The sequence below is a fragment of the Talpa occidentalis genome, unplaced genomic scaffold, assembly GCF_014898055.3.
Source record: "Talpa occidentalis isolate TD23 unplaced genomic scaffold, MPIMG_talOcc4v2.1 talOcc4.11, whole genome shotgun sequence".
In the NCBI taxonomy this organism is placed as follows: domain Eukaryota; kingdom Metazoa; phylum Chordata; class Mammalia; order Eulipotyphla; family Talpidae; genus Talpa; species Talpa occidentalis.
In genome coordinates this window covers 65,074,041-65,218,219 of record NW_023601104.1, presented here as the reverse complement: position 1 = coordinate 65,218,219, position 144,179 = coordinate 65,074,041, and the positions used below count along the sequence as shown (strand labels likewise).

At 38.3% G+C, this 144,179-nt stretch overlaps 2 protein-coding genes and 1 pseudogene across 21 annotated transcripts; 2 read left to right on the top strand and 1 right to left on the bottom strand.

Annotated features, from left to right (window-relative positions):
- Positions 1-10,716: 10,716 nt before the first annotated feature.
- On the top strand, positions 10,717-16,086 carry LOC119239122 (uncharacterized). The gene is given in 1 exon segment (XM_037503404.2): positions 10,717-16,086. A coding segment is annotated over 1 exon segment (4,584 nt). The 5' UTR covers positions 10,717-10,811; the 3' UTR covers positions 15,396-16,086.
- An 18,300-nt stretch (positions 16,087-34,386) lies between these two features.
- Positions 34,387-139,760, bottom strand: KTN1 (kinectin 1). 20 transcript variants are annotated; one of them, XM_037503395.2, is made up of 45 exons: positions 139,628-139,703; positions 112,170-112,224; positions 104,995-105,547; positions 101,865-102,002; positions 100,107-100,277; positions 98,842-98,972; positions 95,428-95,544; positions 93,203-93,343; positions 90,436-90,542; positions 89,522-89,654; positions 87,965-88,052; positions 84,525-84,691; positions 84,086-84,154; positions 82,432-82,469; positions 81,664-81,754; positions 81,182-81,250; positions 80,437-80,474; positions 80,200-80,281; positions 79,289-79,357; positions 70,824-70,858; positions 70,308-70,398; positions 69,021-69,089; positions 68,385-68,422; positions 67,993-68,083; positions 67,777-67,845; positions 66,348-66,385; positions 65,635-65,725; positions 65,491-65,559; positions 64,964-65,001; positions 63,189-63,279; positions 60,233-60,301; positions 59,056-59,090; positions 57,190-57,280; positions 55,160-55,246; positions 51,033-51,122; positions 45,786-45,866; positions 44,766-44,855; positions 44,542-44,634; positions 43,429-43,500; positions 43,116-43,199; positions 42,868-42,951; positions 39,027-39,110; positions 37,470-37,562; positions 36,485-36,605; positions 34,387-34,880 (listed from the first exon to the last, which is right to left on the bottom strand). In XM_037503395.2, exons 3-45 carry the CDS (start codon positions 105,515-105,517, stop codon positions 34,876-34,878), a joined length of 4,071 nt encoding a protein of 1,356 aa, XP_037359292.1. In that variant the 5' UTR covers positions 105,518-105,547; positions 112,170-112,224; positions 139,628-139,703; the 3' UTR covers positions 34,387-34,875. The 20 variants fall into 20 exon arrangements, with proteins under 20 accessions (XP_037359292.1, XP_037359294.1, XP_037359293.1 ...); XM_037503397.2 differs by having other exon boundaries at positions 104,995-105,538; XM_037503396.2 differs by lacking the exon at positions 112,170-112,224 and having other exon boundaries at positions 139,628-139,760.
- Positions 86,527-87,184, top strand: LOC119239121 (pre-mRNA-splicing factor SPF27-like; annotated as a pseudogene).
- Positions 139,761-144,179: the final 4,419 nt, after the last annotated feature.

Sequence of the window (144,179 nt, the reverse complement as noted above, 5' to 3'; positions counted from 1 at the left end):
TTGTAGCCAAGGTAGAAGGCAATCCTATCTCAAAGGCCCTAAAATAATTATGTAGTAGTCACCAAAGTTATCAATTTGTTATCAGTGATGAACTAGCTTCCTTGCGCCCAGCAGAGGGTCAATGTAACCCATAGTAAATCCCTTTGGCTTTTTCACTCTCAGGGAGATTCAGAAATGATGTAAGACCCTCTTCTGCTTGAGTCATGCGTGGACTTGTAGTTCACAAGACAATGAGTGGTCTTTCTCACAGCTCTATGTTTTCTGGACTAGGTCATATTCGAAATGGGCAACACACCATACTCATATCTTTGTGCCCATTATATGACCCATAGACAAGTCATTACTTCCCTTTAGACAGGAAATGACTCGATCAAACGACCTGGTGTAGGAACCACTGCACCTGTATCACCAACCCCCAAAACTGCTTTTGTCAAACAACAATTTAAAAACTCTTTAGTGGTATTATGGGCTCAGCAATGCCCACCAGGATATACCAGCTCCCACTCATAATGCTGACAGTCACTCTTCAGTGCCCTGCAGAGCACTGGGGTTTGTGCAGGGCTCATGAACTGCTGCCAGGACATGAAGGGGAAAGAAGTCAACTGGATGGAGTGTCTATGCTGCTTCTACCACCAAGGCTTTTGCTTTATCTGCTTAATATATCAGGACTGTGGCTTTTCATTTGAAGAAGGACTTAGTGCTTGATGTTTGAAAACCACTGTTCTCAGAGATGCCCAGATTATGAGAAAGCATTTAGTGCACCTCATCAAAGAAAAGCAGCTGTGTATATAGCAACATCCTGAATTTCCAGAATAAGATACTTTCCTTTCTGGACAGTGAGCTACTTATCACCCTGGCTAGATCCAGCCTAGTGGACCACAACTATATTAACCTAAAATAATAATGCTAATAAAAATAGTAGTAGTAATAATAAAGCAAGGCAGAGGAAGGAGAAGAGAGATGAACAAAACAAATAGAAAAATAACAGAAAATAATGGAAAAAATAACAATGTTACCATGGAAACACTATCTTGTTACCATGTCTCATGGGAATTTTCCCACCTTTATAGAAATTGCCCTGCCCACTGATAGAAAGGTACACTCAGACTGAAGAAAAGTTGAGAAACAAGAGATGCTATGTAGAAGCCTTGCTAATATTCCGAAGGCCTGTGGTAACCTATGGACTCAGTTCTGCTGAGTCTACCAAAAAGAGAAACTAGAACCCACGCTGAATGGTCCGGCTTTGTCTCCAGGCACAACAGCAAGCAGACACTGTGGCACCAAAGATACAACCAGGAAGACACTGAGAACTCATCTCTGTTTACAGGTCTGTGATTCCAAAAGAACCTGATAGGAAAAGTTATTGACTCCAAAAGCATTAGACAGTTTTCACCCTGGCTGCCCCTGAAATGAAACCGACCTGTGCTATTCTGGTGCTCGCTCATCCATGAGGCAACAGATGGTATCCAAAGTGGAAAAGCAGGAAGCTCTTCCTGGAAGAACCCAGACCACAAGTTCCTAAAGGGTCCTGCTGATCCTAGAAGCCACTGTGTGCGGATCCTTCTGTCCTCGAGGCCCCCTCACCTATTCTGTTTCCTGGGGACTCGACAAGGCAGGTGGTCTCACTGACCAGAGAGGGGAATGAGAGAACATTGATGGCAGATGAAGAAAGAGACCCAAAGCTTGGCAGTGGGGCCTTAGAACTCTCAGCCTGCTTTTAGTTCCTAGCCCAGAGCAGCTGTTACACGCAGAAACTCTGATGCCCCCTCGCGGGGCATCCTGGGACATCTCTCTGCCTTACATTTACCGAAGTTCCCTGCCTGCCATCAACCAATGTTGTTCTACGCTGAACGCCTTGCCAAGCTGACCAGGGTGGCTCCTGCTCCCGAGCCATACGCCCAAAGTGCACTTCTTTGAGGATCCTAGGGAAATCAGCTCTGCCACTCAGTGATTCCAGGTGAGGCTCCAATCTCGGTTTGAGGGGCACAGATCCCCCCGTGTACCTCTCTGACTCAGAGCTGTCTACCTGAAGATTTTGAGGTGGAAAGAATAGAGTTATATAAGTAGTGTGCTGCTGGGTTTTCTGTGACCCTCAAAAACTTTCTTGATTTTATTTCCAATCTGACTCAGCCTAAGGGACGCTGAAGTCATGAATTAATCCTTTCTCACCCCAAATAAGGCAACTTCTTTCAAACTGGTATTTCCAAGGCAGCCCCTCATTATTAACTTGGAACAGAGGTTCAGCAGCTTTGCTCTGGGGTGACTTTTCTCTGCTATTTTCATTATGATATCTACAACTACAAAAGAATTTGGCAACATTTTATAAACCCTGAAGACTGAACTTGGATTTTTAGATTCACTAGCTAATGGAATCTCTCAGCTTATGTCATTGTCATGTGCAAGTCAATAGAAAGAGACCTCAATATGTGTCTCGGGCCATGTGGCTTCTCACAGTGAGGTGTCTCCACAGCCAGAGCCAGCAGAGGACCCTCGCTGAAGGAGGTGGCGCTGTCATGGGAAGCCAGGACATCTTACTTTTAGCATTTTCTTAGTCCAATGGGGGAACAGTTTCAATCTCTATTTTTGTTTGCCAACAAGATGCTCAGTTGTCTAGAATTTGTCTGTGAAGTGTCCCACAAGAATTTGGCAGTCACATCAGAGCAAGGGAACTCGTTCAAAGCGATTAGAATGGAAAGTTACAACAGCAACTTTCTAATACCACTAATTCACAACAGAGATTTGCAGTCCGTGGGGAGTGAGACATCATTTAGCTTATTAGAAAGGAAAGATGTAAGGCTCAGTCAGAGGAATTTGGATCATTTCAGTCAAATAAGATCTGAAAGCCAACGGCATGCTTTCCAGCTCACAGAAGAGAGAAATGGGCCAGAAAGAAGGACCAGGTAAGCAGCAAAAATTAAAAATGGTGGCCAATGTCTTAGAGTTCTGATTCTGAATTAATTCTCTCCTGCCCAACCATACTTGCTGTGAAAAGACAGGACAGAAGTTTCTCTGAACAGAGTCCACAGGGCTCTGCTTCTTACACAGTCCGTCCATGGACAGAATCATCGTCTCTTAAAACTCAATGAGCTAGAGGAAAAGTTCAGAAGGAACTGCATTTTGAACTCCAAAGCCAGTATGAAATTACTCTTAGCCTGGCTTCCCGAGGCACGGGTCAGGGTTCATGCTGTAGTCAGAAAGTGCAATGCCAGGCCAGGGGAAGCACAGGTCCAGAGGGTGAGGCAGGAAGGGATGGGGAGTCAATGCAGATTTTACTACACAGCCCACTGCTTCCCACAAATCTCAGCGCGATGCAGCTGTTTCCCAGCAAGTACACCTTCTTGGTGGGCAACACAGGATGCCTCTGGTCAGGCTATAAAGAGAAAAATGTACCTCAGGACAACCTATGGAAGGAAGGGATGGAGAGGAAATTTATCGAACCATCTCCACTCTCACTGGCCAGAATGTCTCCCTGCTCCTGAGGAAACCCATTCCCCCTACCATGTGACAAGAGGTTTTCTCATGTCCGGAAGTACTGGGAGGAAGCAGAGCCTGGACATCTCAAGGGCCCAACAGAGTCACCTCCTATCACAACAGCTGAGATGGAGTAAGCAGCTGAATATACAAGGAGGTAAGGCCTAGATAAAGAATGGGCACCTAAGGTGTGTTCTTAAAATGACATATTTAATGGAAAACATTTTCCCTTGCACCTGATATTCAACATAGCTGTTGTCAATTCTGAACCCATCACTGGGGTTGGCAGAATCTGGAATCTGCTCATCCTTCAGATCTCAGCTAACTACAACAAAATGGGTATACTATTCCGATTTCAGATTGTCTAGGTATAACTTTAATTATATAAATCAATTTAATTTCTGAACCTGAGCCACCATTCTGCTGATAGTGTACGAAGCTGGGGTCTCTGTCCTGCCTGCAGAGATCAGATAAGAACATCGGATACTTGAGAAATCAGCTTCATTTGTGAATTGATTGGCAAGGATGTAGGAGATAAACCCAAATCTACCTCCTTCCCTGATTAAGAAAGGAAATGAGGGGGCCCAGGTTGCAAACAAAGGAGTCAACTCTTATTGGCTGAAAGCCAGTTGGAGCAGTTGGAGCAAAGAAACATGGACTTGGCTGAAGTTCATGGCTAGTCACAGGGCGTCGCATACATGAACTATGAAAAGGCTTTTCTCCAGATAACTGGAGTCTTGGGTTTCTGCTGGGGGTCCCCTGCCTCTGGGTCGCCCCCATCCTCTGTGTTCTCAGTGTCCAGCCAGCCTGGCACTGAGCTCAAGGTTGTTAGATTCTACTTATTCAGACTGTGACAAATAATCTGTGTCTGTAAATATAGGCCTCAAAGAGAAAGTCAGGTTTTTTTTGTTTTTTCTCTTTTGTATTATAGCATCTGAGACAAATTTAATCAGCTAGTCTCGGTTTCAATTATATCAAACTTCATCTCACCAAATTTAAATAAACGTTCATACACACTCTATCTCCCCCAGTCCCACTCCAGGCCTCTCACAAACCCTGCCTGCCCTCCCGGGGCACAGGACCTCGGGTATTCTCTTTGTGCTAAGATAGGGTGCCAGGTCTCCACAAGGCTCACCCAGGCCTATCAGGGGTTTTTACCGACATCCTCCCAAACCATGGCTTGTGCTGAATAGGATCCTTTCTCTCAAATACTGCTGACAGATATCCAATTCAATAGATCTCCTCTCCTAATTCAAAAAACAAAGCCAAGAAAAGGTTTGTATTTCATAGGAAAGACTGTGTTTAGATAATTATTCATTATTTCCCATTCTGTTTTATGAAATCAACCTTACATTCCTTCAGACTTTGTTTTTTGGCTCTTTTTTTCTTTTTTTTTTTTTTTTTGCTTTTGAGACTCAATAAAGATAATGAGAATCATTACTATTAACATCATCACTATTTTTAAAAAAAGATTTATTTATACATACAAGAAGTGGGGTACAGGCCAGAGATGTGGGGGGTTAAAGGATTCATCAGAGACAGAGTGGGGAACAGAACAGGCAGACTGACTGAAATACACTGCTGAGGGGAGCAGCTGGCGAGCCAGGAGAGGTTTCCTGTACCATATGGGTAGTTCCCTGGCCAGGGATCAAACTAGTACTGCAATGGCTGCGGATAGCTTCACAGTGCTGACGCTTAACCCCTTGCGCCACCAGGGAGGCCCCCATCATCGTTATTTTTGTAAGTAGTAGCAACCAGTCTCCTTTTGGCCAGGAACTGCAGTTCTCACTGTCTGAGGCTGGTCCATGGGGTGATATTGCCCATGTGACCCATTTATGGATCCTCTCTTGTTCCAGGCTTCTGCCCTGAGTATTGCCCTTACACAAGGAAAGAAGGGAAATTCTGTGCTTTTCAAGTAAGCAAACTTTTAGAATCCAAAGGAAGTAAAATGTCTTACCCCAAACCAGTGACACACAAGCACAAGCCCAACAAAATCAGAAATTGCTCCTGCCATCAAAAGCTGTGGCTCTTCCACAAATGTCCCAAAGAGAAACTCCAGCTGACGTGGAGCCCTTCAAACTGCCATGTTTTGATGGCTTTCCTTCTTTTTGTGTGTGTTCCCTCTCACAGAAAAATAAAATAGAAGATCAGAAAAAGATAAGAATCCCAAGAATATTTACCAGCCCATAAAACTTAAGAGACTTAAAAAAACAGGTATCATTTTTCTGAGACATATATGCATAAATAACAAATGACACTCCATTTTAATTTCTAATTTTACTTAATTTTTTCCTGTATGTGCAAATTTGCATAAAAATTATCATTCCTAACATTGCTATTATATCCTCAGAGTCCAAATTCAAATTTCCTTAAATGCCTTAGGACCGTCCTTAGAGTCTGATTCCCATCCCCTCTTCCCCAATATCCCGGATCCAGTCAAGGAACACAGATTACATGTAATTGAAATGTTTTGTAAATCTCCTTTTATCTGGGTTAGTTCCAGACATTTTTGTCTCTTGTGACATTGAATTTTTGAAGAATTTTTGCAGAATATCCCAAATTTGGATTTGTTTGGGTATTTCTTTTGATAGATTTCAGTTCAGTACTTTTGGCAGGAATTACATGCAAGTGATGAAGTGTTCCCAGATGTCACACCAGGCCCACATCTCGATGTGTCCATTATTGGTGATGTTTAGTCTGATCTTTTGGTTAATATTTATCCATCATAAAAATAAATTCTACTTTGTAATTAGTTAAGATACTTTGAGACTATGTGAATATACTCTTCACCAGTAACTTTTCATTCAAAAGTTTTAGCATCCAATTTAATAACTCTTGCTTGAATTGTTACTCTGATTTTTGAAAATGATCAATTTGTCGTTCTGTCATTCCTCTGTATTAATTGACATTCTTCTACAAATAAAGGATTTTCCTTCTTACCTCCCCCATTAATGTAGTATGGATGTAGGGCCTCCCCGGTGGCGCAGCGGTTGAGCGCTGGGTTGCGAAACTGCCCGCGGCCTCTGCGGCGCCGGTTCGATCCCCGGCTGCTCCCCGGCCATCCGGAGGAGGGTCCCACATGGCGCGCAGACCTCTCCTGCCGCCCGCTGCTCCCCTCAGCAGTGTACTTCGGTCCTTCTGCCTGCTCTGCTCCCCGCTCTGGCTCTGGTGAATTCTCTCACCCTCCCGCGCTTCTGACTGTACCCAGTGCATGTACAAACAAACAAACAAATAAATAAATAAAAATACATGCCTCTTTAAAAAAAAAAAAAAAAAAATGTAGTATGGATGTAGACTGATATTCTTCTTTAATGTAATGGATGACTATCAATTACTGTCCTTACTCATTTTGATGCCCAAGTTGGCCCAAATTTGATGAGGGGAGCCCCTTTGAGCAAATTCTGTGTCTTTTTGACATGGTTTTGAGCACACTGTGGTGTTACTTAAAATAAAAGAGATGAAGGAAATGGAAAAAGTAAGAAAAACCACAAAGGATAGTAAGGGGATACTGGCTATCTCCTTTTCAACTGAATCAGATTTCATCTTCAGTCAGAGCTTCCCAGTGTCCACCACTGGAGTTCAGACACGTTTAGGAGCCCCAGGGTCTGGTCTGACAACCATCTCTATGCAAGGGAAATCTCTTGGGAAGAACTTGAGTCTTTGCCCAGGTAGATTTAAAATTATTGTTATGCCTACCAAATACCTGTTTTCAGAGAGGTGCAGAAAGGAAAGGGGGTGTAAATTACAACTTTTTCATCCTTGGTTGTCAAAGTGTTAGGGGGAAAAGGATGTCCCAAAGCAAATTCCATACAGGCTTTGTGGACTCCACCCCCACCCCAGGTCAAAGCCAAAGACACTGGGAACTCCAAATCCCATCACCACCAAAGGGAAGGTGGCTGGGACCTGAGGGTGGGGTTAAGCAGCCAGGTGGATACAAAAGGCAGACACGTGGGCTTTGGGGATCCCCCATTTTGGCTCTCCACCAGCTCGCAGCGTCCGGCCAGCTCTGAGAGTGACTTTGGGTTTCCAGGTCGTCGGATCGGGTAGGACGCATTAAAGACTTTATTTCCCTATTTTCTCCCTGAGTTGTACATTTTCCTTATTTCCTTTCCTCTTGTAAATAAACCTTTTATTAACCCTTTTGCGTGTGTCTGTAGTAGAGTATTCATAAGTCCCTTTAAAGCGCGCGGGTGAGGACCCACAGCCAGGAACACGTTTAATATCGGGGTTGCTCTATAACAAAAGGAGTTTCAAGGGCCTCAAGATGAAAGTGTAGGAGCTATTATATGACTCCATCCCCAGCTAATCCTGAACTTAAGAGAGAGGCAACTGAGATCATGGCAAACTCTGTAACAAGTGGATGGTAAGAGTCCCTCTTCTCTTTGGCAAGAGAGTCCCTTGTTGCTTTGGTTCTAAAGAAGCCACAGGGGAATCTATTGTGGCTGGGGACCATCTGCATCTGGTAGAAGAAAGCAAGCAAAGGCAGAGGCTTCTTCAGGAGTACCTGGGAACTGAACTGAGAAATACTTAAAGTGGGAGAGAAGATGGACATCTTGGATAATTCTGCATAAATACAAAGGCAAATGTCTGATTAACTTGGGTTACAAAATAAATCATACTCTACCTGAATAATAAAGTTTTAATTACCCCAAAACAAAGTTTCAATGGGTTCTGCTAACTGCCTAGGTCACCTAGCTAGTCAGAGGTATTCACAAGGCTTGAACTCCTACTTCAACATTCTTTCCATCCAGCTGAAGGAAAATGAAGAATTGAAGAATGGAAGAGAACAAGTTACCGTAGAAAGAAAATTGGGAATTACCATGATGTAGAAGTAGCCATAGAAAGGGCTGCATGTACCAGTCAAGCAGGCCTTCCCAGGAGCGGATGGGAAGGTCAGCACATGCCTCACTAGCTCCGCAACAGATCAACAAACGTGGTCTGCAGTGAAATGAAATGGAGAGAATGAAGGGGAAATTGAATTTCAACAAACACTGAAATGATCAGAGAGGAGACAAAGACCAGGAGCCAGAGAACAGTAAGAGTCAATTCTCTGCCTTTTGTCTCTTTCATTCATTTTTTGGGCACTACCCACTATTCCAAAGTATTCATAACTAAGATGGAAACGCTTCAACAAAAGTACCAGCTCCAACTTTGATGAGGACAGCCAGTCTCCGATACCAAGCTTGACTTTTCTATTGCAAATCCTTGAACATCATTTACAAGAAAAACACTTTTCCTCCAGGACTAAGTTTGCTTATGTGCATTGTCTATTGCCTCCCCCTAGTGATCAAATATGTGATGTACACTGAGTCCATTGGTAGAGTTGGAAAATACAAAGACCCATCCACAATAATAATTTCTCTTTATACTTGTGTTGATTGCACCGTTCTCAATGTACACATGTAACCTATAGATGTATCCTGGCAACAGCCTGTGACACAAGCAGGGTGTGTGGTAATAACAAATTGCCTGACATTGCTTTGGAGCCTAAATCAAAACTGGAGGTTTGGGTTCAGAGCTGTATTTGAACTCAGTGCTGCAGCATATCCCTTTTGTGATTTCCAGCCAGTGGCTTGCATCCTGGGTCTCCATTTCCATATATATGAATGGGTTGACACTGCATGTACTATAGAGATGCAATAAAAACCTAATTGGGGGCCTCCCTGGTGGCGTAGCGGTTGAGTGCTGGGTTGCGAAGCTGCCCATGGCCTCTGTGGGGCTGGTTCGATCCCGGCTGCTCCCCGGCCACCAGAGGAGGGTCCCGCATGGCGCACAGACCTCTCCTGCCTGTGGAACCAAGCTTAGCTGAGGTTTCGCCATTTTGTATATCCTCCACCTTGATATGTTAGTCCTTGTCCTGCCGCATTCCGGAGATAGTTTCAGCAGTCACAACCCTCACTCCACTTGGTGACGAAAAAGCAGACCACCCCAGCCACCAATGAGGGCAGTCCTGTCCATAAATGGGACAGCATCTCTAACCGTCCAATCAGTTTGAAACTGTAACCGCGCGCGCCCAAAGTGCCTTTGTAGTAGCCAATGAATAATTGCCAACTTCTTTCAAAGTTCCCGCCACTCGCGACCCTATAAGATGTCCCAGCTTCCTCTGTTCGGGGCTCTCGACCTCTGCCATTGCATCGGCGCGTGTCGAGGGCCCGGTCTCGAGCCCGTATTAAACTCCTTTGTGCCCTTGCATCGGTTGTCTGTGTCCTTGGGGGCTGCACTGGTCGACGTGGGCACAACATTTTGGGGGCTCGTCCGGGATCGACGAGTGCAGACCCCAACTGCCGAGCAACCGAAAGGAGTTCTAAAGCGCGCAGGTGAGTTCCAACACTCGCCCAGGTAAGCTTCAAGTCTGCAGACCTGTAGTTGTACTTAGTACCTGTATCTTTTGTACTTTGTACCTGTAGAAGCTGTTTTGTACTTAGTACCTGTATCTTTTGTACTTTGTACCTGTAGAAGCTGTTTTGTACGTAGTACCTGTATCTTTTGTACTTTGTACCTGTAAAAGCTGTAATTGTTTGCAAACCTGAAAATCTGTTCAATAGCCGGGTCAGGCTTAAGTGGACGCACTTGAAAGCCGCCGGCGTGGACCGCGGGAGACGTCCCCGGACCACATGTTAGGAAGGCCACACCCTTTGCGGGGAAGCAGATACCCCTTTTGGGGGCCTTTTGAAAAATCAGTCTTTGGCCTGTTTCTTGTGACGACAGCCACTGTACTTCTAGCATTTGTCATCATGGGTCAATCACCATCTACCCCTCTATCCGTTGTTTTACAGCATTTTAAAGATGTCAGGTCCAGAGGGTCGGACCTCAGTGTAAAAATAAAAAAATCCCCTCTAATCACCTTTTGTTCCTCAGAGTGGCCGAAGTTCGGAGTTGGTTGGCCCCCGGAGGGAACTTTTGATTTACAGATTGTCCGTCGCGTAAAGGAAATCATCACCAGTGAAAGAAAATTCGGACATCCTGACCAACTCCCGTATATCTTAGTCTGGCAAGATCTAGTCCAGAACCCCCCTGCTTGGTTAAAGCCATTTTTGTCGTTACAGGCACAACCCGTACTGCCGGCTAAACTGCTTGGGTCCCACCCCAACACCCCGTCGGCACCTGCGGTTTTCCAAGACTCTACCCCGGAGGAACTTCTATTTCCACCACCCTATCATAACCCTTGTAGTAACCCTCCCCAACTCCTGCGGTCGGCTGACCACCCTCCCCCAGAGGCGGGCGGGGCTCGTGGGCAGGGTCCGGCGGCAGGCACCCACTCAGTGAAGGCGAATTCCCCGGATTCCACCGTCCTGCCCCTGCGTGTGGCAGGATTGCCTAATGAGCAGGGCAACCAGCCCATGCACTACTGGCCGTTTGCGACCAGTGACCTCTACAACTGGAGAGCACAAAATGCACGTTTCTCTGACAACCCTAAAGACCTTGTTAATCTCCTAGACACTGTTCTATTTACTCATCAGCCCACCTGGGATGATTGCCAACAGCTCTTGCAGGTCCTCTTCACCACTGAGGAGCGAGATCGTATACTGACGGCCGCCAGGAAATTAGTCCCTGGAGAAGATGGCACACCCACCACAAACGCGGCCCGCATAGATTTAGTGTTTCCCTTGACCCGACCTGACTGGGATTTTAACCAGGCTGAAGGTAAGGAGAGACTCCGGGTGTACCGCCAGACTCTAATGGCAGGGTTGCGTGCAGCAGCCCGCAAGCCCACCAATTTGGCCAAGGTAGGGGATGTGCAGCAGGGAAGGGAGGAGACCCCCGCGGCTTTTCTAGAACGCCTCATGGAAGCTTTTCGGCAATATACTCCTATGGATCCGGAGGCAACGGAGAACAGGGCCGCGGTGGTAATGGCCTTTGTTAACCAGGCGGCTCCTGACATTAAACAAAAACTACAAAGAATAGATAGGCTGGGAGAAAAATCTATTCGAGATCTTATGGAGGTGGCAGAAAAGGTGTACAATCGCCGTGAAACTCCTGAGCAAAGAGAAGACCGCATCCGCCAGGAAGAACGGAAGGTAAGGGCGGCTGAAAACGCACGCCACACTCGGGATATGGCCAGAATCCTGTTCGCCGTCACTCAAAAGGACGACCCGGGTAAGCTACACCCCTCCCGCCGCCCCAGCTCCACAGGGACAGGCAGGACCCTACGGCGTGATCAATGTGCATACTGCACTCAAAAAGGACACTGGGCCAAACATTGCCCAAAGAAACGGGGAATAACCTCAAACAACCCCGCCGTTTCTGACACTCCTGTCCTGGTGCTCGGGGGCACAAGAGATGACAGTGACTAGGACCGTCAGGGCTCGACCCTCCCCGAGCCCCGGCTAACCTTAAAAGTGGAGGGGAGACCCGTTAATTTCCTTGTGGACACGGGGGCACAGCATTCAGTCCTCACGGAACCCTTGGGTAAACTTTCCGGTAAAACTTCATGGGTGCAAGGGGCTACGGGATGCAAGCAGTATCCCTGGACCACGAAAAGATCTGTAGACCTGGGAAAAGGTCAGGTCTCGCACACCTTCGTTGTAATTCCTGAATGCCCGTACCCATTAATTGGAAGAGACCTTTTAACCAAGGTAGGAGCGCAAATCTCATTTGGACAGGAAGGTGTCGAAATCAAGGACTTTAAGGGCTCTCCCCTACATGTCCTCACGATTTCCCTTCAAGATGAGTACCGCCTTTTGGTGGCGCCAGATCACCCACCCCTTTCTGGGTGGTGGATGGAATCTTTCTCGAATGTTTGGGCAGAAACCGCGGGGGTTGGCCCGGCGTCCCACAGACCACCCATTATAGTCCAGCTAAAGCCTGGGGCTGAACCCATTCGGGTAAAACAGTACCCTATGCCTGCAGAAGCCAAGGCAGGAATAACGCCTCATATTCGGAGGCTATTGGACAGTGGTATCCTTAAAACATGCCATTCGTCATGGAACACCCCTTTGTTACCGGTGCGAAAACCACACTCGCAAGACTTCAGGCCGGTACAGGACCTCAGAGAAGTAAATAAACGGGTCATAGATATCCACCCCACAGTCCCAAACCCTTATACCTTGCTGAGTGCCTTGCCACCTACTCATGTGTGGTACACAGTATTGGACTTAAAAGATGCCTTCTTTAGTCTACCACTAGCACCCCAAAGCCAGGAAATGTTTGCCTTTGAATGGCAGGATGCGGAACGGGGCATCAGTGGACAATTAACTTGGACAAGGTTGCCTCAAGGGTTTAAAAACTCTCCCACCCTTTTTGACGAGGCCCTTCATGAGGATTTAAGAAAATTCCGCAGCCGATTTCCCGAACTAACTTTGCTCCAGTATGTTGATGATCTGTTACTTGCAGCGGAAAGTGAGCATGCCTGCCGAACAGGAACAGCCAAATTACTGACGGAACTGGGCCAGATGGGATACCGCGTCTCCGCAAAAAAGGCACAAATTTGCCTGCCCGAGGTAATCTATCTGGGCTACCGCCTCAAAAACGGTTATAGGTGGCTGACGGAAGCCAGAAAAGCTACTGTCTTACAGTTGCCGACACCCACCACCAAAAGGGAGGTACGTGAGTTCCTGGGATCTGCTGGGTTTTGCCGGCTATGGATACCTGGATTCGCAGACCTGGCCCAACCCTTGTATGAGGCTACCCGGGAAAAAGTAACTTTTCAGTGGACTCCCCAGATGCAGCAGTCTTTTGATTCCTTAAAGAGGGCTTTACTGTCTGCACCAGCCCTGGGTCTTCCGGACATTACAAAGCCTTTCCATTTGTTCGTAGATGAGGCAAAGGGCATAGCTAAAGGGGTGCTCACTCAGTCCTTGGGCCCCTGGAGGCGTCCTGTGGCTTATCTGTCTAAAAAGTTAGACCCGGTGGCGTCCGGCTGGCCACCGTGCTTACGCATGGTGGCAGCGGCTGCCCTCCTTTTCAAGGACTCCCAAAAACTGTCTCTGGGACAAGTTACTTCCATAACCACCCCCCATGTGGTGGAAGGAGTCCTCAGGCAGCCGCCAGAGAGGTGGATGAGTAATGCCCGAATCACGCATTACCAAAGCCTATTGCTCAACCCAGAGAGGGTCAATTTTTCGCCACCCACGGGGCTAAACCCCGCCTCCCTCCTACCTGCCCCTGACCTGGAGGCCCATCTAGACTGTGTTGATATCTTGGCCCAGGTCCAAGGGTTACGCCCTGATCTGCGAGATAACCCTCTGCCGGACGGACTGGTTTGGTTTACGGATGGGAGCAGTTTTATCCACGAGGGCCGAAGAGCGGCAGGGGCGGCAGTGGTGTCCATGCAGGAAGTCATATGGGCTGAGCCTTTGCCATCCGGGACGTCCGCTCAAAAGGCTGAACTAATTGCCCTAACCAAAGCTCTCACCTTGGCTCGAGGGAAAAATTTAACTGTGTATACTGACAGCAGATATGCATTTGCCACGGCCCACGTACACGGGGCCATATATCAAGAGTGCGGGCTCTTAACCTCCGACGGCAAAGGCATTAAAAACGCTCAAGAAATTATGGATCTCCTGGCAGCGCTGTGGCTACCACGTAAGCTGGCTATAGTACATCATCCAGGTCATCAAAAGGACTCCTCGACTCCAACTCAAGGTAATAAGCGGGCGGACGAGGCAGCACGCCAAGCTGCCCTAATGCCGGTAGATGCCCTGACAGTAAAACTCCCAGACCCAGGGGACCCGCAGCTGCCGGAAGACCCAGAGTATAGTGCTATGGACTTTGACTACATACAGTCTCTACCGGGTGCTTTTTCTTTGGGACACTGGTGGTACACCCAAGAAACTAAGGCCATCTTGCCAGCACACTTGGCCACTGATCTCATTCAGCGCTTGCACCGAGCCACGCATTTGGGAGAGAGAAAAATTCTAACTCTAATCAGGCAATGGAACCTCCATGTCCGGGACGCAACCTGTACCGTGCGACAAGTAGTGGCATCCTGCCAGTCGTGTGCCATGGTAAACGCCACCAAGACAACCGGTGAACCAGGAATGAGGCCGCGAGGAACGCGCCCGGGGGTCCATTGGGAAATAGACTTCACCGAGGTAAGACCAGGTAAATTTGGCTATCGATACCTGCTGGTCCTGGTGGACACGTTTTCCGGATGGCCGGAGGCGTTCCCGACAAGAGGTGAGTCAGCTCGAGTGGTAGCCAAAATCCTGTTGGAAAACATTTTTCCTAGATTTGGGTTTCCAGTGACCATTGGGTCAGACAATGGACCAGCCTTTGTCTCTCAGGTATCGAAATCTGTGGCTTCTGCCCTGGGAGCAGAGTGGAAGCTCCATTGTGCCTATCGGCCCCAGAGTTCAGGGCAGGTGGAGAGAATGAACAGAACTTTAAAAGAAACTTTAACTAAATTAACTTTAGAGTCTGGCGGGGACTGGGTGACTCTCCTTCCCTATGCCCTCTTCCGGGCTCGCAATTCCCCTTATCGTCTGGGTCTGTCTCCGTTCGAGATTATCTATGGAACCGCCCCCCCAACCACACCGCACGGTGCGCAGTTAGCTTGTGATTTGCCTTCTGATTGTGAACTTTTTCTTTCTGTGTGGGCTGTACAGCAGGCTCACCAGGAGGTCTGGCCCCGCCTCAGAGCGCTCTATGAAGGGGGAGGACCTTCTCAGACAGCCCACAAATTTCAGCCTGGAGATCTTGTCCTTGTCCGCCGACACAAGACCGACGGTCGTGGCCTCCAGCCCCGGTGGAAGGGTCCCTACATCGTCCTCCTGACCACACCCACCGCACTCAAAGTGGACGGCATCGCGGCCTGGGTTCATCACTCACACGTCAAGACGGCACCAACTGACGACTCCCAGCTGCAGTGGCGAGCCCGGAAGCATCCCACCAATCCACTCAAGCTGACTCTTCAGGCGCTCCCGGCTACAACCCATCGCTCCCAGACCACTGCCCACGCCGTGAAAAATGACACCAAACTGTAATGTTGGCTACCTACTGTCCTTCCTTTGTTTTCTCCTTGTCGGGGCTGACTGGGATCCCTGCCGACGGTGCATCACCGAAGGCATATTCGGTCATATTCAGAGCAAGTGCTATGTTAGTAAGCGTGCTTGCAGCCTTAAGGGAGTTCCTTTGTTTGTGGCGACCCTGATTAAGGGCACCACCCATGGATGTCCAGGTACAGTGGGGAGGGTGGTCTGTTGGAAGCGTTTAAATCAAATGCCGCCTAAAAATGAAAGTTGCAATCACTGTAAAGAGGGGGGGAGTTTTTCAGCCTATACCTTTGTTCATTCACAGTGCTATGAAAGGTCTACTGTTTATCAGTGCACAGAGTCCAATCGAACTTTCTGAACTGGTATATCCTTAGGAAATAACGCGGGATATGTATGCCCTGTCAAAGCAGGAAAACCCTTTTGTTGGACTCTGCAAACCCACTGGGGGATGACAGACGGTGGGGGTGTGCAAGACCACGCACGAAAGCAGGAAGTTCAGAGGGTTTTTGAACAAGTTGCCCAAACACAGGATCGGTGGTTCAAGCCGATACACATCCCAGGCCCGGTGGGTTCCCTTAAATTGGAAAAGACAGTACAGGCCATGTTAGACTCAGCCCTACAATTTTTAAACAAGACCAACCCAACCCTGGCTAGCGATTGCTGGTTATGTCTAAGAAAAGGACCCCCCGTTACACAGCGATCCCTGCTGTGTACAACTGGATTAATTGGACGAACCTAAAGGGCCCAACCCATACGTGTAACCAGACCTTGCCCATCAATAATGTCAAGCTCTCCCCAACAGTTGCTCAGATGCCATGCCTTAGTCACAATGGGACCTTAAGAGTGGGTCAAGTAAATAAGGTACTCTGCAGTTCAGTAGTCAGTGCAACTAAGGCGCCCAGTTTTAATGGCTCTGCCTCTATGTGCCCGCCGGCACTGGGCACTATTTTCTTCTGTGGCACCACAGCCTACCCCGTACTCCCTGCTAACTGGTCGGGCTTGTGCATTTTAACATATCTCATGCCCGATGTGGGAGTGGTCCCAGGCAACCAAAGCCTTCCCATACAGCTCATCCAGTCTGTGCCTGCCGGACATAAGCGGGCCATAATTACCCCACTACTGCTCGGCCTGGGGGTGGCAGCCGGAGTGGGGACCGGAGTTGCTGGAATTGGGACCTCTGTTAACCTTTACAAAAAATTTCAGCTCAGCTGGTGGGGGACATTGGGCGGCTAGCAGATACAACCTTAGAGTTACAGTCTCAGTTAGACTCTTTGGCCGCGGTGGTCCTGCAAAACCGCCGCGGGCTAGATCTTCTCACAGCAAAGGAAGGAGGCATCTGTCTCTACCTGCAGGAAGAATGTTGCTTCTATGCTAACAAGTCAGGAATAGTTAGAAATAAAATTAAGCAATTACAAGAGGAACTAGAACACCGGAGAAAAAAGCTAAAAGACAACAATGCATTTCTTTGGGAAGACTTAGGAGGATGGCTGCCCTATCTCTTGCCTCTTCTGGGCCCAGTCGTTACCCTCTTCTTAATTCTGTCTATCGGGCCCTGTGTCATTAATCGACTCGTGGCCTTTATTAAACAACGGGTAAACACGGTCCAGTTAATGGTGCTGCGCTCCCAATATGCCCCCTTACGCCAATATAACTCTCCCCAACAACCCCTAAAACAGGACCCCTCCCAATACATAGGAGTGGAGCCCTGACTGTTTCCCCTCATCGCCCACTTTCAGCAGGAAGCAGTTACTGATCAGAACGACGCCCCTTTTCCCTGACTGCAGTTAGGGGCTCCATTCCCAAAAAGGGAGAAATGAGACATAGGGCGAGTTAGGGTGATTAAGCAAGTTTCAGGAACAGTACAAAAGAGGACCTCTAAGGAGTTTAGGAAGGCTTCAGGGATAAAAACAACTAAAAAAACATCTCTTGTTTAAGCAGAGTAATTCTCATTTGTGGCTGAGAACTTTTGCTGGACCTATAACCCTGTGAATGAACAACAAAATGACACATAATGTGACTAAACGTAACCATAATTCTGAGACTGACTAACTGATAAAAGGCTTGGTAGCTGTGTTATTTTCTTAACTGACTAGCCGTTTTTTTTTTTTTTTTCAAAAAAAAAAAAAAAAAAATGGGGAAATGTGGAACCAAGCTTAGCTGAGGTTTCGCCATTTTGTATATCCTCCACCTTGATATGTTAGTCCTTGTCCTGCCGCATTCCGGAGATAGTTTCAGCAGTCACAACCCTCACTCCACTTGGTGACGAAAAAGCAGACCACCCCAGCCACCAATGAGGGCAGTCCTGTCCATAAATGGGACAGCATCTCTAACCGTCCAATCAGTTTGAAACTGTAACCGCGCGCGCCCAAAGTGCCTTTGTAGTAGCCAATGAATAATTGCCAACTTCTTTCAAAGTTCCCGCCACTCGCGACCCTATAAGATGTCCCAGCTTCCTCTGTTCGGGGCTCTCGACCTCTGCCGTTGCATCGGCGCGTGTCGAGGGCCCGGTCTCGAGCCCGTATTAAACTCCTTTGTGCCCTTGCATCGGTTGTCTGTGTCCTTGGGGGCTGCACTGGTCGACGTGGGCACAACACTGCCGCCCGCTGCTCCCCTCAGCAGTGTACTTCGGTCCTTCTGCCTGCTCTGCTCCCTGCTCTGGCTCTGGTGAATTCTCTCACCCTCCCGCGCTTCTGACTGTACCCAGTGCATGTATAAACAAAACAAACAAATAAATAAATAAATAAAACATGCCTCTATTTAAAAAAAAAAAACCTAATTGGTCATAATCAAACTGGCTTCACCACTGTACCTGGTGTGGGGATGGCCTGTCAAATTGGTAGGGTTGTGGTTGCTGATGGGGGACAGGAATAGAAAAAACTGAAAAGGAGGTGTGCCACAAGACCAGAAACCCTGCTCACAAAAGGAGGTGGGGGTAGAAGAGATTAGCATAGCCATTGACACAGCTATGGAAACCAAGATCCTTAGGCGCTGACACCTAGATTACAAAGCATAACATCCAAGCAGCATCCAAAGGTAAAGATATGGAGATTAAGCCCATTGTGGAATCTCAGGTCCTTTTCAGATTCTAGTAGTTATCCAAAATCAGCAACTAACCCATAGGCACACGAGGAGTGACCCCTCCCAAACAGAAGAAGACTCTATCCATGCAGTCTCTGCACAGGCTCAGGGCATCACTCCCTCTGCCCATTGTGGCTATGCAGGTGTTTCTTTTCATCAACTCTCCTCTGCAGGGCAGCAGTCTTGCTGCCTGCACCGTGCCCTGTACCTAGCCAGGACTTCCCCTACAGACCTCCCTCAGCAGTACCTGACCTCTCTCAAGGCCGCCCTCCTGCAACCATGCAGGCCTCTCTCAGCAAACCTGTCCTTTTCGGGGCCATTCTTCCTGCCCGCTTGTGTCTATGTAAATGTCTTTTATTATTCTGTCCCTTTCCCTAATACACCTGCCCTTTAAATATAACCAAGGTCTCTGTCTCGTGGAGAAACTTGCCTGGGAACTCACCGTGTGTCACAGAAAAGGGAGCTCTGGTGAAACCTTTCCCAGAGTGAACCCAAGGACCCCACATTCCAAACCCACAGACTCCAAAAAACGACATCAGTTTGCCACTGTTGCTGTTATTGTTATAGGGCAGCCCCGATACAAAACGGGTTGCCACATCCTTTCCCCCTAACATTATCAGCACCTTTGAGAAAGGGTTTCCACGTCCATTTGTTAGGGGGAAAAGGCGGTCCCAAAGCAAATTCCATACAGGCTTTGTGGACTCCACCCCCACCCCAGGTCAAAGCCAAAGACACTGGGAACTCCAAATCCCATCACCACCAAAGGGAAGGTGGCTGGGACCTGAGGGTGGGGTTAAGCAGCCAGGTGGATACAAAAGGCAGACACGTGGGCTTTGGGGGTCTCTCTCTCCATTTTGGGCTCTGGGCCAGCGCGGAGCCTCCGGCCAGCTCTGGGAGTGACTTTGGGTTTCCAGGTCGTCGGATCGGGTAGGACGCATTAAAGACTTTATTTCCCTATTTTCTCCCTGAGTTGTACATTTTCCTTATTTCCTTTCCTCTTGTAAATAAACCTTTTATTAACCCTTTTGTGTGTGTCTGTAGTAGAGTATTCATAAGTCCCTTTAAAGCGCGCGGGTGAGGACCCACAGCCAGGAACCCGTTTAATATCGGGGTTGCTCTATAACACATTTAGAAAACTATTTATGGTTTCTGAACCTCTTAGTTCTTCTTTTTAACTAAATGAATAAATGTCCCTATAATTACTTAAGACTACTTTCTTTCATTCAGTTTTCCTTATCTTCCAGCTATTTCTCCCTTATAACTCATCACAAGTCATTTCTGCAGGAGACGAACCCTGGCATTATAAGCAGTACCCTCAGATGTGGTCTCAAACCCAGAGCCACATACAAACCCACAGGATGCCCTTTCCTGCTATTCACTTGGGCCCTGGAAGAGTTTATCTGCCCACCCCCAGGGAGCTAAGCACAACCAGAAAAGCATGGTCCAACCAGAATTCAGAACATACTCTCTTCCTCCAGGACTTCTTTCCCTAGTGGATAAGGATGAGCCAGTGGGTATGAGGAAGCACAGAAAATTCTGCAGAGAGCTCTTTAAGACTCTAAATGAGACTTATTATCACTGAGTAAGCTTATAAAGCACACACACACACAGTTTAGAGTAATTAGAGGCTCATGAGATCTGCTTGGGGATGGTGGGAAGTAATTCCTGCAGTTGGCTACCCAAAATAGCTGCAGCACCTGGACCGAGCAGATGTCAGGACGAAGACCAAACAGCCTATTTCTGAGCAAACACCTTTCACACAACAGGAGTCACCCAGCAGCCCTCATCACAGGTGTCAGCCTCTGTCTCTGCTTCATGGAGGAGTCAAAGGCAAAACTCCACCAGGTCCCTTTGGGGTCTTAGGAGATAAGTAGAAGAGAAAGAGAAAAGGGAAATTGAACTATGGAACTCTTTATTCTAAAGTCCCCTTGCTATTGCTACAGAAAACACCACCCTTGCCACCCGCAAAATGCAGAGGACTGGAATTCTTTTTACCCTGCAATAGGAAGAAACTGTCCAAAATTCATGCTTCTGGATATGGTCACTGGCCACACAGCCTAGCCTGTTCATGCTTCTCTGCAGCACCGTTAAAGAATGCACACTCCAGTCTCCAACAGAGCAAACAAGGGCTACATCCATGTCACACTTTCATCAAAGCCTCCAGTCGCCCAGCAAGTCCACCCCAAGGGCCAACAGAACCGTGACAAACCAAGGACCTGCTCTGCAGAACCCCCCTCCGCACTCCCAGAAGCCGTTTGGGAATCAGACCATCAGATTTGCACTCAACAAATGTCAGCTTGAACTGAAGGGTTCTATTAAATATATTGGAAAAATTCTACAATGACTCTGAGTGGTAGATGATGATGAATTAAGGATGCGGGACTTGCTCTGGGAGATTAATTACAGCTCTTGCTCTGGGAGACTAACATCTGTTGAGTACAGTAGTGCCAGCAAGCACAGGGAAGGTTCTCTGTCAATCTGTTGCAGGGCAGGTAGAGGGGCACCCCAGACCCTGCAATCCTGCCTTTTCTAAGTAGGTTCTGCCACCCGCCACATCAACACGAAACAAATGAGACTTTTATGGGAAAGAACTTTAATACAATTACTGAAAAATACAGGAAAGACAAAGAATAAAGTTTTTAAATCAAGCACCCAAAGTTACCCGTCCCCTTGTGTAAAAGTCCATCCAAATGGGATTGGCCCAGAGCAAGGCCCCAAAGCCTGCCACAAGTCTAAAGCATCTTCCAGTGGGGACCCACAGCAAAGGGTCAGAAATAACCAGACAAGTCTGGAGGGAAAAGAGCAAAATCAAAATCAAGACAAAAACCACCATTGTCACCTCCCCACAGGTCTCACCCACATCTGTGTCACCCAGTCCATGACCAAAAGACAAGCGCAGTTTCTTCACGTGTCTCTCGGCTCCACGTGCCTCCTCCAGGTTCCCTTCTGGCTCTGTATCCTGCTTCCTTCCTTCCTCAGTCTCCTCTGCAGCTTCTTCTCTCCCTGCTCAGCTCCACCCTCCTTTGGGTGGGGCAGGGAACCTGGAACCTCCCCCTTTCCTGGAGACCACCCTGCTACAGATTCAGGAGACAGGTTAAGGGGAGTCCCGGAGCCCTCACTAGGTTTTTCAGGCTTTAATGATCTTTCTACACCAGTTGTAGTGAGGCAACCAGGTGCAGGGCAGGCAGGGGACCAGGGGGCCCGGAGGCTGGCAGGCCTCCTGGTCCCCAGCGAGTCTTTATTCTTTGGGCTCTCTCTGGCGTCATCTCATGGTCTCTTGTAGCCTGTCTCCACCGCTGTGCACCACACACCGTCCTGTGTGACGCCACCCTTATAGCCCTGACCTCCTACTCACGCACGCCCACACCACACTCCAGGTGCCACCATCAGGCATGTGTGAAAGACCACGGTGTTGATCATAGATGTGGGCAGGCAGGAAAAATCTGATGACTTCCATTTACCCTATAAGGCCCTTCTAAATGCCAGGCACTGTGTGAGATGCTTGATCCATGTTTATGCTCTAATCTTCGCAATGATCCTATTAGGAAGGTGCTGGAATCCCTGCTGGACAAATGCAAAGCTTGGAGCTCTAAAACTTTAGATTTCTTACTCATGACCACACAGCTTGAGAAAGAGAGCAAACTGTTGAAACCAATGCCTGGTGACTCAGAAGTGATATAATTATTGTGCTGACATCCTAAGAGGCAGCAAATGTCACTGTTAGAAGAAATGTCACCTAAAAAGATGACACACAAATCAGGACAAGCTTGACCAAGGCAACCTGTGCCTCTGCTTAGACCAGCCTGGACACCAAAATCTTAACTGCAGTTGTCACATAGGTCGGGCACCCATTCAGGAGCCTGGAGGGACGCTTTAACTCTATGAAGGCAAACAAAAGCAGCAGATGAACCACATTCACCGAGGGAATGGCGCTACGTACCTAGGCTCCACATCACACTGCCTTGACTGGGTCACTGGTTAGCTGTATGATCTTGGCCTAGTTAATGAATCTCTCTGAGTCTCACTTATCTGTACAATAAGATACTAAGAATCTACTTCATTTCATGTGAAAGTTAAGCAAAGATGCCACTTAAAGTGTTTAGCACAGCAGCATAGCAATCTCTCAATAAATGGTCACCATTACTATCATTCCAATTGAAATTCAGAATTGTTATACTTTATTGTGTTACAATCACAATGAAGGATAATGTACAGTGACATGGACTCTGATATTAACTTCCAATCTCTCCTTGTTAGGAACTGATGAGCAATTTAACCATGCATGGCTAACAGAAATGTCTTGGGTTTTGTATTTTATGCAGATTATTTTCTGTCTGACACACATTCTCCTTTCCCTCTTCACTCCTGAGCCTGTGGGAAGACCAAGTTTCCAGGCTGGTCAGCAATACCAGCATGATTAAAATATCTACAGGGGCTGCAGTGGAAGTCTGATCATAGTTCTCCTGAGGCCTGGGCAAGAGAGCCATCCACTACCTTGCTCATCAATGTCTTGCATCTGTGCTTTGTCCTTTTCCTGGAATTAATATTAATTTAATACTAAATGCACTATTTGCTCCACGTCCACTATAACTGTAGTCACTATCTAGTGCGTTTTAAAGGGAAAGTTATTTTATCTCTATTGTTGGCATATAAATATAGGGCACTACAGTGTGTTCATTTCGGTTCTCCAGAGAAAAACAGAACCAGTAAGGAGTGTGTGTGTGTGTGTGTGTGTGTGTGTGTGCGTGTGCGTACAGAGAAAGAGAGAGAGAGATGAGAGAGTGTCAGAGATTTATCGTAAGGAATTGGCTCATGGGATTATGGGGGCTGAAAACAAGTCCTAAGATTGTCATAGTGAGTTGACGATGTAGTTCCAGTCTGAAGGCCAGCAGTCTAGGGACCCAGGAAGAGCTGCCGTTTCAGCCGAAGTCTGAAGGCAGAGCAAACTAAACTAACATCCCATCTCAAAGAAGTCAGGCAGGAAGAATTCTCTTATTCAGGTGGTCAGTGTTTTTGTTCTGTTCAGCTGATGGGATATCCCACCCACCACAGGAAGGACAATCTGCTTTCCTGAACTCTTCCAAGAACCCCCTCACAGAAATAAGTATCTGTGCACCTCCGGCCCAGTCAACACATCATATTAACCAACACATGTAATTGGAAGCTTTTTTTCTTTAAGCTACAGTTCTGTATCCCCCAGCCGCCTCTAACTTCTGCTCATGATTTTTGCCATGATAAAGATGTTATACTCTGTTCTTTCTGATAGTAAGTAAACTTCCAGATTGAGTATAAGCTGAAAAGCACCACCTGTAATTCAGAAGTGAAAACTCCTCATAAAATTTCCTGAAAAGCAGTGTCATGAGCTACTACACCATGAAAAGTAAACAGAAAAATTTTGGCCACCAGACAAACCTGCTTTGAATTCTACCTCTCCCTGGTTGGTATATCTTGGAAATGTTACTTTATCTCTTCAATTCTCACTTTTCTCATCCTTTTTTTAATTAAAGATTTATTTATTTATGCATACAAGAACTGGGGTACAGGCCAAAGGTATGGGGGGTGAGAGGATTTATCAGAGACAGAGTAGGGAGCAGAACAAGCTGACTGACTGAAGTACACTGCTGAGGGAAGCAGCATGCCAGTCAGGAGAGGTCTGCTGTTCCATGTGGGTAGCTCACTGACCGGGGATCAAATTCATGCTGCAGAGGCTGTGTCCACAGCCTCATAGGTTGCGTCTTAACCCCTTGTGCCACGAGGGAGGCCCACTTCTCTCATCCTTAAAATGGATTGAGTAATATACCACCCTTACAAGAAATCAAGAGGATTAAAGGATATATATAAACCACTTGGCCCTCTCAGGCTAGGGAGTGGGGCCTTGTCATGGTTCCCATGTAACCTCACAAATGACCCCGGGCCACAGCAACTAGAGGGCTCTACCCCCGCCCCCTTCAGCACCCCCCCCCCACCTGCCTAATCACCATCCTCCACTGCCTGGAGACTAGCGGCCTCACATGGTACCTCTTATTTTTGCTATTGGGCTTCCTTGTTTCAGAATTCTGTTAAGCACAACCCTCCAGAGACTTCCCCTGTGCCTTCGAATAGCTTACAATTCTTCACATTAAAAATCAGCATCCTGGCGCGCAGACCTCTCCTGCCGCCCGCTGCTCCCCTCAGCAGTGTACTTCGGTCCTTCTGCCTGCTCTGCTCCCCGCTCTGGCTCTGGTGAATCCTCTCACCCTCCCGTGCTTCTGACTGTACCCAGTGCATGTATAAATAAATAAATAAATAAATAAATCTTTAAAAAAAAAAAAAAATTAGCATCCTCAGCTCCTCATTTCTTACCTCAAACCCCTTGGGGCATATTTACAACAATAATCAAAGCAGCATAATCAGTGACACAAGTCTTTGATAAAAGTAGGCTGTTCCTAATCCCACTATTCTTGAGCTCATTAAATGACTTCTAGTTCTACTTTAAATAAAGTCCTTTTTTCCAGGGATAGGGACTAAAAAGGTGTTTAGCTCCTGAAGTCACTCTGCAAGCTATGTAACTTCTTCCTCACCCTTCCTGATCTCCCCGCCCACTCACCCTCACCCTCCTCTCTCTCAACAACTTCTGAGTTTTGTGTTCTCCTGCCCTGGATGGGGGTGACAACTGATGACATGTATTGAGCTTTCACGATGTGCCTGGCACTGTTACAAGCAATCTAGGTAAGGTCAGTCAGTCATTTACTTCCCACAACAAATCTAACAGCTGTGTATTACTACTTTCCCTACTTCGCAGATAAAATGACTAAGACACAAATGCGGCTGAGTAACTAATCTAAGATCACAGAAACAGCGGACATACAGCCAAGCACACGTTCCGGCAGGCGTTGTGTTCTCGGCCATCCTGAGCCCTTCTTCTCTATCTTCTCTCAGTACCAACCAGGTTCCGTGCCTTCTGCCTCCTACAAAACCTGAATCCATCCTTTCTCACCTCCTTACACATATTGTTGCACTCCCATATTTTCAGGGATGTACCTTTATTTCATGTCAAAAAGCAAGCAAGTAAATAAAGAAAAACTACTCTAGAAGTGAAGCTAAGAAGAAACAGGCTTAACCTTGCAATGTCCCAACACCAGGATGCCACTTCCTGTGGTGAAATGTAAATAGTCCTAACACTGGAACCCATTTTAGGATAAGCAAGACAAACTGATGACGGTGAAAAGGTGCTCCAAGAGCCTAAACTGGCTTCCTGGCAACAAAAGCCCAGTTCTCCCCCCACCCCCCACACACACTCACCTCAGCTAAGGCGGACTCCTTTCTTGCACTCACATCTTGAGGGCTGCTCTGCTTCAGTGTGGGAGGGAGGGAGGGAGAGAGGGATGGAGGGAGGAAGGAAACACTAGTTGCACCGTTTAGATTAACATTACTGAGGGCCACCATGCACCAGGCACTTCACCTATGTCATCTCATTTTTTTTGCTTACCCTCTGGGGAAAAGGCTATGCCTGGGGAGACCAGGCTAAAGGACTAGAACATGCTGTGCTAACTGACAGGCTCCAGTGGCTACACTTGATAAAGTGTCTATACCACATAGACACCACACAGTGTGCTTCAGGCCAGGGCGCTATTGCACAGTTCTCCTCCATGCAGGGACACAGGATCTAAGGCCCTTGGTGTGGCTCCCCTAACTCCCAGTCCTTGGTGACCAGTCATGGAGACCTCTCACCTGCACCTCCTTGAGGGCAAGAACACCTCTCATTCAACTTACTAATTACTTCTTCCTCAACTCACAGGTGTCTGGGGGGTGCCTTCGCTCCTGTCTACTGAGGTCCAGGACAGTTCCACTGGCTTTCTCCCTCATGGTTTGTGTCTGGTCCACGGCAGACACATATCTTTTGTTCTGCTGTTCAGCACCTATGAGGGTGTTTCATATTCTTTATGCACATGTGGGTAAGAAATGCAGTTAGTTTATTCAAAGAAGGTGTAAGGTTACAGGCAAAAGTTACTAAGATTGGTTGATTCATCTGATTGGATATGTTCATCTAACAGAAGACCAAATCCAGAGGCTGTCTCCTAAAGGGACACAAAGACAAAGATTCTGTAAGAATCTTTATACCTTGGTTTCTGTAAGGAATTCACACTGGTGAGTACATAAGTCATCTGCTCTTGGTATCAAAAGTGAAAACAACTTATGCTTTTCACCCCTTATTGTATTCCAACAGATTCTTCTTCAGGCAATAAAATCCTTAACATTGGTCACTGGGCGAATAGCATATTCATACATACTCAGAATTGGGGAGGGGCTATAAAAATTTTCTAGCGTAAAAGAGGTTACTATACACTTTGTTTTTCAAACTATTCCCTGTGTGGCACTACCAGGAAATACAAAGAAACACCAGGAACACCACCAATTAACTAGAACTTTATCTTTTTAAAACTTATTTTGGGAGAATACAGTTTTCAAGGTGGTAGGCTAAACACATGCTGCAATCTCTCCTCCCAAATTTGTAAAAATAAGACAAATGACACAAACTAATAATATTCAGCAATATTTGGAAATAATAACTTTTATTTAAAAAGAAACTGTGAAGAGACTGCCAAAGCAAAAGCAAGTTAAAAACCAATATGCGTGGGTTTTCAAATGGTGGTCTTCAAACTAGCCAATTAGCATTACCTCGGAACTTGTTTGTAATGCAAATTCTTGAGTACCACCTCAGATTTTTAAGTAAGAAGAAACAGTTTGGGGATCGTAGGAATATATCAATAAATTGGAATTTAATAGAAAATAAATTTAATAGAAATATTCCATCTGTAACAGGGTGGTACCCAGGAAAAAGGGGAGGTTCCAGGTTCCTTGTCCCACCCAAGGGAGAGTGGAGCTGAGCAAGGAGGAGAAGCTGGAGAGGAGACTGGAGAAGGAAGCAAGACAGAGAACCAGGAGACCTGGAGGAGGCACATGAGCAGAGACATGTGAAGAAACTGCTTGCTTCTTGGTCCTAGATTGGGTGAAACAGATGTGGGTGAGAGACCCATGAGGAGGTTAACAATGGCAGCTTTTATCTTGATCTTGATGTTGCGCTTTTCTTCCTGGACTTATCTGGCTGTTTCTGACCTTTTCTATGGGCCCCCACCCAAAGGTACTTTAGACTTGTGACAGGCTTTCGGGCCTTGCTCTGTGCCAGTCCCATTTGGGTGGATTTTTACCCACGAGGGGATGGGTACTTTTGGGTGCTTGATTTAGAAACTATATTCTTTGTCTTTTCTGTATTGTTCACTAATTGTATTAAAGTTCCTTTCCTTTAAAGGTCTTCTATGATTTGTCGATGCGGAGGATGGCAGAACCTATTTAGAGAAGGCAGGTTTGGGGGTTCTGGGGTGCCCCTCTCCCTGCCATGTAACACATCCTTTTTATTGCTTGGAATATTCACAAATATTGACCATGTATTTGGCAATAAAGGAACTGGGGAAGAAAATCCAATGCTGCAACTCATTTGGGCTAGAATTTACTAGAGCACCATTTCTACTTGACTTTTACAGCTAGCAGGGAGAAAAACCAGATGCATAGGTGGGAAGAATGCACAATTAAGATGGTGATAGAACTTACCAACACAATTCAGTAACATAAATGAGCAAACTTGCATTCCCTATAACTATAGTCTATGAATTAAATCAACAACATATTTTAGGTATTTTGAAATGATTACTACAGCCAGCACTGGGCACTGAATAAAATCCCAAAAACTGTGAATTGAATAGCTTAGGAGGAAGCTGCTCTTAACTCAAAAATATGTAATGGCTTGATTTTTCATAGCAAGCCAAGACAATGCATCAACGTAAATGTAAACAAGACTTTCCACCACCTGTTTGACTGTTTCCTGTTTCTGAGATCACTGGGAAACATTTCCCATTGTTTTTCATTCTTTAAGCTGAAGAGCATAAAAACTAGCCTAGCCATTTGGAAATCCAAACTACTTCAATAGGGCTTCCCTGGTGGCGCAGGGGTTAAAGTCTCAGCACTATCAATCTAACCCCAGCCAGGGAGCTAACACATATGGTGCAGCAGACCTCTCCTGTCTCTCCCACTGCTGCCCTCAGCAGTGTATCTCAGTAGATCTGCCTGGTCTGCTCCCCACTGTGTCTCCTCTGTCTCCAGTGAATCCTCTCATCCCCCACCCCTCTGGCCTACACCCCAGTTCTTATATGCATAAATAAAATAAAATCGATCTTAAAAAAGAAACTACTTCAATAAAATCATTTCCTGTCAAAGTTTAACTTAGTATTCTTACTTTTCTAAACCAAGCTTAATTTCTTCTTTTTTGGTTTATACTTCTCTCTAAAGTCTTCACAAATCCAGGACATTGGTGCCATACAGGTCAAGTTTACTGACCCAAAGCAGTATTAGCAAACAGTACTTTAAAAATCCACTATATGAAAAACACAAAACAACATTCCAAATAAACTCTTAAAGATAATCAAACGAAAATTACATAAAAACTTTGTAAGCTGGTGACCACTTAGAGGAACTCGATCAGAGGAATGTACAAATAAAATGTGAGGTGTCCATTGTTAAAAATGAAAACTCATGAATTTCAGTATCAAGCAAATAAAGCAATTGGTAGATTTATCTATCATTTGAAACATGCAAAGAAAGGCCTACCACATTTTCTGGATATACACATCTTAACTGCGTAACAACACAAAATCAAATGATAAACATGACTTTGCATAGTGGCTAACCGGGGTAGAAGGGAATGGACAGGGAGGTGTATGTATACAAGATGCTTCATCACACCTCATTTTTTAAAAATTAAAAACTCAGGCAAATGTAACAAAACGTTTATGTTGTGTGGTACACACAGGCTTTTAATACTTATTTTCTGGACATTTGAAACACTTTTAAAAGAACTGAAAGACAACAAAAATCCGTACAAATCAAAATCTGTGGGGATGCCAAAAAGTTCAGAGGGAAATTTATAGCCTAAAATTAGTCAGAAAACACGAATTGAAAATAACTCATTTTAAAGAAGTTGGCAAAGTACAAAACAAACCCAATAAAAGTAAAAAGAAAACGATGAAAACATAAATGAATCAAACAGAAAAGGGCACAACAAAAAAATGCTCAGAGATGCCCAATATTAAAACCTGTTGGAAAAAACTACATACTAGACCACTGTTCTCAATTTCCAAAACCATTTGCTTCACATTTATACATTTCTTTACTACCTAAAGACAACTGCTTCAGCATTCAATCTGTATTATTGTTTTGATAGAGGGATATAGAGCACCGCCAATTCCTTTGAGGTTTAAGCTGTTGCTAGTAATTCTCTGGCAAACAATCTTAATATGAAGAATATCTGATTTCTCAGAGATATGTTGTTGGAAAGAGGAAGTCATTCAGGTAATTGTGGATATTCTTTTGATGCCACAGCAAAAACTCAACAAGTGATATTTCTTTTTTTTTTTTTTTAACTTTTTTTTTTTAATAGAGGCATGTTTATTTATTTATTTATTTATACAAGCACTGGGTACAGTCAGAAGTGCGGGAGGGTGAGAGAGTTCACCAGAGCCAGAGCGGGGAGCAGAGCAGGCAGAGGGACCGAAGTACACTGCTGAGGGGAGCAGCGGGCGGCAGGAGAGGTCTGCGCGCCATGTGGGACCCTCGCACTGCAGCCGGGGATCGAACCGGCGCTGCAGAGGCCGCGGGCAGCTTCGCAACCCAGCGCTCAACCGCTGCGCCACCGGGGAGGCCCAACAAGTGATATTTCTTAAAGATTAATTGCAATGTTGTTACAGGGCAACCCCAATATAAAACGGGTTGCCTGACTGCGGGTCCTCACCCGCGCACTTAAAGGGCACTTATTAATGCTAAACTGCAGACACACACAAAAGGTTGATAAAAGGTTTATTTACAAGGGAAGGGGAGATGGGGAAATGAGTAACTCCGGGAGAAAAAGAGGGAGCTAAGTGTGTAAATGTAAATGCATCCTACCCGTTCTGCTGACCTGGAATCCCAATGACCCGCTGAGCTGGTGAAAAATCAAGCACGCCTCCTGGCCAAGAGAGACCCCCGCCACACCGCCAGTTAAATATTCAAGAGAGCAGAGCTGCTTAACTCCACCCTACGGTCCTTGAAACCTTCCCTTTGGTGATTTGTAGTTGCCAGGGTCTTGAAGTGGGGGTGGAGTCCACAAAGCCTGTATGGAGTTTGCTTAGGACAGCCTTTCCCCCTAACAATGTGAGGTCTACAACCATATCATTGAACTGGCACACAGATACATTAAAATCCATTAGCTTATCTTGCCTAGAATGGATTTTTTACCTATGCATGATTTTGTAACATTGTGCATTAGTCATTTGGAAAATATTGGCTCCCTGAGTTAAGCAGCTCTTCCCAACATTGACACATTTTATTCCACCTCTCAGAAAATAAGTCATTAATATCCTTTTAATAGCATCAGAAAAGACATGTAAATCTGATATTGTTTTTACTGGGAGTTTGACAAAAATACAAATACTAGCTCAGTTAGGAATCATGGTTTTCTTTGCTAAAGCACCTGCAGTTTTACCCACATTGCTTTAACAACACAACAAAAAATGGCAAATAGCATCTTAGCATTGTGAAAATAGTTTTTCCTTTGCAGACAACTGGAAGGGATTTTGGGGAGCTTAGGGGTCTGCAGAACCACTAAGGTTAACAATTCCTTGGAAAGCATAATCAAGAGAAAATGACAACAATCACATTAACATCAGGAATACATGAGGGGGAAAATTAGTTATTTTTTAAAAACTTAAGACCACAGGGCCTCCCCTGGTGGCGCAGCGGTTGAGTGCTGGGCTGCGAAGCTGCCCGCAGCCTCTGCAGAGCCGGTTTGATCCCCGGCTACTGGGGAGGGTCCCACATAGCACGCAGACCTCTCTTGCCGTGCCCGCTGCTCCCCTCAGCAGTGTATTTTGTCGGTCTGCCTGTTCTGTTCCCCACTCTGGTTCTGGTGAATTCTCTCATCCTCCCATGCTTCTGACTGCACCCAGCGCTTGAATAAATAAATAAATAAATCTTTAAAAAAATAAAAAATTAACACCACATATGTGGTCCTGCCATTTCAGAGGCAAAAAAGATGAATGCACACTTGGTGTGGTGTGAATGCACATTTGTGTGTGGTATTGCACACACAAATATATGAATATATGAGTAAGAATAAGGGAATCAAGTCAAACAGCTTACTCTGGCAGTTGGAATGCTGGTTTCTCTACTTAGTAGCTGAGACCATGGCAACTTAACCTTTAACTTAATCTTTCATGTGCCAAAGTTTATGGAACAGAGGTGAGGTCATCCCTTCAATAAACTCTGGGGAGACTTTAAATGAATTAATGATTTTATAGTGGGCTTTTAAAAAGTCTAGAACATGGTAAATTGTATAAGGGATACATGTTAACTGTTAACATCAAAATTCTGCCAATGAGTATGAAATGGTACAATTTTCTAGGAAAATGTGACAAAAATTGAGTCTAGAAAAATCTATTCTGGTTGGCAGAATAACTTGAAGTTGTTCTCATTTTCCCAATCATAAAGGTCAATGTAGCTCGGTGACATCTTCCTCTTAAGCACAACCTGAGCAAATAACATAGCTGTCCTGTAACTTTGGTTAATACCAGTCTAGTCCAGTCCACTTTAATAACTCATATCCCTGCTCAGGCTTGGTTAATGGCCTTAGTGACAAGGTGGAATCTATTCTTTAATTCTTCCTCCCTCCTTTGGGAACCCAGATGATAAACAAGGTGAAGGGACAAATATCTCCCAACTGAGGGTACAACTGCAACCTTCCCTTGGTCACAGCTTGTCATACATGCCATCTGGGGAACATCCCACAAACAGCAATGCCTACATGCAGTCTGCCCTGGGTTGCAAAACCCATGGGAAATCTGGCCCTGGCTCAAACTCTGTGTGGGCAAAATTACAGCTGCACACTCCATAATCTCTTACTGCTGGGGTGAATGCTTGAAAGGTGCTGTTCAAGCCTAGATGCTTCAGTGTCACTAACTTCCGGATTTACTAGCTTTGCCACACAAACTGAAGCTATTGCATTCTACATAGGCAACCCCTTGCTTGCCCTCCCACCTCTCTCCATTCTCTTTTTGGACCTCTACAACTCCGCTTCCAACTTTAGTAGTCATTTTCCCTTCCCTACAAGGAGGTTCTCCCAAATCTTAGGGCTTTCTGCCTCAAGTGGTGACAGTAGCAGCAAGAGGAACCTCTAGAAATTGAGGACACAGGACCCACTCTCTGTTTTGATGCTCCTTTCATCTCCCAATTCTCTACCTAAAATACAGTGGGGGGAAAAAAGTGGACAGTTAGGGATGGTTGAGATGAGTAGGCTAGTATGGTCTCAGGACAACTAAGGAACTGAGAATATTTAACCTAGAGAGGAATGAATGTGAGAGAGGATGGAGCTATCACAGATATCCTATCTTAAAAAATGAATGGGTATGTGGTAAGATTTTCCCTAATGATTCTGGAGTTTGGAAGTAAGACAAATTGATGCAAGTAACAGAAACACAACTTTTAACATATACATCTATTAATAATTACAGCTGTTCCTAGTTGCAATATGCACCGTTATGGCATTCCTGACATTTCAGAGGCAAAAAAGATGAATGCACACTTGGTGGAATGTTGAACGAGAAGACACAAATTGATAGGAGACTACAGTGAGTCCTCAGAGTCTCTTGTAATAACTTTTTTTTAAATTTCAAATATACAGGGAGGCTGAAAAATAGTACAATTATACAATTGTATTGAGAAATTATGCTCTGAAGGGAGAGTAGCAAGAGGAGGTAATAAAATGGATTGCAGGATTTTTTCCCCCTTCACACACACGAGTATCTTTATAGGCAATAAGAGCAAAGGGAAATGAGAAAAGTTGATGATATAATATCTGGCCTTCAGATCAATTTTGCAGTGGTTTGCTAAAAGCAATCAGGTAAGGCCTAGAATAGTCCAAATGCCCAGAATAGTCTTCCCTGGCAAGAAGCAGCCCTTTCAGTTTATTTCTGTGTACCTTAAAAATACCATTTGGTTCATATGCTAAGAGTTGTGAAATAGCTAGGAGACAAATTTTAAATACCCCTCAAGTTATAAAAAATAATTTCGTCCATTTATTCCTAATATATTTGAGCACAATTAAGCATCAGGTATTGTCTAGGGCTATCAAGTACAAAAGAAATTATTCTTGCCCTTAAGGAGTTTATTTTCTGACTGGGAATAAGGAAACATACTAGAAGACTATCAACATTATAAAAATAGGGAAATAGAAAGGACAGTGGGCATACTGGATAAGCAAGACAGACCTTGCAAGAAAGGTGACATTTAAGCCAATCTCAAGATAGGGGAGCAAGCCAAAGCTGCTATCCAAGAGATTTTTTTAAGCAGAGAGAACAGAAAGAACAAAGGTCCTGTAGTAGCGTGATAGTTATGTTCAAGAAACAGCAAGGAGGCAAAAGTACTGCCTAACAAGTAACTTAATACTGAATGGTACAAAATATTTGTCAATGATTATTTAGCACCTGAAGGGCTCAGTGTTTCAATCATATTTTTTAAAAAAAATTTTCAACACATGTATTGTATAACATAGAGCCTGACAAGGAAACAAAAAGTTGATTATTATTACTTAAAAAAACAGTCATAGTAAAAATAAAGCAGCATTCCTCTAACTAGTGGGATGGTAAATCTGAAAGTCTTGTCCTTTCTCTAACCCACAGCACTTCTGGGCACAGTTTACAATGCAGAGAACCACACAGAAAATCCAGCACTCCTCTTAGAGAAGTTGTATAAGCAACAATACCCATCTTGTTTGAACATTGCAATTAATAATTGTTATAAATTATGTTGATCTGTACTGCCAATGAAATCTTAAAGCTCAATGAAAATTAGAACAAGTTTGAATAATAAGCATCCCTTTATTTGCTGACGCCATTACAAAAACTGATTACATTAGCAACAAAAAAGTGTTCTCTTGAGTTGTAGTCAGAGGCAGTTACTCCTCAAAATGTTAAGTAAAACAGTGTACAACATCAGTAATAAAATGTTAGATTTTACATTGTTTTTACCACCTTTGATCTTCTGAACAATTTCATTGAGCAAAATAAAAGATTACATGTTTATTTTATCTTCAGGAATGTAAAGGTCTAATTATTCAAACAGTTTTATTATAAAACTAAACTCTGAAGGTGTCTACAGAGTTGGCTTTTTTTCTCTCTTTAAATCAGTAGTCTAACAAGGATTAGAAAAGACAAAAACTCTGTTCAGTGTTTCTGACAAAGTAGAAAGGGTGAAAACATAAATAAGGCTTTAATTTGGCAAAATATAATACAATGCCTTCTGTTATCCTTGAATGAACAGTTTCCCAATTACTTCACTCTGTAAAAGAAAGAAACTGATTTTAAAACAAAGCAACAAAAAGCAAATCAGAAGACATTTGTCAAAAACCACAAGTATATGCCATTTGATCTAACTTAACCCTTTAACTAGGGTCAAAGTAACTGATACTAATGATACTCAGAAAGCAAGAGAATAACCTCAGGATTCAGAAAATAGGTAGTGTTACATGGATTTTAAAGTATGTGAGCTAAAACCTCAGACCACATAATGTAGGGATTTAAAATATTAAAAGAAAACATTTAAGAGAACACTGGGAATCCATTTTTATTAGCTCTACTCGAGGGCATAAAGCTGAGGTAAGTGAGCAGCACTTAAAAAAACACTGAAATTTCCAATTCTCTACCTCTGATTAGGGTTCAGATATATGTTTTCTGACTTCATATGAACTTACCAAGTCAGATTTCATTTAGTGAATATGTACAGCACTGTCTTAAATAATTCAAATGTATTTGCAGTATATACTAAAAAAGAAATTCTGAGTTTCTTCACAGGTATTAGCTACTACTTAGTTTGATGATTACAAAATTCATATTTACAACTTAATTAGTAGTAGTTTTAAAAGATTACTCTACTGCACAATATATTGATGAAAAATGATGGCTAAAGGTAAAAAATTCTGCTGGTAACACAAACATTTAAAGGGCATAAAGCAGAGCTGTGGAAACTAAAGGATCAGTAAAAGGGAGTTATTCCTGTCAATGCCGAGTAACGACTAAGAAAGGCAGAGAGTTCTCCAAGCCTGGTGGACCTCTAGCGTTATAAAAGCATTCTATCATTCATGATAAACTACTGACACCCAAGCACCTTTCACTTGCCAAGTTCGGACTTATGTTCATTAGAGGAGAAAAGAATTCCAAGTTATTATTCAGGAGAGCCTAATTACCCAAGGCAGTGAAACTTTATTCTTCTTAAAACAGGTAAAACTCAGCTAACAAAAAATAAGTATATAATAAGTATATCTGCATTAGCCAGCATACTACAAATCATTTTTAACTGTCAACAAATCTGATTTTTTCTGATATTTTTAAAAACCTGGGCAATAAAAACTCTTAACAAGATTTTGGTTAATGTATTCATCCTCAATTAAGACTCTTACTTCAGAAGTTACTGATAAGCAAACTTAAATAAAACCAGCTCTAATTTAAAGAAATTGAGATTATTTTTCAGTTCGGCATCTCAATAAAAACGTTAGTCACTTTATCTCACCAAGTCATTAAAAATAAGTCACACAGCTAATTTACCAGAACTAAAGAAGCACGTGGAGGTATTATGGCAATGAACAAAGCATAGGTAAACAAGTTACAAGAGTGGTTCTAGAGAAATAAAAAAAAAAAAAAAAGCACGCAAAAATATAGGGTTCCTCCAACCCCATGACCCAAGGTGCAAGACCGTAATATATACAAGATGGAAATAAAACTCCAAGAAAGCTAAGGCTGTCCTCTGGAAGTCCTGAAAGAGGGAATCCTTCCTCTAGGAAAATGAAAATGCATGTATTTATGGTAAACAAAATTACACATATGTATAAATACACACTGTGTCCATCACCCCTGAATAGACACTAATACTACTTTCATTATTCTTACCTAAACCCTGGTAGTGTTCTTTCTCCTTTGTGAGCTGTTGGTTTACTTCTTGAAGCAACTGTTGTAATTGTGTTACAGTCTGATTTAGACTTAAAGACATTGTCTCCTTCTCAGAAGACTCCTTAAAACAAGATACAAAAACTTCAAACATCACAAAAGGAGAGCATCTACAACTAAAAACAAAAACTATTTTATTCTTGCTTTAAAATTGTATACAACCATTAAAATCTGAAAAATGACATGAAAATTAACAATAGCAAAAACCACATGGAGGAAGTGTTTGATACATAATGATGCAAGTTAGTTTGCATAAAAGAAAGTCATGTTACAAATGTCACTAAGCCACAATGGGAAAAACATGGACTTTGAATATCAAATATAAATCCATTTCTCCTTCCAGGAAAACAGTAATAGCCAAGCACCGAAGGGCAGTTCATAAGAGTGAAAAATAGCATATACTGAGCTCTTGCTAAGTGCTAGGCACTATTATTAAGTACTACACCCTATTCAAAGTATTTTACATGGTTACTCATTTATTCCTTTCAATCATCTTATAAGGTAGGTACTATTATCACTGGCTTTTATAGATAAGGCAATTAAAGCACAGTAAAGCTAAGGAATTGGCCAAAGTCACACAGCTACCAAGCAGGGGAAGGATTCAACCATAAGCAATCTAATATTCTCTACAATTTTATGCATATAGACCATATTTCTCAACATAAATTTTAAAAATCACATAGTATGTCACCAAGCTAAAGTGAAAACAAGCAAAAACTGCATTTTAGAAATAGGATAACTCAAAAAAAACAACAACAACTAAAGAAACACAATGCACTTCAGTTAAGAATGTGATATAATTTAATGGAAGCACACCACAAAAGCTTTTTAAAAAGTCAGGGATAGAGATCTTGTTCAATATTTATTCTTCATATAATTTACAAAGTAATTAACCCAGAGATAAAGAGTTAAAAATAAAAATGCATACCGTTTCTGGGGAAACATCACTATTCTCAATAACAGTAGTATCTCCAGCGGCTTTTCCTATTTTTGACTGGATAAGATCCAGTGACTGCTGAGCCTATAAGGAGTGTAATACGGTAGATCTAAATAATAGTTGATAAATTAAAAAAGTTATTTTTGTTACTTATTTTGTACAAGATCAAAGTTCTTTCCAAAACACAACGTAAATCCAACCTATAGGATTTTTTTCTCCAAAATAAAAATGGCTTCCTAAATTAAAAACAGAAACAACCAGTTAATACTTAACAGTTTACAAGAATCAGTCAAATCTGGCCACAGCCTCTTTTTGTACAGCTCACAAGAATGGTTTTTCCATTTTTAAATAGTTATGTTAAACAAAGAAGGGTAGGTGAGAGGAATTATATGTGGCCCACAAACCCCAAAATAGTTTGTGGCTTTGTTGACCCTTGGTCTAGATCTCTTTTATACATGTGCTTAAAAGAAAACTGGCAGAAAATTTCATACAAATAGGCTTTTAACAAATACATGCTATTTTATGCTATAATTGCTTGTTTTACAAAGTATTTACAATCTCTTTCATGTCAATAAATTTTTTATGAGCATTTCCAATCAATTATAGCAAGTGTTTCTATCACTTTAATATAAGGCAGTTCACTGTCACCTATTGATACCCATTGTTTCTACTTTATATATTCACATCTTTGAGATCCTGGCTAGTATTTTAAAAGTATCTTCTGAAAAACTAAAGTTCTAGGCTAAAACTGCGTGTTTTATATTTTGATCCAGAGGTAAAAATTAAAACTACTTATCAACATAAACTGAATGGCTCAGTTTATGACAATCAATGTATCATGTATCTAAGTTTGAGCTCTAAAACAAACTTTCCTAAGTCTGCATTCTATCTACTGGTAGCAACACCAAAATAATTTGGCTCAATTCTGGATACGGGGTTTTGCTTAACAACTAAAAAGCTATATTCTCACAGAACCAACAAAAATATTTAAAAACATGATGTATTTGTTTTGTTCAATGATGATATCTTAAAACACAATCAGAGCTCAAAAGCAGCTTTGATGAGCACATGTGCATTACATTGATAAAAATATCTCAAAGCAAAGTTACAAAGAACAACCTAAAGCAAATAAGAGTAATCCTAAAAATCACCCATTTATAAATGAGATTAAGTAAAACGCCTTTCTACAAAGAAACTTCTAAAACATCAAAGGTCTAGACATCTTTCAGATTCATAAAGAAAAAAGGAACATACTCCACAAATGACTACATTAAGCAAATCCCAATTGAAAAAATTGGACGTAATCAAATACTTTGAAAGAGTAACCTTTATATATTTAACTTTTAATCTGTTTATAAAGTAATTATAAAAATGAGATGAAATAATGAAGCAAATTAAGAATGGAAAAGCAAATCAGTATACAAGTAGCTTAACTTTATAAACAAAATAATGATGCAAAAGAACAAATCCAGAATCAGCAGTATTTGGCTTAAGATTCAAGGCACAACACAGCACAATATGGCATTTTCAGGACAAGCAGTGTCTTACCTTATGCAAGTCACCAGCTACCTTCTGTCTTTCACTTTGTTCAGCTCTAAGTTTTGTGAGTGTTTCATTCAACAGTGTCTTTAACTGAAAATAAAAGAATACTACAACTTAATTTGCATCCTTCATTGATTATTCTGAGAACTCTAGGACTGAAGAATGAGTAAGAATGGGATCTCTAACAATTATTGTGCACAGTGGATTAGCCAATATGCTTCACCAGATGTACAGAAAAGCTAAGCAGTGGAGGTTCCCATCTGTAAAGCTAAACAGAATAAAAGCCACAGAAACAAACTGGATTGAGAGTAGAAAGCTGCAAATGTAAAAACAAAACCATGAGATTCCAGTAATGTGCCTTTTAAAAGTATTACTATTTACTGTTCATAAAATTGTTTGTAATTATTCAAAATTAAAAGGTAGTCAGAAATTTACCAAGCAGTTTTCAAAGGCTTTCTTTATACATAATAGTTAAGTAATCAACTGTATAATATTTCAAAAAACATTGAAAGGATTATAAAGCCAGTAAAAGGGAAACTACAAAAATTTAAATGCTGATCATTCTTTACTAGAGAGATCAGTGTAAGACCACATGGGTCTAATATAACAAGAAATGTCTTAAAATATGCTTCTTAATAATCAACTTGTCAACAGATTAAGTTCTATAAAACTCTAGTGTCAACACAGAATGTCTTCTCTTGATAACTTTTCTAACTAAATGTGAGTAAGGAAAATGGACTCTGCTGACAAAAAATTACATTCTTATTAAATCTTTGCCTCTCACCCACAGATACAACACTAAACAGTTTGAGAGAACCACAAGGGAAATAAGATCAATGACATTTCAAACTGGAGAAATAAGAGGGGACATTCCATTTGGGAATTTTATTTGGGAACTCTAAATACCCAAATGTTTCCGTTTTTCTTCTTTGCTTAACTCTGACTTATAATACATCAGAGATGTCATTCCTTTGGCTCAAGAATACAAAGTATGGATAAGAAAACAACATTAATTTGTCCGAAAATGCGGCACGTCACCCTGAGCAAACAAAAAGACAAGGACAAACGCAAAGATAAAAGTAAAGACAGACACTCAAAATGGCCTCCTGAAGAAGCAGAAGGGCAAAAAATATAGAGAACATCAAGCTGGAAAGAGATTAAACCACAATCCTATCTATGGGCTTCATGTTCCTGTTGGAGTAAGCTACCAAGCATGAAAGTTAAAAATATTCAATAATTACAGTCAGAAGTTATTTTTTTAAAAACAATCACAGAGTAAGGCATATAGCTGTGGCATATGCATATCACAGTCATGTATACAATGCAGTAGGAATGAGTTCAGTTAAGGTAACATGAAAGTAAATAAAACAAATTTTATTTAAAAAATAGTTACATGTATGTGTGGTGTATATAGGCTTCTATGTGAGCATTTCACATAGCCTTAGCATTTCAAATTAGCCTTAGTCTAATTTGATTTCTATAAATCAGTATAATAAAAGAGAAGACCAAACACAATTGAATAACTCAAGACGTTTTCTCTGACAGAGAGCAGTGCTAGTAAGAAAATTCTAAAGTGGGCCTCCCCTGGTGGCGCAGCGGTTGAGCGCTGGGCTGCTAAGCTGCCTCAGCCTCTGCAGCGCTGGTTCTATCCCTGGCCACCAGCGAGGGTCCCACATGGCATGCAGACCTCTTCTGCCACACCCACTGCTCCCCTCAGCAGTGTATTTCGTCAGTATGCCTGTTCTGTTCCCCGGTCTGGCTGTGGTGAATTCTCTCACCCTCCCGCACTTCTGACTGTACCCAGTGCTTGTATAAACAAACAAATAAAAACAGTGTATTTTAATCTTTAAAAAAAAAAAAAAGGAAAGAATATTCCAAAGTGAACAGAGTTAACTTGGGGTAAGGAGACTGACTTACTGTTACCTTCCTAAAATTTATTCAGGTACTTAAAAACAAACAAACAAACAAAACACCTAATAATGTGCTGTAGCAATTTTGAATCACAAAAAGATATAATGATCATTGTTTGAAACATAGAACAAGAGGGCCTTCCTGGTGGCGCAGGAGTTAAAATTTCATTGCTATCGGGCCTCCCCGGTGGCGCAGCGGTTGAGCGCTGGCTTGCGAAGCTGCCCGCGGCCTCTGTGGCGCCGGTTCAATCCCCGGCTGCTCCCCGGCCACTGGAGGAGGGTCCCACATGGCGCGCAGACCTCTCCTGCCGCCCGCTGCTCCCCTCAGCAGTGTACTTCGGTCCTTCTGCCTGCTCTGCTCCCTGCTCTGGCTCTGGTGAATTCTCTCACCCTCCCACGCTTCTGACTGTACCCAGTGCATGTATAAACAAAACAAACAAACAAATAAATAAAAATTAAAAAAAAAAAAATTTTCATTGCTATCAACCTATGGTGAGCCACTGCAGCATGATTTCAGTCCCTGGCCAGGAATCTAACCAACATGGCACAGCAGACCAATCCTGTCTCACCCACCACTCCCCTCAGCAGTGTATTTCAGTAGATCCGCCTGTTCTGCTCCCCACTGTCTCTGGTGAATCCTCTTACCCCCTGCACCTCTGGCATGTACCCCAGCTCTTGTACACATAAATAAAAATAAATCTTTAAGAAACAAAGAAACAGAACAAGATAGTCATTATTTGTCTAACAACTAAGTCCATCACAATCACTGTAAATTTCCAGAAAATTTAAGAATGGGAATAGAGAATATGTTTTTATAAGATACTTAGAGAGCTTTATTAATCTGTAAGTTTGTGTTCTTAGGATCACTGTTTTAAATGTTATGTTGATCATAAAGTTTTTTGTTATCTGTAATCTACAGAAAGACCAGTTAAAAATAAGAAGCTCCACTGGATATTGCCTGTGAATGAAAACTATGTATTGTCAACCTTCAATGATCTTCCAGATTAGAAAACAAGAGACCTATTTAAATATGATATTTTAAGAAATGAATCTTCACAACTCAGCCAATCTTTACCTGTTTCATTTTTCATTCACTGAAAAGCATGTTATTCAAAAAATTAGATAGGGCCTCCCCTGGTGGCACAGTGGTTGAGTGCTGGGCTGCAAAGCTGCCTGCAGCCTCTGCAGCACCAGTTCGATCCCCAGTCCTACATGGCGCGCAAACCTCACATGCAGCGCCCCGCAGCTCCCCTCAGCAGTGTACTTCGTCAGTCTGCCTGTTCTGTTCCCCACTCGGGCTCTGGTGAATTCTCTCACCCTCCCACGCTTCTGACTGTACCCAGTGCTTGTGTAAATAAATAAATCTTTAGGGCCTCCCCGGTGGTGCAGCGGTTGAGCGCTGGGTTGCAAGGCTGCCCACAGCCTCTGCAGCGCCGGTTCGATCCCCAGCCGCCGGGCGAGGGTCCCACATGGCGCACAGACCTCTCCTGCCGCCCGCTGCTCCCCTCAGCAGTGTACTTCGGTCCTTCTGCCTGCTCTGCTCCCTGCTCTGGCTCTGGTGAATTCTCTCACCCTCCCGCGCTTCTGACTGTACCCAGTGCTTGCATAAACAAATAAATAAATCTTTATGAATTAAATAAATAAATAAATCTTTAAAAAAAAAAAATTAGATATTATAAAACATGGAAAAATTTTTTTAAAAAGAGTTGCAAGCCAAACATGCCATTGTTAGGAGCTGAGGAAAGAAGGATCATCTTAGGAGTCAAGAAAAGAAAGATGATCCTAAGGAGTCATCAGAATATGAAGATTATCTTAAACTTATAAAAATGCCAAGCTAAAGATGTTAGCAAGGAGAAAAGATTTGGATGGTTTCTCCACATGTTGACACAAGTGTTTTCAGAGCCTACTTGATTCTCAGTGGAGAACAAGCTTCTTACCAAATTTAGCTCTTCATTCTGTCTTACTGCTTCAGAATATGAATCATCAAGTTTTTTCTGCAATTCAGTCAACAGATCTTTCAGCTGCAATGAAGTTTAGAGTTTAAGATTGATCTCCTTATGATATCTCATGTTGTGTTTGCTACTCGGAAGTTCTGGTACAAACAACTTATACTGAAATATTTTATTACTCTGCTATAGTCAATTTTAACTGAGAAGCAAGATTGAAAAAATTCTGCTGTAAGTACCTCTCTGACTTCTGTAACATAGGTAGCTCGTTCAAGTTCTGCCTTCACTAGTTCCATTTCCAAATGTTCTCGTTCTCTTCTCAGCTAGCAATGCAATAAAAAAGGAGAAGTTAAAAACATTAAAGATTTCTTTTCATAATGCTTTCCCACAATGGAAAGCTAACTTTATATTCATAATTGTCACATCAAACACTACCCTTAATAGCTTTAAAAGCATAATAAATGCATCATAAAATAAATCTTAAAACACAGATCTCAGGACAAACCTTAAGGCTAAAAATTAAGTGTACAAGCTATACATCAAACAACATACATTTTCAGCATCTTTACTCTGTCTTCTTAATCGCTCCAGCTCTTGTTCTGAAGATGTGAATGACAACTGCATCTGAAATGTGACACAATTACATGCCTCAGCAAACCAACAAAGACAGGGCCTCCCTGGTGGCGTAAGGGGTTAAGTCTCAGCACCACTGAGCTATCACCAGCCACTATAGCACTAGTTCAATCCCCAGGCCAGGGAGCTGACCCTACATGGTGCAGCAGACCTCTCCTGTCTTGCCTGCTGCTCCCCTCAGCAGTGTATTTCAGTGGATCTACCTGTTCTGCCCCCAACTCTGTCTCAAGTAAATCCTCTCACCCCTGCACCTCTATCCTGCACCCCAGTTCTTGTATGCATAAATAAATCTTTTAAAAAATTTAAAAAAAACAAAGACAAGTTTCTATTATATCTTACAGTTTTAATCAGTTTAGCTAATTAAGGTACTTCAGAGGTTTTAAATTGCACCTCATATAAAGTCATATTGAATTCTAAATGATTTTAACAAGGCAGTATCATAGTCAACTTGATTTAAATTGTACCCAAAACCTCGTTCATCCACATATTATATTTGGCCCAGTTAAAAGTGATTAATTTTTTAACAATTAATGGCTGACCAGCTGTATTTAATCACCAAGTGTATTAATGATTAATATCATTTGCAACCTAAATTCTACAAGGCTGGCCCAGGAAAAAAGGGGCAACAGATAATATTCTTCCCTACATCCAAGTAAATGGGAGAAAAACTAACATTCAAGTTCCATGAATAGAAGTAGTATTTAACTTAAATACGCCACATTAATGTTTTAAAACTTATCTTGAACCCCAAATCCCCTACCTGTGTCATCACCTATTTCTTTAACTTTCTAAGCACATTCTGTATCATTACCCATTGGCTATATTCTAAACCTGTAATTTTTCAAACTTGGGTGAGCATCAGTATCACTTCAGACACTCTTTGATACAGACTACTGGCCCTACCAAGTTTCAGATTCAGGAAATCTGGGTGGGGCCCAAGAATGTGTACTTTAAAAAAAGTTCCTGGGAGACAATGCTGCTGTTAGTCCATACTTTGAGAACCAATGCTCTAACATACTCTTTTTCAAATACCTGTTTAATAGTCTTTTGTGATTCGTCGACCTTAACTTTCCATTTGTTTTCTTCTTGCTCTACACTTCTCTGTAGCTTCTGCAAAATTCCTTCCTACAGACAAAAATATAGTTATTTTGATAAATTCAGGTTCTAATGCCAAGATAAACTATTTAAGCTGCTAAAGGAATAAAGTAATGATTTAAAAAAAAAAACAAAAATGTAGATTAAAAATCATTTCCTACTGTTTCTGCAAGGACGGATTTATATTTTTCACACTCTAGCTGTAACAATGAGTGCATTTCATCAGCTTCTTTCAGCTTGTGCTCTAGAACCTGCAAAGAATGAAAAAAGAAAAATTCTCATTTTACCAGAAAGATTTGTGGTTCAAATTCGTTTTAATACTTAATGGTAAGACAAATGAATACTGTTTATAGCTGTAATATATACATATAAATAGCTAGATATTACACAATACTTAATGTAACAATGCATTTCAATCTTCTCAAGTACCAATGGAGGTCAGTGATTTTTTGGTCATTTGGCTTTTGCTAGAACTCCCTCAGTCTGCTTACCATAAAATACATTACAAATTTTTTAATAAACAGACTTCTCACTCTCTAGCTGGATGGTAAAATCAAACAGATCCTCATCTGAAGTAGATACAAAAACAAATCTCTCACATTTAATTTGTTAAGGATAAAAATGCATCCAGGTTCTGAAAATACCTAATGATGAATTTGGGGGTACATTAGTAAACAAATTTCTGTCTACCTACCTCAACTGATCTTTATTTTTAAAATTCAGGTTATAAAGTGGGGAGGGTGCCTCAATGGACTATGGTGGAGAATTATTGGTGCTTTGGTTGTGGACATGGTGTAGTAACATGTACCTGAAGAGGTATGAATTTATACTCCTAAATCACATATAGTATTATACATCAATGTTACCTCAAAAAAAAAAAAAAAAAAAGATACAATTTAAAAAATTAAATTTGAAAAGGGAGTAAAGATTGCTAAATGTTCAGTTTCAGAAAAGCTTAAGATAGAGTTAAATGGCAAAAATTACCTTTGTACATAAAACAAATCCAAAGAATATTTACAGTTTCCACCCAAAACTTTCACAAAATGAAATCACCTCCTTACACTTCCTCAAAAGATCATTATTCTACTTACAGCTTTCTCATTCCCAAATTCATAAAAAAAATTCTGATTTACTTCTTTTTTTCCATGTTCAGTTAAAATATACTTTTTTCTTGAACTAACCTTAACCTCCTCTGAACCTGAAGTTCCAGCCACACATTCTTTTGCCTTCTTTTCAAATCCATGCAACCATTCGCTGTAACTCTGAAAAAAATCAAAACAACTAATTTCCAATACACTAAATAGGTTTAAAAAAAATTAAATAACTAGATTAGATTACAAAAGACCTACAAACACTACTCCCTCCAAAATTTCAGAGAATAAAATATGCTGTTATGGAAGTGGTACATAACCCAGTCTTGAAAATACACACTGAAAATGTTAACTAAGTACCATCATCACAATTAAATATTATTTGTCCTGACCAGGTTATTTGCAATTTAAGTCTGGACTTACAGGTAGAAGAGCTGAGCTCAAACTCAGTTTCCATCACTTACTAATACCAGGGCTAACAGAGTCTGTAGACCCAAGCTTAGCCAAGGTTTTGCCATTTTGTATATCCTCCACCTTGATACGTTAGTCCTTGTACAGCTGCATTCCGGAGATAGTTTCAATAGTCATAACCCTCACTCCACTTGGTGACGAAAAAGCAGACCACCCCAGCCGCCAATGAGGGCAGTCCTATCCATAAATGGGACAGCATCACTAACCGTCCAAATCAGTTTGAAACTATAACCGTGCACGCCAAAATGCCTTTGTAATAGCCAATGAGTAATTAACAGCTTCTTTCAAAATTCGCGCCGCTCATGATCCTATAATAGATCCCTGCTTCCTCTGTTCGGGGCTCTCGCTATCTGCCACTGTGTTGGTAAGTGCCGTGAGCCCGGACTCGAGCCCGTAATAAACTCCCTTTTACATTTGCATCAGCTGTCTTTGGATTCTTGGAGGTTATGCTCGCCGAATCTGCTGATCTTGGGCACAACAAGTCAAACTTTAAAAACAGAAAACCGGGGCCTCCTTGGTGGCACAAGGGGTTAAGCACCGCACTATGAAGCAATCCGCATCCTCCGCAGCATGAGTTCTATCCCCGGCCACCAGGGAACAACCCACATGGCGAGCAGACTTCTCCTGACTCGCCTGCTGCTACCCTCAGAAGTGTACTTCAGTCAATCTGCCTGTTCTGTTCCCCACTCTGTCTCTGGTGAATCCTCTCACCCCTCCGCATCTCTGGCCTGTATCCCAGCTTATGTATGCATAAATAAATAAATCTTAAAAAAAAAAGTATTCTGAGTTCGTAAACTGAAAACTCAACTAACAATATTTCTGAGAATTTCAAATTTTGTCAAAGTACTCCATGGATTCTAAAAATACTTCAAAATTAAGTATGTTTTACAACGTTACAAAGTGTTCTTAAAAAGCATAATGAAACAGTTATTTGTTGAAATCAATAAAACTAAGTACTGGCAGGGTAGCTAATTTAAACACAAGATACATATAATAACTTTTATTTTAAATTTTAGAGTTATTCTAGATGTTTGATGTTTCTTGATCCAGTTTTCAACTAATACAGTGTTAATTACTTTAAATCATTTCCTCTTAGTCCACTTTTTAAGTCATGAGTTAGCTTACTCCCCTCTGCCCTCCAGAAAAAAACATGAAATTTCAACTAACTGTTCTAATTTAAAGCTTTACTTATGTGGCTGTATTAGAATTCTCTATACTCTATTAAATAAGCATGAAAACAAAACTGGCTGGTAAGATTACCTCAGTTGAGATCTCTTCTATGCTGATTTAACAAAAAAGGAACACCAAGCAGTAAAACATAATCTATTTCATGTACAAAAGCCCTTTCAGGGGCCTCCCCTGGTGGTGCAGCTGTTGAGCGCAGGTCTGCGAAGCTGCCGGCAGCCTCTGCAGCACCAGTTTGATCCCTGGCAGCCGGTGAGGGTCCCACATGGCGCGACAGACCTTTCCTGCTGTGTCCGCTGCTCCCCTCAGCAGTATATTTCGTCACTCTACCTGTTCTGTTCCCCGCTCTGGTGAATTCTCTCACCCTCCCGCGCTTCTGACTCTACCCAGTGCTTGTGTAAATAAATAATTTTTTTTTTAAAAAAAAGCCCTTTTATACCCGCTGATTATATTAATTTATCTTAACACTGAATTTAATCAATTGCTTTATCCTATAAAGAAAATAACCTGTCATTTTTCCTATCTTTAAAAGCCTAAAATGCTATGTGCTAAGTACAACAGAGTTTAACACATTTCTTAAATACAGACTACATGCAGAAATATTCAATTTTTAGCAAGTGGATAAACAAAAGCTAAATATTACCATCAACACCGTATATATATATTTATAGTGTCAAAAAGATATGGCTGCTCAGGATGAGTAAGACAGCTATTAAGAATCAATGGTACAATACAAAACACAACAAAGCAAAAACAGACAATCATAAATCAGACACATATAGCAGGGGAGGAAGAGAGAGAGGGATCAGAGGGAGGGAGGGAGGAGCACAAGGGACTGTGGTTATGGTGCATAGGTGCACTGGTGAAGAAAAGTCTATGGGTACTACACCTGAAGGGGTTGGGGGAAGCATATGTTGTTTAAAAATGAACAATGATGTAAAAAATTTTAAAAAATTAAAAATTAAAAATCAATGTTACATTAAAAATAAAATTCAATACTGTTGATATATAATTTTTAAGGAACGGAAATGATAAATCATTAAGTTTTGACTCAAAAATAAAACCATATAAATTCTCAAATTTTTTTTTTTTTTAATAGAGGCATGTTTTATTTATTTATTTATTTGTTTGTTTGTTTATACATGCACTGGGTACAGTCAGAAGCGCGGGAGGGCGAGAGAATTCACCAGAGCCAGAGCGGGGAGCAGAGCAGGCAGAAGGACCGAAGTACACTGCTGAGGGGAGCAGCGGGTGGCAGGAGAGGTCCGCGCGCCATGCGGGACCCTCCTCCGGTGGCCGGGGAGCAGCCGGGGATCGAACCGACGCCACAGAGGCCGTGGGCAGCCCCAAAACCCAGCACTCAACCGCCACGCCACCGGGGAGGCCCAATTCTCAAATTTTATTCCCAATAATTATTAAAGATAAATTAGGACTAAAGATTATTAAATATGAACTATGTTAACAACAACCCCTTCTAGGTTCAAAATAAGAACAGCACTAGAAGAACCAACAGTATATCCATTATGTTGAGCCAGTAAGTTATTTCATCAATTCAAATGATAGATGAGTTCCACTAAATTTAGCACACCTAAATTTACCCCTCAACAGTTACAATGGAAAAAAAATATTCTACTTCTTGTACAAGTTAAATGTATACTAGTAGATACAATCTACAAAGCAAGCAGTTAAACTCAAGAGTACAAATAAAACCGGCCATTAAGTTTATTTATACTATATCTACCATCTACAGAAAGAAGAGCCAAGAGTTTCTTGGAGAAATAGGTGAGCCCAAGTTTGGAGCAGGAAATGTATATGATAAATCAGAATCACATTGATACACCTGGGCCCCCTTGGGTGGTTTAGGGGTTAAGTCTCAGTGCTATCGCTACTGCAGCCCGAGTTCAATCCCCAGCCAGGAAGCTAACCCACATATGGGCGCATAAGACCTCTTCTGTCTTGCCCACAGCTACCCTTAGCATTGTATTTCGGTAAAATCTACCTGTTCTGCTCCCTATTCTGTCTCGTGAGCCCTCTCAGCCCCTGCCCCTCTACATAAATTCTTCCATGCATAAATAAATAAATCTTTTTTTTTTTTTTAAAGTGCACAATACTACCTATGTAAAGTAGCTTTGCCCTGACCCCAACCTACTCCAAAGTACTGCGCCTGAATCAGGCTTCTACTGACTACCAATTTACAGAAGACACAAAGGATACGGGAAAATCCTAGTATTTATAGGGTTGCAGTTCAGCTAAGCCCATACTGGGAGGTTTTCTGTAGGGGCAACACCAGTCTACATTCCCACCAACAATGTATGAGGGTTCAGTTTTTCCTACATTCTCATCAACACTTGTGGTTTCTAAACTTTCTGAATATCAGACATTCTTAAAGGTGTGAGGTAGTGAACCCTACTTGCCTTTTGTAACAACATAGATGGAACTGCAGATTATGCTAAGCAAAACAGTCAGAAGGAGAAAGACAAATATCAGATGGTGTCACTTATATGTGGAATATAGAGAAACAAAACAAAGGGTCAGATAAAAACAAACCAGTAAGAAATCCTAGAAATCTGACAGAATTGAGGCTATGAGATTTGGAGGGAGAGAGGGGAGAGGAAAGTGGGGAAGGGTAACAATGGATTATGATGGAGCATTTTTGGTGTGGTAACATACACCTGAAGGGTGTGATCCTTTATCTCTTAAATCATACGTGATGTTGTAAAACGATACCTCAGTAAAAAAAATTAATACAAACTACAATAAACGTCATTTCATTAAAACAGACAATTCATACAAATAGAGAAATGTTAGTACTCACTAGATGTATGAAGTTGAGGATGTTTTCTGTAATTGTAATAAATGGTTATTTTTAAAGGAATCTTTACTTCTTAGAAATGTACTGAAATATTTACAGATGAAATGCTCTGATATTTGACTTCCTTCAAAATAATCTAGGAAGTGCAGGGTAAGAGGTAAGACATAACTGCTTACATATCAATGTATTCTATGTGTTGATAATTGCTGAAATCCAAATGATGGTGGATACATCAGACTTATTATGCTACTCTCTCTACTTCTGAGTGTGCATGCAATTTTCGATAAAATAAAAATTTGCACCACCATTTTAGGAAACTACATGCACACTCATTGGCCTTCTCTGCCTTCAAATGTTCACTATATTAATTCTCTAAGCCAAAGCAACTTTTCTCCCCCAAGTAGTGCAGGTTGCTTCTTACTATCTTCAAGACTTCCTCAAGATCTGCTTGAAGAAGTTTGTAATAGATGGTCAAAATCTTTGAGTGTTGAAATGAAAAGAACATAGTTCATAGTATTGCATATTCAATTTTAAAAGTGTTCCTAAAACTAATAACAACTTAAAATTAAGTTCAATTTTTGAAAAAAGTCATTAAGAACAGATTGGTTTATTAACTATTATTTCTTTCCCTTTATATTCTGCTAGATATCTCATATGTATGTTTTGTAGAATACAATGAAAGTATCATTAGAATAAGCAGAAATAATTTTGAACTCACTGTCTTAACTAAGCAAAAGCACCCTAGGTAAAAATGCAAAAGATCAAGGAATTAGTTCATCTTTGGGTGCACTATTGAAACCAAATGCAGAGTTCAAATGCTGATTATTCAAAAGTACCTTGATGCACGTCTAAAAAATAATTAATCTTACCAAATTAGAAGGGACAGACACCTTAGGAAATAATTTTTTGAGAACTTCCTTAGCTTCCAATTCAACAGCTTCCACATGTTGTTGTCGTTCCTAAAGCAGAAGATGAATCAAATCAAACTTACAAGATTACAGAAATAAAAAAACTATGGTCTTTTTAAGTTCTATGGGAGGAAAAGTCAAAGTATTCTAAAAAATTATTTTAGTACTGATTAATATTAAAATTTCCTATTTTAAAATGTCAAAATACTTCCATAAGAAAGTCTTCAAAATCTCTAAAGCATCAAAAATAATAAGTGATGTGTTATGTTAAGCAAAAGCATTATCTAATAACAGACATTTTCCTTGTCATTAGAAATCAAGTTGTTCACCCTTCCAGGAACAATTAAGAAACAAAAAAAAAAAAAAAAAATACACTTCCTACAGCAAAATCTTTAAACTACATGTACAAAAACAAAAAAACACTTCTTATAACTGAAACTTAAATCACATGCAAAAAAATACGCATCTGAACAACATAATTGAGGCTAACTGGCTGACAAATCTCTCCACAAAAATGCTTCACTGATATGGACTATGACAACATTAAAATAGCACTTTCACATGGCAAGCTTCAAGGTCAGGTGAAGTTACTAATGTTAATTGAAGTAAAAGAAAATGACCAAAGGGACTCCCTAGTGGCCTAGGGGTTATGTCTCAGTGCTATCACCACCACTACAGTTCAATCCTCAGTCAGGGAGCTAACCCACACATGAGCAACAGACCTCCCGTCTCACTCACTGCTCCCCTCAGCATTGTGTTTCAGTAGATCCACCTTTTTGGATTCCCTTGTGTCTCTGGTGAACCCTCTCACACACACACCCCACCCCACCCCCCACCCCTGGACCTCTGGCCTACACCCCAGTTCTTCTACACATAACAAAAACCTGTTCCGCTTCCCTTGCGTCTCTGCTGAACCCCCTCTCTCTCTCTCTCTCTCTCTCTCTCTCTCTCTCTCACACACACACACACACACACCCTGGTCCTCCGACCTACACCCCAGTTCTTCTGGCTGAAAATAAAAATTTAAATAAAAATTAAAAATAATTTAAAAATAATTTTGATGAGTGATACACATAGAAGGGAAAGAGAAAGAATAACTGATAGTATATACTACTGCACAAGTGCAAAATCAAGACTAACTCTGACACTTATGATAGACTCTGTCAGCTATAAATTTAAAGTATGACAAACAGGTCTAAATTTATTGACTTTAAATCCAAGTATAATAAACATCAATTATTAATTCAAACCATGGTTTGTCAAAATTAGGGTAATGACTTAACAGGCAAAATAAAAATCTAATATTCAAACTATCATTACATGATTTAAAAAAATTAGGACCTAATAAAATGCATAGCTAAACCAAGACAAGAAAATCATCTCAAAACATCTGTGAAATTCAGCAGGTAATCAGAAAGCAGGCAAGTTAGTGAGACTGCTATCCTATCAATCCCTCACTATTTGTAGTTGATCGCTGAAATCTACAATAGATTTAAGATGAATACATTTCACTTTTTAAAAATCTAGTGACATGAATAAACCTAAAGTTACATAATAAAAAGCTAAAGATTAATCATATTCTGTACACAGAAAAAGCTGTTACTTTATTAACTTTTACTGGCAGGATTTTAAAAAGATATCTAAATCGAGTGTTTTTAATAATTCATTAAAGCCTACTCTTTCTCAGAAATACACCTCCTAATTACGTAAAATAAGACACACTCATTCAAGGAAAATAATTAATTGCTAACGTAGAGTTACTTAAGAAAGCACTTCTATCACCTGAGCACAACAGTAGTAGAATAGTATCTAAAGAAAATCAGTTAGGAAAAAAACTGGACCAGCTCTTCTGAAAACTTCCCCAAGGGAAAAAGAATATAACTAAAGGAAGTCTCTAACTTATAATCAACAGGCACAAAGAAAAAGACTATTTTATTCTGTACTAACATTTTTAGGTATTAATAAAAAGCTCTCATTTCACTGTTACAGTTTGACTGTAGATTTCAGACACATGGGAAAGATTGATTATTGGAAACTGCATTATTTTCATTTCCTTATTCGCATTAACTAAATGTACTATACATGAAGTATCTTCCATGTGAGCCTGAGTCTGTCACTTAAGAATATTTACTATTTCAGGCCTCCCCGGTGGCGCGAGGGGTTAAGCACTGCACTATGAAGCAATCTGCATCCTCTGCAACATGAGTTCAATCCCCCGCGAGCCAGAGAGCACCCCACAAGGCACAGCAGACTTCTCCTGTCTCCCCCGCTGCTCCTGTTCTGTTCCCTGCTCTGTCTCTGGTGAATCCTCTCACCCTCCCCACATTTCTGACCTGTGCCCCAGCTCCTGTATGCATAAATAAATAGGTCTTTAAAAAAAAAGAATATTTACTATTTCAAAAATTATCCTGGAAAATCATCCTGCTACATTTAAGGTAAATCAACTGTTATGTATTTCTGTCATCTGAAACACAAAGATGTTTTACTAACTCATTATAACCTGTGGTACTGGGGCAGTCAACACTCTTTATTACCTATGCTATCTGAAGACTTTCTAAATTCCATTAAAATATACAAAAGCTGAATACTATTCTTTTCAGATCCTTGACTATGCAACACCTTAAGCACTTGGTGATGAGTTTTGAAATATGGGTAAATTCTGACACTCATCACCAATCACATGAGGAAGCATGGATAAATTAAAGCTTTCTTTAGAATCACAATATGCAGAAATTTCCATGAAGGGTGGCATATAACTTCTTGCTAGAATGACAAAATGAAGAGATTAGCAAGTACTAGACACCCATTGTCACAACCAAATAAAAGTTAAAGGGTAGTTAGCGCTTACCAGTGAAAAACAAAGTTAAGAAACACTCAGGAGCTATGCCAAAACCCTCAGTGCTGACAGAAGTGACTGCAACCACTCACAAGGAAATAATAAAGTTCTACCTAGCCTAGATTTTTCTATTCCCTGGTCTAGAAGTCTCTGATCTCTACATCTGCTATCCGTCTGAAATTGAGATTTTCATGAAAATCATAGCCAGGTGAATAGGTACATAATTAAATACAAATCCATTACACTAAAAGAACTACAAACACAGCTGATGACAGCTTTTTATAAAAGCTTTATGCTACTTTTAAAAAAGTCCTTCACGTACCACAGAATAAGACTTGCATTGAATTTAAAATTCAATACATGATCCTGACACACAAGTACTTACGAAATGCAAAACTGAGTAACACAGCTAATGATCTTTATTAACCAATCCACAAAGTTCAATTTCTCTGCTTCACATTTATTCTTGGGGATTTTCAAAATGCTTGACTGAACTGCCAAAATCATTGCTCTCTATCTTTAAAAACAACTTTTCAATTATAATTCATCAGAAATCTTAAGCCCACGGAACACCTTGAACTCAGGGAGACTATCCACCACCATTTCAAAGACAGAAGGGGCACGGGTATGCATTTCAGAAGTACTTTATAAATTCTGGTCAAGAGAATTATTCTATAATTATATTTAATATTCCACAAACATGCATTTAGCTGTTTTTCAAAACCTTTTAGTTTTAACTCCACTCCTTCTAAGGAACCAACCCCAGTGACATAGAAACAACTGATCCCTTCCCTATATTTAAGATTTTTCACATGGTCTGAACTGTCTTGGTATACCCTAATAACTAGAAGAGTTCACTGCAGGTACTCTATCCTAGGTATTTAAATGTGTTTTGTTAATTCAGTTAAGCTTTTTTTGGCTCAGAGTTTTCATCAAAGTTCTCTTAAACAATCCAATAGGCATACCCTGTCTGACAAGAGTTTACATGAGTAGCAAAGATCTTCTGAGACACTTCGGGTCAAAGCAGTAATCACCAAGCTCAAAACAATTATAACCCCCAAACCAGCATGCCCAAAATTAAAGCTTCAAGATGTGGATGAAAAAAGCAGAGATGGTAGCGATGACAAATGTAGATGATAAGGAGATTTTTATATTTAAATTGCAGTAAAATTAAATGCTTTAAGTCTAGTTTTAAAACAAGCTGCAGATTTTCTCTGTTCAGTGGACTGTTTCTAGGAGTTAGCATTACAACCTTGGAAGTCTTGTTCACTTTGTCCTGCAGCATTTTTTCAGTTGATGCCAATGCTTCCATTGCTTCCCAGTTTTTCTCCCGAAGGTCCTAATCATTTTTAGAAAGAATGATTTCAGTTTATCCATTATTGAAAGATTTTTGCTTTTTTATTTCATCAGTATTTTGCACTGCATTTAAATGCTGGTTACTGCAAAATTATTTCAATGGGAAAATATGTATATTAGCAAAAAAATAAAAAGCAATGTTTAGAAGTCTGAATGAGAAAATAAAGATGCCTGCTTCCCATGTTTTAGTATACACACCAATTATGCCAGCTTTAAAGCTATTACTGTGCACATGTGGGAAAGAAGAAAACATTCAAAAGTAAATGCACACATCAAGACTACAAATATGATTTCAGGAACAGCTGATATTAGAGGATTAAGGACAGAGCAAATACACAAGTTTAGCAAAGAGTTTACAAGTGATTTTTAGACAAGGACCAGTATTACTCATGGATTTTCTACTGTAGCATAACTTTTTTTTCTCTAATTATGTCTTACTTAAATTAACATATTTCAAGTCTACCTAGGAGTGACACAGTAACTCCCTATGATTTTATATGTTTTCTTGGCATGGCCAAATGTTTATACCATAAAACAACAAGACATTCTATGAGCTATGTGATCGAGGCAAAGGGGGAAATCGAAAACTATAAAACATTTCCTCTTTGAAGAGTAATAGAAGCTATTGGAAATTCAAATCTAGATTTTAACAGCATTTCATTAGCAAGTATAAATAATAACAATGTTACAGTTCAGTCTTCAGAATGAGAGATCCAAACATCAAAAACAAAAAAATAAGAAAAAATAATCATCAATGTTAAATGCTCTTTTATATGCCTTGGCACCTCACATAAATTTTCATTAATCTCCACAAACCTAAGAGGTATTCAGCCCCACTTTATAGATGGGTAAACTACAGTTCAGGCAGATTAAGAAATTTGGCCAAATGAACAGAGCAAATGAAGTGGGAGAAGTAGAATGGACTGACAACAAACTATTGGCCTCCAGTATCCTAGCTCTTTTCACAAGCTCAATGCCTCTAACATTACAGTTGCTACTTCATAATACTGTCATTATTATGCCTTACTCATCTCAGAATCCTGATAATATAACCAAGTTATAATGTTATCAGTACCCTGGCAAATTTACCTCAGGTTCGGCTAAGCAATGCTGTTAGTCATATCACACAAGCACACAAAGGGTAATTCACATACCTAATTTTGACAAACTCAGGATGTAGGAACATGTCAACTCATTGTATTAACAAACACAAACTTTGAAATTTTTAACTTAGAGGAGAAAACACATATCAATTTACTATTAATATCCCTCTTAGATTTCAATAATAATTTTGGCTTTGCTCAAGTCTTAGCAATCACACTTTTTTGTTTAAAAATTCCTTCTCTACCAAGAATATTTGGGTTCCACTTATGTCACCTTCTGATGAGAGAGAATATTAAAAATTCACCTAATTTCATTATTTGTCTATCAGTAAAATGATTAAGAGAAAAAGTTCTTATGTCACTATCTCTCCCATTCTAGCATACATATATATGCAGGCTGTGAGGTCTCAAACATGCTTAATTACCAAAACTTGTACCATCTTCAGTTTAAAAAAGAAAGGTCTGGAAGACTTTGAAATTATCTTTGCATTTCAAATACTGAGCTGAACAAAATTTTTCCAAATGAAAGAGCCAAAGAAAATTTTAGCTAGGAAAAAAAAAAAAAATCAGAAGATGTAGTTACAGCTTCAATATTTGAAACGATATTCAGAACTACACAAATTGGTGATTTGCATTTACTCACTTAAAAATATGATCTCCAATGATTATCCCTGTAATTCTTCCCAAAAAGTTACACACAATAGTACTTTCTTATGAACATTAAGAAATCTCAAGTAAGTAGATTAAAAGAAAAAATTCTGATGCATGAAATTTCAGTAAAGTAATAAAAAGAAAAGTCTTATCCTGATAAAAATTTACTTACATTGTTTTTCTTCCTCTGGTGTTCAACAGCATCCTTCAAAGAATCTAACTCCTTCTGGAGATCAGATATTTCTCTCTCTCTTTCTGAAATTCTAAACCAGAACATGAACATATATAGCAATATTATAGGTAAACAGGGAATATAACAGTTGTTACTACAAAATAAAAACAAATAGGTGATACTTTGAAAAATGTATTATTAGATGAACTCTTTAAACTCAGCTATTATTATCACAAAAAGTCTACCCAAGAATTTTCAGAAGGGAATTTTAAATGCATTTTTACAATAGGACATGCTTACACTAGTACCAAAAAAAAAAAAAATCTAACAGTTCATAAACATATGAACTGCTGCAGCTTCTTTTTACATAAGTCAATGAAGTAGCCATTTTTCAGAGAGCAAAACTGATATAAAGCACTCCCACCTATACATATATATTTTTCCCCCTGAGAATGAAAATGAAATAAATTATTACTTTAAGTGGTTAACCCACAATAAAAGAATGATATTAAAGTGAAGTAGGTGTTCTCTTGTCATTTTCATAACCACCTCAGGAGTCATTTCCTCATTCTGTATAATGAGTGACTTCTATCCCATAAATGCAGACAATAATGGCAAAGATTCACAACTCAGTTCTGTTACAGTTGAAAGCAGCTTGGGTAGAAAGTTAAATTACAAATCATTCTTCCTAAAAATAAGACCTTATATAAGGGGTTGGAAAAACTAGCACTGTGTGACCTACAGTCTGTTTTTGTATGATCCTTGAGTCAAGACTTTATTATAATTTTTTAAAATTAAAAAAAAAAAAAAAAAAACCCACTCAGAGACTTATGGCCCACTATCAGGTTTGTTTACAAAAAGTTTGCTGATCCTTACAAATCAAGACTCAATTTAACAGTAAACAATTCTAACTTAGTAAAGCACCAACTTTATAAATAAGCCAAGATGGAAGAACATTCAGATTACTTCTATCACCTAACATACTTAATGTAATTGACATTTAACACATTGAAACATACCAATTTAACTGAAATAACCTTAAAATGTAGCCTCTTTAAAAAAAAATATAAGACAACAATAAAAGAAAAATGTTTCACTAAAACAAAAGTCTCCTTAAAAGAGAGCAACCATAAAGATTATGAGACATTTTAAAATGCAGACACTAAACCAAAATGTGCATTATTCAGAATAATTTCACAGTATCACAAAGACAGCTGAGATAATTTAAGGTAAATTAGTAAAGCCCCACGTCAATTAAGTTAGATGTTCTCTGAGTGCCTGAAAAACCAAACATGAAAATCTCAATAAAATATTCAAGGAAATCTAAACACCATAAAATGACACATTAAAAGACAAATATTGTATGACTTTACTCATTATGTGGAATATAAAGAAACAAAGCAAAGGAACAGATAAAATCACACCTGTAATCTGACTGTAGAACAGAGGATACCAGATAGGGAGGGTTAGATGGAAAGCAAAGGTTGAAGGGGGACGAATGGATTATAGGAGACGACAATGGCTGCATATAGTGGTGGGTGTGATGTGGTGACACGTTTGAAGAGGTATAAACCTATAAATCTCTGCATCAGATTACAGTGTCATACACCAACACTGCCATAGTAAAAAGTACAACTTAAAAAAAAAAAGATTCTTTAGTTCAACCTAAAACATAGCTAAGCTCACTGACATGCAGCTCAAGAAATCCAAATATAACTGTAAAAATTAGGTGACCATTTGCTTACCTTACATTGCTTTAAATACTTAACTTACTTTAAAATGCTTAAATTGTTTAAATATCTGAAACTGTTTGGCACATAAAAACAGTTACCACTTCCCAAATGGTGAACCATAATTATTACTTACACTTTTAACAGTTCTTCATGAGGAGGAAAAGATGCCTATTAAAAAGAGTTAAATATCATTTCAAAACAAGGCTTTCTAAGACTTGAAAAAAATGAAAACTCTCCTTATATATAAATTAAGACAACACTAAAGGTAATATTACCATATATTCTAAATACCCATTACTAAGCAATTTTAATAAAAACATGTACAAATCTAAAATATACTGAGTGTATATCAAATCTTCACTGTCACAATCTACATTCTTCATTTATAAACTACTTTTCAGTTTCCTACTATGTGCAAAGCATTGCATTAGTATCTTAAGTTTTCAAATTGTATAAATTTCTTTTTTTTTTTTTAAAGATTTATCTTTATTTATTTATTTTATTTATTTATACAAGCACTGGGTACAGTCAGAAGCGCGGGAGGGCGAGAGAATTCACCAGAGCCAGAGTAGGGAGCAGAGCAGGCAGAAGGACCGAAGTACACTGCTGAGGGGAGCAGCGGGCAGCAGGAGAGGTCTGCGCGCCATGCGGGACCCTCCTCCGGTGGCCAGGGAGCAGCCGGGTATCGAACCGGCGCTGCAGAGGCTGCAGGCAGCTTCGCAACCCAGCGCTCAACCGCTGTGCCACCGGGGAGGCCCTCAAATTGTATAAATTTCTATTTGACTACTCTCAGTCTCCAAAAAATACCATAAATGAAATCAAAGGAAACATTAGGAAAAGTTAGTCAGCTTGCATATAACACATTTTATGTTTACAAAATAAATTAAAAATTAATTAAAGGGGTATTTGGAAACACCTTTTAAAAGGCCACATTTTTATTTTATTTTTAACCAAGCAGAATTATACCTTTAAAAAGTATTTTAAATAGTGGCAAACCATTACTTATAATATTACACATTTCTTATTTTCTCTCCAATTAAAGTGCTTGAGGGAAAAGGGCAAAATGTCTAAATTGACCTCTATAGGATTATAACTGACTTGCTAAGTATTCTAAAAAATCTGAATTACTCAAATACTTAAAAGCTGGAATAAGATATTATTTGCATATACTTTATAAATTATAGATTTTATCTTGGATATGATAAACAATGAACTGTTGCTGGTTCTTTTTAAAGGAAATTAGCTAAACATTTTATGAAACAGCACATACTTTATTTCAATGAAAAGGCAAGTCATTTAACATTACCTACCTGATGGTAGTTCTGTTGCTTAAGCTGCTCAATGTGGGATTTAAACAATTTGTTTTCCTCTTGTACCACCTAGTTAAACAAAAATTAAACACATGAATTTAATGAAGATTTTTGTTTTCTATAGCATACAAGGCAGAAAAATTCTAAAATAGTAATAATTTTTAAAGGGCATAAGTAAGTCCTATATTAAAACACATTATGAAATTAGAATTAAATTATTTAGCAGGGCCTCCCCGTAGGCGCAGCTGTTGAGCACTGGGTTGCGAAGCTGCCCACAGCCTCTGCAGCACCAGTTCAATCCCCAGCTGCCGGGCGAGGGTCCCACATGGCGCGCAGACCTCTCCTGCCACCTGCTGCTCCCCCCAGCAGTGTACTTCGTCAGTCTGCCTGCTCTGCAACCCACTCTGGCTCTGGTGAATTCTCTCACCCTCCCGCGCTTCTGACTGTACCCAGTGCTTGTAAAAATAAATAAATCTTTTTTTAAAAAAAAAAAAATATTTAGCATTGGTCTGGGAGTGGGATATGTCTCAGTAGAACAAAAGATCCAGAATATCTAAAAAAAAATTAGTATTAGGTATTTCAAATCAATAGAGCAAGTTGTAGGGATATTTTGGACTGGGTATTTCATTGTTGTGTAGACAATCTGCTGTATAGGATCTATGACTCCATCCACTAGATGAGTAGTATCCTTCCACAAGCTGTAAGTATTACGTAAAAATGTCTCCAGATACTACTAAATGCTAATGATAATTGCTAACAAATTACTTCATATTGTGGCTACCTTTCTTTTGTTAAAGAAAAGTTCACAATTCAAATAAACTGCATAGAATATCTAAATAAAAAACAAAAACTAAATTGTAAATATATAGAAGAAAATGAAGTATTTTTATGATTATAGAGAACTTTCTTCCCCAGACTTAAAACTATGAGGAAATGAAATCAAAAGAAAACTTTTATTATCATCTTACACTATTACAAAAGGCAATTTCCCTTGACATGTAAAAGGCATCTTTAAAAAAAAAAAAAAAAAGATTTATCTATTTATTTATTTATTTATTCATTCATTCATTCTTGTAAACACTGGGTACAGTCAGAAGCGCGGGAGGGTGAGAGAATTCACCAGAGCCAGAGCGGGTTGCAGAGCAGGCAGACTGACGAAGTACAATGCTGAGGGGAGCAGCGGGCGGCAGGAGAGCAGCCAGGGGATCCAACCGGCGCCGCGGAGGCTGCGGGCAGCTTCAGAACCCAGCGCTCAACCGCTGCGCCACTGGGGAGGCCCTGTAAAAGGCATCTTATAATTTTTTTTTATCTTTTATTTTTTAAAGATTTATTTATTTATACAAGCACTGGGTACAGTCAGAGAGAATTCACCAGGGGGGTGAGAGAATTCACCAGAGCCAGAGTGGGGAGCAGAACAGACAGACTGACAAAAATACACTGCTGAGGGGAGCAGCAAGCATGGCAGGAGAGGTCTGTTGTGACATGTGGGACCCTCGCTGGTGGGCGGGGATCAAACCAGCGCTGCAGAGGCTGCAGGCAGCTTCGCAGCCCAGCACTCAACTGCTGCGCCACCAGGGAGGCCCTAAAAACACTTTTGGAAGTCAACTTACTGCCATCTAACAGAATTTAAATGAACATACTTAGGAAAGAGAAGACATATAACAGAGTAAGACTAGTCATAGACAACACAGTCATCTATAAATTTGCTATCACTTCAAATCAGTGTTCTGTACAGCATGTTCAATATTAACTACATGAAGGTAAGGATAAACTCATTTTCTATTTTAACTCAATTGTATAAACCTTTGACCCAGAATTTCACTTCTAGGAGTTTAACATTAATACTTTTGACTAGTATGTCCGTAACATACATACAAGGATATTAACTATAAAACTTTGCAACAGGGAACAACTAAATAATCCAATGATATTAGCTATATATGACACAATCATACTACAGAAAAACCAAGAAGCCATTAAAAAAGTTTACAGTAAAGATTAGAATAACCTATACCAAACACAAGAAATAAGTGTTGTCAAGGGTATAGAGAAAAAGGGATTCTCATATACTATTGGTGGGAGTGTAAATTGGTCTGGCCTCAATGGAAAACAGTATGCAGGCTTCTCAAAATTTTAGAAATAGACCTATCATTTAACCCACTCCTATCTAACTGGAGAATATAAAAACACTAACTAAAAAACATACACGCTTATATTCACTGCAACAATACTTACAATAGCCAAGTTACATTGAAACAACCTAGGTGTCTAACAAGGGATGACTAGATAAAGATGATATAATACATAATAGAACATTACCCAGCTACAGAGAAAGCTGAAATCTTGCCATCTGTGGCAAGATGGTTGAAAGTGGAGGAGATTATGCTATAAGGAAAAGTCAAAAGAAGACAAGTAATGGATGATTTTATTCATATATGGAAAATACAGAAACTAAGCTAAGAAACATACAAAACCAAACTCTAGAACTGCAAAACTGAGGTAAGGAGGGAACCAAAGGGCAGATGGGGTCCAATGAACTGTGCTGGAGGGGTCACTGGGATTTTATTTGTGGGTGTGACATTGCAACATTCATTTGTAGAGGTATAAACCTGTACTCTTAAAACATATACAGTGCTGCTAACCAATGTTACCTCAATAGAAATATTTATTCTAAAAAGTAAAGACAGAAACATGCTTTATATAGAAAGATCTCAAAAACATTAAAGGGGTGGGTAAGCAAAATATAAAAAGTATATTGTTATAAATAGCATGTCCAAGATGGAAGTATAACTTCAAAAGATACAGAAATAAATAATAGTAGTTATCTCAGGAATGAGACCCAGTATCTAGTAAGAGGTAATTCACTGTGTATTCTGTTTTTTCTTATAGTGGTTAAAATTGTTTAAAAGCATGAAAGACAACCAGTCACACAATAATTTTAAGTAAACATACTCACCTGTAACAGCTTTGTTTTGCTAGAAAGATCATTTTCCCTCTCTTTCAGCACAGTTTCTACTCTTTTCATCTCATTTTCTTTTTCTTTCAACCTAGAATTTTTACAAAGATCTCATATTAATTGTGTACATAAAAAAGGACAACCAGACTCCAATATCAAGCCTAAATAAAAGATAGAATCTACTCTTTCTCAATAACTAAAAAATTTGTTCAATTCAGTCAAGGACATCCAAAAACTCAACAGTGTACTTCATAGTTAGTAATTTGTTAATAGCTTTAGCTAGGAAGAAAAACTCTAAAAGTCAAGAACAAAACCATTATTTCATCACCTAATTATAAATATTACCACTTAAAAAATAAATTTTGCTCCCAAGGATCTTAAGTCATAATTAATTAAGCCTGGAAGTTAGAACATGCCCAACCCTTTGGACTAAAGAGGTTTTACATATAATTTAATCTGGGGTGGGGTGTGTGTGTGTAAATCCTACTATATCCAGTCCAAGTGAATCCCAATTGCCCTTTTCATCCTAATCAAGAGCTCTCTAGCATAATAGTTAACACTACTGAAGTGACCTGTTTAATTATCTCCTTAGGGCAAGAAACCGTTTTAGCCATTTCAGTATTCCCAATGCTATTCCCAATGCCAGAGGACGCTCAAATATTTGTTGAGTTGAAAATTATTTTTATCCCACTTTAACCTAGAAAGAATTTCAATATTCTTTTAGGTCTACATGAAAAATGAAGAGTGGGTTTAAAGAACAAAAGAAAACAGCAAACCTTAAATATACATTGTTAAATCAAAAAAAGTATGAAGATTTTTTTCTGTAAACTTAAAACTACACATTCCCCAAAATTCTATTCATTAAAAAAATTGTGAAATAGAAATAAATCTAAAATCATACTTTAATGATCTACATATCTAGTTCAAATAGGCCACAAATGTGACTCAAAGTTTTCTATAAGCAAAACATCTGGACAGTTACATAATGCCACTGGATTAACAATTACTTGTACAAATGAGCTATCATGTTACCATGAATAGAAATATACCCTTTGTCTTCAAAATGACAATGACCTAATAAATATCCTCATATAAGACACAGGTTCACTTGCCACTTCTTATGACAAACATCAGTAATGACTGATGGTATTATATCAAAGCAAAATCCCTGAAAAACGTATTTCTATGGGAGGAAAGAGGGGAAGATGAAGTCTAGATAACCTTCTCACTATTGTTGACTGATTTAGGTTAAAAGAACAGACTTTACAGGTAAAAATGGCTCTGATACTTGATTAGATTCAACATTTTTACTATTCAGCACAGGATAACGGATATGACATGTGTACTATTTTCCCCAATAAGTAAATTATTTTTATAGAAAGACACAATATTCATGATCAAGATTATCGCTAAGACTATCTTATGGGTAATTCAGAGATGTTACTCCTGCAAATACAAAAATTAATTTCTTTTTATAATAGCATAGTTCATTTAAAAAAAAAAACTCAAAAACCAGACTTTATTTGAGGAATTTGATTTTCAGAAAATGAGTCTGAAGGGTTTGGAAAAGATAAAGTCTTCAAAAATATTTGAAAGCACTTATAGGGTCTCCATTTTATTATATCAATTAAAGGCTTAGTTTATTTGCCTCCAGACTATAAATCCTACTTAACAAAGAAGTTAATGACTTAGAAGAAACTCATGATAACATTTAAACACATTCTGGAAAGTAATAGTAATTTCCTCTTTAAAATGCTAGCTAGAAATGTACTTACACAGTCTCAAGTTCTTCAAATCGTGATGTAGGGCATGCCTAAAAAAGATTTCATATATTTAATTCTGACATCAAATAGACAGGTACCAATACATAGTATGTGTGTGTACGCCTACATATAGAAGAAATTGCTCACCAATAAAATAAAAACAATTATATGGGCAGATGGATAAATTTTAGATTGGGCCACTTACGAAACAAAACCAAAATGAAATCTGCCTTATTTACTTCAGTTTTTAATGTCTATTTCTTACAGGATTACAAATCGATATACCAATTAAACAGACACTTAAAGATGAGTTTAATGACCATCTGAAAAAGTAAGGATAGTAAAGATCAGGTGGACAAATCAAACAGTAAGTGATATGACAGGGATAAAAGTTGACTTAATCAACAACAAAACTATGGTACAATAATTTTCATGGCAAAGAAACTTGGAACATAGTAACTTCTTATTTTTTTAGTACAGTAAAATAAAGACTGTTCTCATTCCTTATGTAATATGCTGGTAATCTATTTATACTATACCTCTTTCAAGTTATGTTGTGCTACTTCCTGAACATGAGCTTTTAAAGATTCATTTTCTTCTTGAAGATCCTGAAAAGTAATAGGTGTGATATGAACTGATATTCAAGCATAAAAAAATATTTGCTTTTGTTTTTAACGTCTCACCTGTAACCACTTCCCTCTGTTGGCTAGATCTTTCTCCCTCTCTTCTAAATCAGTCTTCATGGTATTCATCTGTTCCTCCTTTCCTTTTAATCTGACAACAAATCAGTAAGAACTATCAATGAAAATGTTATGTAAGTATAAAAAAACAAAAACACTGGTGACTGGATAAGTATATTTTAGTTATACTCACAGCCCAAATTGATAAAATAAATTAAAAAATATTTTTAGTACAAAGGCATACAAGATTTTGGAGCTATTAAATTAAAAAATAAAGGATGATTAAAGAAAGTAATTTCACCGAACACTGAAAACCCAAATGTTGAATAATTTAGAGTCGCTCTACTATCACCCCATATAACCCTGTTTAAGATAACAGCAGCAAATTCAGACAGCTGATTACAGCTGGGCTGGATATGAAACATAACCAATTTCATAGTGGCTACAAAACATATAAAATCAACAATCTCAGTTTGAGGCCATATTCAGATTATAAATCATGAAAATTAGGACCTCCTGCTCTATTCCCACACCCATCTAAAAACTACAGGTTAGATTCTGACAAAAATTTAAGACCTTGAAGACTTTTGAAATGTAATTTGGTATTCTCTAAAATATTACTTGAAATCAAATAAAAGCAGCTATGATATTCATTTTATTTTATTTAACTTGTGGGAAAGCTGTATTAAGGGAAAATGAGAAATAATGGTACTTACAAGTTCTGAAGTTCCTGAACTTGAGAAGTAATAGATAACTGAAATACAAAGAAAACAGCCTTTTATAATCTTTTCAATTTACCTTATGATAAACTTTAGAATATATACAATTCTAAGTACAAAGAACCTAGGCTGAATTATTCATGCCAAAATGAGATATGTTTTGATTTTTGCTTTCGCTTCACTCCATTGTCATTACAAGTAACAAATTAAATATCAGCCGGTAGAAGAGGGTGTGGCAAGGAAGACAGTTACCAATAATAAGTCTAAATAACATACTTCTAAAATTATGAAAATTAGAATAGTAACTGTTTACATACCTCTCTACCATAAGTATCTGAGCTCTTCTCCATCTAGTCCTCAACTATTCACTAGTACTCTATATTGTCCTTCTTTAATCCCCTTAATATACACAATTCAATAGTACCTTTTATGTCCTACTGTCGTTCCACAGTAACTTCAATTTTGAATTAGATGTCAGTTCCTTAGGAGGAAACTTGCCTGAACTTTCAATCTTTATCAGAGGAGTATGATCTTTTCATCATACCCTGTTTCATTTCAATACATTAGCTCCAATCACTAGCATAGTGCTTTCAAGTAGGAGGAACCCGTAAATATTGTTAAATGACTGTTAGAAGAATGAATAAGTAAACTCTTCCATGCAATCTCATCAGTTTTTTCAATGTGATCTTTTCAGATTAACTTTACCAAAATCAAGCCTCCCTGGTGGTGCAAGGGGTTAAGCCTCAGCATTATCTCTAGCCACTGCAGCATGCACTCAATGCCCAGACAGGGAGCTAACCCACATGGCACAGCAGACCTCTCCTGTCTTGCCCACTGCTCCCTTCAGCAGTGCATTTCAGTACACTGCCTTGAAACACGCAGCAGAACACCACCTGTTCTACTCCCCACTCTGTCTCTGGTGAATTCTCTCACCCCACCCAATCTCTGGCCTAAACCTCAGTTTTTGTATGCATGAACAAAAATAAATCCTTAAAAATAAATAAATTCACTAAAATCTATTTAGTCCCAATAACCTCATCTACCTCTGAAATTCCCCAATTAAATTTATATCCTGTTACACAGGCAAAGGTTGAGCAATACCTGTCTATACAAAACATTTTAGTTTAACATGCAGTTAAAAACAAACCAAAATAAGATTTGCCATAGTGGTTTTTTTTAAAGTTGGCAAACTAAAATGAAACATTAATACAGAAAATTTTTTAGGAAAGAATCTTCAAAGGCTACAATATATGGAGCAAAGTTATCAAAAAATTTCTCAAATCAAGCAAAAAAAAAGCACATAGTCCAGTATACTTATAACACATTACCAAAAGTTCTTTTTCTAAGTGATAAGAAAAAAAAAAAAATAGCTCGTAAATATATACACACTAACAAATCTTTCATGCTATGGCTCTGGGATTTTTACCTGTTGAGCCTTTTCAAGCTGGATATTTCCTATTTCTTCTTTTAGAGCCTCTATTTCCTGATTCAAATCCTTGACAATGACAAAACAGACAAGATTGGACAATGGAAACACAGAAATTGACATAAAATGCAATGTACAGACAAACACATGAAATTAAATGGTATTCACTAAAGTTGATCAACAAAAAATAAAACACAGCTTTCTCTTTCCTGGTACCTGAATAGTTTTCTCCTTATTAGCAACTTTGAGAAGTTCAGCTTCTAGAAGTTCTTCCACAGTCTTGATCTTTCCATCTTTTTCATGGATGCTTAGATAAAAGAAATGCAGTATTAACTTGAATAGAAACCAATAAGATCCACCAATTAAGATATAAAAATAGCATGAAATCATAAATAGGCTCTCCAAAGCTCTTCCCATTTTAAATAGAATAAAAACATATCCTACAGACAGAAAGGGGGAAAAAGGAGAAAGCCCTTCCTAAAGGAGAATTAAGCAGTAACTATCAGATGGCTGAAGCCTAATGCACACTAGGAGAAACTGGTGAAATCTTTTAAGTACTAAAAAAATAGACCAAAAGTTGAACAAGTTTATTTAATATCATCACTTACACTTTCTTAAGTTCCTCAACTAGAGATGCAAAAGAAACCTGTAAATAGGAAGATATCCTACTTAGTATTTGCTTAAAATATAAATGGGTCAGAAATAGGAAAATGAGTGACCATAAATATTTGACTACACAAAAATCCAAATGGAAAAAGTAAACCTAGGAACACTTTTCTGTTTTTTTTTAAATGTCAAAATCATGAAAGCATTGAAAGTAAGCAGCTTTAAAGCTATTTATGTAAATGCAGACCAAAAGATAACTCAACAGATAGGCATTAAAATTACTGAATAATCCTTCTAACCAGATAAAGAAAAAAATAATTACAAGAATATTGCCTAATTTCAGGTAGTCTCTCTTACTATTACTCTTAGTTTATATTCACATGCACAAAACCTTTTATCACTGTAGTATTAGAAGCAATGATATTAGTAAATCACAGCCTCTATTACTGATATCAAGTCACTAATCATTCAAGAATAAAAACTATTATCGAAAAATTCCACTTTGGAGAAGGGAGGAACAGACAAACAACAAACTTAATTTCAAATATACTAGGTTTGTCTACTGTTTTAAAAGAGAATGGGTGAAAAAAAAAAAAAAAAAAAAAGAGAATGGGTGAAGGATCTATGAAATATATTACCTGATCATTTTGCTTAGCCTTTAGGTCTTGAACTTCTTTTGTTAAAGATGAATTTTCAGTTCTTATTGCCTTTTTAAAAAACATACATCAAAATACTTTTATTTTCACAAAAAAGTTACCTTCAAAACAGTTATAGTTTCATTTTTTTTTTTAGCTTTTCTTTCCTCTTTGCAAGGCCCAGAAATCATACTTGTTCCATATGTCTACAATTCTGTTACTTATACAGCCAGTCAAATGGATTTTTAACTTAATCATCCCAAGAATTTATACTTCCACAACCTCAAAACTACACAGTATACCATTTTTCATTTCTCTCCCTGCATTCAAACACATCTTTTAACTTATGTCTTCCAGCAACTACATCTTAGTAAAGTTTCTTAAGGATAGTGAAAATCATACAGTAGAACTGTATCTCCTTTCTCTGACTTCCAATACTATTTCAAGAACTTAAGAAGCATGGCAGTTATCATCCAGTTATAACTGGGTATCGACGGGGAAGCATACATTACAAACCATAACAACAGATTATCTACTTCATTAAACCATGTATCATTTAACTACCCTTTTTTTGTATTTCTAATAAAACCTGAAGTTTGATGAAAAAAGACAAATTCACAAAATGTGAGCAATATTAACTTTAAAAACTATGGGAGGGCCTCCCTGGTGGTTCAAGGGGTCAAGTCTCAGCACGAGTTCACTCCCTGGCCAGGGAGCTAACCCAAAAGGCACAGCAGACCTCTCCTGCTTCCCCAGCTGCTCCCCTCAGCAGTGTATTTCAGTAGATCTGCCTGTTCTGCCCCCCACTCTCTTTGGTGAATCCTCTCGCCCCTCCCCTGCACCTCTGGCCTGTACCCCAGTTCTTGTATGCATAAATAAATAAATCTTTAAAAAAAATTAAAAAGTAATAAAAACTATGGGGGGAAAAAAAATCTTTTTTTTTTTTTTTTTTAAAGATTTATTTATTTATACAAGCACTGGGTACAGTCAGAAGCACAGGAGGGTGAGAGAATTCACCAGAGACAGAGCGGAGAACAGAACAGGCAGACCGAAGAAATACACTGCTGAGGGGAGCAGAGGGCAGCAGGAAAGGTCTGCACGCCATGTGGATCCCTACCCTGGTGGCCAGGGATCGAACCGGCGCTGCAGAGGTTGCAGGCAGCTTCGCAACCCAGTGCTCAACTGCTGCACCACCGGGGAGGCCCTGGGGAAAAAATCTTATACAAATTACAGTAAAACCCCTCCATGTTCACTGAAAAGCAGAAAAAACAAATCTACAAAATGCTTTACATTCAGTTCTTCCTCTTTAGTGGCCACCTGGATAAGTCCAGTTTCAAGTAATTCTTCCACAGTCTTCAACTTCTCATCTTTTTCTTGAATGCTAAAATTACAAATTTAGAACATACATGTGAACTATTTTTGAAAGCATCAAAGAATGTTGATTCCTAGACATTTAAAGGGATCAACTCCCATGTCCACTGTCTCTTATAAATTCTTAATTATAGGAAGATTTCTACAGATATTTGATCATGGTGAAGGGTACTTCCTCTTTACCAGTGTGTATGTAAACTGGATTCAAGTAACTCATGCTTACATGTTAGCCTAAACAAATAAAAAGTTGCCAAACAACTTCCACAAACCTAAAGCAATGTCAAACCAAAATCAATCAGTGGCATACTACCCTCTTAAATCATGAAAGACAAAAAGAATTAAGAATTTAGATTAATGTAGTTAATAATTCTGTCATCTTAAAATTAGCCGAAACAAGTCATTAACAATTACAGAAAGAAAATCATAAACTCTTACCATTTTTCCATTTGTTCCACAACATCTTTATTAGGCTAAAATAAAAAAATCACCAAAAAAAAGGTTTAATTTTACCAATTTTCCATTAGGTAAAACTAGTTTATAAATAAAAATCTTTGAAAATTGTTTAGTTTTAATTAGATACAAAATTTAGGAAGATGGTCCACGCTTGAGGACTTAATAAATGGAAAACAAGAGAAGCTGCCACACAAAGTAACAGAAAAATTGACTGGCAAAATGAATTAGTACCACATGATTAATGTTTTAGTTACTACAGAAGAAAAATTTTGAAGGTAAGTAAAAAATCAGCCTTATTTTCTTTTTATCAATTCAGTTCTTCAAAGTTAAAAAATCTAAGGCTCTAAGGCATTCCTTTTTCCCCCCCTTTTTAAATTTATTAAATTAGGGTACAATATGTATCTTAGTTAAGTAGACAAATCCTATATAAAACTCAACACATTTTTAACGTATATTATATAACCACTAAGCAGACCAAGACTGAAAATTGAAGATCAACACTTGACATCCTCCTTGTAAAGCACAAAATATAAGTTAACCCCCACCTTTAACCCTGTTAGAATCCCCACACAAATAGACACAAAAGTCCCCACTATTATAATTTATTGTGAGTTCAGAACCAGGTTGTTCTCCCTGACATTCCGAGGTCTTCGGGCAGCTAAACTGCCTAAAAAACAGGTTTGAACGTTCTCTTCTACTCATACCATTCCCTATCTGTTCTCTCCTAATTTTGCTAGTTTAGTTTTTTCCACTTTTATCACAACCATTTTTCACAAATGCTATTAACATTTCATTGACAAGTCAAAATTCTAAGATTCCACTTCTTAGATATTTCTAAAATTAACTCCTTTTCACTGAATTTAGGGTATCACTTTTAGTCAGTCATCTCAAATATCACAATACCCTAATTCTTCTTGCTACCTTTAGTCTAGGGTAATTTTGTTAAGAATTTTCCAATGGGGAAAGAATTTTCAAACTATCAGAAAGTAGACAGGAGTCATCAAAATACATTAAATCAGGTTTTTAAAATGAGTAATACCCAATCATGCAGCAACTTAAAAACTGTCCATTGAGATACTTTTGTCCTTTATTTCCTGATGACTGCCAACTCACACAAAAAATTAAGTTCAACTCATCTGCACTTTAATCATTTAGTTATATTTTACTTTCAGTCCTACATATTTCTTTCCCACATAAATTCAAACATCTTATCATTACCAGAATGATCTTTCTAAAAGGCTATTCATCCTTGCAACACTCTTCAATGACTTACCTATATGTTAGATCAAGTTCATGGTTCTTACAGAGCATACAAAGTCCTTCATGAATAGGCCCTAACAAATCCTTCTCTATTCCTTACACCGCATTATTTGCAGTTCTACAAATATATCAATTTTGCCACACACTGTCATGACTTTTAACACTGTTTTCCTTCAGCCTGGCTTGCTCCTTAACTGTCTGCCAAGTTTATGGCCATTTTTCAAAATCAGGTTTGAAGGGATGGTAAGAACCAAGCTTCATACATCTCTCTAGTCTCAGCATATAGCATAGTGTTAGCAAATATTAAAGTTGTAAAGTTATCTTTAATAAAGTCATAGTCTCACAAGTATTCTTAGTCAATTGCTCGGAATATTCAGTCGTACAAAAATGACCCAGCCTAGCACTGAGTCAACAGTTTTTTTTTTTTTCCTTTAAATATATGTTACTGGTCAATCCTACTTTTTTCTATTGGCTGATTTTCAAAATCACATCTCATATAATAATAAATTTTCCTGCAATATAATGCCAGATGGCAAGGCAAAAAAAGAAAAAAGCAGCTTACTATTCCTGCAGTTATTATTTAATAATGCTGAACACTGACTCATAAAAATCAAGAGTAAATAAAGTCATCCTGTCGTTTGATTAAAAAAGTCAAGATAATAAAACAGGAAACCTTAGAACACTTCCCCCAATAAAGTTTTATTTTATTCTGAATAAATGAGATCTTTGTAGCTCAATTATTTGCATCATCTATCTATAGGCCTACACCCAAATGGAGCATTCCTTTCAGTGTACAAATAGGCGACATTACCTGGTATTTGCTATTTTTCTGCTTCCTACACCAGAAGAAACAACAACTTGGTACCATTTTTGATTAATGTTTCAGCAAGCTCAATATTATCCTCCAGTATAAAAATCCATGGGGCAAAAGAACTAAATTTTTTTACATAACTAAACTGTTCATCTTTCAACTGTCACTTGGAATTCTGGCTGCTGGCTAAGAAGGGGTTAAAGAAAGGTGGATATGAAAGAAATTAAAATTATACTAATCTTTATGTCTTCTTTCACTAACAATAACAATAAAAATGACCAGTGGAAAAGTCAGTAAGATGGTTCTTTGGCCTACCAAGACGAGAAAAAATTCACAACTACAACCAAAAACTTAAAATCACCATTACATGCCTTCTAGATTACTTAAAAAAAAAAAAGAAGAAGCTTTCAGAACAAGAAAAATTTGAAAATTACCAAATAGAAAAATTTTAGTAACACAAAATGAATTTCCTCTCTTATCAAATAATTCTTTTAAATCAATCAAAAAAAAAATGTGGCTATAAAGTTTTGTTCAGTTAATTGTTCTTTTTTTAAAAAAAACATGTCTGTATTTATTTATTTATTTATGCATACAAGAACTGGGATGTAGGACAGAGTTGTGGGGTGAGACAGGAGAGGTCTGCTGTGTCAGGTGGGTCAGCTCCCTGGCCTGGGAACAAACTCAGGCCAAAGTGGCTGGTGATAGCTTAATAGTGCTGAGACTTTAACCCCTGTGCCATCAGGGAGACCCTCAGTTAACTGTTCTTGATAAAATTATTATTTATTTCAATCTGTGATATAAAAAATGGCTTCTGTTCTCCAAAAAGAAAAAAACTGTTCTTCATTTTTGAAAAAGCCATCCCATGGTAAAAACTGTTTTAACAAAATGTCTAAAGTACACACAAAACCTAAAAGTAATATTGATAGAAGGCTGGCTCAATAATTATCAGAGGACTTTTAAAAATATGATAGGTGTATTAAATATGATGGGGAATTTTATTCTAATACCAATCCTTAGGGTATCATATCATCAAGAAAAATTGAAGGTTAGTGGTTTTATTCTTGTCTAATGACAGAAGATAACATTTCTAACACAGAACAAAGTTAAAGTATTTTTAAAGATTCAGACTTTTTGTTAAAACCTAAGTAAGAGTCACCAGGACCTTTAATACCAGAATTCCAGGATTCAGACATTTCTAGGCATTTAACCTCTAAGTTAATTTTAGAAAGTTTTAAAACTACCTTTTGAAATATAAGTCCCAGAATCTCTAAAAAAAAAAAACTTAAAAAAATTACATTCTGCTATTCTGGGGTAAGAACACAACAAAAATTTATCTAGGTCATCAATGTTGTCTCTCACAACTGAAATTTTACGTTAATGCTGAAAATTAAAAATGCTGGTAACTAGGGCCTCCCCAGTGGCGCAGCGGTTGAGCGCTGGGTTGCGAAGCTGCCCGCAGCCTCTGCGGCGCCGGTTCGATCCCCGGCTGCTCCCCGGCCACCAGAGGAGGGTCCCACATGGCGCGCAGACCTCTCCTGCCGCCCGCTGCTCCCCTCAGCAGTGTGCTTCGGTCCTTCTGCCTGCTCTGTTCCCCGCTCTGGCTCTGGTGAATTCTCTCACCCTCCCGCGCTTCTGACTGTACCCAGTGCATGTGTAAACAAAAACAAACAAATAAATAAATAAATAAATAAATAAATAAATAAACATGCCTCTAAAAAAAATGCTGGTAACTAAATTTTAACAAGAGACTGTTAAGATACATCCACCAGACTTCAGAGTTGATCAACTGAGGAAAAGGAAAAAAAAATCTTAGAATTGATGAAATAGTAGACATTTTCTAAGGTATATCATAAGGAAAACAGTGAGATTTAAGAGTAAGACAAATAGTATTTGACAAATACTATTTGACTAGAAGAGTGGTATGAAATCATGTCCTTGTACTAAATAGCATCCTTTTGGCACTTTCCCCTTATTACCTTCAGTTTGCAAAAGTAAACCACATACAAAATAATAAAGACTATGCAAAGAACTTAATACATTGGGGATGGGAGAAAAATAAGTAGATGCTTTCTTTCTTTTAAAAAAAAAAAATATATTTATTTATTTATTTATTTATATAAGAACTGGGTACAGTCAGAAGCTCAGAAGGGTGAGAGAATTCACCAGAGCCAGAGCGGGGGAGCAGAACAGGCTGACTGACGAAGTATACTGCTGAGGGGAGCAGTGGGCGCGGCAGGAGAGGTTTGCGTGCCATGGGGGACCCTCGCCAGCGGACAGGGATCGAACCAGTGCTGCAGAGGCTGCGGGCAGCTTCATATCCCAGCAATCAACTGCTGCGCCACCGGGGAGGCCCATAAGTAGATTATTTCTTGATAAATTAACAAAATATTTTCAGTCATACCTACTTATACAATTTAATACTTGCCAAAGGGGCCTCTCTGGTGGAGCAAGGGGTTAAGACTCAACCTATGAAACTACCCGCAGCCACTATAGCATGAGTTCGAACCCCATCCAGGGAGGTGACCCACATGGCGCAGCAGACCTCTCCTGACTTGCCTGCTGCACCCCTCAGCAGTATATTTCAGTCGATCTGCCTATTCTGTTCCCCACTCTATCTCTGGTGAATCCTCTCAGCCCCACATCTCTGGCCTGTACCCCAGTTCTTGTATGCATAAATAAATAAATCTTTTTTAAAAAAACCTGCCCAAAATGTGAATTTTGAAATGAAAGAGAATGTCTGCCTCTGCCAAACAAAATGCTATCATGCTACATTCCAAAACTTAACAGTATAAGAGGAATATGCAATTTTCCAGTCTAATGTATCATCTATATCATTTCTAGAATATTTGAAATATAGGAGAAAAGCATAAAAGTAACCGTTAAGAATAGTCATAGAATGGACTTCACCTGAGTACATGGGACTAACTTATTCAGTCTACTATAGTTTGATGATTTGCTATAAACACAGAAAAAGATTGATGGCAAAGGAATGAGATGGAAAAAATATTCTATAGGAAAGCAATTAAGCTTTCAGATGCCTGTTAGGCAAATCATTAGCCTAAGTACTATATATAAACTTCCTTCACTATATCTAACAGTTCATGAAGTAAATATTATGTCAAAATGAAAGAATTGGAATGAGAAGTCTAAGAAAGATTAAGTGATTTGAACAACGTCACTCAGCTTTTAAACACTGGTAATAGGTTTCAAACCCATCCTACTGTCTGAGAGAAATAAGTGAGCCTCCAAAGTCTAAAGATTTTTCTCCTGAGAGATAATTGTATCAAAGACTTAAATTCGTTTTATGATTTTTATTATGCTTTTTCTTTTTGTTGTGGAAAGCATTAGAAACAGGTTGGCATTAGTTTTCTCTCAGAGAAGGAAAATACATTTTCCTTAGCTATCAGATAAGCACAAGATGAATAGAAATGCAATTAAAAGACATTTAAGTTACCCCTATGTTCATTGCAGCACTATTTACAACAGGTAAAACCTGGAAACAACCCAAATGCCCAAAAATAGATGACTGGATCAACAAGATGTGGCATATATACACAATGGAATATTATTCAGCAATCATAAAAGATAAACTCATGCCATTCACGGCAACGTGGATGGAATTAGAAGGAACTATGCCCAGTGAAATAAACCAGAAGAATAAAAAAATATATTAGATGGTTTCACTTATAACAGGAATATAGGGGAACCCAACACGACATCAGTGTAAAAAAATAGTAGCAGTACAAAACACAACAAAGCAAAAACAGACAATTATAAATCAGAGACATACTGCAGGGGAGGAAGAGGGAGAGGAATCAGAGGGAGGGAGGAGCACAGGGGACTGAGGTGATGGTACATGGTGCATTGGTGAAGGAAACTCTATGCGCACTATACCTGAAGGGGGGGGGGGAACCAAATATTCTTTAAAAATGAACAATGATGTAAAAAATTTAAAAAAAAATTTTAAAAAAGATTTAAAAAAAGGAAAAATTAAATAAAATCAAGACAGAAAGGGGGGGGAAGGAAAAGGAAAAAAAATTGAAGGTTATGTTTTGATTGTCAACACTGTAATACTGAACTAAGCTGGTGCCTTCACAGAAATTGAATGTTGTTATTTCTGCTGTTTTCTGATATTTATGGCAAAGCTTCCCAGAAATCTAAATTCAAGTAAAAATTTGGTAGTCTGTCATTTGGTTGATAGAGGGAAATTTTGTGGAACCTCAGTAGAGCTCCTGAGACACTCCACAAGATTTTTCTTTCCTCTTGGGAAAGACATTAGATGAATTTGTCCTATTTGGCTTACCTATTAGAGTGAAACTAGAAGGGAAGCATTGTCACTTGGGAAAACAGGTAACATTTTGACATGTACAGAAACGTTCACATTGGTTTTCTAAAACGTGTATACAACCTCTCAATACCTGGTATGTATACAAATTGTCAATGGTGATTGTTGCCCTGCAATACTGTATAGTATAGAAATTGTTTCTGAAGAAAATAGGGAGAAAAGGCCTCAACAGAATCCTACTGATGGAACTGTTGAGAGTAAAAATTTCCTATAAAGAACTGAATAGACCTGGAAATACACCTGATTTTTACTAAGTTCTTTGACATAATACTGGTAATTTTTTTTTTTTTTTTTTTTTTTTTGCATTTTGTTCTGATTCCACAAAGTTTTCTTGTTTTGAGTGACCAGGATCTGCAGCAATGTTGTTTTGTTGGTTTTTTTTTCCCCAGCAATGCTAACTGTGTTCACATTTTCTCTCCCTTTGATACCAACACAGCATGAAAATAGTGGTAGTAGTTTTTTTTACTACTTATCTCAGAGTCTATTTTTGCATAACTTCCATAGGGATTTTGTCTGCTTAAACTAAAACAATTGGACATGAGTTTCATTGTGTGGCTTTGAGTGGAATCTTCCAGGAAGTTGAAACAGAGATGAAGCAAGGAGAGGAGAACCTGTTGCTTTGTTCATAGGTTATAGACACCTCCAAGGGAGGTGGGGAAGCTGCCTCGATGGGCAGGACTGGACAACCCGGAAAAAGAAAAAAGCCCTGGTACCCTCAAGAAGAGGAAGCCCAGGTGGAGTCTGATGAGACCAACTTTGTTCTTGAAGCCTATGTGGATGGGATGTCAAGAGTTCGCTCTGATCCTTTATAGAGAATTCCAACAAAGTAGCTAAAATTGCAGTTTAGTTATTCTAACCTGTGATTTTATACAAAAATAGGTAACATGGTTTTAAAAGTAGATTTGGTTTGCAAACTTTCGCTATGCTGTTGAAACAATTTGGGATCAAGGTTGAAAGACTGTTTTTGCGTAAGTTGAATCAATTTTAATATTTTTCCTGTGATTTGCTATCTTTGCTGTCTTGTTTTGGCTAATGCCTCCAGATGTTTTTTTGGTTTTTTGTTTTTTGGCTTGGGCTGATAAACTATTTCCCAGGAATGGAGGACTTTTGCTTTCCACAATGGACAATACCTGGAGAGACTGGTTTGCTTTCCAAGGGGAACCCTGAGAAAAATTTTCATCTGAGACTGTACCCAGCATCCATACATTTGATCTTCAACACCATGGAAATGATGGCAAAAAGTGAAGCTAATTCTATACAGGCTTCATGGATGCGAACCCCCACACCATCAAGACACAGGGAACTACAAATCCCAGGATCCCCTAAAGGAAGTGGCGAGGAACCAAGGACGGAGTTAAGCAGCCATTTTCTCTGTTTGTAAATAAAAACCAGCCATGTTAGTAGGGTTGGGCACACTTGGCTCATGCTCTTGGCCAGGCAGGTTTGGTCTTGGCAGGTCATTTGTGATTCCAGGTCGGCAGAACGGGTAGGACACATTTAAGAATTTATCTCATTCTTTTCTCCCTGAGTTGTACATTTCCTCATTCCCCTTTCCTGGTAAATAAACCTTTTGTTAACCTTTAAAAAATAAAAAATAAAAATAATCTAAAAATAAAAAATAAAAAAATAAAAGACTTCTAAGTTTAAGCAAAATTTCTCAAAATTAATGAGTTGGTTACTATTTAAGAATCAGATCTTGGGCCTCCCTAGTGGTGCAGGGGTTAAAGACAACGCTATCAAGCTATTGCCAGCCACTGCAGCACGAGTTCGATCTCAGGCTGGCCTCGGAGCAACCCACATGACACAGCAGACCTATCCTGCCTCCCCTGCTACTCTCCTCAGCAGTGTATTTCAGTAGATCTGCCTGTTCTACTTGTTCCCCACTCTTTCGGGTGAATCCTCTCACCCCCTGCACCTCTGGCTTATATCCCAGTTCTGGTATGCATAAATAAATCAATCTTTAAAAAAAAGGAAGAAATCAGATCTTGTTATATATTGGAAATTTCTACCTCATAATTCATGAAATCTTACCTGTTCAGAAACAAGAATCTGTAGCTTCTGAACTTCTAGTTGTAATGCTTTGTTTTGGTCATTTAAAATCTGGAAGAAAGAATATCAATTCACTGTTTTATTAAGAAATGGTAGTAGTGTAATCATCTGAGTGGGATTTTGAAAAATCACACCCGTATTATTGCTTTCAGTACTCATAACGTGACAGGTGAATTATATATTTGATGTAAGAATGCAAATCAAGTGGTTTCACCTTCCACAATTTCAGTGAATGTTTTCCAGAATATAGGTTTGCAGTATTAGTGTAAGATTATTGTATAATGATTTATCTCTAAAACCGTAGTTTCCACTGAGCCCCCTAATTCAGTCTTATGGCTAATCCCAACACAGTGTTAATACTGTGCTTAGAAATATTTCATGTGATTTTTCAAACAGTTGACAATTTTTGCCAATGGATTCTGGGAAACCCTGAATTTACAAATAAATACTCACAGGATTCCTATTCAAGAAAAGAAAATGCTAATCTTTTTGACCTGTAGAGTTTGTACCCCGACTACCTGAATACTAGAAAATACTCAAGTTGGTTGTCCATGACCATAAACAAGAGTAGGTCTGCAGTTTTATTGTAGGATTACTGTATAATGATCTATCTCTGAAACCATAGTTTCTACTAAGCCCCCAACAACATATCACATACTATTAACTACAAAGAATGGAGAAAAGGTTGCGGCAAAATAAATCTTAAAAGCTTATTATAAGAACAGATAAGGGAAATCTAAGTAATAAGTCTATGATAAAATTCATTCGAGTCCCCAAATTAACTACAGGAACACTGTTTCAGACCGAGTACATACATAAATAGTATTTGTTAATGCACCTCAACCATACAAGGATGACATAAGGAAGGTAAGTTGACAACTTTAATCACACACCTTAAATTCTTCCATTTTGTTTGAAATTTCACACTGTAGCTGCTCTTCAAGCAATCTTATTTTATCATCCTTAACATGAACACTGTGGGGGGGGGGAAATCAAATAAAATACTTGACATATTTAGAAAGTTTACATAAATTAGTGTACAACTGTCAGCTATAACCAACAACATTCCCTGCAATTATACTTAAACATAAATATATGAATGACTCTATGTACAGCAATACTTCAATCACCTTTTTTGCATTTTCTCCAGTTCATGTGCAGCAGCAGCCTGTGTTTGGAATCAGAAGAGAATTATATCATTTCTCATGAAGCACTCAAAACCTCTTTCACTTAACATATTCAAGTTATGTTTTCATATATCTGGAATAAAGTTAAAGTAGGATCAGACATTTCTAACAACCCAATCTGTACAGACTATGGCAGATGCTGTCGTGACTATGGTGGATTCAGTTTGTGTGATACATTCTGAACTTTGGTTCTTTCCTTCTGTCCAGACTTCTTGCTTACATTCTTTGCCAGGAGGTACCTTTGATTTGTTCTCCTGGTGGATTTGCTTTTGTGCCTAAGCGGCCGCACTCTTATTTAACTGGGCTTTTGCCCAGAAGGGTATGGGTAATCTCAAAGTTTGATAGGGAATTCGTGTTTTGAAATCCTTCTCTCCCCTACTCCTCTTTATTCCCTTTAAACCTCCTACTGATTAAAAATGATTAAAAGGTTATCATTTGTAACAGTGTGGGTTCTTTGGGCACCCCCCTGGTTTTGCCCAGTATCAGTTTCAATATGAAAATGGTAACATCTATATGGATTTTAACAGTCTTGATCAAAGAGAAGAGATTTTTCCAACAAAATACCATCAGTCAACACAAGTTATTATATTTACTATTTATCAGAATAAAACTTAGGGCATACAATACCAATAAAAATAAACATAAACCAAATAAATTCTACAGAAAATGCTCAAAAATAAAGAGCTACCTGTTCATTTGCTAGGGCCTGTAACTTTTGCACTTCAGCTTTTAATAAGAAATTCATATTCTGTATATCCTATAACAAGAAAAAACAGTATTAGAAATATTTTAAAATAATTGACTATGCGTTTGTAAAGCATATCTTCTACCTAAGCAAAGGTCTCAAATTACAGTATTTTAAATCAGAAAGAAACCATCAATTCCAGGTTTTTTGTTTGTGGGGTTTTTTGTTTTAGTTTTTTTTTTTTTTTTGGTCTGGTTGATTTTTTTTTTTTTGATATATTCCCCAAATAATTGTGAATTTTATCATGAAGAAAAACCCTTTGAACTTTTCTTCTTCAAGAGCTAGAGGATTCTCTATAGAAAATAGACACTTTTCACATGAATTCTAGAGTACTTTCCATTATTTATAGACATTTGTACTACTTACTAAATCAGTGTAATTCAGCTTCTATATAATACTGTAGTCATTTATAAGAATTACTGTACCTTAAGTTCTTCCTCTTTACTTGCTAAATGATCATGTTCATTTGCTAAAGAATCTTCAGTCTGTTTTATCTGCTTATCCTTTTCTGCAATCCTTCAATAGGAAATATATTTGTACGTTCAATAAACATTTACAAATCAAGTCAGAAATCAAAAAAGTCAGTCTTAATTATGGTCAGCCTTACTCTCATATAACTATACCTTTCACTTCTATAGATCTTTCAGTTTAATAGTGTCATATACATTACAACAACTCTTTAAAAACATACTCCTATTTCAAATGTCTAGATCATGCGCTAATATATATATAAATTATACTTCAAGGCTGGCAATGTCAGTAACAGATTTCAGGTCTTTTAAATTTGAATGAGCCGTATGTATTCAAGTTACGCAATATACATAATCACAGAACTTTGTTTTGGGCACACTACCATTTAGTTAAGTAGCTACAACTACTCATTAGACACAAAAACTAATTTATTTCCCCTAGTGCCAAATCAGTGATCTCTTCCAAATAACTTCTCAAGCCCAAATGAGTTTTCCCAAACTCTTTCTACAGTGAAGTCATTAAAAACATAGATTGTGTAATGTTTAGGACTCATCTCACTGAGTGGGGTACAGTGACTAAGGGGGAACAAAAGTTGCTCCCAATGTCCTTGAGAGTATTTTTCTGAACAAGTCAGAGTGTGACATGATAAGGGTAATATATCTGACAAGCATCAGTTAATGATAACTAGGAAAGTATAGAGAAGTATGGCAAGGCAGGCTTACACTTTATGTAATTCTTCTGCTAGAACTGAAGCGGAAGTCTAAGAAAGAAAAACAGTGTAAACATAAAAGAAAGTTTAATTAGTTATACAACAATCACCACAAGTTTTAAAAATTTAAAAGAAATGAATATTTATAAAGTTAAGGTAGTATCTAACCCATAAGTGATCATTTAATAAGTAATTGCTATTATTCTGAAAGCAAGTTTAATCACTAATAGCCAGTATCAGGGAATTCCAAAAGACATTTCAAGTAAAACAAACTTACAGGCCTGGAAACTGTATCTCTGATAACAACAAATACATAGGAATAATAGCTACGAATGTCATTCTCATCTCTGTGCAGTATTTCCTCATTAATAACTTATAGTAATGAAATGTAATAGTTCATGATTAACAAGAAAAGTCATTTGGTAAAACTCATGCTCATCTTTAATTTTTATTTTTTTTTATTTTTTTTTTTAAATAGAGGCATGTTTTAATTTATTTGTTTGTACATGCACTGGGTACAGTCAGAAGTTGAGAGAATTCACCAGAGCCAGAGCAGGAGCAGAGCAGGCAGAAGGACCGAAGTACACTGCTTCTCATGTGGACCCTCCTCCGGTTCGAACTGGCGCCGCAGAGGCCGCGGGCAGCTTCGCAACCCAGCGCTCAACCGCTGCGCCACCAGGGAGGCCCCATCTTTAATTTTTAAAAGGTACTTAAAAGGTTCTCTGGGTATTTAATTACTAGTAAGTTTTGTAGTTACCTCTCAGTTGGTAATTTTAGATCTCAATCTAATTTTAGTTAATTTACATATACATATAAATCCATATATACAATAACACTCTCTCCTACATTAAATATTTCTTTGCTAATTAATTTTGGACTACAGTTTCTACAAAGAAAGCAATTATGAAAAAAATGTTTGCAATCTGAATGCTTTGAGAGTTTGAACTTACCTGAACCTTAAAAGTAAGTTTTTAATGTTAAAACCACATTTTGAACAGAAAAGTCAGACTTCTATTCTAAACTAATGCTTCTACAATTTACAACATTAAGGTTAAAGAATTGAAATTCACAGAATGGAAACAGGTACTTGAAGTTTTTATCTTTCTTCTTAATGATTTATTATTTATATTCTAAAGGATGTAGTTATGTATCATATTACATAACATTGTTCCCAAAGAGTAACAGATATTACAATGACACCTGCAAAACTTTGGAAGCTTTGCCCAGCACTCACTAAACTGAAATATAAATTTTGAAATTATTCTTTTGCATATATAATCTGAGCATTATGCCACCATCTGAAGGTATGTAAGATTTTCCATTATGGCTAGTCAATATATAGTGAACAGTTTTAATATAATAACCACTACTGTTGACACCATTTGGTAAAATTCTCTTGTTTCATGTCAGAATTATGGTATTATTTCTTCCCATGGTAAAACGCTCTAATCACCTCCCAATTACTATATTGAGCTTTCCTTTTTAGTGTTTCCCCACAGCACTATACAGAATTATCAGAGTGCTTAGCACTCAGGATCATCCTTGTTGATTCACTGACTAGTCTCCCGACTACCAATCCAGTGTTTAGCACTTAACAGGCACTTAGATGGTTATTTAAACAGCTAGGAAGCTATTAGCAATGATGAACAATCAGAAAGCACCATTACCTGAGCTGCTATCTGGGAATGGAATTGCTGAATTTGAGCTTTCAAAGCCTCGTTCTGCTCCAAAATATCCTTTCATAAAAAGCAACCAAAGAGGAGGAAAAAGCATGCTGTTAACAATGTATATGAACCAAATGAGTTCAAATAAATGTTGATACTTAGAAAATCATTCTAAGATTTCAAAAGGCATCATTTTAAACAATGACTAGGCATTCTATTCTGAGAGTTAATTTACAATATAGAAAAGTGTATTGTGATATTGTGATATTCCTAAACTTACAAAGCGTGTAACAATGAGCAAACACATTCTATTGTGACGACTGCTCAACAACTGAATTGTAATTATTTATCACCACTCCAGAATTAGATAAGGTAGACTTTGCTCTCTATTCTACACAGATAAAATCAAATGAAATTTTAATTTTAAAAAAAGCATAGATACCTGAACTTGCATTTGTAGAGACTCTTCTTTGTTCACCCTTTTTTGCTCTGATTCCATTAATTGCATTAGTCTTTGCTCCAACTGTTGTTTTGATACCAAGGTATCTGTAAGCTTACTATGCAGACTCTGTACTTCATTTTCTTTGGCCACAAATTTACTCTGTAAATCTGTAACAAAAACTGCATTTTACAAGGTCTCTGCCTTTGCCCGGTTCACTGCTAATTATATCCAGTGTGGGCATTATCTACTCTAGAAAGCCCTCCTTTAATCATATTCTCTGAGCAGTCTATGTGTACTTTTATCACAGCACCTGCCATACAGTATTAGTTCATCTCCTCACACAGAGAGGGGGATGTCTGAAATCAGAGATTACCTTTTCCCTATATCCAGTTATGCCCAAGGCATAGCACAAAGTATATGTGTGAAATGAATGTATATGGATATTTAAAACTCTTTTATCATTCCTTGAAAGCATTCTTTATTTCCCCAAAAGTACTCTATTAAGGGCATTTCTTGTTAATTCTCTATACTCTCCTTCCTGGAAAACAGAGAAAGATGCTGAAGGATGATAAATGTTCTGCTTAAAGATGAAGTAAAAGTTTCCTGTCTGTTTCTCCTCCCAGGATGACCCCAAAACAACAAACAAAATGAAAAACCAACACAAACTACAAATGATGCAAACAGAAAATAAATGCAATTAAAAACAAGATAAAATGAAAGAAACATAAATACTAACTTGTTCACAGAAGAGGAATGTGAAATTGTTTAAAAAAAAAAAGTAAGGTTCAGGAGGTTGAAACACCCGTTATCATGAGAGCTGCCCCTCCTAACCCTATAAAGTAAACAAGTCCAAGTCCAGCAAAGACAGAGATACAATGTAGGGAAAAAGAGAAGATAATGTGTGTATTGGTGTTTGTATATACACTTATATGAATAGCTCTGATATTTTAAGAAAAGTACGATATTACTTCCCTAACAATATGACAACAGAATGTAACACAAAAGTTCTACATTAGTTCAAAAAAGAATTTCTGAAAATTAAACACAGAATGGCCATATCCAGGACTAGAACTCAAAAGAACATAATATTTCTTACTCGAAACAGTACGAGTTAAAACACTGAATTAATAATGCCTTTAAAATTCTACAGGGAAAATTATGTACAACCTAAAACCCTACCATCCAAACCACTAATTAAACATGAAGACAAAAAGAATAAAGACATTTTTCAAATATACAAAGCCTCCAAAAAGTACTTCAAGGCATACTCTCATGAAGCAATTAAAAGATATTTATTAAACAAAGGGGGAAAAACAATAAATATGGTGGTAAAACAGTATCCAATATACAGGTAGAGAGACTAAAAGAACTCTCAGGAAGACAGCTATGCTGTCAACCAAGAAAGCAACAAGTACTGCAGTAAGGAGTCAAAGACTTCAGAAGAGATATTCCCAGAAAGATCTGAGAATCTAACAGAGTGTCTAGTATCTAATATATTTAGATGCTGGGAAAGGAAGAAGGGTTAAGGAGAGTTTAACCATAGGTAAAATTTTAAACAAATATCAAATAAATTAAAAACATAAAGCAATTATTAGCTCCAGGAATTTTTTAAAATTGTTTTAAGAATGGCAGTTTTACTATTTATTTACTCTGGCTCAGTAGTTACACAATATTATGATATAAACAATGAAAGTTGATATGAATGTTCATAATCACATAGGGAGAATATGGGAAAGGTGGGAACAGCGTGAGAGTGTGACATCCTGTTTTTTGTATTAAGAAAAATCAAAAGATGTGGTCCTGGTCCGAGTAAGGTTTTACTGTTAATATTACATAGTTTGCACACCGAGTTTACAGAATAACTCTTGGCAAAATTTGTTTGCTTAGTTGATGAAATATTAATTTAAAAAATAAGCTCCACATGTTACTAGAAATACAAATTACACACACAAACTTAATATATAAAAAAGGCCTCCCAGTATGTTGGGAAATAAAACTCAGGCTAACCTAAGAATGGCGGGCAAGGGATTGGTAGCTGGAGAGGTTGTGGTGTATGGGCTGCCCTATTCTGAACAAGGTTATAAAGAGCCTGATATGCGGGAAGCAGCTGTGGCTTTAGTAGACACAACCTACTAAGAATTATCTGAGCTACCTGACAGTCCTGGATTCTACTTTCCAAACTGACATAATGAAAAATGAATTTGAAAGACTGGCTGCTGCACAAACAATTGAATTACTCAGTATGAAGTGATGTGAACTTCTAGCCCCTTCCTCAGGATAGAAAATGGCATCATTGCTTGGCAAAAATGTGTAAAAAGTTCTATAGCCCAGTTAAGACATCAGGCAGTTTGAATGAGAATCTATAATTGGAATTATGGATACAATGCCTGGAAAGCATATAATGTAAATCTAGTTCATATGATTGAACACACACAGAAAGAGCTCCAGAAGTTAAGGAAATACATTCAAGATTTAAACTGGAAATGAAAGAACAGGCAATTCAGAACTGGATCTAAATTAAGACAGAGAGAGTCAAATTGGGTATCCCTGGTCTGTAAGAATTATGAGATTGCAACCACTGTGTACTTAGAAAATAAAGTCTTTCAAATGAAGCAGCAACAGGAGAGGCAAACAAAGAAAACATCTGGCAAGATTTCTGAAAAGACAAGTTTTGGTGAATAGAAAGGAAAGCAAGAAGATCAGGCCTGTTAACTATGAAAGACAACAGCATCTTATGGAGATCATCAATGGTTAAATGTTTAGAAACCACAGGATGTGAACTATTAATTCTATTTATATATTCACCAAATAAAAAAATTTCAACTTGAAGAAAAATATGTTGGGTATATTTACACACTGAACCTACAGGGGAAAAAAAAAATTCAGAGGAAACCAAATGTCTCAAGAGTCAAAACTCTGTGTCTTCAAGCCTATTGTTTCAAACCATATTTTACTAGTTTATTACTTCTTTGGTAGGATAAACGGAGTAGTGTTGATATATGTAATACAAACTCTGTTATCTCTACTATATTCATCAAATTGAGAATGAGTAGTCAAAGTTATCCTTTAAATAGGCAATTACAAGCCAACTACTTGGAATGGTAAAATACCCTTCCTATTTTACCTCTTGACAACGCTGGGAGTCCTTAGAAACAAAAAATGAAGAGTTCATCAAGGAACCAAAAAGGAAACAACTACAGAAACACAGCTAAGCTTTCCATTACTGGATTATGGACTGCAATTTAATGCTTCAGAAAACACTAGTTTAGAGACTATTTTTAAAATCCTAAGAAATGTTAAAGAAAAAAAGGTACTCTGAAATTTTAATGCTAATTTTATTGAGATATAACCAAACTGCCAAATCAAATTTTCTTCACATATGGAAGGGAGAAAATTCACACAGAATTGCATACACATGAATGAATACCTCTTCCTCTTACCTTGCTGTGCTGCCTCATGCTCTGCAGTTCTCTTCCTGATATAGCTCTGAACTTCTTCCCATCTTCTCTCAGCTTCTTGTAGTTGAACCTGGAGAAAGAATAAGTCAGCATAAACATACGGTTCCAATTTAAAAAACAGCATCCTCTACCTTTACTTTTGGATCATGAAACTGCTATCAGATAGGGGCCTTCTTGGTGGCACGGGGTTAAAGTCTCAGCACTATCAAGCTATTGCAGCCTCTGCAGCATGAGTTTGATCCCCGGCCAGGGAGCTGACCCACATGGCACAGTACACCTCTCCTGTCTCTCCCACTGCTTCCCTCAGTAGTGTATTTCAGTAGATTTGCCTGTTCTGCTCCCCACTCTGTTTCTGGTGAATCCTCACCCCACACCCCTGGCCTCAACCCCAGTTCTCGTATGCATAAATAAATCTTTAAAACAAAAATGCTATCAGATAGGTAGACATGCCCAAACTGAGAAATAGGCACAGATGTTACCAGCCAGTCTTTCTACCCTCAAATACCCAGGATTCACTGATTAGATTATGTATTTCTGAAACTCAGTATTTGTGTTACTGACCCAGTATTGCGGCTACTATGTCTATATATACTCCACTCAGCTGCAGTCTGTCTCCCCTTCTTTCTCCTTCAGCGATCACATTTTCCAAAGACAGGATGTTCTCTTTATCGCTAACTCTCAGGTGCCAAAAATTAGTATTTTGAAGTATAGCACAATCCTTCGATTATAACTATAATCTTTAGTGTCATTTATCTATTTATCTATATCCATACAGAACTTCCAAGTTTATAAATGCCAGCAGTAAAGTGACCTCATGAGACAAATATTAAAAAAGAATTATTTTTCACATTCAATTATCCTCAAAGCCCTTAAGTCCCTCGTACTCTGGAACTAGTATATGATTTTATCAACGACCTAGATAGGAATCTGTACTACATTTAACTTAAATGAACCAACTCTTCCCAATAAAGGAAAAAGAGGTAATTCTACTCAATGTGCACATGCTGTAATACACAAGAGAATTGATCTACTTCTCTCAATCGGCCTAAGCAATCCCATGCATTTTTTCACAGTATGGACATGTCATGGTACCAAGTACCATTCAGTGTCAAGGGAAATGTGTTATGGCCGAAGTGAAAGCTACTAGAACACTGGGTCTTTGTTCAAGCAAAGAAAAATCTACTTCAATGATGGAAGAAAAATAGACTCTACTGAAAAATCCAAGTTATGGATAAGTGGTAATTTTAACTACATGATTTTTATCTTACACATGTATACCCTAAGCCCCATAGGTAAGATGAATTCTACTGTTTACATCTGTTGACAGCTAACTTCATTTTCCCTAACTTCAAAAAATCTTTAGCTTTAAATTCAAACCTATATTTAAGACTTTCATGGGGGCACACTTGTCGACATAGGCAGAGCTCTTAGACTATGGGACCCCATTAATCATCAAACTACATTTCTCAAACCTGGGTACACATTTAGGTCAATAAATTAAACATTATTTATTAAATAATAAATGTGGGGATATAGGACCTTCAACTGAGTAACTGCTTGTTCAGCATTCTTCTTTTGAACTTCCTCTTGCTGTAGCTTTCCTGTTTTCTCAGTCAGTTCATTCACCAACCTAGCATAATCCTGGCGCAGTTTATTTAGTTCAGCAGACTGCCTGAAAACAGTAACCCAATTAGAACCTTTCATTATTACAAATACATATAAAGAATAAACAAAACATAATTTATATTAGCTTTGAAAAGTTAGTAATTTCACTTACAACCAACTGAAAAGGAATGCTACACATGACCACTAATAATAAAGCTTGGTTGAGTACAATTCCCAAATCATTTTGATGACAATTACACATGTTCTAAAATCATTATAAAATAAATCAAGAAAAATGGATGACACACACTCATGAGTACTACTCTCAGAAGTAGGAATTTATTAAAACCAGAGTATAAGCTTCATATTATTCTGTGAAAGCATCTTACTAGTCTTCTTTAAGGCAATGTTTCTCAAAGTATGACCCAGCATAAGTTGATATCATTATCACAAAGAATGTGTCTTAATATATAGACTGCGAGGCCCCACCTCAGAGCCACCGGTTCATAATCTTCTAGGGCTAGGTCTAAAGAGCATGTTTTTATAATGTATCAGACGTTCTTCATAATAAAAAAGTCTGAGAGCTACTGTTAAAGTGAATAGATAGCTTTAAGGTTATAAATTCAGTTATAACTTTGTATACTGTTTCACTGATGGCACTAGTATTTATCAAATAGTTCAGCTGAAGACATTTTCATACAGCGAAAGATAATTGCTTTTGAAAATTAAATCATTTTAGAAACAAATGTAAAAATGAAACATCTATACCAATTACTATCAAGCACATTTTTCAATGATTCAAGAATACACTCTGCCTTCAATTAAAAATAAAGCTTTTGGAAACATACTTGTTTTCTAGTTGGTTTGTAGTGTTGCTGACAGCATCTCTCAAAATACCATTTTCCTGCTTCAAATGAGCTATCTCTGCCTCCATCTGCTCACGAACTTGCTGAAACTAAAATTATTTTACACATGTAAGATTTAAAAAATAATGCCTGCCAAAGCTAACTTTTTAAAGAAACATTATTATGATGAGAATATACAAGCAATCAATAGAATGAAGTTTAGACCATACTTCTCAAATACATACAAATTTACAGGCTAAATTACATTTTGACAGGAATGAATACAAAGTAAATACAAGTTACCACAGCATTCAAGAATGATGCTAGCTGCTATCATATTTGAAATGCAAATGCAAAATACATATGGAGATCTTTTAGAACTAAAATTCAAAACTTATTTTCTATCCAGTAGACTCATATAATCAAGCCTGTCTTGATCCTAGAACATTTCAAATTTATATTAGTTTTTTTTTGTTTTGTTTTTTTTTTTGTGGGACCCTCGCTGGCGGCCAGGGAACGAACTGGCGCTGCAGAGGCTGCAGGCAGCCTCCCAGCCCAGCGCTTAACTGCTGCGCCACCAGGGGAGGCCCTATATTAGTATTTTTAATGAAAAATTTCAGCAATCAAAAGTTTAGAAATTAAAATTAGGTTCAATACATTTATATTCAGTTATAAATCAAACCATAACTAAATAGATGGCAAAACCACCACACAAAAACCTACTTGTCAAAATATTCTGGCTTCTGATTTTAAATTTCAAATTCACAGAATTAAAAGATAAAGAACACTGAACCTTTTATTCACATAAGGAAGAAATAGTTCTTACTAAGTGAAAATTTTAGTAATAATGTCTAATAAACCTATTCAATTAAGAAAAATTAAGTATTTATTTCTATTTTTCAGAAAATTTATCACATGGAATCTATATCCTAACCTCTACACACAATCAAGTAAGGAAAAAAAAAATGATGAGTCGCTTCAACACCTTTTATTCTCTATAAAAACATATTTCTACAAGTACTACACTAATTTTTAAATGAATAGTAAGGAGGAATTAAGAAAGAGCCCTTGAGACTAGGAGAATCAGTTTTTCAATAACCTTCAATCAGTTCTTCAAATAGTGGGAAAGAGAGTACTTCAAATGGCCGTGGGATGGTAAAATGGAGGACTGGGTCAAATAAAAGCTGCAAAATAGTGGATGGAATAAAAATCTAACAGATTAATCCACTTTTTTTGTTACTGGAGGTGTTTCTGTGAAAAATATTGGGACTTTGACAATAGTGAAAAGTATTTTTTAAATTTTCAGCATATTATTATAGTAATATTTTACAAACAAGAATCTGGCACTAATCACATGTTGGAATGGAAATGAGAGACCTATTAAGATGGTGCCATAATTATACTACTATGAAATAATAAACTAAGGTGACATGTAACAATAAAATGCAAAAGTAACTAGAAATAAAAACTTAAAACTTCAGGACAAATTATATACTGGGCAAGGGAGAGAGAAGTAAAAGGAGTCAAGCATAAGGATAATAATGCTTCAAATACTGGGAAACATAAACTACTGAGCAAATCAAGAGTCTGATTTTTTTACACCTACATTTTGAGGTGATGACACAAGCTTCCAAATTGAAGGATTAGCGGAGAGTGGAAGCAATTTTTTGCAAACTATCACTAACTTCACAAAATTCAATTAGAGAAGAGTATTATAAATTCACTTGACAAGCTGACCCAAACCTTTTTAATCAGTAAAAAAGATATTTCAATCTAAAGAAAAAGGGAGGAGAAAAAGGAAATACACACACACACACACACACACAAAAATTGATCCAGACCCAACTGGAGTGATGATACATGAAACAGAGAGTAAGATTTAAACTTTTAAAAATGCTGACAGAAGACAAGTGGAAATCATGAACAAGAAACAGAAGGTCATGTGGACTAAAACCTTAGGCGTGAGTTATCCTTCTATTACCTCTCTTCCTCCCTCCTCCACTGTCTCCCAGTTCCATATACTAAGAGTTTGGTCTCACCTCCCTCCTAGTCAACATTCAAATTTCATGTTACTCTCCAACATTGATTCCTGCAAAAGCCTTCCAACTATCCCTTGTTGCACTCTCCATACTATTAGTAAAAATATTAATTATAATCTCCAGGTGGTTGCTTAAACTCCTTTACACACTCCTCCCCAATCTCAAGGTATACAAGGTCCTCTTTAAAGTCAAGACCTCTATTTACCACTGTAAATCTTTTCTTCTTCATGCCAAACCTGATTCCCAAAACTACACTACTTAACTGTGTTTCTCACAAATTGTTATCAATGGATAGCCTAAACTGGAAACACTTGGGGCACACTTATTAAAAATGGACCCACTGAACTATCACCATGAGACTCTAGAACCACAGCAAGTAACAACTCTTACAATTGGTGCCCATTCCTTCCCTAACAATGCCTAATTGTTTTAAGACTCAACACAATCTACTTATCACTTCTAACAAGTCTTCCTTTTCAGCCTTGTCTTCTCTCATCACCATTGTTCCAAGCATCCAAAGCTTAACTATATTGCAATGGAGTATTTATCTGTGTCAGCTTCTAGCCTCCCACCTATCTTCAACTAGCAAAGTTGCTTACTTATTATGTACAAGGAGTCAGTTTAACCAGTCATTGTAGCTGGATGGCCCCAAATGCAGGCAGAGTTAAAATCTGCTAATTAAATGAATGCAGATATTTCATTCATTTTTATTGCAAAGAATAAAAATATACCTTCATCTGCATTTGTTGAGTCTCTTGATAACTGACATGCATTTTGTTTTGAAACACATTATGTTCCTTTTCTAATGTTCCAATCCGGTCTTTCATCCTTGCTATAACCATATTGCTTCGTTCTTTCTCAGCCATCATTTCCTAGAGTACACCAGAAATTATGAAAGAGTTATTAAAAAGTAACATAGGCTATAAAATAAAACATTTTTAACATACGAAAACAGTATCACTAAAACAATCATGAATTGGGAAATAAGTATTTGTCAAACGAGGTTAAATACTTAAAAAATAAAAACATTGTCTTGTGCATATTACCTACTTTTTATACCAATTCCCTTCATAAACACTTTGCGGGTCTGTTTACTCTTATTTCAAATGCACTTTCTGGTCTAAGTTAAAGTGTTAAAATGTAATAAATCCTACATTCTGACTTGATTTTAAGAAACAACATTTTTAAAGCAACATTTTTAATTCTCTATTATTTGCAGGTACTAGAGCTCTCTTAGGGTACAGAAAAAAGGAAAAACAGACTGGACAAAAGTCTCTCTTAGGGGAAGAGATAATGGATAAGATATGCTTAATGGTAGAAGTAAAGTTTGGAATAACATAAAGTAAAAATCAGAAAGCAATTTTTTACCATATTCCCAAGTCAAATCTTAAAAGGGTGATTTCATTTTGTATTGCAAGTATTATGAACTCCTAGAACAAATATTAAAGTACAAGAAAACCAAGCAACTCTAAAGTTAACTAGCAGGTATGATCATCAGTTCACATTTCCAGTTCTAAGAAACTAACAAAACTAAAGATTTTTATGTAAACTGTGATTACCCATAAGGGTTACATCATTTAAAATTGTAAACTGTTATGCTGATGTACACAATACACTTAGAAAAAAGTACACACATCATAAGTGTACAGATGAATGAATTATCAAAACAGTCATCTGATTTTTAATTAAAATACACTTAAAAAACTACAACCACATAAATTGAAGTTTCTAATCATCTTATTTCTTGGCTCTTGAACAAGGTGGGGGTTAACTGTGTCAAAACCCAATGAATCAGAAATATACATGTAACTGCTGACTCCCCCAAAATCTACCTCCTAGTCTGCTACTGAAGTCTGCTAGAAGTCTTACTCAAAACAGTTAGTTATTGAATGTTGTAAGTTACATGTATTACATACTGTATTCTTAATAAAGCAATCTAGAAAAATATTAATAAAAGCATAAGAAAAGTAACATTTATAGCACTATATCAATTATTGTAAGTTCACATAGTCTATTTACAAGAAAATCTGCACATAAGTGGGCCTTCACAGTTGAAACCGGAATTGTTCAAGGGTCAACTGTATTACAAAATGATCACCACAAAAAAGTCTACTTATTCCAATCACCATATAGCTACAAATTCATGTTCTTGTGATAGAAACTTTTAAGATTTACTCTCTCGGCAATGCTCAAATATATGATTTAGTATTAACTACAGGCACCATGTTCTAACAGGACTGTTATTTTATAACTAGAAATTTGTATCTTTTTACATAATTTTTACAAGATTAAATTTTAAAGGGTTTTTTTGTTTTTTTTTTACTTTTCAGAATAAACTAAGGTTTGAAGAACTTCATTAATTAAAAGTTATGTTTATTACAAGAAACTTCATAAATAATCTATGTAAGGGTTTTATACTTATACGTAGATCAGATTTAAACAAGATCACACCAAGTTTTGTGATTTAATAAAGACTAATTCCAGATGAAATCCAATAAGAACATGATCCCAATGTTCAAATGCTTCTGTTATTCTGCCATTAGGATATCTGTAACTACTGTTACTCATAATTCAACTTATAGGCTATAATAAAATATGCCATAAAATTATGTAAGAAAAGAGTGAGACACGCCTTTACCACCACCAAAATTCTAAAAGAAGATAACTTTTATTGGGTATAAGTTTATTACATAGGGCCTCCCTAGTGGCACAGGAGTTAAGTCTCAACACTATCACAGGTAGGGCCTTAGTTCAGTCCCTGGCAAGGGTGCGAACCCCCATATGGTGCAGCGTATTTCAGTAGAGCTGCGCACCTCTGGCCTACACCCTAGTTCTTCTACAAATAAATCTTTTTTAAAAAGTTTATTACACAAATAATTAAAGCAGAAATGGCAATTTCTAAAATTTTTCATTGCTTCTGATTCAGAAAGTATGTTTCCTAAAAGAATATCTTCACCTGGGTTAACTGCTTACACCGATCCTTTGCAGTAGCACCATCTTCCTTCACTGCAGCAAGTAACTTGTCTTTTTCTTGAAGTTGATGTATAAGTGCAGTCAATTCTCCCTTACTTGACTGCAATTGAGAAATCAATACAGAATCAATAGTTAACATGGGTGAATAAAAATTATGAAAAGGAAGTATCTAATTGCAATTGCTCTCAGGTGAATGCAGAGTTCTCTGTTACATATAGAGAATTACTGCCAATTACTGATCATTGAAATATTAGGGGAAAAAATGAAATATCTGAAAAGTCACTGTATCATTATATATTCTGAACTATACAACAGGATTCATAACAATCAAGAAACAGATTATACAAAAAACTACAGGACTTTCAGTTTTAAACCCACAGTCAAGATAACAATTTCTGCCTTCTCCTTATGAAAGCTCAAAGGAAGACTATGAATCAAGTATCAGGAAAGACTATCATAAGTAGCGGAGATCAAACACAGGTGCTCAACAACTGTCAGAATATACCCAAGACTACAGAGGTGCCATGAAAGCACAGTTTTCTGAAGTTAATAGTTAAAATTAAAGGTAAAACCAACAATCCACATCTCCCCCCAAACCTCTCCGGCTTTGACATCAGGAACAAGTGCAAAGTAGAAGGCAGGAATTATCTTGGAAGGAAGTCTCAAAGAATAAAGAAGCAATCAAACTTGACTCAGAGAGAACAACTCATCAGTGAGACAGAGTAGGGAGACACTTTCTATAGTGAGATCTTTCACATGGGAGAAAGGAAAGCTTAAAAGAACTCATTTGCAAAATACACAGCTCAAGGAGAACATCAGTTACCCTTGGCCCTTCCACATTTTCTATTCCCAAGCATAGAGATGATCCAAGAGAAATACCCATCACTGGAAGAGGCGTACTGATCAAAAAGAAGGAAATAGTATGTATGCAGGATAGAAAAAAAGAAAGAAAAAGGTAAGTGAAGAAAAACCACCATAAAAAGATCAAAGAGCAAACAAAAATTTGATTAAAAAAATCAACATGATTTTCTAGATATGGAAAGTAAGAGTAAAAAACAGAATTCACAAGAAAAAGCTAAGAGAAAAGTTAAGATCACAGAAAGAGAATAAAATGAGGTAAAATATGAGTTGGCAAAATAAGAGAAATAGGAGCTGAAATATAAGCTGGCAAAACCCAAAGTAGAAGTAAAATTAAGACCATCTCAAAAATATAATCCAATGAGCAGCTAACAGAAGACATCCACAGAATATACATTTAAGAGACATGAGTCCAGGGTAGGGATTTAAAGAAGTATTTTGATATAAACCAACATCTTGGGGGGCTAACAAGTGAAAGATAAAAGCCAAGATGATCCAACATATGCTTAAATGATACTCATTATTTCAATTATTTTGAGACAGTAAAATTCAAGACTGAAGACATGCTTTATCCAAAGGACCACAGAGGAGTCAATATCAAGCTAGATATTAATAGAGGAGTCACTATCAAGCTAGATTATAATTATAGTAAAGTTACTGCGGAACATCAAAGAACTGAACCCCTGGATTCTGTAAGGAGAATGGACTCTAGAAAAGTCGAAGGAATAATAAGCATGTGGTTGAGTGCTCAAAGGATATTTTTATTGTGAGAGTGTAGTTTGATGAAAATAATACAAAATTCAGGCTGGGCAATAACCTGTGGTATGAACACAGAGAACAGTAAAGCAAACTGGAAAAATTCCTAAGGAAACAAAGTGAAACACAGAAACATCATACCCTACACCACATAACTCAAGGAGAGAGACAACAAAGAATTTTGTTGTCTATATTTTGGGAAATATAGTTTCCGTGGGTCCTTCTGAAAATTTTCCAGGAAAAATAACCAGTCAACCAAGAGAGGAATACATAAGCTAACTCAAAAGAACTGATATGAAACTTCGAATCCATCATTTACAATAGAATTGAGATGAAACAATTACAGTCATTGAACACACTAAATATTAAAGGGTTTTGATAAATAGGAATGATAGGATTAACAAAAGGAGAGGAGTCAAGGAAAAATTAAGTAGGCAGACCTCCTGTTATACATAGTATAAACCAAAACAATAATTTAAAGTTGAAAAATCACATAATTGAAGCAAGAACCAGGATCTTAATCTACACTCTAAATAAAAACACAAATGTCTTGGAGTTCAAACACAAAGACATGTGCATATACACACAACCTAACATCTTTCCAACTAAGCAACCCCTAAAGCCTTTACTCTATTTTCCCTTTTCCAGCTAAGCTTATTCAAAGTGGGGTGGGAAGTGAAGAAGAAAAAGGAGTAGTAATCAGAAAGTCCATACAGAAGAGGCTTGGTATTCCCTAGAGGAACCAGAAAAAACCTAGAATGAGTGAAATGTAGTTAGGGGGATAGGGAAAATACCATGAGATGGATAAGGTTTTAGAGCAACATGGAATATAATCCTAATACTTTAGCAAGCCCAGGCTTAAATGTGAAAAAGAAAGGCACTAAAGAGTTTTCAAAACAGTGATGATGTAACCTTATTTACCTCTTAAAAGTCACCTTGGAGTAGTGTGGGAAAAACTAAATTTGAGGATTAAGAAGGAAAGCATGAACATCAACCAGACCATAAAGGTAACCATGTGAGAGGTAATGACTTACAGACTAAAGTGATCTTTGAGAAAAAAGTGGAAGCCAATCAAAGGTTTAAAGTATGTAAGTGGTTAGATGTGTGTGTATGTGAGCACCTGTGTGTGTTCAGAAGAGGAACGCTTTATGTCCAACAATCTAATATTGAATACCAGACATCAGTGTCATATAAGTTACACTTGAAAACCTGTCATCTTCTCCAGTATGACATAGTTGATGCAATAATATGTGAGCCATCAGGAATTAAGATATTGACTCCACAGATCTCTTTTCTGTTTTTACAAATTTTAATCAGCTATAGCAATGATTCACCATCCAAATAATTTATTTGAGAAAGATTCTATCACATACACCCACAACAATCTCTCTAGAAAACAGATTCCCAGGTTCTGTGAATGGTGGATATCTTCAGTCACAATCCATGCATGTTATCCAGAAATCATCTGACTTTATTGAAAGCAAGGTACAACTGAGCGAAGTGTCATATGACCTTACAGTCATATAAACCATCTTATTATAAGTAATCCACTTGTGTTAAAACATCAGATGACTCAGATACCTGATTAAGCTAATAAATTATACTGATTATTATGGACATATGAAATAATTTCTGAAGGCATTCTAGAGTTTTCAAATATGACTTATGTGCTTTGGGGTATGACGGATGGGAGCAGGTAATAATTTAGCATTCTAACAGAAATCTTGCTTGGTGAACTGCCAATCTCTGCTCCCAAATATGCCCATATCAAAAATATGCTTACCTTCTTTAAAGCATCCTGTATTACCCCAGACTTCTCTTTTAGCAGGTCTACAACACAGAGAGCTTCATCTTCTGAAAACATCATAGTTTTCAAGGTCAGAAGAAAATCTTTAAATTTCACTTCAGCATTTTCTTTGGGGAAAGAAAAGGGAGGGAGGTTGACATTTAAAAGACACAAGTAATGACTTTAGCAAAGGTAAGCATCAAGAATCCCTGACCAAGAAAGTAACAACCAAGAGAAAATAGATTTACATTTCAGGTCAAATAACAATTGTTCCAGTCAAGACACAAAAAAAAACCACCTTTATAATCTTTAATACAATATGAAATTAACTAAAAATCTGCTCAAAATGCAGAACACTGAAGTGTCAGTATGAAATTCCAGTATGCTCACTTAAAAAAAAAATTAAATGTCTTGCATGTTAGTCTACATTAAATCTGTTCACAAACATACTCATTTAACCTTAATAATTGACATATTAAAAAAAAAAAAGATGAGAACATAAGATTGAAGTTAAAAAAGATCTGATTAAAAATCCATGCATCGGGCCTCCCAGGATGGCGCAGCAGTTGACTCTGTGGCTCAATCCCCAGTCACCCGCGAGGGTCCCACATGGCGCGACAGACCTCTCCTGCCACGTCCACTACTCCCCTCAGCAGTGTATTTCATCATTCTGCCTATTCTGTTTCCCGCTCTGGCTCTGGTGAATTCTCTCACCCTCCGCGCTTCTGACTGTACCCAGCCCTTGTATAAATTAATTTAAAAAAAAAATCCATGCATCAAACACCTTCTGATACACCTACCTTAATTCCCCCAGGATTCTCATATTAGGCACCTACTCTTAAAGAAACTACCACCCATTAGACCCAAAGGAGCTCATTTAAAAAAAATAATAATAATGCCGTGTGGGGACAAGAGTATGTTGGAAATCTCTGTACTTTTCAAAATTTGCTGTGACTCTAAGTGTTCTACAAAAAAATGAAAAATTTTTTTAAAAGGAAGCTATGAATTAGCATATAGCCTTCACAGCAAATAGTAGAAGGGGAATAATCATCAGACAGCAAAAGACCCCAAGCAAATTGAGACCCTAAGCAAATCAAACGCCAATGTCCAGATCTACAAAATTAAGAAGGTGAAACTAGAAAACTACTATTCTTTGCAATTCATCACTTCTTGAGAAAACAGACTAGATTCCATTAGACTCAAAAAATGTGTTTTTGCAAAAAATATGTATTGCAAATGTGTTGTAGCATTCTACACATTACCTTTATCAGTTTCAATCTTCGGTTTTTTAGCCCCCATTTTCTGGATTCCTTCTATTTGCTGAGGTTTAATCAAATCAATAACATCTCTCTTATCCACCACAGGATTTGGGTCAGCATTATCCATAAGAGGAATATAGGTAGTTGCATGAATAAGGGGTTCATCTACCAAGACTGCAAATAAAATTCAACAAAATCATAATGACACAGGGTTTTTTGTAACAATGAATAAATACATTAAGCACACAAGTCTATAATGTAGTTATTTTTAAATCTCTAATACCACCTAATTTTATCACTTAACAAGTCAAAACACTCTAAGCAGTACCAGCTCTCTATTATACTTTACAGTAAATCATTAAGTCATCTAAAAGCATGTAGCCTATCTCCTCTCAGTAATATCTGAAATTTTCATCTTATGCATTTTTTGCATTTTTGTAAATTAGTTCTCACTTTTCTTCTGTTTTAACCTAAGAATCCATTCACATTTATTTAGTGCTAAAGGAAATTATTTTTACTTAATGTTGGTAATTTATAACTCAATTTTTAATGGAGTTTCTTTCACTTGCTAAGTACAAAAGTCACAGCTCCTCACAGGTACCCTTCTACTTCTAATTGTTACTCCTCTCATTTCCACTGCACATCTTACTACACTGGTTAAATCTTCCAGAACAACATTAAAAATGGAGGAAGCCTCCTTATTTTGTTCCATGTGCGTGTGCGTGTGGAACTAAGGTATAGGCCAGAGGTGCAGGGTAGAGGGTGGAGGTGAGAGGATTCACCAGGGACAGAGTGGGGAGCAGAACAGGAGGATTTCTTGAAATACACTGCTAAAAACAGCAGTGGGCGAGACAGCAGTCTGCTGCACCATATGTGGGTTAGCTCCCTGGCCAGAGATTGCACTCAGGCCATAGCAGTGATAATGCCCAGGCCATCAGGGAAGCCCATGTTCCTAATTTTAATGGGAAGAAATCTAAACATTTGAACATTAAAATCTGATATTTTGTTGGTTAGAGATACAAACGTCAATAACTATGTGGAACTCACTCTATATGCCCAGCATTTTAAAGAGACTTTTGGGCATGTACACTTCTTTAATTTGAAACTTAAAGACTTAGTCTTATCAAATATTTTTGGGAAATACATTTTTTCTACCTGATTAGTTGATATGCCATAATTTTAAGACAAATAATAGAATTTCATCTTTTCCCTTTCCATTTTCACCGTTTTTCTAACACTAGTCGATACCAGTCAAATATTGTTTGAAAATCAGTTTAATCTACAAAAAAAATTCATAGCTAAGTTTTTTTTGGACAATTCCTCAACTATAAAAACTGCTATATCACCTTTTTAGATGTTTCTCATATATACATACCAATTATGTTTGGGAACAATTGGGAATGTAGGATAGTAATAAATCTATCTGAAGTCCTCAATCTTTATGCAATTTAAAAACTATATATATTTCAGAATTTTTATTTTAAAGTTCTTATGCCACCTATCTTGTCAAAACAAAGTTCAGAAAATACTTATATATGCTTTATCCTTCATAAATTTCAGATAAACTTCTTCATAAACTTATACCTTGCCCATCTGCCAGAGCACTAGGAAGCCACAAGGCATAAAGAAACCCCTGGACTTGTATTTCAGTTTCTATGGTACACATTAAAGTGGAAATTAAAGCACATATGAGGTCCCTAGGGTCCTTGTCGTAGTGTACATCTCTAGAATATTTATAAAATACATATTGACACATTTCACCGTTTTCTGTCTTTTGCTTCTTTGATGACACTTTCTTCTTTCCTGACCCACTTTCTTGTTTAGTCTCTTGATGGAGGGGTAATGACTCTTGCTTTTTTGAAGGTATCATAGGAGTTTCCACCTTTTTATCCTGATCATCTTTATTAAAAATCAGTGAAAAATATCAGTGAAAAATATCACAGGAAACAATGAATATACCACAAACAATGCAATTATAATTCAAAGAAACTTTTATCACTAAAAATTTTAATTGATATGTAACTCTCACCAATAACGTATCACTCTGTCTTTCTCTGCTACATCTGTTCTTTAACTTCATTTAGATTGCTAGTACCCGCTCCTCCTTTTATAGCCCACTGCTGAGCTACACTCAGGTAGCTATTCAACATACAGTCATGGTCCAATCTCTACCACCTTGAAAAATAAAAGCCTTACCACACCCATTTCCTTCTTATATTGACAAAATAGTACTCTGTACTACCTTTTCTACCAAGCACTTATCAACTTACTGCAATTTGGTTTTCATTTCCTTCAGTATAACCATGAAAGAAGTTACTCGGGTGGTCCCTAGTGTTCCCAAAATGGATACTCTACCAATAATATCCTTGAATCCTTACTTGACTTTCACTTAGCATATCATACTCTACCCGCTTTTTAAAATTCTCTACTCTCTATTATACTAAGTGAAATAAACCAGTCATGAAAGGACAAATGTTGTATGATTTCATTTATCCCTAAGTAGTCAAATTCATAGACAGAAAGTGGAATGGTGGTCGCCAGTGGCCAGAGGAAGGAAGGAATGAGGAATCAGTCTTTAATAGGCATGGAGTTTCAACTAGGGAAGATGAAAAAGTTCTTGAGATGGCAGGTGGTGATAATGCACCAAAAAATGTGAATGTACTTTAATACCACAGAACTCTACATGTTAAAATGGTAAATTTTAAGTTATATATATTCTACCACAATAAAATAGAGAATTCTCTCTCAGCTCCATGAAAATTCTCTTCTTACACTTGAAATACTTCTTTGCAATCTTTGGGAGTTGCTCTTACTGAACACCTTATACATAATGTTGGTGTTCCTCAGGGTTGTGTCTTCAACTTAAATTCTTCCCTAAGACTACAGCTAACCATGACTTCAATTATTACCCTCATGATTAAGGCTTCTGAATCTATATTCTAGCTTTATGCATCTGCACTTACATGTCCTGAACTGTTCTCCAGGTAGATGGTCCCAGAGGTACATGAAATACAACTAAAAATGCTCTCCTCTGCATATGCACTCTTTTCAGTATTTCCTATTTTAGTACTATCAAACATTACCCGTTACAAATTGGCAAACTTTTTCTATAAAGAGCCAAAGAGTAAAAAATTTTAAGTTTTGTGTGCCATAAAGACTGTCCATAACTATTCACCTTCTGTTGTAGTAAAAGCCGATCAAAGACATGTTAGTATATGGCTGCAATTAAAAACCTTTATTTAACAGAATATTATTCTTCAAATTTTTTCAAACCATTTAAAATGTAAAACTATTCTTAGTTGATGGACCATAAAAACCAGGAAGCAGACTAGATTTAGCTACTCTAGTTTGCCAACTCTGAGCTAACTTAAAACCTGGCAAATAAGCTTCGCTCTTGCACTCCCCTTCATCTGCCATACCCTACTCAATATGTTAACTTATGCCATTTTTACTCTGTAGACCTTTCCAATCTACTATTTCTTCTGTTACTACCACAGTTCAGTCCTCCATCCTTCACTCTGGAAAACTACAATAACCTCTTAATTAATCAGCTTATATCAACTACTTCCTCATGGAATCTGTCCTCCCAAATTCTGACAAAGATAGCTTTCTAAGATATATGTCTAACCCCGTAAAGTAACCTGGTTGATAATTACCAACAATGGCTAAGCTGCTACATTTCCGTTCCTGAGCACTGCGCACACACACACACATAAGAAAAACCATGATCTAGTCACTGCATACTTTTTCAGCTGTTTCCAACTACTCCCTAATACACATTTCATCATTCAATGATACTCTGTACTCTTGTGACATAATATTCTGCCAATGTGGAACAAGAAACCCCAATATTTCTTAGGCGACATAATTATTCTAGAAGTCAGTTCAGGCACTGCCTCCACTCTGAAGTTTTTCACCCCTAGTTCCCAGTTGTACTGGTTACTTTGGCTTCTGAACTTCTGTTCTTTGTACATCTCATATTCTAATTTTATTATTTGCTTATATTATCCCTCCCCCACTAAAATGATATCCTTTGCTTACTCATTTCTTTAGTAATCATTGCCTGATCATAGATAGACAAGCAATATTTAAAATTCAATATAACTAATTTAACATTCCATAAGATATAAACAGTATACACAGTCCTTTTGTAATTTTTGTACATAACCATGCAATTTTTCATATCCTTTCCACTACACCTGTTAACCCCTCTCCCTGATAAACCCTATCCTACACTCCCTAGCGACTAAAAGAAAAAAATTAGATAGTACTTATTCAACCTTTAAGATTAATTTCAGGAATTACATACTTAGTGTCCTACCTTAGAATTCCTATACTGGTTTAGAGTTACCTAAATCATTATACTGAATGAACTCTTTATATTACAATGACCTATTTATGTTTGTGTCTAAAGCTAGCATGTAACTACACTGAAAATGTACAATTCATCTCTTTAGTCCAAATACCTAAACATAAAACAGATGTTTGCAAAATGAGCCAATCAAGATCTAGAAATTATATCTAACTTCTTTTCTATTTTAATTCCTATCACAATGATTATAAAATATTGACTGTAATAAATGTTTCCAACTGCTGATATTCACAAGTCCTCAGGTGGTTATAGTAAAAACAGCTGGACATTACATATTTCTACTAAAGATCTTTTATATGAAGCTTAGTTTTAAATGTTGCTTTATGGTCAATAATAATAATTCCTATCAGCAATGAATGTTAATGAAAGCAAAGGCACAAAGACAGGAAAGTGTACTTAGTGTTCAACATTCTGTGTCCATACCTAACAAAGTATCCAAATTTCTAGAAAATTATTTGAAAATTCTAAAGATATTAAAACAAATACAACTGCACAACAAAGCTGAATAGATTATAATACCGCTTCCATTTTTAGACTTCTTCTGCCCTGGTTTCTTCTTTGAGGCAGTTACTTCAGAGGGGGGAGTCGGCTGTGTAGTAACTGGGACAGGTTCTACTTTTTTGCCTGGAATCTTTGATACATCACTTTCTTTGGTGACCTGCTCTTCTAGTACCGACTTGTATTTTTTTTCCTTCTTCTTTCTTTCTCTAACACTACTTGAGGTTTCAGCCACATTCAATGGAACAGGTACAACTTGCTCATCTTCTACAGCCAAGGCATCAGATAACTTAAAATCCCGTGCTACACTTTCAGAATCAGATTCATGGAGGTTCCCATTCTGAATTTCTTTCTTTTTATTCTTTTTCTTTTCTGCCTTCTTCTTATCTGTTTTAGCAGGAATAAGTTTTTGTTCTCTTTTCTGTTTTGCAAGAACTTCATCATATAATGTTTCTTTCATGAAAAGCCAGAAGAAGAGGAAAATGACTGTAATGACGACTGAGGGTATAAGGACAATAAAATATGTTGACTCATAAAACTCCATGGTACTCGTCTTAATGTGATCCTGTAAAATCTCAATGTAAAGAAAAAAAAGAAACAACTCAGTCATATAAAAATTGAACACACAAAACTCTTTTCATTCAAGTGGCATTTCAAACCTCATCTGATCATTTAAGCAGGTTAGTTGTTCAAAATCACATACTTGATTACTTTGCCAACTGCAATTCAAATATACTATGAAACAAAAGCATAACTAGAAAAAGTGCTGGTAACACACCCTTCTATTTTTTTAAATCGTGAAAAGATCTTAATGGAAGGAAAAAAAGACATCCTATTCTCCCCCCATCCACCTTTGTCATTTTATCAAAACGTAGGTTTTTTTCCTTTTCTTGCACAATGTTGGTGAATACTATTTAATGTGGAAATAAAGAGGCATTAAACTACTACCAACACACCGGATATTCACTGAAAATACCACATTCTTGATAGCAAAGAACAAAAAAGAGAAGGTTTACTTTCTTCATTTAGCAATTTAAGCCCATTCACAAGTTTGATAGCACTTTTATTCCAGTGACTAATAGCCTCAAGATGTGGTGGGATACATGAAAGATACAGAAATACAAATCAAAATCAAAATGTTAGAATGTGTCATTTGGGATAAAATTACAAATTAGATACTTTCCTCAAATGTGTTCTAGGGATCCCTTACTGCAAACAATTCATAGTGCAAAACTAGCCATCACCATCCATCCCAGACTATAAAAGGTATTGCTTTAATCAAATACGCATAGTTACAGCTAAAATTTAAATGTTTAAATTCCAAATATTGCTATTCCTATAAATATGTATAAGCTACATAAAACTGGTTTGTATTCTTGTAATTCATCTCAAAGTAGCTGTGAAAGAAGGTGTAAATAGATGAAATTAAATCCCATGACATGCTGAAGATAAAAACTAAAAGTCTACTTTTGTCCTTTTATTTTTTTTTTTTTTTTAAGATTTATTTATTTATTTATATAAGCACTGGGTACAGTCAGAAGCGAAGCACTGGGTACAGTCAGAAGCTTGGGAGGGTGAGAGAATTCACCAGAGCCAGAGTGGGTTGCAGAGCAGGCAGACTGACGAAGTACATTGCTGAGGGGAGCAGCAGGCAGCAGGAGAGGTCTGCACGCCAGGTGGGACCCTTGCCCAGCGGCCGGGGATCGAACTGTCGTTGCAGAGGCTGTGGGCAGCTTCGCAGCCCGGCGCTCAACTGCTGCGCTGCTGGGGAGGCCCAACTTTTGTACTTTTAATAAACTAATAAATCTGAGATTTTTATAAGTTTTTGAATTATTAGAAAAAAATCTGAAAACAGCTAAAAGCTAGATGCAGAAACCAAATTCTACCTTAAGAGAGGAATCACTATCCTAAGAATTATTTTATTTATTTATTTTTTTAATTTTCTAGAGGCATGTCTTATTTATTTATTTATTATTTGTTTGTTTGTTTTGGTTTATACATGCACTGGGTACAGTCAGAAGCGCGGGAGGGTGAGTGAATTCACCAGAGCCAGAGTGGGGAGCAGAGCAGGCAGAAGGACCGAAGTACACTGCTGAGGGGAGCAGCGGGCGGCAGGAGAGGTCTGCGCACCATGTGGGACCCTCCTCTGGTGGCCGGGGAGCAGCCGGGGATCGAACCGGCGCCGCAGAGGCCGTGGGTAGCTTCGCAACCCAGCGCTCAACCGCTGCGCCACCGGGGAGGCCCCTAAGAATTATTTTAGACCTTAGAAATCACCTGCCTTGGATAAGTCTGAGTTTACTGAATATAATAGTACACCAGACCATGTTAGTAGGACTCAGAAATTTTTCCAAGACAAATGACTGTTTTTCACAGTTGTCTTTGTTAACTGCCATGATAGGCAGACCAATGGATCTTATAAAGATAACTAAAATTAGGCTTATTAAGTTTAGTCTTTCAACTAATTTTTATTTCACTTAAAAAATGCAAAGAATACCAGCAATGCCCTACAAGTCGGAAAATAGCCAGAAATGGAAGCTGAGAACAAAGTTGTTAACATTTTATATATCCACAAGCAATTTTTTAAAAAGATTTGTTTTGTATTATTTATGCATGTAAGAACTGGGGTGTAGGCCAGAGGTGCGGGAGGTGAGAGGATGCACCAGAGACAGAGTGGAAAGCAGAACAGGTGGATCCATTGAAATACACTGCTGAAGGGTGCAGTGGGTGAAATGGGAGAGGTTTGCTGCGCCATGTGGGTCAGCTTCCTGGCCAGGGACAGAACTCAAGCTGCAGTGGCTAGTGATAGCTTGATAGCATTGAGACTTTTAACCCCTGTGCCACCAGGGAAGCCCCACAAGCAAATTTTTTAAATGATGTTAATATAACCCCAGACATGCATAAAGTGAAATTTGAACAAAATCTTGAAGGGGGTTAAGAATCTTGTGCTAGGCCTCCCCTAGCGGGGCAGGCAGTTGGCACAGTGCTGTGAAGCTGTCCGCAGCCTACAGGACCCAAGCTTTGTTTCAGGTTTTGTTTACTTAGTTTTAGTTGGATGAAAGAAAAAAGACCAAAAAAATGTGTAATAACTGGATTTTTGCTTTGACGAAGAAGACAGTCTGAAGTACTTAGCAGCAGTCACAGACGCTAAAAACAGGTCAAGTCATAGTAAGAAAGACTTTCATTTGAAAGCAAGCCGCAGGGATGTGCAGCCTAGGTGTTAAGAAAGCATAACCAATAAATTAAGCTGATCAAGAAACAAATGTGCAGGGAGAAGAGAGGCCATGAGATTATGAAGAACTTTGAAACAAAGATTCCTCAAATGTTCTGATGATTTTCTAGTTCCCCTTTTCAGGTCCCATACAAGTCTGGAGGAACAACAACTCCCATCTTTGGATTTTCATTACACAAGTCAATTCCCCTTGAACACTCTTTCTGCTCTAGGGAAACCTAACAAGAATATCAAGACAAATTTAAAGTCAAGAAAATGTTTGCATTCCTTTAATCCAACAATCCTGATTCTTTATCCCAAAAAAATTTGCAAGGAAAAGCATGTTCATAGATGCTCATAGCAACATTACATATAATAAGAAAATTTAAAGTGACATAAATATCCAACATTAGAATGGGTTAAATTAGCAAATAGCAACTAAAAAATTATTGCTATCAAAATTGTAAACCCTACTGAGACTTTGTTACATTCAGCATTCCTAAATTATCATAATCACAATTTTACTGATCAAAACATTTAATGTATATAATAGGGCCAAAAACCGAAAATGAGTAAGTTCCACAGTATCAATTAATATACCTTAGTTTCACATTATACTCACAGGTATCAAGAGTAATATAAGAGGAAAAAATAAGCAAAAGGAGAATGGAATCCAGGGGAAGTACACACAGGAAATTTCTGAAGGGCGGGAGAGGGAGAGGTGGAAAAGCAAAAGAGCAAGAAAAGTTTGAGACAAGGCTAATATTTAGCTCAAGGTTGACAGGGATCATTTTCTAAGTATATAGTATGCAATTCAATGTTTATTTGTTGAGGTGAGAAAACATGGACACATGAAGTAGCTCGGGTTTTGAGATGATAGCAAAGTTACCAATAGTAATCTCTCCCACATTATTACATTCCCTTTGCAATACTAAATAACCTTTATAACCTAATCACAAACTAAACTTCAATTGGTTCCGATCTGAATGCAACTAACAGACAGTTGTTCACAAAGATTTATCTATCAAGTAAACCAGGAAGGGCTGAGATATCCATAGGATCATAAACTATTTTCAAATCACATTCCAAACCAATGACTTCTTTTACTTGGACATAAATCTTTCAAGAAATTGAGAGATAACACTCCATCTTGGGGATACTTTAGTATACACATATTTCAGGAGGTTTGTGAACTCCCTGAAGAGTATTCATGTTTTAAAAATCCTGCTCTAAAATAAGAGGTGAAAATTTTTATTCCTACTCCTACAGAATACCAAGAAAAAAAAATTAACAATGGAGAAACAATACATAAGTTCTGTGTTCATTGTGAATATGTATAGTGACTATTCACCATAGTTTTTAAGATTATATTAACTGTTTCCCTATCACATTTATTTGCTCATGCAAAAATTGAGATGCATCACAGTTAAATTTTATAAATTCAGGAAGATTTCAAAACATGTTTATATTAATAAAACAACCTGAAACCTAAACATTCAGATATAAAAATAAAATCTAGGAACAGTTATAATTTCAATCAAAATGCTTAATCAGAAAGGATAAAACTAAATACATTAAAGTAGGCCCAGTGTAAATAATGGTAAGATAGTGAAATGATCTAAGTATGGAACTTCTATAGAATCATGACACATTTAATAAGCACACTATTTTAAAATAATTAAGACCACATAATGCACCAAAATACATAACAGCTAACATTACTAATGTTGAGTACAGTTTGAAACTATATTAAAAGCAAAAATCATTATGCATTTTAGAAAATATTACAAATATTTCAATTTAGTAAACTGTTGAACTTTTTAAATTTCTTCTACATAAAAAAGAAATGTAAGTAACCACTCTGAAAGCAAATTAGACATTTAAAAGTTTAAGTAAAAACAATTTTAAAAGAACGATTGCTAAGATAATTGGAGAGAAATCTAAAGCAGTTTGATCAGTATACTATTGAATTTCTAGTAAATAAGAAATTTGAATTCTTTTCTTATTATTGTACTATCACGGTGTTTCAACTGCTCTTCGTTCTGCCATCATTTTCTTGAGACTAAGAGAACATTTAAAACAAATGACACCAAAAAAGCTAATTTTGTAAATTTTTCTGTTTTTTTGATTGACAAAATTATGTCAATTAAGGGGACTCTAAAGAACAGCTAGGAAAAAATTAAAAATCATCACTAAAATTTGAATAAACTGAAAGTCAATTTTTCCACTGATGTGGAAATAAACATACATATTTATAAAGGGCAATCAATTGATGGAAAGATTGTTTTCAACCTAAGAACACTTAACTTTGTAAATTTTCCTGAGAGAATGTCAGGAAAAACTAAATGAAGGGCCTCCCCGGTGGCGCAGCGGTTGAGCACTGGGTTGCGAAGCTGCCCACAGCATTTGCAGCACTGGTTCAATCCCCGGCTGCTCCCTGGCCACCGGAGGAGGGTCCCGCATGGCGCGCAGACCTCTCCTGCCACCCGCTGCACCCCTCAGCAGTGTACTTCGGTCCTTCTGCCTGCTCTGCTCCCTGCTCTGGCTCTGGTGAATTCTCTCGCCATCCCGCACTTCTGACTGTACCCAGTGCTTGTATAAATAAATAATAATTAAAAAAAAACTTTAAAAAACAAAACGAAACAAAAAAAAACTAAATGAATACATCTTTAAAAGATGTATAAGATACCAGAGTCTACTACAAGAGCTGTAGTCAATGATACAACATAATTAAATTACTAAGAGTGGATATAAGGTCTAAGCCAAAATCTATTACTATAGGTCCTCTATAAAAATAATGTTCCTAAGTTAAAAAAAAAAAAAACTGTAAGCTGATCACACCGAATCTAAATACTCTGCATTCCAAATATACCATTATTCGTACCACATTTCCCTTTCTTTAAATCCGAAATAACAGCTCGTATTGCTTTTTTAAACAACATACAAATTAGGGCCTCCCCTGGTGGCACAGCGGTTGAGCGCTGGGCTGCGAAGCTGCCCTCAGCCTCTGCAGAGACGGTTCGATCCCTGGTCACCTGTGAGGGTCCCACAAGGGGCAAGAGCTGCTGCCGCGCCCACTGCTCCCCTCAGCAGTGTATTTTGTCAGTCTGCCTGTTCCCTGCTCTGGTGAATTCTCTCACCCTCCAGCGCTTCTGACTGTACCCCCCAGTGCTTGTATAAATAAATAAATAAATCTTTTAAAAAAAAAAAAAAAAAAAAAACCCACAAATTAACCATTTTTAAAAGTATGGTTTATTTATGGGCCCTATCTCACAATTATAAAGTCTATCACTGGTATTTAATCAGAGTGCCTTTCCACAACAGAATTATCTACAATCATTTCTCTGAACTCCTTTTGCTAATTTAAGGCTAGAGGATTGTTGCTAGCCTTCAAAGTATGGATGTTGTATGTTGAATATATCCTGAGCAAAAAACAAACAAAAATTGTTTTAAAATTGATGAATATATAATGAAGTACCATACAAGAGTCAAGTCCTGACTTTTGATACCCTATCTGTCTCAGCTCTTGGGGCCTCTTACTATCCAACTTCACTGATCAAATTACTTGCATGATCTTGGAAATGCCAACCCCCAAATTTAAGTGGTCCCAAATTGCTGGTGCCCAGAGAGCATACGATGGGAAACAAACCCACATCTTTTATGGTGAAATATTCCCTCAGTCAGGCTCCCCAAAATTTCGACTGTCATTCAGATAAAATAACGGATCTGAAAACATATCCAAATTGATTTTTAAAAATTAGTTCACTAGAAGTTACTTCAAATCAGTAGAGGCATCCAGTAAAGTCTTAAATATAAGAAAATGTATAAAGTACTTAAAGAAAATAAGTACTCATCTTATGTATATGTTTAAATGTTTACAAGTATTACACCTGCAATAACTTCTTAAAAATTTGATTTTACACATTGATGAGGGGAAAAAAGCATTAGTCATCATTTCCTCAAACAGCCACCAAATATAAAAACTCACCTAAATGTCTATTCTCAAGTCTGTCATTACACCAGAAGTGCAATGGCCTCAATATCTGCAATAGAAAAAAAAATCACCTTTCACCAGAAAAAAAGATTCAAAGTAGCCAAAAGACAAGATACTCTAGTAAATCAAAACTGAGTTTCATGACATGGGAACTCCGTTTACAACAGCTTTTCTAATATTAAATTTATAGACTACACTGAAATCTCAAAGTTGTGGTGCAATTTCTCCTTTTAAACTGCAATACATAGTTATTTCTAAGACTCATGTCTCATTAACACACTCCTTATTTCAGCAATACCCACTTTAGAGTACTGTTACCCCAATCTGAAACAAATCCAATTAATGCCAGAGATGAGTAAAAAAATTATTTTATACATTAAGTATCATGTGATAACACAAGAAACTTTTGTTTTTTTACAAAACTTAGTACACTCAGGAATACACAGCAATTCAACTTAAAACTAGAAAGAACCATATGTCCAGTTTTAGGCATGTGGCTATTTAAGCAAGCAGTAAAGTCTCAAATATAATATGGGAAGACATTCAAAAAATATTTTAAATAAAATATACGTTAAAATCAGATTATAAAACTGTATAGAGAAAAAAACTTCCTTATATGTGACAGAGTTCACAGTCATATACACTTAGAAAACACGTGAAAGGACGTATCAGAAACCATTAACTCTATAGTGACTTCCAGCTACTTTTCTGGTGATTTTTCTCCTTATATCCTTCAGAATGGTTATAATTTCCCACCAGGAGCACATAATATTTTTACATAATTTATATTTTTAAATTATAAATTATGAGTTGTAAAAACTAACTTGAAGAATCCATTTCTACCAAAATGAGCAAAACACTCTTCCAATGTAGCTAAAATTGTGCTGCTTTAGAGTAGGTGAGTTTTTGAAAATTAAAGGAAAATCCTAGATGAAAGGAAAAATCAAATAGAAACTGAAAACTGTTAATGGTCATTTAAGGCTAAGTCAAGAGATGCTGGGCTACAAGATGGAGAAGTGAAAATGAGACAGGTACATAAAAGAGCCCTTTCAAGGGTCTACACTCAGCAAAGAATAGACTAAGAAAAAATATTCATTAATTCCCCATGTTGACACAAGGAAAAGAGAAAGCTTGCCTGCTTTTCCTAACACTCAACAGCTAGTTTTCATTAAGATTTTATTAACCATGGGTTCTGAGATTTGTATCTATAATCTCTGCCAGTCTAGCTTACATATACCCCCACAGAAAATAGTAACACAAAAATGGCTTTAAAGTAATGAAAGCCTCTGGCAAAAAATTCCTCCTAGCCAGTCTAGTATGCACAGTATTTACAGATAATGCTTCTACTTAAGATGAACTTGTAAGAAAAGACAAAGGTAAACAGATACAAACAGGGATTATATCCTCCCAAAATTCCAAATAGCATATGAAGAGACTATTAAATAATACTCTTTCCAGCTATTAGAAGCACAAAAGTTTCGCAAAGAAAAACAAACACCAATAAAAAGACATGGAGAAACTATAAATTAAACACACAGAACACTAAACACTAAACAGATTGATAATTATACAGTTAAAGAACATGAGAAAAAACTGTGGCACAAAAGAACATATTAGGAAAAACATGTAAGAAAAACAAAGACATGAAAAAGAGTGAGAAGGTACAATTAAGTCAAAGGAGAAACAGGAAAAATGATGATAATACTTGATGAGAAAATGAGAATCTTCAAAAACTGTTGTAAGATATGAATCTTCCAAGTCAAAGAAACCTATGTAAATGTGTGTAGTAAATACATATATTCAAAAGGAAATATAAGGCAGATCTTTAAAGCAACATAAAAATTAACTATAAAGAAATAAAGGTGGGGGGCCTCCCTGGTGGCATAAAGGGCTAAAGCACTGCACTATGAAGCAATCCACAGCCTCTGCAGCCGGAGTTCAATCCCTGGCCGGCCAGGGAGCAACACACATGGTGGAGCAGACCTCTCCTGACTCGCCCACTGCTCCCCTCAGCAGTGTGTTTTGGTCAGTCTGCCTGTTTTGTTCCCAACTCTGTCTCTGGTGAATCCTGTCACGACCACCCCCCCCACATCTCTGGCCTGTACCCCAGCTCTTGTATGCATAAATAAAAAACCTTTTTAAAAAAAAGAAAGAAAGAAAGAAAGGGGCCTCCCTGGTGGCCCAAGGGGTTCAGACACAGCACTATAAAGCAACCCACAGCCACTGCAGCATGAGTTTGATCCCTGGCCAGGGAGGTGACCCATATGGCACAGCAGACCTCTCCTGACTCACCTGCTGCTCCCCTCAGCAGTTTATTTCATTGCCTCTGCCTGTTCTGTTCCCCACTCTGTCTCTGGTGAATCCTCTCACCCCCATACCTCTGACTTGAACCCCAGTTCTTGTATGCATAAATAAATAAATCTTTAAAAAAAAAAAAAGAAATAAAATTACTCACATAATTCTCAGAAGACAAAGATTAAAGGAATAAAATCTTCACAGAAACAATGACCATTAACAAAGAAGTCCAGATGCAGCTAAACATTGGAACATTGTTTTCAGAAGCAATAAAGTATGTCAACAATGTGTAACAAAACTTACTAACCTCAGCTACCAATTAAAATTTTTATCTGAAAGTAATAGTCCAGAACATAGATTTCATAAATGAGCAATTTGTCCTACCAGAATATGACTGAATATTCCGATATTCTAACATGAAGGACTACAACAGACCTTCTTCCTCATAAAGTTTGCAGGAAATTAGGGGGCAAAGTGCTATAGCAAAGAATTTTCTCTTTCTGTTCCCTCAATTAATGTTCAGCATTTCCAAGAACAAAATCTTTATGTAAAAGGACAAAACTTCACACCATTTTATAATCAAGTGCACAAATTACTTGATGCAAAACCTGATTATTTTTCCTATGATTTTACAATCTATTCTGCAACCTCCATCTCAATTTCTGCACTTCAACAAGCATACATTTCAATCTTGTCCAATCAAATTCCTACCTCTGCTATTTAATAAAAAGCAAAAATACAAGTCCACACACACAAAACTGTAAATAAGTAGCAAAATCTTACACATACTCAAACTGCAAGTACATACAAATGAGGGAAGTACAACAGTGCCAGGAAACTTATTTTCATATTTTTCTGGGACATTTTCTTCTGTTAACAAATTATTGACCCATGTTAAAGAAACAAAAATTTATAATTACTCCCAATCACTGAAACTAAGCAGCATTTGCTTTTATGTTTATCTTTCTCTGAAACCGTACAAGTAGTATGACTAAAAAGCCATTCACAGAGCGTTATTTATTATACAAGGTTACTTTGGAGTGCTGAAAAGTTTACCATGCCAGAGGGGTGACTTTCCTGCTGATCTGTATGTTCTCTCCCTCGATTACCTACCAACTAGCCCACCGGAGTGCAATGGATAGCAGTAAAACATTTGTTGACTAAAAATGCAAGCAGTATAAATCTGAGATGAAAATATTATTTCATAACAAAATTAACTTCAAAACAAAAACAATTTTGTGCAGGAATTTTTTTTTAAAGTTTAATTTATTTATACAAGCACTGGGGTATATAGGCCAGAGCACAGGAGGGTAAGAGGATTCACCAGAGACAGTGCAGGGAAAAGAACAGGCAGATGGACCAAAGACACTGCTGAGGGGAGCAGCGGGCAAGACAGGTGGGAATCTCTCTGGCCAGTCAGGAATCTAACCCGTGCTGCAGAGGCTGCGGACAGCTTCACAGTGCTGCACTCAACCCACTGCGCCACCGGGGAGGCCCATATGTGAGTTGTTTCCCTTTGGATATTCTTTCAAGATATAACCTTCATAAAAACAGCACACATCAATACCACTTGTGTCCACCACACAATGCCTTTTTAGCATTATAAAGACTTCATTACAATGTTTTTTAAGCTCCAAAGGATAAAAGAAAATTCAAAACCAAAAAGTCAAGATAAAAATTTTTAACAATTGTAAATAAGTGTAACATCTGTACTTCAGCATTAAAAGCACAAAAAGAAAACAAACAAACAAATAAATAAATAAATAAATAAAAATGCCAGACTCCATTATTTGGCCATCACTCCCAACAAGTTAATGAGGCAAAAAACTATGAAGTTATTAAGAACAATTTCCAGGAAAAAGTCAAGTTTCTGGGATTTCACCAGCTGAATTTCCACATTCTTAAAATGGTTTATAAAGTGTCTAGTTAACATAAAAACTCTGAATATAATGAACATTTAAAATGTGTAATTGGGGCCTCCCCGGTGGCACAGCGGTTGAGCGCTGGGTTGCGAAGCTGCCCGCAGCCTCTGCTGTGCCGGTTCGATCCCTGGCTGCTCCCCGGCCACCAAAGGAGGGTCCCACATGGTGGGCAGACCTCTCCTGCCACCCGCTGCTCCCCTCAGCAATGTACTTCGGTCCTTCTGCCTGCTCTGCACCCCACTCTGGCTCTGGTGAATTCTCTCACCCTCCGCCCTTCTGACTGTACCCAGTGCTTGCATAAATAAATAAATAAATAGATAGATAGATAATTTTTTTTTTAAAAAAAAAGTGTAATTGTAATTCCTTGCAGAAAATAGAAATACAGCTTAAGAGATTCAAAAATGATCAGTTATCAGGAAGTCTAAAATATAGCCACAAGAAAACAATCCCATTCATAATAGCACCAAAAAACAAAATACTTAGAAATAAATGTAACCATGGTGAAAAATCTGTACAGTGAAAACTATAGGACATTAATGAAATTGAAACTAACATAAATAAATGGAAAAATATCCAGCATTCAGAGTTGAAGGATATTTTTAAATGCCCACACTACCCAAAGTCGTACAGGTAGAACCTTGAAGAACCCAGAATAGTGAAAGCAATCTTACGAAAGAACAAAGCTGGAGGCATCACACATCCTGGTTTGAAACTATAACACAAAGGTATAGTGATCAAAACAGTATGGTATGGGCACCAAAAACATAGACTAAAGGAACAGAATCAAGAGCGCCTAGAAATAAACTCACACACACAATGTTCAACTCACATTTGACAAGGGAGCCAAGAATATTCAATGGGGAAAATATGCCTCTTCTTAAATGGTGATGGGGAAACAGGATATTCACATGCAAAAGAATGAAACTGGAACGCTCTCTTACACTACTCCAAAAACTAATTTAGAGCAAATTAAGGACTTACACGTACAATTTAAAACTACACCTCTTAGAAGAAAATAAAGGGGTAAATCTCCTTGACTTAGATCTTGTCGATTTTTTAAGACTATGAGACCAAAAGTACAGGAAACAAAAGAAAAATGCAACAAGTTGGACATCAAACCAAAAAACTTCTAGACGGCAAACAAAACCATCAACAAAATGAAAAAACAGGGCCTCCCTGGTGGCACACGGGGTTAAGCACTGCACTATGAAGCAATCCGCAACCTCTGCAGCATAAGTTTGATCCCCGGCAGGCCAGGGAGAAACCACATGGCGCAGCAGACCACTCCTGTCTTGCCCACTGCTCCCCTCAGCAGTGTATTTCAGTCAGTCTGCCTGTTCTGTTCCCCACTCTGTCTCTAGTGAATCCTCTCACCTCCCATATCTCTGGCCTGTACCCCTGCTCTTGTATACATAAATAAATCTTTAAAAAAAAAAAAGAAAAAAACCTATATAATGGGAGAAAAATATGTGCAAACCATGTATCAATAAAGGATGAATATTCCAAATACATAAGGAACTTATACAACTCAATAGTAAAAATAACAACAATCCTTTTAAAAAATGCCAAAGGAACTAAATGAACACTTTTTTAAAAGACGACTTATAGATGGCCAACAGGTACACAAAAAGGTGTCCATTACTACTAATCACCAGAAAAATGCTAATCAAACCACAATGAGGTATCTATCACCTTATCTTTATTAGAAATACCATCATCAAAAAGACAAGCATAAGTACTATCAAGAATATGGGAAAAGGAAACCTTTGTGCACTGTTGATAGGAATATAAACTGATGACTGTGAAAAATAGTGTGGAGATTCCTCAAAAACTTAAAAATAGAACTACCATACGACCCAAAAATCCCACTTCTGGGTATATATTCAAAGAAATGACATCACTAGCCAGAAGAGATATCTGCATTATGCATTACAGCAGCATTATAAGAGCCAGACCAAGACACAGAACAACCTAAGTGTCCGTCAGATGAAGAAAATGTGGTATATGCAGAATATTCAATCATAAAAAAGAAAATCCTGCCATTTTCAACATGATGAACCTTGAGAGCATTATGCTAAGTGAAATAAAAAGATGAAGACAAAAACTATGATCTCACTTATATGTGGAAATCTGAAAAACCCAAACTCATGCGAAGTGATGAATTTGCTACCTAACTTATTGTGGTAATCATTTTATAATATATACTTATTATCAAATCACCATACTATGTACCTTAAAGTTACACAATAGTGTGTGTCAACTGTATCTCAACAATCTAAAAATTTTAAAATACACAGCAACAAACAGCCCTCAACCTATGATCATCCTGCTCTGGAAACTGAACTTAGAATTTAGGTTTACACAACTATCTCAACCTTCATGCAAATAAAAATCTTCCTTCAACAGACAGTACACAGCTGCCACTATACTGCAATTCAAGATCCATGAGATAGATCTGCTTTCCCCATCACTAGAATATGCCTAAAGAGTTTTTTCTTGGACTTCCCCTGGTGGCGCAGATGGTTGAACGCAGCGTTGTGAAGCTACCCACAGCCTCTGCTGCGCAGGTTGGATCACAGCCGGCCAGCGAGGGTCCCACATGGCGCAGCAGACCTCTCCTGTAGTGCCTGCTGCTCCTCTCAGCAGTGTATTTCATCAGTCTGCCTGTTCTGTTCCCTGCTCTGTCTCTGGTGAATCCTGTCACCCTCCCGCAAATTTTGCCTGTATCCCAGTTCTTGTATGTATGGATAAATAAATAAATCTTTTGGGAAAAAAAAAAAGTTTTTTCTTTTTTTTAAGTAAAAGCTGTCATGTACTAAAAATAGCAGAAAGCGGAAAAATAAAATTAGTGAATTAATCGTTCATAAATTCAGACGTCACTAATTAAAATATTTAGGAGCATCAAAAGTCATCACTATAAACAAGTCATTCTTATGCCTTCTTTATAAAAAGCTTACGAAATCAGGAAAACCCAGTACAAATTATAGAATGGCTGATTTTGACAGAACACTAGATAAAGTAGATAAGCTATCCTTTACAAGATCAGTAGTGAACACGGCTGAATAGTACTAGAAATTGGGAAATATTTATAAGGTTAAATGACCATATCCCAAAGTTGTCTATTAATGGTTTACAAAGTATTTTAATCAGAGGACTTGTTCATTGCCAAACCTTGTTAACATTTTAATCAATAACTTGGATAATGATACAAGAGTGCCAGCTTACAAATGTTGTACTGAATACAAGAATATACCAAAAGAGAATAAAAGACAAAGCAACTAAATAATGTTTCATAAAATCAGGCTTTTATTTTAGATTCTGCTATCAAACTCTTCCAGTTCCCTAGTTGGAATATCAGAAATTTTAATAGCTAGTTTATAGAAAGAGAAACTATAATTTCAATCCACAGACTTATCTCACATAATGAATTTTCAGTTCATTAATGAAATTGCTCTTGAAAAATATTACTTTCAATCAATGGCCTTTTTTGGTATTAGTGACTGTTCATCTAAAACACACACAAAATAAATATCTATAAAGAATGAAATTGCAACATTATGATTTCAGCTAAGACATCATTTATTCAGCTAAATGGTTTCCAGTTGGAATACATCATATGCAACAAATCTACACTGCACATATTTGGATGAGCTCAGAACATTTTGCTTTGTCTACATATGCCAAGGGGATGAAGAGTTATCTCATACTTTTCAATCTTTTCAGCATATTTTCTATCTCCACATTACTTAAAGGACTTGTGTTTGACTACTATTCCCCTACAAATGCTTTTCTGTAACATAATTTGACTCAAGTGAATGCAACATAATCATGAACCTCAAAAGGTTGAAATTAGTAGAGAAAATGTTGTATTTCCAAAGAATGACTTCCCCCTCCCCCTGACAGCTACCACCTTCTATCAAGTTTTTTCTTCCTCCTTTGGCAAGTATATCTTCCTTTATTATTACATTACATTTTATGTTCAAAGGGCATTCCTTTAACTTTCAATTGTTGTTGGCTATATTAACATTTTCCAATGTGTGCAATCAGCTTTTTGATATGCAACATTAAATTAATGAAAATGGGGCCTCCCCTGGTGGCGCAGCGGTTGAGCGCTGGGCCGCCAAGCTGCCCGCAGCCTCTGCAGTGCCGGTTCGATCCCCGGCTGCTGGGGAGGGTCCCACAGGGCGCGCAGACCTCTCCTGCTGCCCCACTGCGCCCCTCAGCAGTGTGTTTCGTCAGTCTGCCTGTTCTGTTCCCCGTTCTGGTGATTTCTCTCACCCTCCCGCGCTTCTGACTGTACCCAGTGCTTGTATAAATAAATAAATAAATCTTTAATAAATAAATAAATGAAAATTTTTTATGCTATGGTTTATCACTTAGCAGCAGGATTTTCAAGGATGTATGCAAGTCATTCAACAAAACATAGCTGTATTTGATTCCCAAGTTTTAAGCAACAAACAGTAAGAATTCACATAGCAAAGGATACTAGTCCTACCTCAAAAAAGAAAAAAAACTTTCTGTGTGTTAAACTAGCAAGAATATCTGTACTCCCAAACAGACTGAAGAACCAAAGATGAGTGAAATCAACTAGCAAAGCAACTATCACACTTAAAGGTTTAAGGATTTTTTTCTCAAAGATTTATTTATGCATACAAAAGCTGGGGTGCAGGCCAGAGATTTGGGTGGGGGGTGCAGGGGTGGGGGAGAGGAGTCACCAGAGACAGAATGGCAGAATGGGGAACGGAACAGGCAGATCTATCGAAATACACTGCTGAGGGGAGCAACGGGAGATCAGGAGAGATCTGCTGCACCATGTGGGTCACCTCCCTGGCCGGGGATCGAACTTGTGCTGCAGAAGCTACAGACAGTTTCATAGTGCTGCATCTTAACCGCTTGTGCCACCAGGGAGCCCCAGTTTAAGGATTTTAATTGACTGTAATCATAAAAATTAGCGTGCTAAAATCAGATTTGTTCTGTAGAAATGAATAATACCAACAGGATTAAAAGAGGGAAAATCTGAGCAAAGGGAGGGAACAAGCCACTAAACTAGAGCTTAAAAAAACAAGTAAGATTATAAAAGAAATGCACTCCTAGGTATTTACCCAAAGGACACAGAAACATCAATTCCAAAGAGCACCTGCACCCCTATGTTTATAGCAGCACTGTTTACAATAGCTAAGCTTTGGAAACAACCCAAATGCCCAAAAATAGATGACTGGATCAAGAAGATGTGGTACATATATACCATGGAATATTACTCAGCATTCAAAAAAGATAAACACGTGCAATTTGCAGCAACATGGATGGCGCTGGAAGGGATCATGCTCAGCGAAATAAGCCAAAATGAAAAAGAAAAATACCGGATGGTCTCACTCATAGCAGGAATCTAGAAAACTTAAATAAGGGACCAGGAAAATGAATATAAGAAAGTGAAAATCAAAATCAACAAAAAACTATGAACCAGAGACACTTTTTGGGGGTGGGGGCGGGAGGGGAAGGATTGGGGTCAGAATGGGGCGTTTGCAATTGTATGGGGGAATATAAAAATAAAATTAAAAAAAATAATAATAAATAAAAAAGAAAAAAAAAGATTATAAAAGAAATGAAGATGACTTCCAATGAGGATGCTTCTATTCCAAACACTAAATTATGGTAGAGGAAACATAAAAGGAGATAAATCAAAAAGGTATGGCTAAACTCTAAAATAAACCTCTCCCTGAGTCAGAATGTAATGAAAATTCAAACAGTAACCCATATGAAGTATAGGAAAAAAAGAATGAAGACTACACGGGATACAGGCTTAAGACTTGGCAGGTAGTCAGAAGGTCAGCTACTAAGAGTTCACTAGTTGACACCAAGGGATGGGCATAGGAATAGGATTTGCAGAGTTTGGGGGAAGGAGGAGGAGGAAATGGATGAAGAAAGAGAAGGGAAGGGAAAGATGATGTATGAAAGAATATCAGCTACATATCTATTACCTAGAGCTACCTAGCTTTCTGGAAATCTGAGCCAGTCTCACAGCAAATTTTAAATTAACGATGACTTTTCAATATTAAGTCAGTAATCACATATCCCCAGCTCCTTTACAAAGATTTTTTAGTTATTCTGGTTTGAGCGACATATTAATTTCTTGTCCTTTCACTTATCATCGCTGCATTTCTTTTCTATTATTATTCAGTTTCTTGCAATTCTTAGAATTTTGGGTTGGGAAACAACCCAGAAGTTGGTCCTGTATAGCTTCTCATCATGAATTCTGTTGGCGGCATCCCCATAATATTTGACAAATTTTTAGTCTTTTCTATTCTCTATAAATTGTTAAATATAAAAGTCAGATCAGATGCAGTGTTATGACTTAAGTATAAAATTATAGCAACGTGTAGCACTGCTTCCCAAAGGACATATTTAATGTCTGGAAATCTCTTTGTGATATTAGCAGTTAGTGGTGATCTTCGCTTAGGTATCACTCACTAGGAGATGTAAAATATTAATATTCTAAGACTATCATTCCTTTTTTATTAGCCAGGCTATATCTATGCAAAGAAACTTCTGACCTGTTTGAAACATACCCTAAAATACAAATCAGATAAAGTAGGAAAAATAATTCACTCTCTTTATTTGCCAGTTGTCAAAATACTGAGTTGTTCCAACAGCAACTAATTAAGAATTTTTTAATGTAGTATTATTATGAATTTACAGATTCAAACATATTTGTTTCATATTAATGTTCAAACTCTCACTTTTGGGCCAAAGGGTTTTTTTGTTTTTTTGTTTTTTAAAGATTTATTTATTTATGCATACAAGAGCTAGGATACAGGCCTGAGATGCAGGGGTGAGGGCGGAAGAGAGGATTCACCAGAGACAGAGTGGGGAGCAGAACAGGCAAAGTGACGAAAGTACACTGCTGAGGGGAGCAGCGGGCGAGTCAGGAGAGGTCTGCTGTGCCATGTGGTTGCTCCCTGGCTGGCCAGGGATCAAACTCGTGCTGCAGAGGCTGCGAATTGCTTCATAGTGCACTGCTTAACCCCTTGCGCCACAAGGGAGGCCCAGGATTCTTACTCAGGATGGCTCCTTGGTTGTTTTGTGAAACCCTGAATCAGAAGAATCAGCTAAGTAATGCCCAGATTCCTGACCACCAAAATCTTGGTATATAATAAATGCATGTTGTGTTCAGCCCCCAAATTTATAGAAATGTTTTGTAAGAGAAACGGCCTCTGAGCCTGTCCAATGGGGCAGCAGAAGGTACTGGCCCTCACCACAGCCACCCCTGATCCAGGGCTTCAAGGCTACCACTGATAGCTGCCAGCCCCTCTACCTGGTGGACCCCAACATGCTAGCAGCACTCCTATACCTCTGGCTGCCAGCACTTGGGGTGTTACACCGAGCCAAAAAGCTCCAGAGACTGGGATCCTTAGACTGCAGACTCCACTCCTCTGACATCAGCATGGAATGGGGTGGGACAGGGAGTCAGGAGCTGGTGGAGTCATCAGGGGAGCTTTAAAAGTCAGAGCAGCACACAGTTGCACCTATTTGCTACACATCTGGTTCTCCTCTCCTCTACAGCTCCCACCCAGACTTGCCCCCACAAGTTTGGCTCTGACCATTCTACAGATGGTCACACTCCACATGGTCAGATGCAATCTTGCAGGTGTAGTTCCTGTCTAGACTCTGGTCTCTGCACCTTCAACATTACATCCCAGTTAGGACAGGCTGCAACTGGCCATGTACTAGCCAGTAAATTCTCTCTCTCCCAGCTCTCCCTTCTCTCACTCCCTGTGTAAATAAATATTGATGTTTCTATGTCTGCAGTCCTAAGCATTCAGGTGAGGACCCACCAATGGGTTATCCACATTCCTTTACTATCTTCCTATTTCAACTAAATATACAGTCCAGTTACTGTGTTTCGAAGCTACTGTGTATAGTTTCACTCTGGGTGGCCAGAGTGAATACATTAAGATTCATTTGTTTCACTTTACTTATGATTTTGAAAGGTTTTTAAAATTTTTTTATGGAAACTATTTAGTGGCTCCTAGTCATGTTTAATAATGGGGGAGAAATAGTAACAAAACTCCACGCAAGTGATCCTAACAAATCAACAATCTAAAACACAGTAAGAAAGTTGATGACAGAAAAAATATATTTATTCATACCTCATGGCATTAGGTTTATGAAACAGGTTTTGTCAATTTGAACATGTTGAAGATAGGAGAGATAAGGGAATTTTTTTTATGAAATAGCAATAAAACAAGAGAGAAGTGAAATATGCAGGTGTATATGAAAAAGCAATTCCAAATTTAAGAAATTAAAACTGTATATAGACTCAATAGAAAGAATAGTCTTGAACAGTATAGGAAAAAAACAGTAAATTGCTACATTACTACTGAATTCACCTACTAAAGGAATAGAAAATTAGAGAAACCTGAAAGAGTAATTAAGATACAAAGAGAATTTTCCAAACTGAAAATAAATTTGATTGTTCAAATTTTAGTTGTAGTCCAAATACTAATCAAATATATGTGTGCCCCACTCAATGTACACTATGGTGAAACTACAAAATACCAAACACAAAGAATTGTTTATTTTAAGGAAATAATTAAACAGATTACTTCATAACAAATGTCTGTAACAGTATAGGAAAACCACATGCAAACACTGGCATCACTTTGAAATGTTTACAAATGTCATATGGGGCTTGGGGGAAGTGGAGACTTTAAAATTTACGGTGTAACTCTATCCATACTTTCTTAACATTCTTATATAATTATTCTCTTGTGACTCCAAAAGCAAGGTATAGACTAGTAACTCAAAGAATTATTTCAAAGCATCCACCAAATTCTAGCACTTAAACTGAATACTGAACAGTGGAATTTTAGAGAAAAGAAAACAGTAGCATAAAAAGGGAAGATACAAAAATCAATTCCAGGGAAAGAATTGTGAAAGATCACATAAATCTTTACATCATGCAAGACTATCTCTATCACCTATATGATATCATAAACATACTTAACTCCTTAAACAAGACATAAAATATAAATCATAAAAAGGAAAGGACTAATAAAATCAACTAAATTAAGTCTTAACTAAATACACCGTAGAAAGTGAAGACAATCCACAAAGAAAACATTTGTGACCACCAGCAAAGACTTAGTATTCAGGATGTACAAAAACCCCTAGCCACTAAAAATAAAAACAGCCCAAGGTAAAAATGAACACCCATTCCAGAGAAAAGACAATAAAAATGGCCAGCAAACAAACATTCCTGTCAAAAGCAGAAATGCAAAACCTACAAAGATAACAACTGACACCCAATAGCCTGTCTGACTTTAGTAGCTGCCAGTATCAAGTATAGGCAAGAATATGGAACTATCACATGTATACACTGGTGAGGACAGTAAGCTGCCACAATTATACTGGAAAACATTTTGGTACAACCTAGTAGAGCTGAAAACATACCTAGTAGAGCAATTCCACTTCTAGCTTGATATCAAGTCCAGCACAATTTTATTTTTTTTAAGCACAATTTAAAGTGCAATTCTCAACTCACTAGTGGATAGCAAAAATCAACTTAGTGGCCCTTCATTAGCATTATTATTTTTAATGAAATGGCATAATAACTTTTTTCAAAAAAAACTGTTACATGTGTACATCTGATAAGTTCTGAGTAATAATGTAAAAATTATTTACTGTAAGTGATAACAAAAAGTTTTAAAAGACACTATCCTAGAGACTCATGTATGGGAGTACTCCAATATACCTATGCAAAGTGTTCATAAGAGCAATGTTTACAACAGCAAAAGAAAACTGGAAACAACCCAACTATCTATTAACAGTTAACACACTGGAAAATAGTCATACAATGAATTTCCATGCAGCGGTGAAAGTGAATGCAGTAGTTATATAGACTGCAGTAGTTATATAGACTGCAACAGTTATTTATATACAACATTGTAGGAGAATACCAAGATCATAAAGTTGAAAGGAAAAAGAAAATGCAAGTAAACAAATGCAGAAGGTTCCCATCTACAGAATTCAAAAACAAAAACAAAAGGGGAAGGGGGAGAAGTTTAGAATAAAAACAGATGTGGCAAACCTAAAAAAAGAAAATGAAGGTAACAACAATAGTAGTTACTTGTAAGAGGGAGGAACACATAAAAAAAATTAAAGTTAGGATAATGTTCTTAAACTGGTGTTAGGTACAGGGCATTCATTTTGTCTTTACTGTATCTAACATATCTATATTTTATACGTAACTTTAAAAGAAAGGATTAAATATGAGTGAAAGATGCACTGGTATTTGGTACATGGGTATATAATTTATATTTTATCTTTAAACTATACACACATTCTATATTCTCTCATACACCTAAATAATCCAATCATATGTTTTTAATTTTCAGCAATAATAGCTAACACGTAAGAAGAGATAAAATATAAATTAAATATAAATTAAAGAAACCAAGATGGCAGTAGAAGAGATTCCTTGCTTTGCTCCCAAGAGGCCGTCTAACAACTGACCAGAGGCAAACTTCTGAGAGAATTCCCTGTTTGGATACTGAAGCAACCCTTGCACCTCAGACCAGTACAGACTGCACCAGAGGTGGAAGGACACAGACTGCAAGGGCTGCTGACAAAGTTAAGGGCCCTAGGAAGGGGAGTGTATGCAGTGTGGACCCTGAAAATATTTATCTAGAAAGAGGTAAAAGCCACACAGAATAGCTAGAGTGGGCCATACATGTTGTGTTCCCAGTAATGAAAACACCAGAGAAGGCGTTATAAATTGCACCTCTCCAGCCCCTAGAACTCAGAATTGGCAGTGAGCTAATGAAGAGCGCTAACAGAGGAGAAACTACTGAGTCTCAAATCTGGGTTTCCAGAGAGGAAGAGTATCTGGAGTGTCATACCCACCACCTAAGCACTTAAGTGGCTGGACTCCTCCAGGCCCCTCCCTCACCCTGCCAACACAGTAACAGCAAACACAGGTTTCAGTACCAACAGAACACAGCAAAAGAGCCAACAAATAAAATCACAGTGCCACCCGCAGGGAAAACTAACAGTTTAACTCTTTATGTTACTGCTACAGATATTTACAAAAAGGAGAGAAAGAAGAGGAAGAGGAAATGTAATGGGCAAACCAAAACATTTAGTAACTGGAGAACTTAGGGGACTATGATACCACAGGATTTTCGAAAACAACTCTCCAGAATCCAACTACAAGGACCAGAAGATTTTATTTCCTATCAGATTTCTAAATTGCTACTATAATGAAACTCAGAGAAGAAAACTCAGAAAGGCCAGGCAAAGTGATTGAACTCAGAAAAAGTAATGAAAGAGCAACAACAAAACTCAGAAATACAAACTAAAAAAATTAATGATCAAATGGTAGCAACTGAAGCTTTAAATAAGAGATACAAGATGTAAAGAACTCGGGCCTCTTCTGGTGGCGCAGGCGGTTGAGCGCAGCATGTGAAGCTGTCTGCAGCCTCTACAGCTCCGGTTCAATTCCGGGCGGCCAGTGAGGGTCCCACATGGTGCGGCAGACCTCTCCAGTCTCGCCCCCTGCTCCCCTCAGCAGTGTATTTCATCAGTCTGCCTGTTCTGCTCCCCGTTCTGTCTCTGGTGAATCCTCTCACCCTCCCACGGATCTGGCCTGTACCCACTTTCTTGTATAAATTTAAAAAAAAAGGCAAAAAAAAGCTAAGTTTAAAAAAAAAAAAAAAGATGTAAAGAACTCAATAAATGAGACTAAGTGTTCCAGAGAAAGTTATCAAAGAACAGACCAAATGGGGGAACAAATCAGTGACCCTGAAGATAGGAATGCACAAAGGATTGAGATGGAAGAAAAAGAAATACGATTTTTTTTTAAATGAAGTTCTATAACAACTATCTGATTCTGTTAGGAAAGGCATCATAAGGATAGTGGGTATCCCAAAAAGAGAGAGGGGAACAGATAACTTATTGAAAGAACAGTGGGGAACCTCCCAAAGCAGGGGAAGGAATGAAATATTTAAGTACATGAAGTTAACGCAACACCTGATCATCTAAATGCCGTGAGATCAACACCAAGACATAGTAGTGAAATAATCATGAGTTTAAGACAAAGAAACTTAAAGGTGGGCAGGGGGAAGCAGGTATCTTACAAAAATTACACCCATCAGACTTTCCTCAGACTCCTCAGCAGAAACTCTACAGGCCAAGAGAGAACAGAATGACAGACTCAAAATACTCAAAGATAAAAACAAAGAATCCTATATCCGCAAAACACTCTTCAGATATGAAGGAGAAATAGACTTTCCCAGACAAACAAAAGCTAAAGGAGTTTGCCAACATCAGACCTTCTCTATAACAAATGCTGAAGAAAACTAAGTCAACAAAAAAACTGAATAGGTAAAATCAGAAAATGAAAGACAAAATGGTACTTTTATACCATATATACCTCTCTCTATATATACATATATATACCATATATATATATATACACCTCTATATATACCTCATATATCCATAATCACCCTTAATGTAAATGATCTGAACTCACCAATCAAAAAACACAGAGTGGCTGGAGGGATCAAAAGGCAAACACCAGGGGCCTCCCCGGTGGCGCAGCGGTTGAGCGCTGGGTTGCGAAGCTGCCCGCAGCCTCTGCAGTGCCGGTTCGATCCCCGGCTGCTCCCCGGCCACTGGAGGAGGGTCCCACATGGCGCGCAGACCTCTGCTGCCGCCCGCTGCTCCCCTCAGCAGTGTACTTCAGTCTGCCTGCTCTGCTCCCCGCTCTGGCTCTGGTGAATTCTCTCACCCTCCAGTGCTTCTGACTGTACCCAGTGCTTGTATAAATAAATAAAAATAAATCTTTAAAAAAAAGTCTTTAAAAAAAAAAAAGGCAAACACCAAGTGTATGTTACATACAAGAAATTCATTTAAGCTATCAACACAGTTACAGACTTAAAGTTAAGGGATCGAAACTGGTATTCCAAGCCATAAGAAAATTTTAATTTTTTTAAAAGATTTATATATTTATGCATACAAGAACTGGGGTACAGGCCAGAGGTGCAGGGGATGAGAGGATTCACCAGAGACAGAGTGGAGAACAGAACACATAGATCCACAGAAATACACTGCTGAGGGGAGCAGCAGGCAAGACAGGAGAGGTCTGCTGCGCCACGTGGGTTGCTCCCTGGCTGGGGATCAAATTCATACTGCAGTGGCTGCAGATAGCGTCATAGGTTGCATCTTAATCCCTTGCACTATCAGGGAGGACCCATAAGAAAATTTTAAAAGGTAGTAACTGCCATGCTTGTAGCTGATAAAACAGACTTCCAGTCCAAAATGATTGAGACTATATAATGGTCACTATGTATACAGAAATGATAAAAGGTCAGTACAACAGAAAGACATTACAATATTAATACATATGTATCTAGTAGAGAAGAACCAAAATATATAAAGCAAACATTAAGGCCTAAAAAGCAGACATTCACAGCAACATAATAATAGTCAGGGACTACAAAAAGTTTCTGTACAGCTGAAGAAACTTCATCAAAACAAAAAGACCTCCTGGGCATCCCCAATGGCACAACGGGTTGAGCACTGCTCAGTGAAGCTGTCCGCAGCCTCTGCAGCATGGGTTCAATTCCCGGCTGGCCAGGAAGAAACCCACATGGCATGGCAGACCTCCCCTGTCTCACCCGCTGCTCCCCTGAGGAGAGTATTTCAGTCATCTGCCTGTTCTGCTCCCCACTCTGTCTCTGGTGAGTTCTCTCACCCTTCCGCACCTCTGACCTGTACCCCAGTTCTTGTATAAATAAAAATAAATCTGTATAAAAGAAAAAAAGACCTCCTACTGAATGGGAAAAGATAATTGTACATCACAGGTGTGACAAGGAGTTAATATCCAAAATACATGAAGAACTCATTAAAAATCAACAACAGGGCCTCCCTGGTGGTGCAGGTGGTTGAGCGCCGCACTGTGAAGCTGTTCGCAGCCTCAGCAGCGCAGGTTCAATCCTGGCCGGTGGATGAGGGTCCCACATGGCGCGGCAGACCTCTCTTGTATCGCCCACTGCTCCCCTCAGCAGTGTACCTCATTCAGTCTGCCTGTTCTGTTCCCCGCTGTCTCTGGTGAATCTTCTCACCATCCCAAGCATCTGGCCTGTACCCCAGCTCTTGTATAAATTAAAAAATTAAATAAATGAATAAATAAAAATCAACAACAAAAATGACCTGACTAAAGATGAGCAGAGGAGCTGGACAGACACTTCGCCAAAGAAGACATACAGATGGCCAATAGATGGCCAATGTTCATCCTCTAGTAGAAAAATGCAAATCAAAACAACAGTGAGGTATAACCTTACACTGTGAGAATGGCTATTATGCAAAAACAGAAAACAAGTATTGGAGATGTAGAGAAAAAAGAAATCTTTATGCACTGTTGGTGGGAATGTAAACTGGTACAGCCACTTTGGAAAGCAGTATGGAGACTCCTCAAAAAATTGGAAAAAATTTTACATATGAACCAGTTATCCCACTTCCAGATATTTACCTAAAAATTACAAAAAACACTAATTTGAAAAGCTGTATATACCCTTCCCCCTATTTACTGCATCATTAGGTATAATATTTAATAATTGGAAACAATATAAATGCCCACTGATAGACTGATGAAGGAATAAAAAAGATGCAGTATATATACACAATGGACTACTGTTCAAGTATTAAAAAAAAAAAATGAAATTCTGTCACTGCAACAACATGGATGGAAGGACTTGAAGGGAATTATGCTTAGTGAAGTAAGCCAGACTGAAAAAGACAAACACTGGATGATTTTGTATTATATAGAGTGAAATGGTGGTATATGAACCAAATGGAACAAAAATAAACTCTTAGACTATAAAACCAATTAGTGGTCACTGGAAGGGAAGGGGGAAAAGGAGTAAATTGGAAAAAGGGGTATGGTTAAGAACACATTTGGACTTCTGGTGAGGAACTTAATGTATATACACATATATTGATTCTCAACAAGCACCTGAAACTTAAGTGATGTAATAATGCAATATTACTTCAATAAAAAAAGCTACACATACAAAAAAAAAACTCATAGATTGCATCATAAAAAAGGATATTCAAACAGGCATACACTTCCATGTTTCTTAAACATATACAATTACAATTTTGACACTGATACCTCCAGAAAGTTATACTTTAGAACAAATTTTCCCAAATAGAAAATTAAGCTAATACTTGAAACAATAAAAAATGCCTAGAAATACTGCTTTACAAAAAATATCCAAGATTTTCCTGATATAACACAAAACAACCTTAAGAAATCAAAAAGATACAGTACCCATGAGCAATAGCTATAACTTCTCTTTACACTAAAAGTAGTATATTCTCATTTTAAATGCTACTGGGACTTTTTTGTAAATAAAATTTACAAAAAACTGAAAGGATATGAGATATAATTACTCTCCTATTTATGCCAGGTAAATAACTCTAAGAACTCCAGACAAGAATTCTGCCCTGTTCATTTTACTACTAATTTACATTTGTAAACTGTTTCTTTTCTCCCCAAACTCTACTAGACTAACAGCATGGATTATATTTTACAAATAATCCCAACATTAAATTTTTATTTTACTTGAAAAGTAAATTTTTTTATTTACTTTTAAATTTTTTGATAATTGAAACATTTCATTATTTAAGATTTTATTTATGCATACAAGAACTGGGATGCAGGCCAGAAGTGTGTGTGGGGAGGGGAGGGGGTTTGTAAGAGCATTCATCAGAGACAGAGTGGGGAAAGAACAGGCAGACTACTGAAATAAACTGCTGAGGGGAGCTGTGCCATGTGGGTAGTTCCCTGGCTGGCTGGGGAATCCAACTCATGCTGCAGAGGCTGCGGACAGCTTCACAGTGCTGTGTTCAACCGCCTGCACCACCAGGGAGGCCCTACTGCTAAATTTTTTTAATTTAAATTTTTATTTTACTTGAAAAGTACTCCAAAAATTTACTTCCTTCAAACTAAAACTAAATGCAATTGGGGGGGGGGGGTGGTCAAAAAATAAAGTGCAAAAGAACTAAGTAACTTTTACAAAGGAAACAAACTAGCATTACAGTTAACAATTAAGTCAAAATGGAAAACATTTAGGAAATTATTCCCATCCACAGTTGCCAACCACAAGATTATACACTACAATACCTGGAACTATATCCAGAAATGAGAGTACCAATTGATATGACAAGCTTAAGAAATACACTTGACAGAAACCATGTCATATTAGACAACCTCAAACATCCAGGTTATGAAAACTACGTAAAATAATTATGAAACACATTCCAAATAAATGTGACTTCCCAGTAAGCTAAGCCAAGTCTAAAACACATAAATCCAACCTGTGTGGCATTAAAGATTTAAAGAAACAAATGTTCAGCAATATAGCATTCAGAATACTGGGGAGCTCCCAAAAGAACTTAGTTCATTGAAATTTAGTTCAAAGACAAGAAGTTAGAAGTACAGGCAACCACTAAATTTTTTTATGTATGTATTTCAGTCAAAACACTTAACATTTACTGACCAACAAAATTAACTAGTACTAAGTACATACATATTTTTGCTGAAATTCATGTATTAAATTCTGTTTTCCATTCCTCTCTTAAGAGTAAGCCTAAAACCCTTATTCTTTCTTTTTTTTTAAAGATTTATTTTATGCACAAGAGCTGGGGTACAGGCCAGAGATGCAGGGGTGAGAGGATTCACCAAAGAGTGGGGAGCAGAACAGGCAGATGTACTGAAATACAGCGCTAGGGGAGCAGTGGGTAAGACAGGAGAGGTCTGCTGCACCATGTGGGTCACCTCCCTAGCCAGGAATCGAACTGTTGCTGCAGTGGCTGCAGATAGCTTCACTGTGCTGCATCTTAACCCCTTGCGCCACCAGGGAGGCCCCTAAAACCCTTATTCTTGAAGTCTCACTTTACATGGCACTCCAAGGTTAAATCAATTACCCATATTAATGAAGGAGGACACTAACGAGAAGAAAAGCAGGATTGAGTTCCAATCATTTTCAAATATCAGGTATTCATTCATTCATCAAATTGACCACCACCTAACTGATAAAAATATATAATCCATAGCCATAAACAAGCCAAAGACCTGCCTCATAGTACTTATATTCTTATAAATGAGAAGATATCAAGCATATTAATAAGTAAATATTATAATATAGTGACTGACAGTACAATTAACAAAAGAAGACTGGGACAAAGATACGCACTTTTAGTAGGGTCATCAGGGTTGGCAGTTGGCCTTTCTGAGATAACCACTGGTCAATGTCTACAAGATCATAGGGCAGTAACTCATAATGCATACACACAGGAATCAAGACTGAAAAAATTTCTTGGAAACTAAAAGGATCATAGTCCACCCAACTGTTTTCTATATAAAACACAAAGTATTTGGTTTTAAGTAGCCTTTACTATTTTCTTCGCTTGGGAAACTTCAAGTCACTAACTTTAAGAGTTAATTTTCTAACTCTAAGGGGGAAAAATTCCTTACAACCTTAGAGTTCTAACATCTAACAGTGAGAATGAATGAGCCCTAGGAAGGGGAGACTGCAATTCAAATTCAGGTTCTTCCTATTTGCTCTGTGAATTTGGACAAATTATTTAACATGCCTCCCTACTTTCCACCAAACAGTACCTATTTCATAAGGTTGTTGGGAGAATTAAACATGACTCTGTATATAAAATGCCTGGTCTTACAGCAAATAAGCTTTCTCATGTTAGTTATCACTTATGTAGCAACTATTAATAAAAGCAAGGCTCAAGTTCACACATATAGTAAGTAGTACTAACTAGAAAGTCAAATAAAAACCCAAGTTCTTCAGACTTCCTAGCACCCGTGTTCTTTCCAATACACCACACATTATATAAAAAACTGAGCAATTAAGCAGCTTATAGACAACCTTAGAGTTAATAAGGTCTAAGACCTGCCGGTCTCCAAACTACTGACTTTCAGCTTATTACACCAGACCAGAATGTTTCCTTGGCAACTCAAATGACTCACTGTGTAAGAAACTGTCCCACATTTTCCAGGGAGAATGGAGCATAACATCAGGCCTCTTGTTATGTTCCAGACAATGTAACTACTAAAATATGTAAGTTCTGACAATTAATTCTAGACGTTACTCAAAGTCAGCATAAAGAAAAGTGAAGAAGTGATATTGTCCTCTAGTATGGTAGGCAGCTAGGATCCTATCCAATTTGGAAGCTGTCTTGAAGGACTGTCACTTGGTTAACTGACATTCTTCACCTTGGTAAAAATACAAGGCTAGTTTCTACAGAAAACTAAATGCTTTTGGCTAGCAGGCTGCTCTTCTATATACGAACTCACTTCTTTAAAAATGAGAATAAAGACAAAAGCTTCTATGAAAACTAAAATAAATCCTTTAAGAAGAATTTTGATGGATTGGAAAAATCTAGAAGGGTTTTGTACTTGGAATGTTTCCCAGTGCTTACATTTTCCAATCCAATTAAACAACCCATTAGAAATCACAGACAATACTTTTAGAGTATAATTTATAGAAAAAAGATCAGGAGATCCTCCCCCCCACACTCAAAGACAAGAAACATATAAATAAAAAGACAAGCAAATAAACACTCTAAGTTAAAAATAAAATACCTTAGGTGCACAGATATTTTGAGTTTGTGCTTTAACCAACTTTTGAATTACCTAAGCACTTACCATAATTCATGGAGGCAAGTCTCTTCCCATATTCTAACATCACTCCCCCCACCAATGAATTCTCTGAGGCTCCCTGATTGTTCACTTTCCTTCAGCTCTCTGATTGTTCCTAAGAAAGGAACAAACTACATGTGTCCAAAAATGAGGCATGCATCACAGGGAGGAACTGCAAGATAAAGATTTAATTCATCTGTAATGGAAGATCCTTTATTGAGCACCTACTATGATCCTAAATCCTTAAAGGAGGATCATTCAATGAACAAAACAGACAAAACTTGCTACCCTCTGAAAAGTTTCATTACAGTGTTTGGAGGCAGAGATACGAGACAAAAATCACAACAAGGAAATTGTATGAAGGTGACAAGTGCTACTAAGAAAAGAGAATAAGGCACAGGGATGCTACGTGGGGAAATTCAGCTCCGTAAAGTAATAAAGCATACCGTTTATGGAAAAAACTTTAAGTACGCAGATTTGAAAGGCACAAGGCAGTCAACCACATAGGGCAAAAAGTAGTCTAGGGTCTCCCCGGTGGCGCAGCGGTTGAGCGCTGGGTTGCGAAGCTGCCCGCAGCCTCTGCAGTGCCGGTTCGATCCCCGGCTGCTCCCCGGCCACTGGAGGAGGGTCCCACATGGCGCGCAGACCTCTCCTGCCGCCCACTGCTCCCCTCAGCAGTGTACTTCGGTCCTTCTGCCTGCTCTGCTCCCCGCTCTGGTGAATTCTCTCACCCTCCCGTACCTCTGACTGTACCCAGTGCATGTATAAACAAACAAATCAAACAAACAAACAAATAAATAAAACATGCCTCTATAAAAAAAAAAAAAAGTAGTCTAATGAGGGGCAATCACCTGTGTAAAAGTCCTGAGTTAGTGGGGCAGAGGATAAGAGAGAACAGAGACAATAGGAATGCTTAGATTCTGTAAGGCCCTATCGGCCATTAGGATCTCAGCTTTTACACTGCAAACGAGAAGTCAGGGTTTTTGAGAAAAGAGATATGATCACGTTGTTATGATGAAAGAGACAGACAGGCAGCTCAGGAGAAGCAGGGAGACCAGTTAGGAGACTAATTGCAGAAATTTAGGCAAGAGATAAGAATGACTTGGACCAGACCAAAAAGCAGTGGACTGCTAAGAAGTGCTCTGATTCCAGATATATTTTCAAGATTAAGAAAGAGCCAAGAATGCCAAGTGTGAAGAGATAAGGAAGGAAGGGATGACTCCAACATTTTTTCTGCCTGAATGTTGGCTAGAACTGCCATCGAATGTGACGGATGAGGCTGCACCTGGAGGCAGGTTTGAAAAACGAACATGGAAGTTTAGTTGAAATGACTACTATTTGGGTGAACTCTAAATGGAAATGCAAAATAGGTTGTTAGGAGTGCAGGAGTGAAGTCTGGGCTAGAGATATAAATATGGGAATCATCTGCATATAGGTATTTATAAAGCCATGATATTGGATGAGATCATGAGAGGAATATAAAAGGAAAAGTAAACCAAGGAGTGAGCATTTTAAGAGTTGAGGACAAAATCATAAAGAGAAAATAAGTACAGCATGAGTGAGCAGAGAAACTAAAAAGCAAGTCCAGGAATGACAGTATAAATAACTTAAGTAGCAATTAGTATACAAATTATTTTGCTGAAACCAGATTTAACTTAAGGTTAAAAATTTTAATGAGCCCATAGTAAAGATGATACATAAAATACTAAGTTTTTTTGAATATTTGAGCAATTGGGGGCATTTCCTAGGAATTATTTCTTCTTGGTATCTCTACTCAAACAACTCTTAGTACAAAAAAATGTTTTGTCTACTTTATCTTTTTAACCAAAAAAAAAAAAAACTTCCATTTTTCAAGCCTTAAAGAAGCCAAAAAATCGCCCATTCAACAGTCTCACACATATTTATAAAATTGTCATTATTCTGCTTTTACTAGAACTTAAAGTTAATCAAACTTCTTAGTTGACGGCACTTAGGTTTTTCTCTTTTCTGAAAAAATAGCTCATGTTCTTACCTAATTCAATTTTTTCTCTAGGATTTGCACATAAACTACATTTTTATGATCAGAACACCCAAAGTCATAGTCACAAAAACTGAAAGATGCCACAAAAATTTAAACATAAGAATGATCACCAATATAATTTCTTAAAAAGAGATAATTGCTTCTAAAAAGAGATAATTGCTTCTAGTCTTTACCAAACTACCTTCAAAATAACTAAAGACTATAAAGTACACAGACAAGCAACCTATGTTATTCTGAAAATTTGAATGTTCTTGTAAAATATCTCCCTATATTTCCTTATTACGTATTAGGTCAGATTCCTAAGAAACCCAAACCTTCCTATAATCACTGTTTATCAACAATTTAAATTTTTTGCAATGTATTGTTGAGATCTTTTAAATTAAAACTTCCTCTGCTATAAAAAATTATAATATATCTGCAAGTTAAAAATATACCTTCCACATATTTCAAGTAAAATTCAAATTAAAAATTTACCAGCACTAACAATCCAAACTGAAGTCTTCTGGAAGTTATGCCTCAAAAAAGCCTTCACTTCTTAGGCGCGTTAGAAAAAGTCATATTAACTGTTATTTCACATACAAATATTACAATGATCTATGCTCCTACAAACAGCAAATTAAACTGATAACCTTTAAAAGAGGCTTGGGGTGAGAGAACCAAAAAAACACTCGTAATCAAGCAGAAGAGACTACTGATATCAAGGAAGGATATGGGAAAAACTAAATTGGAAACTGTATCATACATTAATGACTTCATAAAACTGAACCTCAGTCATCAAGAAAAGATTAAGTGATATTTAATACCTTTATAATTTTTAAATGTTTAACATATTTAAAATAAGTTTCCACTAGGTATTTTGTACTTCAAGGCTCGATATGATTCTCCCAAAGTTAAAGAGAACACTTCATTCTCCAAGCCACCTGACAGATACTGTAAAGACAAATGGTGCCAAAAACACGAAAAATCATTTCTAACAGTATTGGGGTACCTGTGTGGGAATGAGTATTTCTTAAAAACTATAAATAATAAGACCAAGTATCTCTTGCTAGACCATTAAAGAGAGGGGGGAGCCTTGTAAGAGTTCTCTGATTAAAAAAAAAGAAAAAAAGAAAATCTAAAGAGTAAGACTAACCTAACAAAAAAACCAGATCTACCTAAAAAAGTATTCTAGTGTTGGGGGGGTGGGGGCCATCAATCGAGTCGCATTAGCAACTGCCTAACAGGTGAGGTAAGGAAAACTAATACTACCCGATTTAGCAAAAACTCAAACTTTAACCAATTCCTACACAATTTAGAGTGTTTAGTTCACCCTAACGTGCCTGTCTTCAGCACGCTATGGGTTTCTAAATTCCTGTGGACCTTCCACAACCATCTCAAAAAACCCCATAACTTTTAACAGTTAACTTCAACTGTGATTGTAGTGTTGAAGCAGTGTTTACTGAAGCACTTGCTAAGGAATCCTTTTTGTGCAATGGGCCCAACTGGAGAACTTGGATGCCTCCCTTCTAGAAGGAATGGCTAAGACTAAACAACCCGGCTCTTTCATCCCACCAAGGTGCAGATGGACGAGGTTAGGGTGTCGTTCGGGGCTGCGCGTCTCCGGTGCACACATGCTCCTCCACGACCAGCGTGCCAGGCTGCACATCCCACACCATGTGCTCGACTGCCTTCCGACTTTTCTAGACTGGCAGCTCGGTTTTTCCGCCGAGATCCCCAAAGCCAAAAATTTTATTGTTGAAAGCCGAAGGGGGGAGGGGAGAATCACTAAGGAAGACACACCCCTCAGGGAAAGGAAGGGATAACTTCCCCGTCTCGAAGGCAGCCCACAGATTTTTCCAAACTCTCCCCTCCAGCCAGCACCCCATCTCCAACAGCCCCCCACCTTGGCCAAGGAACAATCACCGGGGCAATGGAAGGAGACACTGGACAGGGGGCGAGAGCCGACTCCCCAAGTCTCTGGAGCGAGCGGCCAGGACGAAAATTCCAGCATGGCGTAAGCGTGGCCCAGCTCCGGCCCAGGGACGCCGCCGGGGAAGCGCTCCCGCCGTCCTGCGGCCGAGGCAGCGGCCACCCGCCTCCTTCCCGGGGGCCCTCAGGCCCGGCTAAAAATAGGCGCCCGGGTCACCACAGGGCCCTCCCGGCCGACCTCGCCCCCGGGAGACATCCCTCGGGGAGTCCCCGGCCGCGCCGGGAGGCGCCGCGGCAGAGCCGGGGTCGGGCCCTGCGCGGCTGGGAGAGGCCGAGCGGAGTCCCTCGGAGTCCCGGAGCCGCGGCGGGCGGGCCCGGGCAGGAGCCCACCCGCGGCGACCGGAGCCCGAGGCCTACCCGGAGGGCGGCGGCTCCGGGCGGTGTCCGGCCCGCGGCCGCGCCCCCCACCCGGGGCCGCCCTCCCGCCCGCCCTCCGGGGGACCCCGCGGCCGGCGCCGGCGCCGCCCTCCCCTCACGACCCCCGCGGCCCGCACCCGGCCCGACGCGGCCTGCCCGCCCTTACCCTCCGCGGCCGGGAAAGGAGACCGGGAAAACGCGGCGGCGCCGGCACTACGGCCCCGGCCGCCCGCTCGCAGGCGCGGCCGCCGCAGTCACTCAGGTGCCGCCGCGCCGCCCGGCAGGAAACGGGCGGCTTCGGGGCGGGGCAGCCCCAGCACGTCCCGGCGTCTGGGCCGCGGAGCCCACGGACCGGCCCCTTAAAGGGCCAGGCGCCCCGCCTCGGCCCCCGCGCGCTCCGGTGAGCCCCGGCTCCGCCGGCTCGGGGACTCCGGGGCTTTCCTCCCGAGATAACGTCCAGCCGCTCGCGGCCGGGAGCGAGCGCGAGGGAGGACGGCTGAGGGGAAGTCGTGCTCCCGCTCGCTCGCTCGCTCGCTAGGGCTCTGGTGCTCTCGCGCTCCTTCACCCAAAGTTGGTTTCGCCTTGCTGGGCCCTCCCACCCAAGCACCACCTGGCCCCCTACACCGGATGATTTTTTTTTTTTTTTAACCTTAGGCAAATGGTCCTGGATTTCACCCTTCCTGTTCCAGATTCCTCCCCAGAAGTCAGCAGAATCCAAAATCCTCCGTTCCTCTGCCTCTGGTTTCTCTTTGATTTCTCTTTGGGGCAAGCTTAGCTAGAAACGGGCAGAGAAAACTGGTCCCAGTAAATTGTGTGCAAATATTATGAAGCTGTTGTGTCTGCCAGTTGGTGGCTACTCATTAAAATCACGGTAAATAACTAGAAGCTGCGCGGGAGAAGAGAGATTGGCTGGAATCCCAGGTTGTTAGTTTGCTTGGTAGCGATCTTTTGGTTTACTGGTAAAGAAAAGGTGCTGGTTATCATTACCTATTGCTTATCGATCCCTCGCAGAATGCCAGAAACTGCCCAGAACACAAACAAAACACTTCGTATGTTCATATGCCCAGAGCATATACAGAAGCCTTCCTCAAATATTATGAGAGTTTAAAATTATTCAGACACTTTTAAGGCATGAGTAGAGATACATAAAATTAGGACTCATCACTAACACCTCCCCCTACATGCTGACATAGGAGGAACAGGAGAAATCTTTAAGGAGTGAACAGCAGACAAGTTCCTACACCAAAAGAGAATTCCTTTACATGGGCTGACTAAAAGCGTGCTGTATACATCTATATCCTAATAATTTTTGTCCAAGGTTTCTAGAGCATCTCCAAAGTACAGATGAAAACTGAACAGTTTGTGTTCTCCTGAGATGAAAACTGTACCAGTCTTAAACCACTCTATTCTCCCAAAAAATGCGTTCTATTTTATTTTAACTTTAGAGGCGTCCTCTTTTTCCTTCTCAGTAGTGTTACTCAGGCCCTCAGCCAATGCAGTGCCCTCAAAGCAATCTATCTTTTCTTTCTTTTTTCTTAATTTTTTTATATTTTTACATCATTGTCCATTTTTAAACAATATTTGCTCCCCCCGCCCCCTCAGTTGCAGTCCCCATAGAGTTTCCTTAACCAATGCACCCAAACCAATCTCTCTCTAAACCACTGCCATTGCCAGAGGCTTCAGCTTTCCTGCCCAACGAAGCCATTAGTCTAATACAAAGGGGAAAAGTATCGTTTTGTGGGTTTTTTTCTTAACAACGGAGTTTAAGAACTCTTGATTGGCTTACAATTATCTTATTTCATCTGGTTAGTGTTAAAGCAGAATTTTCTTTAGAATAAAAACGTGTAGTTTTCTTGACTTTAGTAAAACCACAGTGTCATATGAGAGACAATAATACTGAGGTACACCTATAAATAATACAATAAGTGGAGTTTGGGGACTTGTTTTCCCTAAATATACTAATACTTCTTATAGTCAAGGATCACTTATGTCTGTGTTCCAAAGTTCTAAGCTCAGAAGTATACATGTATAAGCTACTTCAGTTTTTCTGGGTAATTGAAATTTGATTTTTTGAAAGGGAAATGGTTAGACACTTCATTCTTTATGTGCTATTTATTCACATCAAAAACAAAAAAAATTACTAGAAATGTTATGAGTGATATGTTTTACTAGGAATTAAGTGTAGTATAATATCATTAACTGTAATTAACATATATAATCAACCTAAGATATAATTAACCTTGGTTGTTGCTTACTTCACTCCAATGTCATTGAAACTAGCAACAAATTTGCTTAAAAGGATTAGCACTTAGAGCATTCAAAATACCACTAGTTATAACAACTAAGAAATTAAATTTTGTTGAAAACTATAAAGTGTAGTGCTGTTACCTAAAGAATACCCATCTCTCTTTTTTAATTTAACAAAGTGCAATTTATTGGAAACTGCCTTCCAACTTATAGCGTGTAACAATTCTTTTTTCTAAATTTTGGAAAAATTTTAAGAGCATATAGTACACCTCTCTTTAGTAGATAAAAAGAAAACTGACTATTCCTGTTTTGCCTAAGGAAGACTTCCCACAAGTGGTGAGTTATGTAGATATTTGAGTAATGTGTGAATAACAGATTACATCTCCTACTCGGCCAGATCAGGGGTGGTAGAGATTAAAATCTAATGGAAACAATTCACAGAATTAAAATTATTGGGAAGATTCCAGGTCCAACTTCCCCATCCAAATAATGGAGTAGAGAAGTTCATAGACATCTGCAGTGGCAAATCTAGAAGTCATCAGCTATTCTAGAAGAATATTTAGCATATAATGGTACTTAATAGAGGTCTGTATTGTGTCTTTGACAAACGTGTGTTCCATGCCACTCTTTATATGTAAGCAGAAGTGAAATTTGTGTCCCTTCCTTAACCTGGAAGAGCTCTGTGGCTGCTGTGACCAACAGAATGTGCCAAAAGTAACACTGTGCCAAGTACTGGACCTGTCTTGAAGAAATCAGAATTATTGATCTTAGAGCCCTGAGCTGCCATGTGAGAAGTTCAGCCCCTCACTACAGATGAGGAAAGACCATGTGGAAAGACCCTGATACCACATGGGAAAAAAGATAGGCCCAGTTGGGCTCAACCTTTCAGTTGTCCCCACGACAGTGCCAGAGAAACAAATGAAGCCCTCTAGAAACCCACACCATCCTCACAAGGTAAATATTACCAATTATCCCAGTGGGTACCACATGGACCAAAAGAATCAGCCACTCAATCCCCACCTGAATCTCTGATCCCATATAACTATGACTCTAAAAATATTTGTTGTGATTTGAGGATAATAGATAAACAGAAGAGTTTTCTTCCATTTCTAAATAGCTGCAAGAAATCTTAGAGACTTGGTTAAGCAGAAGGGACTCTACTACAGTTTATACAATCCCAAGACATCATTGGGACCTCTCAAGGGAGATTTGGGCAGAAATAGGTAGGGAGGTAAAGCTAGTTTGTGGCATAAATTAAAGTCATGAAGATTACCTTACTGTCTCCTGTCTTCAAAGCCTGCCCAATGATTGCCAACTGGTGGATTAAATGAAGAAAGAGGAACCAGTATTCATTGTGTATGAGTCCTGTATGGGTGTTTAACATACATTAGCCTACACAATCATTAAACGACAGGACAGTGCTATACTCACATTGACTATCTCAAGGACAGTTAAAGAACCGATACCAAACCTGAATTCAGAACTGCTTGATTCTGGTTCCCAAGCATGTGCCACTGCACAATGTTGACTCCCAAGATACAAACCTTCAGATACACAATTAAAATGTTTGTTTTCATTTATATAGAGGTTTTACTTATTCATGATATCTGTTTTTTGTTAGTGTAATCAGCAGATATATACCACTAAATTAAATCAGCAGTATCATTGGCTGCCAGTCAGATTCATGTAAACTCTTCTAATTAAAAGATTGTAGCATAGAAATATGTGTATTTTGTCCAAGTCCAAATACCCCTAATAATTGGAAAAAAACAAACATTAAAGCCTCTTGGATCATTGATTCCATGAGTATACACTTCCTTATAAAGATTTCTGTGAAATAATGAAATTGTAATCAATTTGCAAACCTGGTTTTGCTCCTCAGCCTTGCCCCTTTCTAGTAGTATACCTCTGGATAACATACTTTACCTCTCAGAACTTTAGTATCCTTTCCAAATAACAGAATAAATACTTAACACTAATGATTAGTGGGAGAATGAAATTAAATCATTTATCTTTAAATATTTTTAAAGATAAAAGACTAATCAGCTTAATACAGATTCTTACTCAAGATAAATATTAAATAAGGTGTTATTTAGCCTAACTTTTAGCTGAGTTGTAACTACCATATTACTTTCCATATTCTATATATAACTGCTAATTATGACATCAAGTGTGATATAATTATACCCATTTTACAGTTGAGAAAGCAGGTTTAAAAAATCAAGTGACTTGCCTAGTCCAATAAATTATAAGTGGCAGAACGTCTGAAACGCCACATTCTAAGTTTCTTCCACTCTTCCAAACTGATATGGCAATAAAGTAGTTTATAACTTGCATGTAAAGAATAGGAAAGGGAGAATTGCTATCTTTCCCCTCACCTCAGGCCAAATCACTGTACCCCACCAGGTAAATAGAAAAAAATTCTTATCTCTAAAAACTACATATCTTTCAACATCCTTCCTCAACAGGCA

What these genes read in the sequence shown, in the direction of transcription:
- KTN1 (XM_037503396.2), bottom strand. Translation starts at nt 105,517, where the DNA reads ATGGAGTTTTATGAGTCAACATATTTTATTGTCCTTATACCCTCAGTC. An exon ending in CATGAAGAACTGTTAAAAGT is followed by an intron (nt 57,281 to 59,055) that starts GTAAGTAATAAT and finishes GTTCTGGTTTAG; the next exon opens with AATTTCAGAAAGAGAGAGAG. An exon ending in GTGATGTTTCCCCAGAAACG is followed by an intron (nt 36,606 to 37,469) that starts GTATGCATTTTT and finishes TCTTGTTTTAAG; the next exon opens with GAGTCTTCTGAGAAGGAGAC.